The 144,179-nt window shown below is 34.3% G+C and overlaps 6 protein-coding genes and 1 long non-coding RNA gene across 12 annotated transcripts in view; 3 read left to right on the forward strand and 4 right to left on the reverse strand.

The window, feature by feature from the left end:
* Positions 1-214: 214 nt before the first annotated feature.
* Positions 215-19,171, reverse strand: LOC129803668 (fasciculation and elongation protein zeta-2). 2 transcript variants are annotated; one of them, XR_008751881.1, is made up of 5 exons: positions 18,514-19,171; positions 13,353-13,939; positions 13,189-13,278; positions 5,494-5,715; positions 215-1,416 (listed from the first exon to the last, which is right to left on the reverse strand). XR_008751881.1 is itself a non-coding variant. In XM_055850390.1 (4 exons), the coding sequence occupies exons 1-4, from the start codon at positions 18,930-18,932 to the stop codon at positions 5,633-5,635; spliced, it is 1,179 nt and encodes a 392-aa protein (XP_055706365.1). In that variant the 5' UTR covers positions 18,933-19,170; the 3' UTR covers positions 215-5,632. The 2 variants fall into 2 exon arrangements, 1 of the variants encoding a protein (XP_055706365.1); XM_055850390.1 differs by having other exon boundaries at positions 215-5,715; positions 18,514-19,170.
* Positions 19,172-19,205: 34 nt separating this feature from the next.
* LOC129803662 (histone-lysine N-methyltransferase EHMT2) lies at positions 19,206-69,786 on the forward strand. Of its 2 annotated transcripts, XM_055850381.1 has the most exons (7): positions 19,206-20,722; positions 26,214-27,428; positions 27,496-27,634; positions 32,538-32,750; positions 37,687-37,850; positions 37,918-38,042; positions 68,782-69,786. In XM_055850381.1, the coding sequence occupies exons 1-6, from the start codon at positions 19,401-19,403 to the stop codon at positions 38,030-38,032; spliced, it is 3,168 nt and encodes a 1,055-aa protein (XP_055706356.1). In that variant the 5' UTR covers positions 19,206-19,400; the 3' UTR covers positions 38,033-38,042; positions 68,782-69,786. The 2 variants fall into 2 exon arrangements, with proteins under 2 accessions (XP_055706356.1, XP_055706357.1); XM_055850382.1 differs by lacking the exon at positions 32,538-32,750.
* On the reverse strand, positions 38,124-81,524 carry LOC129803665 (uncharacterized). The gene is made up of 7 exons (XM_055850386.1): positions 80,842-81,524; positions 56,050-56,248; positions 48,384-49,126; positions 43,309-43,443; positions 42,791-43,240; positions 42,488-42,714; positions 38,124-39,313 (listed from the first exon to the last, which is right to left on the reverse strand). Exons 2-7 carry the CDS (start codon positions 56,238-56,240, stop codon positions 38,969-38,971), a joined length of 2,091 nt encoding a protein of 696 aa, XP_055706361.1. The 5' UTR covers positions 56,241-56,248; positions 80,842-81,524; the 3' UTR covers positions 38,124-38,968.
* LOC129803669 (uncharacterized) lies at positions 45,560-47,370 on the reverse strand. The gene has a single exon (XM_055850391.1). The coding sequence runs from the start codon at positions 46,879-46,881 to the stop codon at positions 46,072-46,074; it is 810 nt and encodes a 269-aa protein (XP_055706366.1). The 5' UTR covers positions 46,882-47,370; the 3' UTR covers positions 45,560-46,071.
* A 13,926-nt stretch (positions 81,525-95,450) lies between the features above and the next one.
* On the reverse strand, positions 95,451-98,815 carry LOC129803670 (uncharacterized). 2 transcript variants are annotated; one of them, XR_008751883.1, is made up of 3 exons: positions 98,663-98,815; positions 97,923-98,503; positions 95,451-95,739 (listed from the first exon to the last, which is right to left on the reverse strand). It is a non-coding gene; the product is annotated as an uncharacterized LOC129803670 (long non-coding RNA). The 2 variants fall into 2 exon arrangements; XR_008751882.1 differs by lacking the exon at positions 95,451-95,739 and adding an exon at positions 96,461-97,842.
* Positions 98,171-144,179, forward strand: part of LOC129803663 (nose resistant to fluoxetine protein 6) — a 61,367-nt gene continuing 15,358 nt past the window's right edge. Inside the window, exons 1-6 of one of the 3 annotated variants that reach the window (XM_055850385.1) lie at positions 98,171-98,229; positions 115,852-116,469; positions 134,790-134,959; positions 135,062-135,512; positions 135,602-135,780; positions 143,873-144,144. In XM_055850385.1, coding sequence (XP_055706360.1) covers positions 115,917-116,469; positions 134,790-134,959; positions 135,062-135,512; positions 135,602-135,780; positions 143,873-144,144 — 1,625 coding nt within the window. In that variant the 5' untranslated portion in view covers positions 98,171-98,229; positions 115,852-115,916. Of the gene's footprint in view, positions 98,230-112,202; positions 112,739-115,609; positions 115,776-115,851; positions 116,470-134,789; positions 134,960-135,061; positions 135,513-135,601; positions 135,781-143,872; positions 144,145-144,179 lie in introns of those variants that run through there. The other 2 variants (XM_055850383.1, XM_055850384.1) reach the window with 2 other exon arrangements.
* On the forward strand, positions 106,022-107,013 carry LOC129805051 (chymotrypsinogen A-like). Its single transcript, XM_055852865.1, has 2 exons — positions 106,022-106,138; positions 106,204-107,013. Exons 1-2 carry the CDS (start codon positions 106,022-106,024, stop codon positions 107,011-107,013), a joined length of 927 nt encoding a protein of 308 aa, XP_055708840.1.

The following is a 144,179-nucleotide window of genomic DNA, read 5'->3' on the forward strand; positions in this document are numbered from 1 at the left end:
AATTCAAATTTATCAACATAAACATATTTTTCTGACCAATTATGACTTAATTTATTCAACTTTTTTTTGTACATAAAAAAATTATGTGATTATAATTTTTTATGTCATCACTCCAACCATTGAACTTACCAGAATTGTCGGCTCTGCAAAGGCGGATGTAGTAAAAAGAATTTGAATGAAACGCATTGTTTAGCTTTCCTTTTTACTATGGCAATACTTTCAAAGCTTTTTATTCGTTATTCACTTGCAACATTACAAAGAATTTTACAGAAAATCCTCCATTCATTTCTCTCCAGCGAGATTCTCCCTTCTACTTTTTTTTTAAAATATCTTAATTTAATCATGTTTTTTCCTTTTAGTTACTAGTTGATTAAAACACGAAATTACACATTTATTTCGAGTTAGCGCTCGACGCAAAATAAAAATAAAACTTTGACTAATTTGTTTTTTAAGGCTCGGGCACACCTTTTAGATCAAGAAAATTTCATGAAGTCGAATTTCGGATCCCTTTCTTTCTCACATGTTTTGCATATGTTTTTCTCATTCTCTCGTACTCTTCTTCTTCTCTTAAAAATCACTCCAAATTCAATTTAGCTCAATCGAATTTAGTATGCGAAAAAATGAGACAGTCATTATACAAAACATGTGAGAAAGAAAGGGTTTCGAATTTCGACTTCATGAAATTTTCCTGTTCTAAAAGGTGTGCTGGAGCCATTAGAAGAAATATTCTTTCAATAAAATTTTTAATTAAATATCATAGTTGTGAGTAAATAAAACAAGGAGTCAAATAAAAAAAAAATCAAAAAAAAAATTGCAACAAAGAATATAAAAATATATAATAAAACTCTCTCGTATATATAATATATATAGAGTTGATATAGAATGAAATAAGAAGCTCTTATTAAGAGTTAAAAAGTTCTTTTTTTTTTACTGCATTAGAATCACGTTTAAATGTCTCACATTTTTTTTCTTGTCCGCCTCTCTTCATCAATTTTTTTTTTCTCTTCATCATGTAAAAGTGCTCCGAAGCTTGTACAAGTACATAGTTTGTTTTTCATATGTTACAATTACATAATATACATGTAAGAATTATTTATGGGTGTGAGTTTTCTTTGCTACACATCTAGAGGGAAAATTTTCACTTTTTTTTTTGCAACCTCCTTCAGTGACTAATAAATATCGAGAGGAATACAACATGAAAGAGGGATGAATTTTTTTTCATTAGAAATTCTTCTAAGTAGAACAGCATTTTACATTTTTTTTTTCCATTTAAATTAGCTCCCTATTTTAGCATCTTTTTTTTTTGTTCTCAAAAATCTCTTTTTGTTTCCTCTACAAAAAACACGGGATGATTTCAAGCCAATTTTCTTTTAAGCATCTCTTCCCACTTTTCGCAATTGCTTTTTCACTTTCATTCTAGAGTGCAAAAAAAAAAAAAAAGAAATTGTAGTAAAAATTGCAGCAAGAGTTAATAAGGTGACTATTGATTTTCCCATTCTCGAGACTTAATTTTCATGCCCCGATTAGAGAGACAATTTCAATAAAAGAGAGATCTAAATGCTATTTGATAAAATAAAACTATATAGCAATATAAACAATCAAGCACTTTTATTGCAGACTCGAGTGACTTTTATTGGGAACACCAAGTGCTCTTGAAGATCATGATATTTGTGCTGGAATTTTGTAGTTTCGATGGAAGATTATATTGAGGTTATGTTATTTCTAACCTCAAATTCTGGAATTTTTCTATTGAATGTCCATTCCATTGAGGTTATGTTGCAATGTTTTTAGAGAGAGCTCTCCGATTTTCGGCCCAGAAACAAAAAAGTTCGGGGTTCTAGAGGCCTGACGGTGGCGACCTCTTAAATTATTCAAAACGTGGTGGTTACCATGAGAATCTCTTTTTAGTGGGCATCAATTTCGTGGCGCTGCAGTATTATTCACCACATTTTCTCGACTCTTTCTCAACATTTTAACCATTAGGGTGGAATAACCGGCTATCGCCATGTTTAGGAAAAAATTAAATTCATTTAATCATAACTTTTGAATCCTTGTTACAAGATAAGTCAAATTTGACACAAAGTTACTTAGATGTATTGGCTCTATACGTGAAAACAATAATCCTAGAACATAACGCTGGACTACTTAAAAAACTGATTTTTATAAATAATGCAAAAATAACTATTTCGTCGCCACTTTTTACCACTTTTCGCCAGTTTTGTAAAATTTGTAACCACTTCTCGCCACCCACTTGAAAAGAACCACACTCGGTTATTTTAGGCAATGCTATGAAAAGAATACATTCACCATTTCTTTTTCCTTGTGATCACTTTATTATTACTCTCTTTAAATTATTTTTCTTCACTTTTATTTGAGAAATCAAATTATGGGGCTTTTGCAGAAAGTAAACAATGCAGATTTGACAACTGAGAATGTACGAAGTGAAGTTAGCGTCGCCTATTGAAAAGATATGGCGACAGGTGGTAAAATCAATTCCAGAATATTACCACTTCTCGCCATGCCTCATTTTTATACAAAAATAATATAAAATGAAATATTAATTGACTAAATACAAATTTTATGTATTCCACAAGTGCAATTAAATATTCAATACACAAATTATTTACCCAAATAGGTATTTTTGGCCTGATGAAAATTTGACGACACTTAGTACATTTGGTAATAGATGTTGGATTCGATGCACTTGCTTAAAATATTGCTCTAAAAAGTGATCAAAATCGTGAATCCAAAACGAATAATTATTATTTTTGGAATTTTCTTACAAGGTTGGTCTCAAAAAGCAAATGGCGGCCATTGGCGGGATAACCTCACATTTGACCTCTAGATTTTTGCGGACGAGAATTCCCATCAAGTTTGAACAAGTTTTTTGAAAATTTAAGAAAGAATTGTTTTTCAAATTTATGCAATCTGTAATTGTTAGTTATCATACTTATTGGCCCCGAGAGGTTTTTCCTTATTCGGGTCTAGAAATATCAAAAAAGTCACAATATCTTCAAGGAAGCAGAAAATCGAAAATTCAAGATTTTTGACCAAAAATATGTTAGCTCAGGAGTTGATTGGCATCCTGCAAAAAATATCCTAGATTTGGACATCCTTATAGTTTGTACTTATCCAGAAGAATCGGATTTTTATCGATTCTAAATAGTCCAAAAAAATTATTTTTTCCATGGGTACCCAGAGTCCCAAAGGAGACGAAAGAGTTAATTGATCCACTGTGAAAAAACTGATTTTAATTTTTTTTTAAATTAACTCGAAGCGAATTCTAACCTTAAAATACAAAGCAAACATTTTATTAAAACAGCTTGCTTATTGCCAAATGCTTCCTATATTTTCTGTTTAATTTTCTCAGCAATAATGTGTGAGAGATTTTCCTCAAAAACACCTTTATAAGCTGAATCTTCACCAAAAATTCACACAAAGTGCTCATTGGGCTTGAAAAGTTTCATTTATAACTTTATTTTTAAGGTTAGAATATTCTTTTTGAGGTTAAGTCTTATATAACCTGAAATTTTAGGAGAAATTCTTTGCCAAATTAGAGAATCCAGTTCATTTGTTTTAAATGCATCGTCGTTTGCTACGATTTCTTTCACATACAAAGGAAATTCACTTAGAACGCTTTCATTTTGAAGAAACGAACTATAAATTGGGATTTTTAGGTTATGTCAAAACATAACCTTAAAGGAAATATCTTTTACAATTGCACCTACAAAGAAAATTCAGTTGGAACACGTTCATTTTGAAGAAACAAACTAGAATTTGGGATTTTTAGGTTATGTTACAACATAACCTTAAAAGTAATATCTTTTACAAACTCATCTATCGAACACGGTCATGACGCGTCGTTTGTTACGATTGCACATACAGTAGAATCTCTCAAATTCGGGCATTTGGGACCGAAATGTCAACCAAATTAGAGAGAATTTCAGGCATCATATTGTTTGAAATGCAACGATCTTTTGTTTATCTGTATACTCATATTAAGTTTACATACTCATATTAATTGTAAATTTTATGAAAGCCCGTCAATAATGCAAAATCGCATTACAACTGAGACAAAACATGGCAAATTTGATCAAATTTTCTTCATTCGATATTCATAATCGAATTTGAAAAATGTCAACAAACCTTTTTTCGAATTTAACTGTCGTCCGAATTAAAAAGTAGCCCGATGTTAAAGGAGCCGAATTAGCGAGAGTCTACTGTACAAAGAAAATGCAGTTGGAACACTTTCATTTTGAAGAAACGAACTATAAATTGGAATTTTTAGGTTTTGTCAAAACATAATCTTAAAAGAAGTATCTTTTACAATTGCACATACAAAGAAAATTTAGGTGGAACACCTTCATTTTGAAGAAACGAAGTACAGTAGAGTTCCTCAAATTTGAACATCTGGGGGGTGCAGATGACATTTCTCACTCCCCAAATTTGAACGATATTTTCAAAAACGTAACGGAATTCATGTGAAATGCACTTTCCCTAAATTTAGAAAGATAACTTTAGGGAATATATCAATGCAATTTATTGTTAAAGAAATGGAATTTATTGAGGAAGTTAATATAATACGATAATATTGAGGAAACAAAAGAGAAAAATGGTTCTAATTCAGACTTTACGCAAAACTTTCTTTACATAACCTCAAATTTTACATTTTGAACTCAACTGTCGTTCAAATTTGAGGAGTTCAAATTTGAGGAACTCTACTGTAGAATTTGAGATTTTTAGGTTATGTCACAATATAACTTTAAAAGCAATATATTTAGAAACTCATCCATCAAACACCGTTTATAACACGGCGTTCGCTACGATTGCAGACACAAAGAAAATTCTGTTTCACTTTCATTTTGAAGAAACGAGCTATAAATTTGGATTTTTAGGTTATGAGAAAACATAACCTTAAAAGTGATATCTTTTACAAACTCATCCATCGAACACCAAGAAGCAAAATGGTACTTTCTAGCTTATTGTTCCTAAAGTGTAGAGCATTGCGTTCGCTTGGAAAAAGATTACTAAATTACTATTATTAAATGTGAGGTTAGGTTAGATTTAACCAATATTTGCAGCATATAGAAAAATTTAAATGAATGTAGAATTCCTACATTCATTTAGTTGTTAAAAATTGTTAATTGTTCCTTACCAAAATCCACAGAAATAAACCAACCATCTTTAGGTTATGTTAAATTGAGGTTATGTCAAACAAAACCCCATAACCATAACTTTGTCCATTTTTAGCAGTTCCTACATTAAAAATTTCCATAAAAGAAGCAATCTTGAAGACTGTAATTGGAAAGTGCAAATGATCTTTGCACTTTCTAAAATAAAGCATTGATTGTTCCAATAAAAATTACCAGAATCTGTGAAATAATTCAATCAATTGTTAGTCAATTGGGACAAAAATTGATTGATTTCCCCTTAAATTCTATTAGCAATAAATTTGTGACTAGGAAAAGATAGTTTAGATGGGAATATAGTCACCGAGATTCTTCGAAATTTGCCGCATTTTTGCACTCTAAGTCACTTCTAAAATAAAATTATAGCACAATTGTGATTCATTCATCAGCACATCCACCCCCACTTTCCGGCTCTTCGTCCATGCCACACGCTGAGCCACTGTCTATGTCGGACACAGCACTTTGAGTATGTAGTCTGTTAGGAGAGTGGGAACCGTTGGACTGTCTTCATTTATTGCCTTGAGAACTGCAAAAGACACAATAAAAAGCAATTTGCAAAAGAAAACTCTATAAAATCCACCAAAAAAAAAGCTGCAAAAGAGCGAAACAATGGCCAGCAGACTGATGCACCAAATAGTCCATTTTGTGAAATCAATTTTCACTGAAATTCTCTATGTTCTTTCCCATTGAAAAGTCTCTCAAATTGAGGTGTGGTGGTTAACTGTAGAGTAACACGCGAGACAGTTCTTTTTTTTTGTACCTGGCTCGCAATTCACATTATAAATAATCATAAAAATCCCACAAGATATTATACATTTTGTGGTGTATTTCACGCTACTTCACACAAAGAATTCTTTGTTGTGCCCTTTTCACGGCAATTCCGCCGCAATTTTCCCGAAGAAAATTTCTTTTTTTTTGTCAAGGCCATTGATTGTTTACGAAAATGCCAAGAATATGCAAAAAAAAAAACAGTGCTCGATTTGCTTTAAAGACTACAATTAATTGTCTATTGGAAAAAAAAACAGATGAAATTTTTAGGTAACCAAAAGGGAATTCGAACCCAGTAGGGCGATTCTGTAACGATATGACAATGTCATACGACAATATCATATATCAAATGAACATTGCAAGAAGTTCTATAAAGCTCTTTTGACTGATATTAATCAAATTTCTGATTAGATCTTCTGAATTTAACACATAAAAAAATGAATTTGTCATATGACTTTGTCATACTGTTACAGAATTCGCCAACAGGACACTTGGATTATATACCGGATATTCTATACCATGATCCAAAAAAAAACAGACTGTAATATGATTTACGGTCAATAGATTGGATAACTGAAGAAATGAACACGGATTTGACCTTTGACCTTTGAGGTTTTATGAGAAAATGAAGGAGAAGGAGTCAAAGGTCAAATCCGTGTTCATTTCTTCAGTTATCAAAAAAACAGACCTTCCAGAAAAATCCCTTACCAAATAAAAGAAAACAGTGTAAAACTCGACATTGATCCTCGTTATTAAAAAAAAAAAACATTGATTGATTCTCCAAAAGTGTCTCGGCTAAAAGTTAAAAGTACTTTGTGAGCCTAATCACAAGTAGATTTTGATTCTCCAATAGTGTCTTGGATGAAAGGTAAATGGAACTCTATTTGCACAAAAAGTCGTTGATGTTCGAAGAATTCAAATTCAATTTCGAATTTTCATACTAAATTTTCGAACAAGATGGGGAAAATTTATCAAATATCACACTAAAAAGCTGGCAAAAGGGTTACTCAGTGATTATGGAGTGATTAAATAATGGGACAAGAACAGCAAGCGTCGTTGTTCTACTTTTTTCCTCACAACAATGTGAAGACCGTCACATTTTGACACTTGAGCACTTCGAAATTCGAACAGGACATACCTCATCCACCTTGCGAAAGTATTAAGAAGTAAGAAAGTCTCTTTTTTGGCTCTTCAAATAGATTTTCGAATTTTTCAAGATCTACTTCTGTACGGAAAGTGTATTTGCAAAAAATGTCGTTCATGTTCGAAAAATTCAATTACAATTTCGAATTTATATAACAATTTTTCGAGTAAGATAAAGAGCTATCGAAAGAGTTGCTCAATAACTATAAAAGAATTTATTAATGGTAACATGAGCATTATGAACCATGTTGACACTTTAGTCTACCTTCCGAAATCGATCTTCGAATGCCTTTTTAACTCTTTCGCGTCCATAGGGTAATGTCATGACTCGGGGAAAAAAGTTTTTTTTGGGTATTTACATTAATTGAAATCTATCTGTTCGTGCACGACATCATAATAGAAGGATGTAAGATTCTTGGCTCATTTTCTCAAGACTCCAGTTAGATTTCAATTAATGTAAATAGCCAAAAAGAAACTTTTTTCCCCGGGTCATATATGACCCTATGGACGCGAAAGAGTTAATGGGGAAATTTCGACTGTGAGTGCTATGAATAGTTCATTTCAAGTCCTTCATTTTTACTGCTCGAACTCAAAGATAAAACAGTCATATGATCGTCGTTTTTTTTTCAACTTGTCACCGTTCTGGAGCTTAAACAGTAAAAGATATCAGCCACTGGTCTTCGATGAACCCCAATAAAAAAAAAACAATATCTCCAGATATTTTTTTCACCCCTCTTCAGCCTCTCCAAAACCATGTTTTGCCGGTTTTTTCAAAATTGGCGCAAGTTTTTTCAATGATTTTCCGATATGTTTTAGAGAGGTTAATCCAGGCGAACACTTCGTCCAAATATACCTATAACCGCAAAATTCGCCATTTTGAAATATTGAAGATTAAAGGTCACTCTGGAGGGCTCATTTTACAATCGATTTGGTTAAATTTGGATTTTTTGGAAAGGTATTGAAATTCTGAACCCGGTTGTAGGGTGAAGTCTACACTTGTGGACGTTATACACTTATGGACAGCATGCAAAAATCTTAAGTTCTTACGTAAAACAGATTTCGAAAAGTCATAAAATTATTAGTTTATGATGTAATTAACAATATTTTGATTTTTCGATATAATAACTTAAGATTTTTGCAACTTGTCTATAAGTGTATAGCATCCATAAGTGTAGACTCCACCCTAGAGGTCTTCATCGGTAATGAATCGGTTAAGTACCATTTTTTTTTTTAAATTTTCGAATGCTTTTGTGATTTATGAATTAATTTGATCTCTATTAGACCAGTAGGGAAATTCTGTAATTTTCGTGGCATTATGTCTTCTTCTTCTTCTATTTTATCTAAGACTGTCGTACTCTTCTTCTTCTATTTTATGTAAGGCTGTCGGACTCACTCGGGTCAACCTGACAATGCCATTCGAGCTTTTTTTGTCATATCATATGTGTTCGAAAATGCAATTCATTGAATTTTTAATGAAATCCTTTTACTTGATGATTTTATGAAAACACAGTACGTCTTGGTTGATTTGTTTAACAAAATTCATAGTCATTTGAATTGCCAGAAATCTCAAATATGTGACTTCTGAACAATTCCACGTGAGCTGAAATGGCAATGTCACTTCTAAAGAATCGCATTTTCGTAAAAGCTTTCCTAAGATTCGAACCCAATTTGTCATATCGCATTGCCAGAACATTACAGAATTCCCCTCCAGTAAGCACTAAAAGACCATGCGAAAAACTAATTGACAGGGAGCTCTATCTTGTGAGTTCGAGCATTCAGCAAAGCTGGGACGCTTTGCCATCTCGTTTTTTTTTTCTCTATCAAGACTAAAATCGATTCACATTATTGACCACGAAAAATGCAAAATACCGTTTAATCTAAATTACAGGCGCGAAACAAATTGCAATCAAAATAATAACCAGTTGTAACAATTAATCTGTTTTAGTCAATATATTTTTAAAAATACACAATACATAAAAAATATCTGTAAGCTAAAGAAATATTTAAAAAAAAAATTTAAATTAGCCGAGACACATACCCTAAAATTTAAACGTTTCTTTAAAAATTCATTCTCTGGTTGTCAGTTTCCAGAATTATTGATTTCAAGAACTGTCAAGATTAGTATATTTAACTGTCAAGATTAGTGTGAAATATCACTGAAACCTTTGAGTTGATTTGAAACTTTAACTTTTTTCTCTGAAGAATAAATCGATTCAGCATGGTTAGAGCTATGATCACTTTAATAAAAAAAAAAGACTCTGTTTCACTTTTTTATGGATGCAAAAGAAGTTTACAATCAAAATCATAACCCGTTGTAACGATCAATGTGTTATATTCAATAAAGCGTCAAAATATGAGAAAAGAAGAAAATTGTAAGTCAAAAAATATTAATTAAAATTTTAATAGTTAGCCAAGACACGTACCCTAAAACTTAAACGTTTCTTAAACCCTGTATTACTTTGTATTCTTTCCTTATTTATTCCTTTTCATTTGATAGAGAGAAAATATATAGTTGTTGTCCATGATGTAAGAAAAACCTTGAATTTCGAGACAAACGCATTTGAGCTATATCTGGCATGTGTCTCGACTAACTTACTTTTCTTGTATTTAATTTACCCTAAGTCATAGAGGGAAGTGGAGCAGCTTTAAAAATGAGATTTTTTCTCCTGTTTTAAAAATGGAACTGACCTCACCGTGATACAATTTGTCTCCACAAACCATTTAAATTACGATCTTTAAAATTATTTCACTTTCCAATTCGTCCATCGCCACCTTAGCGCCCTTTCCGACCTCCAGGACAAAATTATGTAAATGCCTCTTTACTGAATATTCTACTATCTTGCAATTTCGTCATCACTTTGGCATAAAATTCATGTTGTTATTAATTTGGAACGAGTTCTAGAACATCGAAAAACAAGCATGGAAAATCTTAGATAATTGGCGCAATATTTTGTATTTCAATTATCTTCATAATCATTATTATCGGCATTTACCGAAAATATGAAATTTGTTTCATAATTTACAACACGGTCTTTGTGTCCGAGAAGAGAAATTTAGTGCTAAGTGAATATTAATCTGTGATTTTCTTCTGTTTGTTCAATGGTAATATTTACCAAGTTAAATATTTGTCCTTTGGGAAATTCACTATTCAATTAATATGCATCTTATGTAAATGTTTCTTAAGCAAATGTAGATTGTGTAATGACCCTCTGAGTCTGGTTAAAAGTGATTTTTATTTGAATGATGTTTAACTCCATGATTTTATTGATTTACAAGCGCACAAAGAGGGAGACGAGATAATTTAGTTCAATAAAAATATTTAGCTGCCACAGCAGGAATTTTCATTTTACCATCTAAATTGCCCTCGTTTGCATTTATCAATTAACACTGGACGGATGATTTAGAGAAAGTGTTATGACGCTAAAAGTGCAAAATGAAACAATAACTAATGTTTTACTTTTTGTGCAAAAGAATTTGCAATTTCGTGATGATTTTTTTTTCTTGCAGCATGAAACAAGTGTTTCTTCTGCTCATGTGGAACATTTATGATAAGCATTTTGAAATTGAATTTGCTGTTGGAACAAGAAGATCTCGTGCAGGAAGTGGGCACTTTGTTGAATTTGCCACAATTTCACCCTCTTTTCTCTGTTTTCTTAAAGTTTTTTTTTTCTTTGGCAAAATCAATGAGAAGATAACACCGCAGCTTGAATGCATTTTATGGATTGACAGAATGAATTAAAGCAAAATTTCAGTAAAGTCTGAACTTAGGTTTTAAGCCGAGACACCAACCAATTATTTTCCCTGGACATCAACTGATTTACTGAGACATTTAACATTTTGTCTGAATGTATTAACAGAATACGGAGCACACTTCTATTGAAATATTTAGCGTCAATTTTGGCATCAGCTTATCATTAAGATAATACAAAAAAGCAAATTAGTCGAGACACATACCAGATATCTGGAAGAAATGAAATATTCTTTCCGTACAGACGTAGATCTTGAAAAATTCGAAAATCTATCTGAAGATCCAAAAAAGAGACTTTCTTACTTCTTAATACTTTCGCAAGGTGACGGAAGTTACATCCTGTTCGAATTTCGAAGTGCTCAAGTGTTAAAATGTGACGGTCTTCACATTGTTGTGAGGAAAAAAACTGAACAACGACGCTTGCTGTTCTTGTCCCATTACTTAATCACTCCATAATCACTGAGTAACTCTTTTGCCAGCTTTTTAGTGTGATATTTGATAAATTTTCTCCACCTTGCTCAAAAATTTAGTATGAAAATTCGAAATTGAATTTGAATTCTTCGAACATCAACGACTTTTTGTGCAAATAGTTCCATTTACCTTTTATCCAAGACACTATTGGAGAATCAAAATCTACTTCTGTTTGGGATCATTCAGAATAATGCATTTGTAGCTTAATTCTTACATTATTTACAATACCTTTACTATTTCTTAAGAATAAAATGAGTTATAGAGATTACCCAGGCTGCATTCCTAATAACGGGTTTTCAAGGTCAAAAGTTAAAAAGGGCTCTAGAGACAGCATTTATCAATCAAATGGTATCATATTTTGGCATGTTGTAAAGGTCTTGGCATTTACGATAAAACTAAACCGGTTTCAATCGGTTCTGAACCGATAATGAACCGGTAACTAATTTTTATTCGAAATTCAATTACATTCCTCCTGAGGTGTATTTTAGGCAATGTTTCGAGTGATTTATAAATCGATTCCAATCTGTTGTAAACCGGTTCTGAACCGGTCTACAATTAATCGGTCGGAAAATTAATCTTATTACCTTTGAAATTATTTTTGGGGATTTTTTCGTTATTTATAAACCGGTTCCAAACGATTCTGAACCGGTAATGACCAATATCTAATTTTTATTTGAAATTCAAATATATTCCTTTATAGGTGTATTTTGGGCAGTATTTTGAGTAATTTATAAATCTGTTCCAATCGGTTGTGAACCGGTAATGAACCAATTATGAAACGACAAGTATTTTTCGTCCGAAAATTAATCTTATTAGCTTTGAAACTATTTTTGGGGATTTTGTTTTAGTGATTTATAAATATTTTCCAAACGGTTCTGAATCGGTTATGAACCGGTTCCTGACCAATATCTAATTTTTATTTGAAATTCAAATATATTCCTTTATAGGTGTATTTTGGGCAGTATTTTGAGTAATTTATAAATCTGTTCCAATCGGTTGTTAAGCGGTTCTGAAACGGTAATGAACCGATAAGTAATTTTGGTCCGAAAATTAATGTTATTACCCTTGAAATTATTTTTAGGGATTTTTTTAGTGATTTATAAATCGGTTCCAATCGGTTGTGAACCGGCGATGAACGGATGAGTTAATTTTCGTCAGAAAATCAATTCTATTACTCCATAAGCTATTTTAGGAGACCTTTTGAGTGATTTATGAATCGGTTTAAATCGGTTGCGAACCGGTAACGGTAAATGATGCGAAAGTACTTTTGAGATATAGCATCTCAAAGGTATAGTTCGAGTACTTCGCAAAGCCTGGGACGTTTTGCAACTCTTTTTATAAGAAAGCATCTTTGATCATCAAAATCTTATGCTGTTTTTGTCAATTAATTCTAATATTTTAAGAAAATGTTTATTATTTTGCCTTTTGTATGGGACAGCGCCTGTAAAGTAGGCAAATTCGTTTTTTTTGTTTTTTGACATTTAAGTGGCCATAGCTCGAATACTACTGAACCGATTTAATTCTTCCTTAAGAAAAAGTTAAAGGTCTTTGAATGACCGACAATTATCTAGAACAAGAAAAGTTTGTATTATCACCGCTAGAGGCGCTGTAGTCAAAAAATAAAAAAAAAGATTGAAAAATCTCGAGAATCTAAAGATTTTTTACGATGGCTTTTTTATTCAAAATAAAATAATCATCGTTAAAATTCCTAAAAAAATATTCATTTAAGGATAAATCTGTAAAGTGTTTCCATAATTTTTGACACTGTCTCCACTTGCGTGTGAATTAGAACCCACTCAGACTCTTGCCATTGTTCTTTGGTGACACAAATCACAAAACAAAAAAAATGCAGAAAAAAGAGTGACTTACTCTTGATGAGAATCTGGAGAATGTGATGAGGTGGCGGTCCATCTTCCATGTGATATGGAATAACCGTTGTGAGGTACTTGGGTTCAGCGTCTGAAAAGTTTAAAAAAAAGAACAAATTCCCAGTGTAAAAATCTTCTTCAATTCATTCATTCGTGGCATTTTACCTTGTCGATTCTTGTCGCGCTTTCTCTCAGTGTGATACTGTCGACGTCGATTCTGGACAGCCAAGAGGAGCGAGATGAATGAGTTCTTGAGCTCCTTCTCAAATTCCAATTCATCCCTGGCCGCCAGTTCGGCAATCAGGGTCTCTGAGTATTCCCGGAACAGCACCTCCATTTCCATGTAGAGATCATTGAGCTGTGAGATTGTGAGCGTCTTCAGTTTGTCCTCATAGAAGATCTCACCGAATATTTCTTTGGTCTTCTCCAGTCTGGTGCTTTCTGTTGGTGCCTCTTCCTCCTCAATTGACGACACCTCATCCATTATATCCACAATCTCCTTAATCACCTCTTCAGCCGTCTTAATCGGCTCCACTGTCTCACTGGCCAGGTCATTGAGGATGAGTGTATGCATATCCAAGTCATTGGCCACAGCCTCATCCTCTGAACACAAATCATTCACCTCGCTTTCGCTCTTCTCTGCTGACCTTTCATTTAGATTCAGCGTCGGTAACTGCATCTGGCGCGAGAAGGACTTACTCCAGTCGATCGGGAGGATGTTCCCAAAGTTTCCCGTGATTGTCCACCACATCCTCGATTTTCGCAAAATTCACAAAAAAAAACAGCAAAACTAAAGGGGCCATTCATTGAGGGCATAGGGTACGGATTTTCTTAAAAATATTTTTCTCTCACAATTTGTAAATTATTTTAAATAAATGATTGAGAGACCTTGCTATGAGGGGTAACTCATTATCAAAATACTAAACCTTTAGCCAATAAGCGTTCAGAAAATCGAAATTACCTCTTAGAATTAATAAAAGACTTCTAATAACGCAGATTTTCATTCAAATACAGAAATATTTCTAAAAATTCGAAATCGTTTTTATGAAACACAGAAATCTTTCTATGAACGCGAAAATGTATTAAAAAAAAACATGGAAACGCTTACTAGGGTAGAGTAAGTACTTTTCGCCACCTTAAGGTTTGACACCCTTATAATTCTTACACTTTTTGTCGAAATAAAATGAAATTTTGTGTACAAGTGCTTTGAAACATTGTCTCTCTATTGAACCAGAAGACTTTCCGGGAACTGTTGAGTATCTGATTGAAAAAGTACATTTCCTTCAACAATGCATGTTTCAGTACTTTTCGCCACCTTGTAAATACTTTTTCGCCACTTTGTAAGCACTTTTTCGCCACTTGTTTTCAAGTGATTTTTAAGAAACAGCAGCTTTCGAAAACTCCCAATAGTACACGGTACAGTACTTTTCTTATTTAACCCTCTAACGGTGTTTTCTTTAATATGCGAAAAAAAGTTCTAAAACAATGTTTTCTAGGATAATTATGATCCAATAAAGTCGAAAAAACCATCCATTCTTCATTATCTTTTTTAGTTTAGGCGCTAGGTGAGAATATATAAAATGTTTTGAAACTTTTTTTGCTTCTAAAATTCTCATTTTTAGTTTTTTCAAATTTTTTAAATAAAATATACAAAGTAGAATGACATATCTTTCAGTAAAAAATAAATTTATTTTAGTCAGATAACTTTACATCGGTATTTTTATGGAAATTGGAAATGAGTTTTTTTTGCACAAATATTTTTTGTTGCTTTTTCTCTGACCTGTCACACAAAACTGGGAATAGCAACAAAACGAAGAGTCAAAATAAGTTCAAACTTTCAAGAGATGTTTATAAGACTATTACCGAGGACACTATAGCACTTTTAAATAAATAAAACCTTTATAGTCGCTGTAAATGTGATTTTTGTGAAGACCGCCTGGAGGCGGTCTTACCCGTTAGAGGGTTAACAACACCGATATTAGACAATTATGAGAGTATTTCGAATGATTTTTTGCACATTTTTTATTTGCGACAAAAATCAATTGAAAATTACGCCTGTTTCAACTAAATTCCGCGAGGAGCGCCACTTGTAAAATGCTTGGAAAAATGAGTGACGAAAAGTATTTACACAGCTGAAAAAAGTAAGCCCTATTTCACCACATCCGTATTTCTTTATTTTTTTGAAAAACATTATTAAAAATAATATTACAAAAAAGCTTAGTTAATAACAGATTGACTTTCAGGGAAAAAATATCGAATACTGTACTGAAAAACATAAAATAATGCAAGACAATTTGTCTGAGCGTTGACAAGTTTATTAAGAACTCCATATTTTTTTTGGTGACTGTTCATCTTGTCGACAATTTCTTTAATTAACTTGCAAATAATCTAGTCGGTGGAGCATCTGATATGGTTTTCTGATTCATTTGGCTAGAGGTCACGAAATAACACTCATTTCCTAGTTCCACGAACTCATAATTTTCTTAAAATGTGATTTTAATTTAGGTGGTGAAAAAGGGCTTACTGGCGAAAAAGTACTGACTCTACCCTATGAACGCGAAATCCCGGAAATCCCTCAAAATTCTCGAAATACGGAAATGTATCACGAAACACAAAAAATGTTTCTAATATCGTGAAAGCGCGGTCAAGAAACACAATAAAAAAATTTTTCTAGAAATGCAGAATTGCATAGAAAAAGCACAGATTCTATTCTAGAAACATGGAAACGCATTCAAAAAATATAGAAACGCTTCCAAAATTTCGAAAATGCATTTAAGCAACACGGAATTCTACAAATACGTAAATGTTTTTAGAACTGGGAATCACATCCAAGAATGTAGAAAAATTGCTCTAAAATTGCGGAATATCATTCAAGAAGTTCAGAAACGATTCTAGGAACGTGGGAATGTATCTATAAAACATAAGAATGTTTCCAAAACATACAGAAATGTATTCAAGGAACACGGAAACCAAAAAACCAGAAATGTTTTTAAAATTGGGAGTAGCATTCAAGAAACACAGAAATTATTATACTAACACGGAAACGCATTTAAAGAACACAGAAACGTTTCTAATACCTCGGGAATCCATACAAAAAACACGGAAATATTTCTAGAAACGCGAAACGGATCCATAAAACACCGAAACGTCCCCAAACACATGGAAATATATTCAAAAAACCCAGAAATATTTCTAAAAACAAGTAAATATTTTTAGAGTTGTAAAGCGGATCCATGAATTTGCATTCGAGAAACAAAGAAACTATTCTGAAAACTCAAAAACGCATCCAACAACAACAGGAGTGTTTCCAAAACTTACAGAAGTATTCAAGGAACACGGAACTGTTTCTAGAAAATCGGAAATGTTTTTAGAACTAGGAATCGCATTCAAGAAACACAGAAATTATTATAGAACAACGGAAACGCATTTAAAGAACACAGAAACGTTTCTAAAACCTCGGGAATGCATACAAAGAATACGGAAAAATTTATATAAACCTGAAACAGAAACGTTTCTGAAATCAAGACAATTTCAGAATTAATTTCAGGATCCAAAAGAATGATAGAAGCTTTTCTAAAAATTATGAAATCTCATCTAAGAAATAGAGAAAAACCTCGAGAATCGCAGAAATACTGTCAAATATCACTAAATATGTTTCTTTTTTTTTTTTCAATAAATGGGTTTTCATGTTGATAGTAGGTTAAGATTAAGGTATTCTAACAACTCACTAATTACACAGTGCAACAAAATGAAACTTTTTTCTTGGGATGGAAAATAATGAGTAGTTTCTTGTTCCTTGGTATGTCCTGAACATTTCTCCCGAAGAAACTTGTGAGATATCTTAAGAAAAAGATCTTTAAGAAATTTTTCGAAATATTTGAAAAAGAGTTGTTTGTAATTAATAACGGTACATCCTAGGATGTTGGTATCAAAGGATAACTCAAGGATGTGTAGAGGATTCAAGGACATTTTTCCTGGAACTTCGCATATCCCTATCCCTTCATTTTTTAGATTTGCTTCATAAACTTCTAAATATCCTCCAAATCCATGAAAAGGATTCGTGGGACGACTTGAATCCTTTACAAAAATAATCTCCTGAATATCATAGGTTCGTAAAATATAACGTTATCCAGAAATTACGTATTTGAATGACTTATGAACCACAGAATTTTCTCTCAAAAATTCATTATTTTATTTCAAGTAATAACACTTTTCTTATTACTTGATTTGCGTCTCAAAAATGAATCACAAATGTTTCTCCTTTAAAAATTTACATTCCTGATTAATTTCGTCAGGCTTACCCTTAAGTACGATATGAACTCAAAACAATGAATCTCGGTATGGTTAATAATAATAAATTCCAATTGGATTTTAGTCATTTTAAATTAAAAAAAAAATCTGACAAATTATTGAAACATCAAAAGTTTGTTTGATCAACGCTAGAGGCGTTAAAACGGTGTTTTTTTTCTAGTTAAAACTATTATGGCGCGTCTAATGTTCCGGCGCCCAACAAGAGGTTCAAGAGGTTATATAATAGAGAGCGCCCTAAACTTATGTTCTTTAATTTCGATTTGGTCTTCAACCAATCTATTTCTGTGTTAGATAAAAGTCATTTTATCAAGGGAACAAAATGTGTCTTTTCTCAGGAGTGAGTTTTCCTCCAGCTAGAGGATTTTCCGCCCAATATACGTGCATAGCAGAACGGCAACGAAGCCTGGGATAAAGATTTATCTAAAATTTTCCTTACCTTCCTTAGGTAAGCCATAACATATTATTAATTTTCCTTAATTTAAATAAAATTACTATCGCAGTACAGTGCTGTCTCTCTATATGCACACTCTCTATATGCACAGCTTTTGTGTCGGTTGCATTCAAAATCAATTTGTTTACATTTTGACAAAGTAATAAAGACAATAATTTTCTTGTTAACTAATTTTTCTTGTTTTTAATTTTCTTAATTTCATTTTTTCTGTCTCATATTATATTTAAAATAACACGGGAAATTCTAGAACAATAAAAAAATGATAATTTATTAAAAGAAAGAAAAAAACCGTTGGAAATTTCAAAAAAAGTTGTGCATATTCAGAGAGAGAACTGTCAAAAAAAGTACCCAAACTGTGCATATAGCGAGACAGCACTGTAGTTTTTAGAAACATATGTATTCTTAATGTTTTTAAAATAAAAAAAAATTGTAAAATAATTCGGCCAAAAGGGTCTTTGGAACGGAATGACATGCCCCTTAGACTTGGAAGAATTTTAATTAAATCCTCCCTTTTTCGATTGCTTTTGCACAGAATGGGATTAAGAGGATAGAATGGTTACTCACTGGCACTCATTCATGATGTCCTCCTGACTTCTGATCTGGACTGGAGCAAGATTAGCGACGGATTCCTCATAATTGCCGAAGCATTTAGTGATTTTCTCGTCAAATGTGTTGACTAGATCTTCGAGGCTACCCGAAAAAGCCTCATTGAAGTTATCGTTCTCCTTGAGGATGAGATTGACGGCAGTGGAGGTGGTTTCCGGAAGGGTGGGAGCCTCCTCTGCGCAGATTGTCTCAGATGGCACATTCCCGTTCTCCTTGAGATTCATCTCGAGGTCGCGATTGGTGAGATGTGGGCGAATATTGGTCAGATTGGTGGATTGATACTCCAGGGGACCCCATTCGTCAGTGTCCTCAAACTCAAATTGAGCCAGAGGAGCCTCAAATTTCAGTTCAGCCATCTTGGAAGCCAAGTCCCGCATCGCAATCGCAAACCCCAGAAAATCAATAAAATCCAATCTACACTGCTATTTTGCCCACTAAACCCTCACGCACACCTGCCACACTATTCCACTTCACGCCACTGCAATCTTCACACCTTCACGCGTGAATTTTGGGCACGAAAACCTTGTCTTTCTGGACCACGACACGGATTTTATTTGCTGAAAGTGAGCACTGCAAAACAGACGACACTACGCTGAAGATTCTACTGCGCCTTTACTAAAAGGAGAAACTGGTTAACGGTCGGGAATCCTGTCAAAGTTGCCTGGAAAGTGACTGGAAGGACTGGAAGTTTAACCCCTTGAGTTTGCAAAATTACAGGAAAAAGGGGATTTATTCAATTTTAGGAGCATGAAATCCGTGGTTAAGTGAATAGTTAGTGTTCTGTGACCTCTAGGTGTGCTAAGTGTGTGAATATTGGGAGGATCAGTGGATAATTGGGGGTGAAAATGGGTGATTTCATCGACAGTTTACTCAATGAAATGTCATCGACATTCAACTATCATCAGGAGGAAGTTAAAATAGATTTAAATGGGGACAGGACGCTCAAATGGAGGAGTCTGCATCACAATCAGTATGCCTCGAATAAGAAGAAGGTGGTAAAGAGGGGAAAGGATGACGATGGGGCTTCATATCAGCCTGTCAAATTGTACCGGAATCCCATGTCCGGGAACCCTACAGGGCTGAAGAAGCTCCGTAGGGCACGTATGAAACTCACCAGGAGAGCCCTGAGGAAGACTCAGAGTCAAAACAAACCGCAGGAACCTGAGGAAAAAACAAATATTCATGTGAACTACATCGCGGGCGATTGTTCTGTGAATCTCATTGATATCAAGCCGGAAAGTGTCCAGATCTTCCAGGGGACTCAGGTAAAGGTGGAACGTCGGACATCCCGGCGGTCTACGGAGAAGGCAGATTCGCCATTGCCGAAGAAAAAGCCCCTGAGGAGGAATGCCAAAGAGGAATCCAAGCCTCCTCCGGTGGTAGTATCCCGGCCAGAAGGCACTCTACTCAGCCAGAGGCCACCCCGAAGGGTGAAGCCAACTGAGAAAATCCTTGCCAATAAACGCCTGAGGCGAGGTATTCAGATTCACAATACCCGAGTGAAAGTCAACGAAGCTCTCTGGCGAGAACGCGAAAATCTCGCCACAGCTCCAACTTCCACGCGTGACAGGAAGTCGTCGTCTCGGGAAAAGGTGTCAGAAGAGGCTCAAGAAGCCGAATTGTCTCGCAAGGCTCAGCATTTTGAGCAATTGGGCCTCAAAACGACCAATCCTCAGGCTGAATGTGAGACAAATCAGGAAATTCCCGATGACAAACCCAATCCCGCGGCAAATCCCACAAATTCAATGCTGTGCCTCTGCCAGGAGGACACTAGATTCTATCCACATCCCCAGGGAGACATTCTCTTCTGCAATGCAGTGGATCAGTTTGAATCGGAATTTGTGGGATGCTGCAATCAAGTGGATGAGAATATCTGCATCCGGAGACCCAGTACCCGAGCCTGCTTCATGGTACTCTGCGACAGTCACAGGAAACGCCTCCTAAATCACAATTGCTGCTCAGGATGTGGCATTTTCTGCAGCCAGGGCAGTGTTCTGCTCTGTCCCAGGAAGCACTTCTTCCACAGGGATTGTGTCCTGGAGGAGGGCAGGAAGGGGAGCCAAGTGATGTGTCTGCATTGTGGGGAACTCACAAGGGCACAGGAAGTGAGGATTGAATTGAAGTGCGACAACCGGATTGTCTTCTATCCCAGCCAAAAAACCTTCATGTAAGTAGAGTTGTGAATTTTATAGATTAAAGATTTTTCCAGGTTTATTTTTTTTTTAATTTGCTTCTTGCAAAGTTATGCGCAATTTAAAATTAAATTTTTAAAAAAAAATAAGGCAAGGGAAACTTCGCTGAATGCTCAAACCCAGTAATTTTTTCAAAATTTTCAGTGTTTTGGATAAATAACCGATTTTCTTCCGATTGAAAAGCCTCATTCGTGTTGAAAATTCCAAGACCTTTCAAATAAATCCAATCTTGACGAGATCGGTTCAGAAATAAACCTTCTAGTAAGAAATCTGCACAAAAAATTGAAAAAAAATCGAATGCAGGAAATATTTTATCGTGATATTTATAATTATTTAACCCTTTAATGACGAGACACTTTTTACGGACTGAAAATCAACAATAAAAATTAAACTGAGAAACATAATCAATTATAAGTTTTACGTCTAACCTCGAAAAGTCCAACAGAGTCTGATTCAGTGTATTTTGTGCTTCTATGAACGATAGGGACAAAAATAGCCCAAAAATTTAAATAATTTTTCTGACAATACCAATGAATGATATTTTTCGCTTTAGTGAAAAATATTACGTATGAGTATTGTAGTTTTTTTTTCAAAACGGTGTTGCCTAAAAATAACTGAAAGTATAAAAAAAAAATTAAAATCAATTATGAATTTGAGAATTTCAAAATTCGCCATTTTTTAGCTTAAATATTTATTACATAGCGAATAGCTAGACTTGCAAAAAATATTCTAGATTCCTTCAACCTTCTACTTTACAATTATGTACAGACATAAGAAAAAAATAAATTTAGGTAGTCAGGAAAAATTATTTTCTTTATGGGACACCGGTGTTCCAATCGTCCTTAAAGGGTTAACATAAATACTCAAATATTTTCGAATTAAAATATTTGTCAAAAAATATTATTGTTTCTTTTCTAGATTTTTTTCCCAAAATCAATTTTAATTTTTTTTTATTAAAAATTCTCATTTCAAAATTAACGAAGCCCAATTTTTCTTGACTCCATTGATTTGATTTACGTTCTACTTAAAACTACGAAAAATAGCTTCTCAAAATGAAAATCGAAAACACAAAAAAAGATTTGCTTATTTTCGAAAACTATTTCGGTCGAATTAGGATTTATAAAAATAAAAAAAGGCATATTTTTACAAAAAGCCAAATTTGGTCAGTAAAAAAATCGAAATGATTAGTCAAAAATAAAAAAAAAGATCAGTAAAAGTAAAAAGGGCAGTAAAACGTTAAAAAATGGCAGTAAACAAATAAAAACACAGAGAGAAATCCGTAAAAGTTAAAATAACATTCCGGTGTAAATATTACCCTGTTTTTGGTGTATTAGGGGTTGAAGGTACCCTTTTTCATGTTAATTTTACCCTAAAAAAGGTGTAAAATTAACATTAAAAAATGTTGATATATTTTTACACCTAAAAAGTGTTAAAGTTCTGAAAAAAAATGTTAATCGCACCCTCTTTTTTTCTCAGCGAAAGAACAGTATTTTATTAAAAGCGGTCTGTAAAAAGTGAAACATGATCAGCAAAAATAAAAAGTGATCAGCAAAAAATAAAACCTGTTCAGTAAAAAGTAAAAGACGATCAGTAAAAAAATGAAGTGGTCAGTAAAAATAAAAATTGGTCAGCTAAAAATTCAAAATGAGCAGTAAAAAAAATATCGTCTGTAAAAAAATAAAAAGTGATCAGTGAAAAATAAAAAGTCAGTAAAAAATTAAAAATGGTCAGAAAAAATCAAAATTGGTCAAATAAAAATTGGCTGCGGATTTTCACGGACTGCGGAATTTTCCGCCGATTTTCGCGGTCTGCATTTTCTTGCATTTCTCACCTAATTTTCTTCATTTTTAAGTGAAATTTCGTACATAGTCAAACCTAAAGGAGACTTTAATGTGATATCCAGTTTGAGGCATCTATCTCTCATAGTTGCCGGAATTATCGACTTTTAAATTTTCATATAGGGTCGAGTGAACACCTCTTCGACAGGGAACCCCTACTGACACTTTTGTCAAAATATTGAAATTTATTTGATGTATCTAATAAAATGTAAGTATTCTTTCCGTACAGAAATAGATCTTGAAAAATTCGAAAATCTATTTGAAGATCCAAAAAAGAGACTTTCATACTTCTTAATACTTTCGCAAGGTGGCGGAAGTTACATCCTGTTCGAATTTCGAAGTGCTCAAGTGTCAAAATGTGACGGTCTTCACATTGTTGTTAGGAAAAAAACTGAACAACGACGTTTACTGTTCTCGCCCCAGTATTTAATCACTCCATAATCACTGAGTATCTCTTTTGCCAGCTTTTTAGTGTGATATTTGATATTTTTTCCCCATCTTGTTCGAAAATTTAGTATGAAAATTCGAAATTGAATTTGAATTCTTCGAACTTTAACGACTTTTTGTTCAAATAGAGTTCCATTTACCTTTCATCCAAGACACTATTGGAGAATCAAAATCTACTTGTGATCAGGCTCATTATGGTGTTTTCTAATTAATCTACGTTTTTCGATAAAGATAAGTGTTCAAATTTCGTATTCCAAATGGTAGAGAGTAAGGAGTCAATAGGCCCTGACACGAGTTCTTAAAGTATGAATAGGTGTTCCTTCCACCCTATATTTTTGTGCAAATTGTACCAAATTAGCATTAGTTCCAAAAGAAAAAAACCCTTCAAGTTTGCCTACAAACTGAATTTGCAATGTAAGAATTACACCTTTATAAGCTGATCTAGGTTTATTACTGGCTTTTTACTGTGCCGAATTGAGCTGAAATCCACCCGGAAAATGGTTTGTGTCTTGGTTAATTCAATAGCCATGATTAACCAAAAATGGTGGGTGTCTTGGCTAATACAATAGTACTATCATCCGAAAAATAGTTACTGCCATGGCTATCTGTCATTAATCAAAGCGGAGTGGCTTGAAAAAATTTATTTCATTGTAGGGGAGACCGGGGAGGTTTGGGACAGGGGTAGTGTGGGACAAGGCGATTTTTTCAATTAATTTTTAAAATAAATGGGATTTAACCATTACTGTATCGTAGGCAATATTAAGATGTATCTTGACTAAAAGAATGGATATCCTCAGTTTTATTGTTTTAATTCTATGAATATTTTTTTTTTAAATTGATAAAAATCGTATATTTTGACGTCTCAGTTTTGCTCTTTGTATTTTATATCAGCGATATATAATCAAAACTTTTTTATCTCATGAGGTAGCAGTGTAATCTGGGAACATATTTTTATAAAAGATTCAGAGATTATACGCTCTTGTTTTTTACATAAAGGTTTTAAATACCAAAACTACACGTGGGGATGTTTGGGACACCTAAATGGGGATGAATGGGACGTTGATTTTCGACAAGATTGTAGGTGATATGCAATTGTTTATTGTCAAAATGAAGAGTAATGCCCAGTTTCTACTGGAAATCTCCCTCTTGTGCAAAGTTTATCAGTGCAGCAGATTTCTCTAACTACAGGGACAATTAAACCATCAAAGTCTTGAGAATCAATACTTCCTTCTCAGAGGATATTCGATCTTTGCCCAATCTAGTTAGAAACTAATTTTTTCGAAAATTTCTCGAACAAGTTCTCTAGAAAAGGCAAGGCGAGAGATAATTCAGAGAAATAATGAGAAAACAGGTACAATACAGTTGTTGTAAAATCAAACAGGAATTCATCAATGAGTTCAAAACTAAGAGTTGCAAGAAAATCTACTCGCCTGAGGAATTTTATAATCATGATTGCAATATTTAGAATAAAAAAAGAAAAGAAAGGTAGATGGAAAATAAGAAGAAATTACTTTAAATAATTCATTGACAATAAATGACTCTACTATACAAATAAAATTGATATTAATTTCTAAGTAAAGATGAAACATTTTTATTTCTATCAGAAATATTTTTAATCTGGTATTTAAAATTAATTAACGTGTTCCAGTAATACAAATTATGCGAGAGAAAACGCGTCCCAAACATCCCTTTTTGCGTCCCATATTGCCCCACATCGGGGAGGTTTGGGACGAAGCGTCAAGTAAAATGTTTTATCTTCTCCAAGAAAACTCTGTTGTTTTCCAAGTTCTATTGAGTACTTTTTATAAAGTCAATACCCATAAGTATTCTATAGACCGCATAAAATTGTAATACACTATCGTGGTTTTTTGGAATAGTGTCTCAAAATCAAAACATGAAAAAGTGTCCCAAACCTCTCCGGTCTCCCCTAACGATTATTCTATTGGTTGTGCGCGAACCAAGCGTCTGGCAAGTTGGCCTTTTTATATGGAGATATTTGAAGCCAATTCCTAAATTGATCTCGGAGTCAGCTCACAGTGCTCCAAGGAAAAAATTTATTTAAACAAAAATTTAGTATATTATTTATCCCTCCATACGGAAAGGTATCTTATAATACGGAAAAATTTCTCACTTTTTAAATATTTAGCATAACGATCATGAGTGCAGAAAAATTCCTATACGCATTTGTATGTGAAAATAAGAAATTGGCTTCAACTTTGAAGGCCACTCGCCGGGCACTAGTCGCGAACAGTAGTTTTTCGAAAAAAATCATTTTTTTTATTTTCAATTTGCTTTTTTATTTTATTTTTTTTTGTATCGCTCAATACGATATGCCCGAAACATTTATAGAAACATAAATGGGCATTTTATGCAACTTTGACATTTGTAAACTATCTCGACTGAAGTATAAGTCTTAAGTGCAAATTTAATACAAAACCGAATATTTTCATGGCCAGGGTTTCAGATGGAATTGAATTTTAAAATTCAATGAGTTTATTGAAATTTTTATGGGAAAAAAAAACTCGTGGAAAACCATTGGAATTTGGAAGGGAATTCCCTATAAATTCCACGGAATTTAACAGGAATTGTCTTACACTTATAATAAATTCCATCTTTCAGCGGGGAAGATAGTATTCTTTTTAGGCAACCTTGAGGTTCGAAATGAGCATGTCAGGAAATTTATTGTAGAAGAAACTGGGGCAGCACCGAACGTGGTGTAGCACTCAACATTTATTTCTTTTATTTCTAAAGTTTTTGGAATTTGACGATCATTTTTACACAAAGAAGATTCGAACCCGGTGCAATTGCATGATAGAGCGTGCGCTCCGTGCGCGCTGTATTGCATGTCTAAGTAATTTAATTCACGATTCTGGACTCTGCACCATCTTCCAGATACTGAGAAAGAAAAAGAAGGTGCGATTAACTTTTTTTCCTCATAATTTTAACACTTTTTAGATGTAAAAATATATCAACATTTTTTAATGTTAATTTTACACCTTTTTAAGGGTAAAATTAACATGAAAAAGGGTAATTTTAACCCCTAATGCACCTAAATAGTGTAATATTTACACAGATTTCGGATCAATACTGCAGGGTAAAATAAACATTTCCGGAATGTTATTTTAACTTTTTCGGATTTCTCTCAGTGGAGATTCTCTGCCATGATACCATCCTTTTTCAGGAGATGCACAAAAGTTCCATTGACAATTGCCGTGAGTGACATTCAGAACTCTTTGGAAGAGTCTGTTAGTGAGAGTGGAAGATCAATTCCTGATCATATCATGAATATTCTCATAAAAGCATCTCAGCAGGCCAACAATACTGCCATTCCGGAAGCTCTGAGTGCAAAGAATCTTCATGCAGCTATCAAGAATGATGATATAGATCGCGTGGCTGAGTTCATTGTGCAGGGTTTCGATTTTACAGCTCCTAGCCAGGAATTTGGTTTCGGAACATGTCTGCATTTTGTCTGTCACTGTGGCAGTTTGGACATGGCTCAGTTGATCCTCTGTCGATTCTCTGCGCCTGAATTTATCGATATGCTGGACAAGGAGTTCCAGACGGCCGTTATGTGTGCAGTGAGTGGCAATAAGACTGACATTCTGGGATTGTTGCTGCAGTATGGGGCTAAGATTACCCAAAAGGGATCCGATGGGATGACAGCTTTGCATCTGGCGGCAAAGACTGGCAATATCCGGGCCACGAAGATTCTTCTGGAGTGGTACAAGAAGAAGGTGGACGGGAAGAGATTTATGGATTTTCTCAATGATGTGGACAATGGGAATTGGACAGCTCTGGTTTGGGCAGCAGAATTGGGCCATGTGAACATTGAGAGTTATCTGGTGGGCTTGGGAGCTGATGCTACCATCTGTGACTTTGAGAATAATACAGCTCTGCATTGGGCAGCTCTGTCGAATAAAATAGCCGCTCTGCTGCCACTTCTGCAGACAAATGCCAATCTCAATCATCAGAATGTCAATGGGGACACTCCACTTCACATTGCCTGCCGACATCTCAATACCCAGATGTGCCTGATGCTTCTGGCCAATGGATCGGATGTCCATGTGAAGAATTTCACCGAGGAAACGGCAATTGGATGCATTCCGGACACCAAAAGTCAATGTGCTCGCATTATGCAGTTCAATGTTCTAATGCAGGCCCGGAATTCGTCTCCTGTGAGTCAGATTGTCTGTCCGGATGTCACAAATGGCCGGGAAAGTATTCCCATTCCCATGGTTAAGATTGTCCGACGGAATGTCCTACGACGATCCGAAGAGATTCTCTGGGACGTTTCCAAGCCCAATTTCAAGTACATCACGAAGCCAGTTGTAGTGGAGGAACTTGTGCAAATGGACAATCGCCTGGCCAGGATGGAAGTTTGCGATTGCGGGGATAAGTGAGTTGGATGAGGGAAGAACGGCAAGAATCACTTTTCAATTCCCTTTTTTCCCATTTCGTTGCAGTTGCACGACAAATCTTTGCAGGTGCATCAGGAAATCTAGTCAGAACTGCTACACTCTCGAAGGAAGGCTCAGCAGCGATTTCAACTTTGCCGAACCATCCATTATTTTTGAATGCAACGACGTTTGCGGATGCAACAAAGTAAGTACAAGAAACTTGAACTTGTCGGAGACTTACTGTGTTATCACACTTGCACATTAAAATTTTAATATGATTCACATTAATTGTCGCTGGTGAGAGTCCAAATGTGTAATTTCTGTGTTTGAATCATTTTATATTCAAAATTTGATCTATTTGTTGATAAAAAGGTAGACTTGGCCCGCAAAATTTGATATAAATTGATTTATAGCATTAATGCGAAAAATTAATGCGATTTTCTCTTTAATTTTTTAATGTGAAAAAATATTTATGCTTTAGGTAAATTTAAACTTATTTTTGCAAGCCAAGTCCACTTCTTTATCAATAAATAGAAAAACCCCAAATATTAAGTGACTCAAAGACACGAATAACATATTTGAACGCTCACAAGCGAGAATTAATGTGAATCACATTAAAATTTTAATGTGCAAGTGTGATAACGCCGTTACTGTTTATTTCTGTTGAAAAACCCAAGTGAAAGTGACAGCCAATTAATTTTATTGACAGCTTTGAAGGTAAAAATATAACCTCCCAAAAAAGTGTTTTCAAAGGAGATAAAATTGAAATATTTGACGATTCTTAGCTAAAAAATTTCAGAAAAAAATTCTCACTTATGCAAGCCCCGAGATTTGATATTGAACTTTTTGAATGCCATTTGACACTTTACAATTATGCTAGAATTCCATATTATTACTGTTTTTTTTTTAATTTAAACAAGATCCAATAAACCCAAAAAAAGGAAATACAAGACAGAGAAGATATTAATTTCAGTGTCTGCAGTGCACACGGTCAAGATAATAGCATTGAGAGAGTTACGAGTTCGATTCCGGCTTCATGCCGTTTTAATTTTATATATTTTTTTGATTTGTGTATTTTTTTTACTTTATGCTTATGGTCTCTTTATGTTTATGATCTGATTTCTCTTGGTTCCTCCAGGAAGTCACAGATCTTCTGGGATTTTCTTCTGTATTTTGTCAAGAACACCCAAAATACCCAAGTTGATCAGCAGATTTCTCCTGATTTCTCCAGCAAGTCACAGAAAATCCCACAAGATCTGTGATTTCCTGGAGAAACCAGGAGAAATCTTCCGACCATCTTGGGTATTTTGGAGAAGAAAATCCCACAAGATGTGTGATTTCCTGGAGGAACCAGGAGAAATCTTCCGACCATCTTGGGTATTTTGGGTGTTCTTGGCAAAATACAAAAGAAAATCCCACAAGATCTGTGATTTCCTGGAGGAACCAAGAGAAATCTTCTGACCAACTTGGGTATTTTGGGTGTTCTTGAAAAAGTACAGAAGAAAATTCCACAAGATCTGTGATTTTCTGGAGGAACCAGGAGAAATCTTCTGACCAATTTGGGTATTTTGGGTGTTCTTGACAAAATACTGAAGAAAATCTCAGAAGATCTGTGATTTCCTTGAGAACCAGGAGAAATCTTCTGACCAATTTGGGTATTTTGGGTGTTCTTGGCAAAATACAGAAGAAAATCATATGAGATCTGTGATTTCCAGAGGAACCTGTAGAAATCTTCTGGCCAACTTGGGTATTTTGGGTGTTCTTGGCAAAATACAGAAGGAAATTCCACAAGATCTGTGATTTTCTGGAGGAACCAGGAGAAATCTTCTGACCAACATGAGTATTCCGGGCGTATTTGACAAAAGATACAAAAGAATCCCAGAAGATCTATGATTTTCTGGGGAAATTAGAGGAGAAGTCCTGACAAAGATGGGTTTCTGGGAAGAATTGAGCAGGATATGCAGCAGAATTCTCTGGTGCTGTCTACGATGATACTCTGAAATGTCTTCCTGTTCATAAACATGCTAATTCCAAGAGTTTTTCGATGTTTGAAAGGAACTGAATCTCTGACTAGAATGGCATTTTAATAAGTTGTAATATTGAAGTCAATTTTTTCAGTGTGTAGGCAAATATTGAAATATTGGTTTCAATATTCTCTTCAATATTGAAGTTTTATTTCAATCTCACTTTGAAATGTTATTATTGCAATAATTTGCCTAGTGTGTAGACAGCTTTAGCAAAATTGTTCTACAGAGAAGGTCTTCCAGCCACCTCTAAACAGCGTCTGATCATATAGTAGTCGAAGAAAAACTTTCTTGTCTCATAGAGCACCCTAAGAATAGTGCCAAATTTTTTTTTACCTTGTTGAAACACCCTAGTACCTATATCGCCTAAGTCCAATAAAATTGGAATTATTGAGCAATTTTAACATTTTAATTTGCTGAATTGAAATTAATTTGAGCAACCACATTTATGCTATTTTAGCATATTTAAACATGTTTTGGTGGGCCAAGTTTTAGTTTATATCAATAAAAAGGCAAAAATCTATCAATTCAGATGATTTTTAATGCAAAATAAAGCATAAGAACAATTCATCTGAAAATTAAATTGAATTTACAAATTGAAAAAATCCTAGTGTGATAGCACAGTTAGGAATCTTTTGAGTTTAATTTAGATTCCCAGATTACGAATTAAAGAGAAAATTTGACAGAATATTTTGACAATTTGACAATTTGTAGGCAAGTTATGCTTCCGGATTGCAAATTGGGGGTACGTAAAAAAGATTTGACAGAATTTAGGACACTGAGTTAAATGATATTCTTGGACTACAAGTTGCTGTTAAGCTTATCAAATTGAAATGTCCTTATTACAGATTTAACACCAAAAGACAGAAAAATTTCAGAATGAGTTTGCATTCATTGCCACCAGGTAACTCTCAAAACTTAAAACTTTTCCTATTGGGCTGAAATTTTAGTATGTTGTAGCTGATATCAAGACCTTTTTAGAATGTATCTATGTTCTAGTCTACCTCAAGCCTCTACCTAGATACAGAGGCTCAAACTTTAAAATTTTGTAATTACTTATATTTTGGCGGTCTTTATTTTTTAATATTCAATATTTGAAACCTAAACGAAATGCCTTAGTAACCATTAAAATTGATTGAGACTTTTATATATTTATTTACTCTAACATAATTAAAAAATAAACGAAAAGTGCATTTATTTAATTTTTTATTTTTCATCTTTGTGAAATCAGTTTCTCAGATTCTCAAATAATACGCAGTTATAAACAAAAACATTACATTTCTTTTTGTTTGCTTGTTAGATCTCATCGCCTAACGATAGCGCTGTCTTTTTTGTGATGGTTTTGATAAAAGAAGCTCCCTGTAGTTCTGTATTCATGAAAATGTCAAAATTTTGAAGTTGGAGCCCTTATATCCAGACAATCGCTTGACCTAGGTCGGATTTTATAAATGTTGTGAAAAGGCCTTGACATCAGCTACAACATACTAAAATTTTAACCCAATCGGACCAGTTTTAGGCTTTGAGAGTTATTCAAAATTGCGCACAGAAACGTCAAATCAAGATGGCGACCATACCATCTTGTAGATCTCGGTCATTTTATCTTCAATTCCCAAAAAATGGGATAATTTTTAGTCAAATACTTCTACAATAAAGCTTTACAAAGATCATTATATGCAATTTTATAACATAAATCATGCGTTCTTAGGAATATAATAGTGAAAAAAAGTATTTTAATAAAAATAGTCAACAAAATCTAAGTGGATTATTCTAGCCAGATAAATTTAGATTGGATTTGGGCAAGTTACTACTCTGAAATCGATTTTGGAATTGCACCTTCAGATAACTTTTTCACACGGGGCGGTTTTTTGTCAAAATACCTATATTAGCATTTCATTGTTACTGAAACTACAAGAATCCAGGAGACCGAATCGGAGAAGGCCATCAATAAGTGCTAGAATTTATGAAAGTATTACGGACAGCAGAACATTTTGCCAGAGATCTTATTTAACCCATTCAGTCAATGTACCAGAAATACTTGAGATAGAATGTTCATATTTTGGGATTAATTTCCTACAGATTAATAGATGAATTTTTTGAAAAGAAATGTTTTTATCCATTATGGGGGCGCGGGGAGCCTCTGTCAAACACACGTCTTAACGGTCACTGAATTTAAATTCTGTGCATTAATTCATTACAAACTATATTGCTTTAGATAGAGTGACTATCCAAGTACACCAATTGGCAAAGAATTCAAATTAGGAAAGAGGAAAGAGGCCAATTTTAACAAATTCGACGAAATGTCGTATTTTCCGTCCGCCATTTTGAGCAAAAATTTTGCATGACCTTTCGCGATGCAAGAAAATAATAACAAAATGTATTTTCATCTCTGTCGGACTATTTTTCTCAAGTAATTGAATAACTAACGTTACTCCATTCCCGACAGCAATTCGGATAAAAATTGCCCAGAAATAAATCATCAAAAATCACTCAATTTGCGTATGATGTATAATACAATGGTGAGGAATGGGTTAAGAGCGTGAATAATGCCTTTAATTATAGAATTCAGTAAGAATGAGCCTTTTTTTATATTTGACAACTCGACACAAAAATGTGAATGACAATTAGAAGGTTCATCTTTAGAAACCTTTGCAATGAACATTTTTACAGCATTAAACAGATAATAAACCTTTAGGGTTTCTTTAGGAAGTTATGTTGATTGTTACTTGACTTTTATTATTACTTATTTTTATTTGAAGTAATATTATTTTATAATAGTGTTATTTTCAATGTTTTTCTAGTCACTAAATTAAAAAGACACTGACCCTGGCCCAGGGCGGTAAATAATCCCGGTTTGCCCACTCGATTCTGCATTCTGCAAAGTCTTTAATTCAGAAAATTCTTTGCAATTTCCCTCCTCGCCTTGTCGTTCAAAGCGGTTCTTGCGAAATTATGCTCTCAATTGCTTCTCACCGACAAATTAAGAAGGAATTCTTTAGCATGTCACAACACTTTGAAGTCATTACAAGAAGTGAAAGAAAATGTATCAAGAAACCCCATCAAACCTCTCTCTATTTTTCTTGCCAGATTCTCTGCAAGAATCGCGTGGTTCAGAATGGTATTCGAGTACCAATGGAGGTGTTCAATGTTGTGGGAGATAAAAAGGAATGGGGCGTCAGGAGTCTCAAGGAGATTCCTAAAGGGACTTTTATTGCTGAATACATTGGAGAGGTGTTGAGCAATGTTGAGGCCGATCGAAGACCTGTGGATAGTTACTTTTTTGGCTTTGACATGTCTGAGGTGAGTGTCTTGTTAAAATTTAATTTTACTTTGTTATTTACTTTGTTAATTGGGAGATTTCGCCATATATTTTTTGTTGTGATCAGAAAAAGTATCAAAATATTTTTAACGTTGAAATTTTATAGGCAATTTTTACATGACAATGACAACAATCTTATAACTTTTTTGTAACTAACTTTGTGATCGGAAAAAGTACTTTATTATTTTTTAGTAAGGTATAAAATGTCAAGAAATCCGATGGAAATCAGTCAGTTCTCCTGAGATTTTCAGAGATAATTCATTTAAATAAGAGTGACTACAGATTATTTTATCAGTGAAAATGAAGATCATCATTGTGACTGTCATTGCTTCTGCAATGTTTGCCATGGTAAGTAGGGAAGAATTGTGTTCAAATCCCATTTAGACAGGTTCTAACTCCTTGAATTCTGCAGAGCAATGCACAAGTCCTCACTCTTGGTCACGTTGTATCCTGTGCCAAGGAAGACGGAGTCACTGATGAGCAGCTGGTTGAAATTGAAGGTGGTAATTTTTCTAGCGTTACTGATTTCTTCGGGTGCTTCGCCGACTGCATGTCCAGAAAAGTTGGCTACCTAACTGATGATGGTTTCCAATGGGATGCCCTGAAGGGTGGCCTGAGTGCAAGCTTTGGAGAAGACAAAGTCGAGAAACTAATTGAGACCTGTGGAGGAGAGCTAGGAAGTGAGAACTGCAGAGTTTCTGGACCATTCTACCGGTGCATGATTGGGAAGATCTTTAAGCATATTTTCCCGTAATTTTCTTAGCGACATTCCTCCAAAAAATTGAAATAATGTTAGAAATTGGCAGATTTTGGATTAAAAAGGAAAATATAATAAAATAGATTTTCATTAAAAATGTGTTTTTCTGCAAATTTTAAAAATTAATGAAAGTCAGAAAGCAAAAACTTCAATAAAAAAATCAAGTTTTCCTAATTCATGTCAAAAAAAGGGATGTCAAATTGTCCTGGACTTTGCGAAGTGCTCCAAATCATGACTTAGATGCTCTACTTCAAAAGGACCTTCGCATAATTTACCGTTTACCGGTTCTCAACCGATCTGAACCGATTCATAAATCAGTCAAAATATTCCCTAAAATAGTTTTAGAAGTATTAGAATTGATTTTCGCCATTTTCGGACAATGATTACCCGTCAAATCATTATTCTACCTGCCGATTTTACTCTGAGGTTTTTTGAATTTTAACGGTATATTCCAGTGTATTCAGAGAAAATCTGTAGATTTTCTGCTGAATTTCTGCTAGAAAATCTGTAGATTTTCGGCAGAATTTCTGCTAGAAAATCTGTAGATTTTCGGCAGAATTTCTGCTAGAAAATCTGTAGATTTTCGGCAGAATTTCTGCTAGAAAATCTGTAGATTTTCGGCAGAATTTCTGCTAGAAAATCTGTAGATTTTCGGCAGAATTTCTGCTAGAAAATCTGTAGATTTTCGGCAGAATTTCTGCTAGAAAATCTGTAGATTTTCGGCAGAATTTCTGCTAGAAAATCTGTAGATTTTCTGCTGAATTTCTGCTAGAAAATCTGTAGATTTTCGGCAGAATTTCTGCTAGAAAATCTGTAGATTTTCGGCAGAATTTCTGCTAGAAAATCTGTAGATTTTCGGCAGAATTTCTGCTAGAAAATCTGTAGATTTTCGGCAGAATTTCTGCAGAAAATCTACAGATTTTCGGTAGAATTTCTGCCGAGAAAATCGGCATAGTGTCCATTACTTCACAAAAATATTGTTGATTTATGTAGAAACTGTAGGAGTTATAAAGAAAATGGTATGCTCTGCTTAACAAGCATTACCGATTAAACATTTTAAATAAGTAAAAAGATGCGAGCAAAAATACTAATTTTTTAAAAATCGCCCATGGAATGATACAAAAACACGAAATTTAGGTCGATACTCTGCTTAAAGTTTTCACTTCACTTTTCTCTACTTGTAACACGGCGTCGCAGAATTCTTTATTTTATATAAACACCGTGATATCACAAAAAATAACTCTATTGAATTTTGCAAACTTCAGTGAAAAATTTTTCCATCTCTTCTGACACATCTTGTCTGGAAAGTCTGGAATGTAGAAAAAATCTACAGAAAATCGGCAGAATATCTACAGAAATTCGTCAGAGATTCGTCAGAAAATCTGCCGAAATATTCTGACGAATTTTGTCCCAAGCCCAAATAAAATTCGTAAGAATATCTACAGATATTATCTACAGATATTCTGTAGAGGTGTAGATTTTCTCTACAGAAATCTTAAAGATATCTGCAGATATTTTTTGACGGGTACTTATCGGTTAATAACCGGTTCACACCCGATTGGAACCGATTTAAAAATCACTCAAAACTTTACGCAAAGTACGCTTCAGAACGAATGTAATTGAATTTCAAGTAAAAATTAATTAGCGGTTAGAAAGTCGCTTTATTACCGGTTCATAACCGATTGAAACCGGTTCAGTTTGGAAGGTGAAAAAATCAAGAGATGTACTACTTTCTCTGTGGAGTTCGACCAGAAACTCCTCAGATCCTTGACACCTTTTATACCCCTTTGGTTGACTTCATCAAAATCGTTAAAATCCATGCAAAAATGGATTAAAAACTAAAAACTCGAATTTTCTCGAATGATTCCTAATAGTCCTAAAGTTTCCTAATTAAAAAAAAGTGATTAATCCTATTGTTCTTTGCGTTCGAAAGAACGGCTTAATTTGGGTATAAGTTTCCAATTTGTCCCCTTCTTATTAAATTCCTGGCCAGATCTTTGCTTGAGAACCAAGTAAAGGATTAAGAACTGTTTCGTATAATTGCAATAAGACTTTTGACACACTACCTGTCCCTTCGCTATTGTACTTACTTACCTGCGTTTCAAAGGAGGAGGAAAAAAAGTAAAAATGTTTCTACATAATTCCATTAACAAAACATGTGCGCTGAACATGTCCATACCATCGAAGTTGTGATCTCTGAACCCGAAGAAGCAGCTCCTTGACTCTTAGTTCCTTACGAATGGCTACGTTCCTCGAATACTGTATCTGACGTAGTTGTATATATTCTCTTCAGTTTCTTCCGGTGTTCGTCAGAGGATTGTCTTCTTTTCAAACCAAAAAGACTAAATTTTTGCCCAAAGCTTTCAACCCTCGGTCAGTGGATCAATTACAATCTTTTGAATTATTTGGAATCGTCTTTCGTCCTCTTAACACTACACATAGCCACAAAAACTTACTTTTCTTTCTTGGAAATGGGAATTTTTAGATATTATTACTAATTTTAATTTAGTTTAATTTTTTGTCTATCTGCTGCTTTCTCTTCAGTGGTTTATAAAACACTTGAAAGCTTTGGATGAAGCTTTGTTGAAAGCTTTGGAGAAAAATTTAGTCTTTTTGGTTTGAGAAGAAGACAATCCTCTGACGAACACCGGAAGAAACTGAAGAGGCTACGTTCCTCATTCGATATCGACGAGTGATTCCCTTAAGCGCCCGAAGGTACCTCATCTCGGCAGCTTTCAATATGCGTGTCTGATAAGGATTGACCCGGTTATTGCAACCCTATACTGAGAAAAAAAGGGGCTGCGATTAACTTTTTGTCCTCATAACTTTAACACTTTTTAGGTGTAAAAATATATCAACATTTTTTAATGTTAATTTTACATCTTTTTAAGGGTAAAATTAACATGGAAAAGGGTAACTTTAACCCCTAATACACCTAAAAGCGTAATATTTACATCGATTTCGGATCAATAATGCAGGGTAAAATAAACATTTCCGGAATGTTATTTTAACTTTTTCGAATTTCTCTCAGTGTAGGAGCTTCTCCATTCTGCTGCAGCAATGAGGTAGCTCAGCAGAAGCGTTCTGAGTAAGGCCGAGCTTAGTTGTTCGGTTAAATTATCGGTTTTCAAAGCTGTGTTCATTCCTATTCTCTCCTATAGTCATGAGATTTGGGTAATGACCGAAAGTATAAGATCGCGAGTACAAACTGCCGAAATGAGGTACCTTCGGGCGGTTAAGGAAATCACTCGTCGAGATTGAGTGAGGAATGTAGCAGTTCGTGAGGAACTAAGACTCGAGGAGATGCTTCTTCGGGTTGAGAAGTCACAACTTTGATGGTATGGTCATGTTGAACGTATGAATGAAGAAGGAACTCGGGGCAGCCCTAGGACAAGTTAGCTCAATCAAATTGAGGATCTGGTATGCCTTGGGATCGAACGTAAACATCTCCCTGAAGTGGCGGAGGATCTACCGGCGTGGGTTGATTTTTAAGCTCTTCCATAACTATTGACTCCATAGTCATTCAAACGCATATGCATTGTCCTCCCGAATTATAGGGCTCAAGTGTAAAAATGACATTTATCTATTATAGTGCAATTTTCTCTTCAAAACGTGTGGCTGGGGTTATAAGAGAACCAAGAGTGCCTTATGGACTTATGGGCGGTGTTAGGGTTTATATGAGAAAGTGAGCAATAAAAGCATGAGCTCCAATCTGACTGTTCTTGTGGAAGATGATTCCTATGATTTACCTATTATCGAAAGAATGAAAGTATACTACCGTGAAATATATACTGAGTTATAGATGCGGCGAAAAAGAACAATTTTTTATGCTTTTCTCCTTTCTATATTTCACATTTCACTCATTAACAATATATTTACAAGATGAACTCAGATATGGTGCGTTCTGTCGAACGATTTTCGAAAAGTCGAAAATTCCCGTTGGTGTCGCTGCATTCAAGCAAAAGGCTGTGGCGCCAACAGGCGGGAATCTGTCGTTAATATTTCACTATCCCTAAGGATCCCTAGCCATCTAAGAAGCCTAGAACTTATCCGTTGTAAATCTGTTGTACGCGGTTAAGAAAAGGAGAGATACATTTAAATTTTACTAAGCTGAACTTCCTGAATCTAACGTAAATCTATATTAAAAATATAATTTCTAGTACTGCATCGATGCGAATTTCTATGGGAATGTTAGCAGATTCTTCAATCACTCCTGCAATCCCAACATGATTCCAATTCGTGTTTATTTTGACCATCACGATTTGAGATTCCCGAAAATTGCCTTCTTCTCCACGAGGAATATTGCTCCAAAAGAGGAATTAACGTAAGATAAGGAAGAACCTTGAGAAATACCAATTTGATATTAATTTTTTGAGGGGTTATCTTTGCAGATTTGACTATGGGAAAAATTTCTGGAAAGTTAAGCAGCGATACTTTAACTGTTTCTGCAGCATGCCCGAATGTCGATACAGGATGAAGCTGTCCTCGCCAATAAATTCCGACTGAAGCCTCAAAGGTAAGTTCGAAAAGGGAAAAAATACAAAGATTTCATTTTTTTTTTAAATGTATTATTTGTCTTCTAAACTTACAATTATTGTTTTTTGTTTTTCATATCTAGAATTTTTATTCTTATTTGTCGTTTTGTTTTTCTATAAAATTCTTTCATTGGGAACTCTAAGAAAATGTGTTAGCTAAATATTTATATTATAATTTTTAAAATTGTTTTTGTTTTTCACTCACGATAAATTCATGAAAGGTCACTTTTAGATGTATAAAAATGATTTTTAGTTTTTCTTTTATTGATTTAATTTTTTTGTTTAATTAGAAAAAAAAAGCCCGCAGTCTCTATGAGAGTTTGTTGGTGTCGGTGTTTATTTTTGAAGGAATTTCTTAAATATCACATTAATAGATACGGGTCTTCTGTGGACATGATCTCCACGCAAGAAAAGGGCATCGTATCCACCAAAGAGAAACACCGTCGAACAAACTCTATAGAAAATGCTCAAACCCCCAGTTTGATTATTACAAAAAAAAAAGAAAGAAGTAAATGAAGGAAATCGTAAATAATTAAATTCTACCTGCTAAAACATTACTACAAATTAAAAAAAAAATTATAATATAAAAAAGGTGATGATGCGAATGATTTTTTTTGTGATTTTTCGCTATAAATTAAAAAAAAAATCCATGTTTTTTTTTGTAGCCTTTGTGAAGAGAGAATAGGAGGAAAATTCCTATAAAATAACTAGCATTTGTTCTTAAACATCTTCACCTCTTTCTCGTTCTCCTTGATTTTTTTTCTCATTTGTCTTTTTTTTTAACCCTTATTCTTTTACGTACCAACTAGGTGAGTGTTGTGTGTCTTGTGTTTTTTTTTTATCATCCCAATTTCTTCGTCTCGTGCTCATGAAATTCCTCCAGCGCGGAGGTTTGCGTGATGATGAATTAGATGACGGTTTTTTGAGGTTGCAGCCACTTCTTTACGTAGAAGTGGAAGAAGGCCAAAAGGTAAATCAACACCATGAGGATGCAGGTTATTGTGAGGGCCATCACGGAGGTCTTTGTTGGGCAAGGTTCAATTATTGTCACCGTTTTATCGCCAAAGTCCGCACTAGCCTCGCTCTTCATGTAGTCGCTGTTTTTCTCATCACCAAAGTCCAATACAAGAATTTCTTGTGAGATGTTCATATCCTCTTCGTCTGTCTCGTCCACTGCGGTGTCATTTGAGGCAATTGAACGTCTCTTTCGGCCCCAGGATTCAATTGAATCTCGTCCCCATTCGCAGACAGCCTGAAAACAAGGAATAAATTGTGCTTAGTTGTTTGATCGTATCTTCTTTAAAATGAAAATTTGTGTTAAATTTTTGAATGTAGCCAGACCATCACGGACACTACACTGAGAAAAAAGAAGGTGCGATTAACTTTTTTTCCTCATAACTTTAGCACTTTAGGTGTAAAAATATATCAACATTTTTACATGTTAATTTTACACCTTTTTAAGGGTAAAATTAGCATGAAAAAGGTTAACTTTAACCCCCAATACACCTAAAAAGGGTAATATTTACACCGATTATGGATCAGTACTTCAGGGTAAAATTAACATTTCCGGAATGTTATTTTAACTTTTTCGGATTTCTCTCAGTGTACAAATTATCTCGTACAACAAACCATGTTTTCTTTATCCAAGACACTTTCTCCTTTTCTAAACAAAGAAGGGAAATTGAGTTCATAACGTTGAGAATCTACAGTGGGTCCCGGAATTATGCATATTTTCGGGACTGAAAAAAAATCGCACGAAATGGCTATACGCATACGGAAAATTTGCATATCCTCAGGAGATTTCTTTCGAATAAGTTACAAAAACGCCGTTAAATATGCAAAATATATTGCCAATTTCTTATTATTTATTTATTTATTTTCCCAAAAATGTGCCTATGTTGCGTCTGCCGCCGACTTACCAATGCCGGTCTCCCCAGGTAAACGGTAGAAACCCTGGTTCAGTAGACCGTAGCAGTGTAGTAGTAGCAGTATTATTTACTGCTTATTTTTAATTTTTTTCTGACCACTTTTTATTTTTATTGCTCATTTTTAAGTTTTTGCTGATCTATTCAAATGTTTCTTCTGCTCATTTTTAACTTTTTGCTGATCACTTTTTAATTTTTCACTGGCCAATTCGAATATTTCTAGTGATCAGTTTTAATTTTTTACTGACCACTTTTTATTTTTTACTACTAATTTTTAATTTTTTGCTGCTAATTTTTAATTTTTTACTGCTCATTTTTAATTTTTTGCTGATCAACTCGAATATTTCTACTGATTGATTCGAAATTTTACTGACCAAAGGACATTGGGCAAAACTGTCTAACTTTTCGCCACCATGGAATAGGTATTGGCAAAGGTAATAATTTTTGTTCCGGGACCAACCCCAAAAATATGTAGGAAAAGCTCTAGAGCACAAAACATATGCATAAGAATTGTAATGTTTTTTTTTTGCAAAACTCCTTTTATACAATAACTTTTATACAATATTGGTCGTTTCTAAAAGAATAATTTGTAAAGAAGAACTCAAAGAAAATTTTTTGTGGAACAAATCATATCTTTATCTCTTCATTTTCCCTGCAATTTTCCAGATCTTCCTTATAAATCAAGTTATAAATCTTTTACAATCCTTCAAACTCATAAAAAATGTCTCTTATGCAGTAATATTCTTCTTGAAAAAATAATTAAAACCTCTAAAGATCGCAGGGTCCCAAATGATACCGTTATTTAAATACTTTGAGTAATAAATTCAGAGAAAAAATGTTTTAATTAATTATACTGAGAAGCTTTTGTTAAAATTCTTTAGTAACGGTACCCTTACGACCTTATGAACTTCAGCAATCCTAGCTCCTTTTTTAAGGAGAATATTTCTCTAAAGACGGCAAAAGGATGCAATCGAGGAAATACGTTTAACGGAATTAAAGAATATTCGAGGATATTTGAGGAAAATCCGGATACAAGAGAGATAGGAATACGGTTTCTTTTGGGAAAATGTTCCTTGAGTTCAGTTTTCTTTAAGAACACATATTAAAAAAAAAGCTAGTTTCATAAAAATATAGTTCTACCAATTTCTTAAGAACCCTTACTTTAAGATATCTGAAAAAGTTGACGTGATGGACCATAAGTTTCTTCGGGTCATGTGTTCAAGGTACACCAAGGACTCCGAAAATACCTGTTATTTGCCATTAAACGAAAAACGTTTTCGTTTTGTTGCCCTGTAATGTGCGATGGCTTTAGAACATGGCTAATTTGTATAGGAGCTGCCAGATGGAGCAGTCATAGGGAAAATCTAAAAATATTTATTTAAAGCTTAACGGCGTTATCACACTTGCACATTAAAATTTTAATGTGATTCACATTAATTCTCGCTTGTGAGCGTTTAAATATGTTATTTGTGTCTTTGAGTCACTTAATATTTGGGGTTTTTCTATTTATTGATAAAGAAGTGGACTTGACCTGCAAAAATAAGTTTAAATTTACCCAAAGCATAAATATTTTTCACATTAAAAAATTAATGAGAAATTCGCATTAATTTTTCGCATTAATGCTATAAATCAATTAGATCAATCAAATAGATCAAATTTCGAATATACAATGATTGAAACACACAAATTACACATTTGGACTCTCACCAGCGACAATTAATGTGAATCATATTAAAATTTTAATGTGCAAGTGTGATAACACAGTAAGTCATACATCGACTTTGTCCCGAATTGCATTAAGATCGGTTAAGCCGTTTTCGAGTAAAAAAATTGTTAAAGTTATGAATTTTCCGAAGGACATCGTTAATTTCCCAAGGACTGACAGTCCTTTTTGACTTTGGTCTCGGTAAATTTTAAGTCATACACCAACACCTATAAAATGAGCCTAGTTCCATCTCTGGCGAAGGATTGCACCAGCTCCCATACATTTCTGCCCATTGTCCTTTAAATTTTACTGACCAAATTAAATTTTTGCAGACAAAATTTTACTTTTTACTGACAATTGAATATTTTTACTGATCATTAGGAATTATTTGCTGATAAAATTTAATTTTTTGCTGACCACTTTTAATTCTTTCCTGCTCATTTACTTTTTCTCTTTTATAAACACTATCCGTCGCGTTTTTTGATTCTTCTGACCCACCTAAAATTCAAACGGCAAGAGATATCGACTTACGGTTTTGGACAATCTTCCTAAAACGATATTATCACGAAATTAATCTCTTTCTTTTCTTCCCTTCCCACTTTATTCGTTTTCTATCTTCCTAAAATACGTCAAAAATGATGTTGTTCTAAGTTTTCTCAAAATTGGCCCAAGCAATTTTAGTGATTTTCGGATATGTTTTATAGATTGATTCAAAACCAATTTTTAATGGAGCCGTTTTTAATATCCAAGGCGCTATATTTATGTTAATTTGGAAAGGATAGAGCTAGGAACTTACAGGTTCACATGGTCCTAAGCAGTATTTGACATTGCACTGGAAGATCACTCCATAGCTTTCCGTAAATCGGAAGGCCTCGTAGATAGATTGCAGGGCGTGTCCGTCTGGTGTGAAGCCAGGGAAAATTGTAGGATCGACAGGACAACCCTCATCGTCGATGATTTGGAAAGTGCTCTTGGAATCCTTTGCCATGGCAACACAAGATCTTGCATAAATTCCGTAGGGTGCTAAAATAGCATTGAAAGAAAAATAGGTTCATTTTAGAAAAAAAGTCCCAAATTGGCATAATTTTAATGAGCTTACTGTCTTCTGGAATTTCAATTCTGAACGTGAGTCGATCGCCAATTCGAACAGTCTCAACTTCACGATTTCGCGCATCGAGAATCCGGATACGCGGTGGCGGTGCTTCGGGTGATGAATTGATGTGGATCATTTCAGGATCACGAATGGGCATCATGCCGAAAGTGATGTTCTTGGAACTCATATCGTAGGTGCATTTGACTTTGTAAATCTTGTCTGCTTTCGTCATCACGATCGAATGGTGCTGGAGGACAATTGTGTTGGTGTACACACCCGTTACGCTCTGGGTGTTGCAATCTTGGCCGGCCATCGTGAGATCCAGTCTGAAGGCATCCGAATTGATCACATCGATGTTGCATGTCTCAGAACGTCCCAATGCATAAATGCGCCCGTTAAATGGCTTGCTGGTTCTTACTTGTACAGCTATCCGGGTGTCTTTGCAATGGACCTCAACTGTTTCGGGTGGGAAGGTATTTAATCAGTTGGAAGTCATTTAATTGAATTTTTAATTCAATAATTACCATCGTAGCATGTGCCTGTCTTGTCACAATTGGCGTCAGTTCTTGTGAAGTTGTTGATGGATGAATCTTCAACCGTGTCAAAGACAACTGGAAGTGTTGAATCCGGTTGACCGGTCGGTGATGATATGCTTGATTCTGCAAAAAAGGTCAAGAGGTTAGAGAAACGCCTCTAATAGGGGTTGGTGCAGAGGTTCTCTCGCATTTGTTAAGTCTGCGATTGCAAGTGAAATCTCTCCGATTGAAATTGAAGAAATTAATTAATCGTGGAATTCTTGAATATAATGGGAAGATCGATTTATAGGAGAAGAGAAACCTCTAAGGTCCCAAATCGCTTTCTCCAATTGTTTGGGTAGTTTGGGCTCTAATAACTCTGGTAGGTGCTAAATGACAAAACGGATTGTGAATTTCCTTTTTTTAACCATCCACTTTCCTTTTTTCCTTGGATTTCTCGGTTCCCTAGCGTTACCTAAGGCTACAGGACCACAAGCTTCTGCTATTTTATCAACATTGATCACCAAGTCTGCTCCTATTTCAAAAGACTTCCTCCTTATTTTGAGATGATTTCCTGAATGGAATTCAAAGTCCTTAGGCTCATCCTAACCTCTCGTTTTACAACATAGCAAAAAGAAGTGTTTCTTGGAGATTCCTTAGGTTCTCTGCTTCTCAAACGGTTCCCGTTGGTCCCTGGATTCCTTTTGTAGTCCCCCGGATTTAGGGATTCATCACGTATTCCCCAATTTTCTAGTGCTCTCTTTTTAGAGCATTTCCTAAATCTTAGTGTTCCCCAGTTCTATAAACCTTCCCCTAGGTTCCCCTAGGTTCTGTAAAAGTAAAGGGGTTCTCTCTTAGTTTCCCGACTTCTTAACATTCCCCGTGGACTCTCGGTTCGTTCCTTAGTATTTCTCGGTTTTGTAATGTTTCTCGTGAGTCCCCTGGGTTCTTCCTAGGATCCTAGGGGTCCCCGCTTTTTTCTCTTCTCTTCAAAAAAAAAAAAAAGAAATAGTTTGCGACTCCTTAGTATTCCTCTAGATTCTCTACTCGTTTTTTAATGTTTCCCGGTTTTCTAATGTTTCCCGTGTCTTTCCTGGGATCTTTATGGGATTCTAGGGTTTCCCGCTTTCTTAGTACTACCCATCGGATCTCGGAGTCATCGTTTATTTCCAACTTTCTGTAAAAGTAAAGTGGTTCTCTCTTAGTTTCCCGAGTCCTTAACAATCCCCGCGGACTCTCCGTTTGTTTCTTCGTATTTATCGGTTTTGTAATGTTTCCCGTGGGTTCCCCGGCTTCTTCATGTGATCCTAGGCGTACCCGCTTTTTTCTCTTTTTTTCAAAAAAAAAAAGTAGTTTCCAACTCCTTAGTATTCCCCTGGATTCTCTACTTATTTCTCAATATTTCCAGATTGTTTTCTAATGTTTCTCGTGGAGCTCCTGGGATCTTGAGATCCTAGGGTTCTCGGTTTTTTTTTAGTGCTTTCCATGGGTTCCCGGGTATAGTGTATTACCGAAATTTCTCTAAAATCAAAGGTGTTGGTTTTTAGTTTTGACAGGACCCTATCTTTCCCCTGGGTTCCTTCGGTCTTTTGTTGGATCCTACGGTTTCCCGTTTTCTTAGTACTACCCATCGGTTCTCGGATTCATCACGTATTCCCAATTTTCTCTAAAAGTAAAGGGGTTCTCTCTTAGTATCCCGAGTCCTTAACATTCGCCGTGAGTTCTCTACTTGTTTCTTAGTGATCTCCGGTTTTCCAATGTTTCCCGTAGATTCCTTTAGACCAGAGGTGTGCAAGAACCGTTGAAACCGAATAAACGTCAAAATAAGTTTGTTCTGGTTGAAGAAAGGATAATTAAAAGAGATCAAATCGCGATGAGCCACCACGCAAATTCCGATACTCGCGGGAGAATTATCGTTACCCATTGGAGAGTTGAACCCCTGCGCAAACCCACTGCACTCACCAAAAGGCAACGATAGACTGACTGATAGAAAAGGACGTGCGCACAGCTCCCCTCAAGACGTCAACACCTTAAGTGACGGCTTCTATCCCAGCGAGCACAGATACGATGATGGCTCAAGTATTAATTATGCTACTCTAATGGGAACTTTAATAAATTTCATCGAATCTGTTATGCATTGTTCTACATTCGGCCATTCCTGACGTGTTGCCGTCCCCTGGCAACGGTATTGGCACATTACGTTAAATTAAATTTAGGTTATTCGACTTTGAGTGCAACAAAATTAACAGTCGAAAAACTCACAATTCAAGCAAAGAACAATGCAGACCAGTCGCAAAACTCACGACTGAAGTGAACAATGATGCCAGTTATTGCCTCTGTATCCAGCAAAACTGATTTTCCGCATCATTTTCCAGCTTTACCAGTGATGCCGGTTATTGCAACCGATTTTCCGCATCACTTGTCCAGCACACAAAATCCGTGTACTGTCCAGGCCTGTTGGAGCTCTTTCCCTTGTGTTGTCCGGCGCCAAATTCTGAAAAGATATAACCTCAAATTGTTGCATGGGTTAGATATCTTCTTTGACCAGCCCGTGTGTTGCCAGGCTGACCAGATCAAATTCGATCTGCCAGAGTCCCAAAATAGGACATATTTTGACTCTGAATCAACTCTTTATTTCCATCAATGTCACCCTAACATCCTCAATAATTCAAATTCGAATATTTAAGTGGCATTAAAGACAATGATAAAGTTACAACTCCAGGAAATAATTTCCTCATGGAACTCCGCCGTGAATCCAATCTTCATGAAGTTTTATTTCTGGCAATTCCTCCTCAAGTGACCTACCGCATTACAACGGTAACAGCGACGATTCTCTGAACCCCTGACTTCATTTTGTTTTCCATCTTTAGACGTCTTTGGATTCGACTCCGCTGTTTGTTTGCCTTGAGAAGTTGAAGGGTTTCCCGAACTGATGCTAGATCTGTTCCTATCGGCAAAACGTCTAGACACCTTGGATTCACCAGAGCAATCTCCATCTTCCTCAACCTTCAACATGTGTTGCAAAAATTGTGGAAGGCTGCATGATGGCAAAGTCCACAGAACCTTGCGATCCGCAGCACTAGGAAGTCCCTTGATAAGGTACTCCTTGATGGTCTCGTCCCCCAGGTGAATTCTTCTAGCCATCTTCACTTTCTCATGGTAGTATTCCTCCAGTGTCTCGCTAGGGCGACGCTTCCGGGCGTTCAACTTCTCATGAACTTCCGATTCACGTAGGTGTTTCGGAAAGTTAGCTTCCAAATCTCTCTTGAATACTTCCCAAGAATCAACGGTGCCTTCTGCAGCTTCCAACCAATTCTGCGCTGGTCCTTTCACTCTCAAAGAGGCATACAAGAGCATTTGCGAGGATGTCCACTTGTAAACTTGACCCAGAGTTTCGATTTTGTTGATCCATTCACGAGCAAACAGGAATTTTCCATCGTATTCAATGCCATGGAATTCTGGAATCATGAGCTCGATCTCCTTTACCCCAACATTCGGTGCTTGAGCTGAGATAACAGTGTCAGGCGAGGTACGCCTTCCCAGGGTTTCATCCAACACTCCAGAACGAGTCAATCTGGGCATTGCGATAGCCTCTGTTGTCACAGGATTGAAATGAGAATCACTAAAAGGACAATAAAATTAATCACTGCCAACAAATACAACAGAAAAGTGTTTCTTTTACCTCACTGTATTAATTTTAGGAATTTATCCACCGACAGTCTCGAAAATCACTATAAAATTGCAACAACCCTCTATAATTTTTCAGAAAAATTCCACAGAAAATATTGCGCAATGACTTCCAAGAAAAACGAACACGATTAAACGCGATCGACACAGAACAAAAGTGCTTCCCCTTTAAGCACAAATTGTCCGCTCTCCCTCACAGACACCAACATTCATTTGGGTGCACCCTTTCACACCAACACATTCACACTATGCTCTTTCACACTCCCCTTCTCGATACCCTTCTTTGTCTTTATTCCCTAGAAATTTTCCATCTATCAGACAGGAACAGGTGATCAAGTTTGAATCTGATGGCTTTAATTTTCTTTCAAATAAATCAAATTTCTCCCGCACTTTTTGGCGGTTTGCGTGGCTTACCAATTTTTTTCCCTTTTTCGCTCTACGCCCCAGCCTTTGGTGGCCGGAATGCGCACGAGCTTGTGTGTGTACAAACCGTTTTCTCCTTCACGTTGATCTCTCGCTCGCTCAGCTGCTTCCCCTCCGAAAGCTGCTCTCTGGTTGCTCGCCACCCCTAGCACACCAAACACACACACACGCGTACGATCACGTCGAAGCGCTGTGGCTCATTTTCCCTCCCTCTCGATCACATGCGGCTTAGGAAAATCCCCACAATGCAAGACATGACGAAATACCACTGAAAGATTTTTTCACAATTCGCGGCCCACTTTTATGGGTCTTTTTGAATTAATCCCACTTCTGAATGAAGAAAGGATAATTAAAAGAGATCAAATCGCGATGAGCCACCACGCAAATTCCGATACTCGCGGGAGAATTATCGTTACCCATTGGAGAGTTGAACCCCTGCGCAAACCCACTGCACTCACCAAAAGGCAACGATAGACTGACTGATAGAAAAGGACGTGCGCACAGCTCCCCTCAAGACGTCAACACCTTAAGTGACGGCTTCTATCCCAGCGAGCACAGATACGATGATGGCTCAAGTATTAATTATGCTACTCTAATGGGAACTTTAATAAATTTCATCGAATCTGTTATGCATTGTTCTACATGGTAGCATTTTGACCACTGACCTACATGTTTCATTTGACGTTTATTCGGTTTCAACGGTTCTTGCACGCCTCTGCTTTAGACCTTCTTGGGAGCCTCTTTTTGAGTACTTTCCAAAGTCTTTCTCTCTTTCCAAACTAAACTAAAAGTGTTTCCGGTTCCCCGAATTTTCCAATTGGTCCCTAAACCCTCCACAATTCTCCAGCATTCTTTAATCTTCTAACGTTCTTCTTAGGTGCCCCAGGTTCCTCATTTTCTCAAACTTTTCTTAGCCTAGATTAGTTTAAATTCCTTACAATTCTAATTTAAGTAAGATCATAAAACGTACTTACTTTCACATAAATTCTCAAAGTACTGTCCAGTAGGTTCTCCTCGGTCAATCAAGGGTCTTTCGCCATTTAGGTACGTTGAAGGTCCATCTGGTAGGGTTTTGTGGTCCAAATGGTACAGGCGACAGTTGTAGGTGGTCCCCTGAGGCCTTCCCAGGTACAGGAAGGATCGACAGAGGAATTCTGTCTCAATTTCACAAGCTAGCCTACAAGCATCCTCCGAAGATACTTGCAACTCCTTGTCTGTGTAGTAATGGATCCCCACGTATTGAGCCACCTTTTCGTCAGACACCCCTATCCTAGGCACTTGGAATAGCCTCGAATTCTTGCAAGCTTGCGCAGGTTTTAGGCACAAATTCTCAAAATAATCCGTTCCTTGAGCATCTACCAGTTGGACAAATTGTCCTGTTGATCTCCGATCGGAATCCGAAAGGACACATTTCATGTTGTTGTAGTCGTATTCAGCTGATCGACAGACAAAGCGCTTCTCATTGAGACAGGCTGACAGACAGGCTTCCTTGGTGCTGGTATAGATGAGGGCATTGTCCAAGCCTCTGATGATCTTGTTGGGGATCCTCTCAAATGCCCAGGGCCGCATGCAAATGTTGTCCGATCGGAGTTGAACTTTGACCATGTAATACATGGATGATGATCTTTGGGGAATGGCGGTGGGATTGTGCGCATTGGAGTCATTCTGCAGTTGACACAGTGTCTCCTGATCCGGTGTTAGTGGATTCACCACAAAGCTTCATGTAAAAGAAACAACCACAAGATCACGAGACTTATTAGAACGGATGTTATTCAGAGGCCGTAAACAAATTATTTGCACAATTCTCTTTTTCTTTCTTGGCAAATGATCCCCTTATAAGGTGACCATAAAACCTCTTAAGAATACTCAATGGGGACTTTCTAAAAAAAAATCTGTGGGATCTTTAATAGGTCAGAACCTACTTTTTCCACGATTGGCCATGATGACACATAATGTGTGAAATATTTGATGTACTCCAAAGCAACATGATCATTTGTAAACACACCTCTTCGAGAATATATTCAGTATTATTGTCTCTTCTTTCTTTTTTTTACATCATCATCGTCTGTGGTTTTGGCAGAAAAGAAGACATTGTCGACCAGAAGAATGTTATGTAAATTGTGGAAAAGCGGGACTTTAGTCACAAATTGCTATTTTCTTATTTAAAAGCCCAAGCATTCTTGCAAAAACCATAAAATTATGATTAATGCGTCAGCAATAAATAATATTTATAGGTGAATGCATTAATTTTGTTGACTTCCAAGAATATCATTAAAATTAAAAGACTTCATTTCTAACAGTATAGTCAAAAATATCCAAATTTATCTATTACATTCTTATAAATTTATATAGGGATTTCTGTAGTCTTGTTTTTTCCCATTTAACAGTTGCAACTTAAAGATTTTTTTTCTGTAGAATTGTTACAAATTTCGACCAGCTTGCAATTTCGGACACTTGTCTGTTCCTCATATTTCCATGAATTTTTAGTTTTTGCATACTCTAGAGATTATACAATGCAAAAAAAAGTTAAAATATGTTGCTTTGACAAACGAGATGATGTGAAGAAAACTTTGGAAGTATTCCGAAAGGGCAAGGAATTAGGAGAATCAAGGTGTCCGAAATACCACCCAAATCTATTTCTATATTTTTATTTATTTTAAAGTGTATTAAGAATGATTTACAGAAAAAAAAGTCGATAAACTGTCTACAAGGTTCCAAGGAACACTTCCCAAAAAGAAGTAATAAAAGAAAATCAATTTGAATTAAAAACATTGCATTTCAAACTTAAGATTTTGGCGCTTGCATGCAACTATGCCGAAATTCGGCACACTTATCCTAAATATGAATTTTACCATATGTATCACAGTTTAGAAACAAATTTACGTTTTAATTTATTTTTCAAATTTGATAAACTAATTCAGGTAAGAAATTTCTATTTTATAATAATAATAATGCTAGAACAACATTCCATTAAGGAACAAGGTCTTCCCGCAAGGGGATTTCTAGACATGCATTATTATTTTTTCTTGTACGGGATGAGGTTGTCAGTCCCATGCCCGTGGAATCAAGTGCAGTGAAGCTCACTGGATGCAATCCGAATACATTTAATGCCAGAAAAATTCCTGGTGACCTAAAGGGGATTCGAACCCGAGACACTTGCATCATAGAGCGAGTGCTCTACCACTTGACCCATTGAGTGCCCTTTCTATTTTATACATCAGAAAAATTTCATGGAATCAAAATTAAAATGATTTTTTTAAACATTTTGAATATATCTATTTCACTTTTCGTACTCAAAATTGGATACAACTAAATTAAATTTGTAATGACGTTGAAAAGAAGAAGATGAAGAATGTGACAAGGTAGGATACAAGGGAGAGATATTAGTCGAAAAATCGTGCATTTCCTGATTCTGTATGGAAAATATCAAAGACTTCCAAACTTTATGGAAGTGCCATAGGTAATTTCCAGCACTTCCTGCACTACCAAGAACTTCCCGCGTTTGAATTTAAAAGAAACGACTACTCAAATTTAATGTAAATTGTCTTCAACAGCCTGATTATTATTTTGCGCTACATGCTCACCAGAACTTTACTTAGGTACTGTAATTAATTAAAAACGCAAAAGTTATCTCATATTTGAGACTTCCACTTCCGCAGTACTTCCACCTCAGTGTGCACCACTTCTGAACTAATATCTCCCCCTTTTGGTAGGATAGACATATTCCTTTCGTTGAGTAATAACCTTCCCGATTTGAGAGCTCTCTGCGGTTTAGGTTTTTCCTTTACCGATTCGAAGGTATATCAGAGAGAACTTACCTAAAAGTCCGTTGGAATTTCGAATATTTAAACCGACCAGTTACATAAAAGTGAACAAGTTAATGAAAGGACATTTATTTTAATGAAATAGAACTTCAAACGTTCTGCCATCCGGAAATTCCGCAAAACTACACGAAAAATCACTTTTTGCAGCAAGCGTTTGCACATTATTGACAATTGAAGTGTCAAGAATACCGAAATTCGAAATAGCAGAACAATCAGCGCTTAAGCGGCGAGTACGTGAACTTGCACTTTAGGATTTTGGTAGATTTTCGAATAGATTTGGCTTTGGAGTGACTTTGTCTCTTCAAAAGGTTATTACTGAACGGAGCCATTCAAAACATTTGAAGCAGAAAGGGACATGTGAATTTTTATTTCATGATATTTTTCTTATCTAAAAGGTGTGCCGGAGTCATATGAATTGTAAATAAATTTTTATGGCTCCAGTACACCTTTTAGATCAGGAAAATTTAATAAAGCCGAAAATTGTATTCCTTTCTTTCTGACATGTTTTGTATATGTCTATCTCATTCTCTCACACTCTTCTTTTCTTAAACATCGCTCCAAATTCAATTTAGCTCAATCGATTTTGGAATGCGAAAGAATGAGATAGTCATATACAAAACAAGTGAGAAAAACGGGTTTCGAATTTCGACTTCATGAAATTTTCGTGATTTAGAAGGTATGCCGGAGCCATTATGGCTCTGATACAAATTTTATTAAATCAAAATTCGCAGTCTTTCTATCTCAATCGTTTTGCATGTGTCTGTCCCACTCTTTCTCACTCTTCTTCTTCTTTTGAGCGTCATAACAAATTCAATTTAGATTTAAATGCAAAGAAATGGAATATACATTTAAAAAATTTTGAGGAAGAAAGGGCAGTGAATTTTGATTTCATGATATTTCCCCATGTGACAGGGGGGAATCAGTTAAAAAACTGGTTCCATATTTAAAAAAAAACTTTACTTCATTCTAAATAATATTAATATAAATGCAAATGCAACTATAAAATGATTTATAGATTCTTATACATTATCCCAGACAAAAAAAAATAGAATTCTTTGTGTAATTTTCCTGCAAATTATTTAAAGAGTCAATGTCCCAGAAATATGCAAAATTATACTTTCTTCACCATAAGTTTTATTTCCATAGAGAATCTTAGAACGGAAAAATAATTTATGATCTTAGTGATTCTAATCTAAATCGAGAAATTTACTGCTTGGGATATTTTAGTTGCACTTAATTTGAGTATCGTAAAATGTTCTCCAAGTGGAAACCGTTTGATGAACTTTACATATTTTTCATTCTCAATGCTATTTCACAGGTTATATGGTAAAATATTCAAATGAGCGATCTAGTCAGTGAGGAATGATCATAAAAAATAATTCAATTAAAAGTTTTGAATGTGAAGACAGTGCCCTTTCGCCTTCGTGGCTGGAAGCATGTGCAAGAACATTTCTTTCTTTTAGTCTCAAACCACGTGGAAAGTGTTTATGGAAATGAATTAAAAAAAAAAACTATAATTTATACAATTCTTGGAAGTATTAGAAGAAATATCTCGTGAAATTTTGCTAGATCGGTTACAGAACTTTTACAAAAATTATTGTGCATGGAAGATGTTCTGCAATATTCTGTTCAATTGCTTGCAGCCCATCTTCCAAAGATTACTATCAATTAACCCTTTGACGAAGCCAAGGAATCTAACGGACCAAATATTAAAGAATAACAATCTTATGTTGTTATTCACAATTAAAAATGATTGCAGCTATAGAAGTTCTTCCTTTGTTTTAGAGAGTCTCGAAAGAACTAATTATTCTTTATTTAATTTTCACAGAATATAAAAATATATGTAGGTACTAAGAAAATTTCGAGGGTTTAACTGTGGGAAAATAAAGTGTTAAGGAGAAGTGGGGCAGCTTTAAAATTGGGTTTATTTCTCTTATTTTTAAATGAAATTGAGTCTTCATTATGTATTTTAGCTTGGCAATTGGTTTATGTATCTAAATTATGGCAGGGTCCAGTTCCATTTAAAAATAAGGGAATAATCTTTCAGTACAGAAGCAGATCTTGAAAAATTCGAAAATCTATTTGAAGTTCCAAAAAAGAGACTTTCTTACTTCTTGATAATTCCACAAGGTGGATGAGATACATCCTGTTCGAATTTCGAAGTTCTCAAGTGTCAAAAAGTGACGGTCTTCACATTCCCTGTTGTGAGCAAAAAAGCAGAACAACGACGCTTGCTGTTCTTGTCCTATTACTTAATTACTCCATAATCACTGCGTGACCCTTTTGCCAGCTTTTTAGTGTGATATTTGATAAATTTTCCCCATATTGTTCGAAAATTTAATATGAAAATTCGAAATTGAATTTGAATTCTTCGAACATCAACGACTTTTTGTGCAAATAGAGTTCCATTTACCTTTCATCCAAGACACTATTGGAGAATCAAAATCTACTTGTGATTAGGCTCAATCCCTATTTTAAAAACGCCCCAATTCAATTTAAAATCGCCCCACTTCCCCCTAACTTTTTAAAGCAATATTTCACATTTATTTTATTATATTTTCTTTATTATCATGACTGATTAATTAATCGTGGCTAACTCTGAAAAGCACAGATTTTCGAAAACATTTCGAAAGCCTTTCAGGGGAAGTTTCCTGCACTTAGGAAATATCCAACGAGAAATTTTCACCTCCATAATAATCACATTTAAATAAATTTAAACGAATTTTACTAAGGACTTTTCTTAAAATTCGAAACATCCTTTTCGAAATTAAAATCTTGTTGGATTCCTTACATCAGAGAAAAATTACCTGTTCGATAGCGAACCTAGCGTCGGTTCTACACAATTCAAATATTGAGCCCGATCACAAGTAGATTTTGATTCTCCAATAGTGTCTTGGATGAAAGGTAAATGGAACTCTATTTGCACAAAAAGTCGTTGATGTTCGAAGAATTCAAATTCAATTTCGAATTTTCATACTAAATTTTCGAACAAGGTGTGGAAAATTTATCAAATATCACACTAAAAAGCTGGCAAAGGGGTTACTCAGTGATTATGGAGTGATTAAATAATGGGACAAGAACAGCAAGCGTCGTTGTACTGCTTTTTTCCTCACAACAATGTGAAGACCGTCACATTTTGACACTTGAGCACTTCGAAATTTGAACAGGATGTACCTCATCCTCCTTGCGGAATTATCAAGAAGTAAGAAAGTCTCTTTTTTGGATCTTCAAATAGGTTTTCGAATTTTTCAAGATCTACTTCTGTACGGAAAGATTATAGATTTTAGAAGGTTGTAGCGCTTTGTGAGACCTTTCATTTACGCTCGTCAAAAACGGTCAAATAGAACAGGAAATATGGCGAGAAGTCTACGGTATATTAATGTGATGTTTCATAAATTTTTCCATATTTGTACGAAAATTTAAGTTTGTAAATTCGAAATTAAGTTTTGATTTTTCGAGCATCAACGACATTTTGTGGGAAGATACGTCAATTTATCTTTTATCCAAGAAGCTATTGGTGGATCAAACTCAAGCTGATAATGGGAAGACCAGGGGGTGACATTAGCTCTAAAAAATGCGACCAGTTTTAGTGTAAATTTTTTCCTGTTTTCGTACACATTTCACGGGATATCTCCAAAACTACGTAAGTTGCCAATTTCGGGTTTTCGGTTGCCCATTCTATATTATATTGGCTTTTATTTTGCATTTGTATTATTTGCTAATTCATTCTACTATGACAAAAAATAACTAATAAACTCAAAAGTTTTTAAGGTTTCTGCGTTTACCGTACCAATTCGAAGGTATATCAAAGACAAATTACATAAAAACCCATTGAAAGTTCGAAAATTTAAATCGACGAGTTGCACAAAAGTGAATAAATTCATGAAAAGGACATTTATTTTAATAAAACTGGAATTGAAATGTTCTGACATATTTAAATTCAACAAAATCGCACAGAAATCACTTTTAGCAACAAACGTTTGCCCACTTAAATATGTCAAGATTACCGAAAATTCGAAAGTAGAACAGACAGCGCAGAAGCGGCAAATATGTGAATTTACAATTATCGACTTCTAGTCGATTTTCGAATAGTTTTAGCTTGAGTAACTTCGAATCTTCGAAAGGTTATTGCTGAACAAAGCCATTTTCTCTTACATTGTCAATTCTTCTGGTACAATACCCCTTAACACTTTTTGTACATATGCATAACCCTTAATTCTGATCAAGTGCCGATATCATTAAAAACATAAATTAAAAAACCTCATCGCTTTATTTGCCTTTAAAGGGACTAGGTTTGCAATCAATTTCCAGATCAAAAAAAAATTAAAAAAGGCTCTAGAATAAGATGGGGTAATTCGAAATCATGTCTGTTTTGGAATTTTGAGATATTATCACTGTTTCAGATGGTCAACATTCGAGAATATTTCTTCGTTATTTTTTCCATTTGCTATCTAAAACAGGTAGGAAATTTTACTGTCCCAATTAGACATGATTCCAAATTACCCCATCTTACCCTATTACTCCAAATTTTAGGTTATGTTGCTTGAAATTTCTTTGATGCCATAACCTCACTTTAACCTCTTGCCTATGAAATGAAATTTTTGCCAGTAAAGAGTGAATTTAATGAGTTCGAGATGAAGGTTCTTTTTACTATGCGTTAGGAGGAGAAAAAAAAAACTTAGGAGAGTGATCGAAAGTAATTTGCCGTTGAGTCAACAGACAGAATTTTCTTGTTGGAATGAAGATTTACCTCTAGGGAATGTATCGTGTTGTGGACTTTCTCAAAAAATCATTAGCGGTATGTGTTTGTTCTTACCTGAAAGCCGCCGCTTGGCAATCTTGTTCCTCTCGACACCATCCCTGGCACTCGTATAGGGATAGATTCTTCACACTGTAGTAGGTTGTGCCGGGAAAATCAAAGTCCGTGAGCTTCTCGAATGCAATTCTCGCATGGGTGTACTTAAGAACTATCGATAGTATCACGATGCCTACATATTTCCATGTCATGATGTGATCTGCAATGAGGGTCACACAAATGCTAACATTAAATGGTTGCTATTGATGCTAAAGGGTCTCTCCTTTCATTCAATCATTTTGCCAACATAGGTGAATGCAAAAATTGTGCTCTTAATCCCAACTCATGTAACTCTGTATGTTCTTTTGCTTCTATTGAATGTGTGGCCTTTTGTTGCCATGTGAGAGCACTATAAAGAAATTAGAAGCAAAAGAATCTCAAAGAAGGTTTTATCTTTTTTGGGCCAACTAACGGATTCTCCACAGACATTGAATCTCTTTACACTGATTCGATAATCATTACTACAGTTCCATTATATGACTCTTACAGCCAAAGAGATCTCTATGGGATGGAAGCATAAGGTATAGAAGAAAAGTCTCTCAAGCCAAATGAATCACATGTATTATTATGTAATTTTTAACGGGTGGCAAATCTCGTGAATTAATTCTTTTTTTTTCGTATACTCTTCTCATCGTTCTGTGCTTTATTCTTTCTTCGTCACTTTTTTTTTTTTGAGGAGAGAAAGAGCAGCTGATGATGAAGATTGCCAGTGAAATGTTCTAACCCGTTTTATACCTTCTTTCTTCTTCCAAATAAAATTCTCGCACATGTTTTGAATGTGTGATTTTTTTTTCGATAAATGGCACAAAATGCAAGACGACTTAGTCTGAGCCTATTGTGAATTTGTCAGACTGTTAATCTCGATTTTTAAGTCATTTAGCGTAAGCCTATTATACTTCTACAAATTGAAAAATTGTAAATGTTTTGTGATTAATTTAAAATATGTTTCTCATTTATCAATACTAGTTTCTATTAAAAAAAAATACAAATTGAGGTTAAGTCGTCTGATAACCTCAAAGGCACATAACCTAAAAAATGTCATTTTATATGACAAAAGCTTTTTAAGTTCTATGTGGAAAATTAAGAAGAAATGGGGTTGGTGGGGCAGTTCCCCGCTAGCTTGATTTACGAAAAACCATTTTATAAACATTGATTAATTGACACAAATTGACATTTTTCAATCCTCAAATGGAAACAATATTTTCAAAAGCGTAACGGTGGATTACATTTCCCTTAAATCAAGAAAATAAGGTTAAAATGTATCATTGTAATTTATTGCTAAACAACTGGGATTTTTTAAGTAAGTTACGATAATATTGATTGCTTAATCAATCAGAGAAAAATGGTAGTAATTCAGATTCCGCGTAAAAATTTCTTCACATAACCTCAAATTTCACGTTATATTGGAACCGTCGCTTTTCAAATTTGAGGACCGAGAAAACATCAAATTCTAACCAATTTCAATTCAGCTGAAAACATTTGTATTTCCAGCTGAATTGTTCTAACCTTAAAACGCCACTCGTGAGGCAGGGCCTAATGTGCAAGTTGACGTACGCGCCGCTTTAGCGCTGATTGTTCTGCCATTTCGAATTTCGGAATTCTTCAGACTTCAATCGTCAACAATGTGCAAACGTTTGCTGCAAGGAGTGAATTTTTGTGTAGTTTTGCGGAATTTCAGTATGGCAGAACGTTTGAATTGCTATTTCATTAAATGTCTATTTAACTTGCTCACTTTTGTGTAACTCGTCGAATTAAATATTCGAGCTTCCAATGGGTTTTTAGGGAAGTTCTCTATGATATACCTTCGAACCGGTAAAGGAAAAATCTCAACCGGATAGAGCTCTCAAATCGGGATGGTTATTACTGAACGAGAGGATTATCCTCGATATAATTTTATGAATTTCATCAATTACAGGATTTTAAACATTCGGGATTTTGGCTGCCTTCGGTTTTAGAGGTAGTCCATGTAAATATTTCGTACATAGAGACATATTACCGAAAAAAAATTCGAAATCGAATTTTCGGTGATTAAAATTCGATCACTCTAGTGGACTTATTTTCGTGCGAAAAGGTAATCCACGGAGAGCTCTATCTCTTGAGTTCAAGCATTCCACTAAGCTCTGGAATGGTTTGCCATCTCTTTTTCATCTTAACAATAAATCTGTTCTCAAATCATTTCCGAAAAGCTAGTTTTTTTTGTAAGAAAAGTTTCTTCGCTTATTTCGAAACAGGCAGAAAAGGCGAACTGGAGACGAAGTAAACCGTGTATAAATGTCATTTGATCAAGAAAAATTTATTTCCAAAATTGTAAAAGACCACTTGACATATAAAAGGTTTGAGAAAATGAAGTGTTTTTATGCCATAACTTTAAAAAATAAATAATATTTAATAAATAGAATTCCTTTAGAAGCAAAGGGTACCTCATTCTAATTTTTTCTGACAAGGGTTTCTGGTTTCTCAGGCTTCGCGATGCATGTTTTGGGTTTGATCTGTTCTCAGATCATTTTCGGAAGGCTAGCTTTTTTTTAAGAAAAGTATCTTCGCTTATTTCGAAACAGGCAGAAAAGGCGAACTGGAGACGAATAAACCGTGTATAAATGCCATTTGATCAAGAAAAAATTGTTTTCAAAACTGTGAAAGACCCCTTGACATATAAAAGGTTTATCTTTGAGAAATTGAAGTGTTTCTATATCACAACTTTAAAAATCTTCAAACTGCTTTATTTCTCATAAATAATATTTAATAAATAAATCCTTTAGAAGCAAGGGGTAACTCATTCCCATTTTTTCTGACAAGGGCTTCTGGTTTCTCAGGCTTCGCGATGCAAAGATTTGGTTTCTCGGGTTTCGCAATGGAATTTTTGGGTTTCTCGGGTTTCGCGATGCAGAAATTGGGTTTCTCAGGTTTCGCGAAGCGTTTCTCGGGAAATTGATAATGGTTACTCAATATGTGTTACCCCTTGTTTAGAAGTATTTAAGGGTTAAAACCCAGTCAAAAGATAATAAGGATAATCTTAACAGTTTCATGTGAGATAATCAATGCAGGAAATCTAGCTATTTAGATAACTTCACTATAAAGAAGTTTAAAGAAATAACATTTTAATGATAGATTACTAAACTCAAATATTTTCCCTGTGGGGCTTTTGGCAATATCTCTTCATCGTTAAATTGATACTCAATGAATTCTGTAAATCACTGGACGGAGAAAGAGTAACACGGATAACGAAAAAGTCGATTAAGAAATGTACAATCGGTTGATCAGTAACGGAATATGATTTGAATAACAGAATTAAAAGTGTTGGCCATTAAAGGGCAAAAATAGACACAGAAGAAAATTTCTCGCATCATTAGACTTGATGTGCCAGTTGTGGGATAATTTTTCACCCAAAAAGCTACCAATGGGAGTTAAGGTGTAAGATCGTCCCAAGAGAACGACCTCCAGGAACAACCTTTCTCTCGGTTGAACTGAGATGAGAGTACAAGAGGGAAAAAAAATCCGCGAAAATGAGGCCACACACAAAGTAGTACTCCAAAGAAGTTGCTTCCAATGACCAAGAATTTTCCAAGCATATCATGTGGCCAGAGTGAGAGAGCCAGTCATTGACTTTTTCTTACAATATCCACCAACATTAGAAGAATGATGTTTGTTTGTGAAATTAACTACTTTGGCTCTCGAAGAAAACTTGTTCTTTTGCAAAAAAGTGCGACTGGTAGTGGCAATTGTGACTTTTAAAAGCTCTTTTAACATTATCCCCAACACCAAAAAAAGGGGTTTATCATTCCGGAAAGAGTCCTTCTTTTGATGGGTTCACTCTGTAGCGAAATGCTCTGATTGATTTATTTATCGTTTTCTCTTTTGCCCTTGTTCTCTAACTACTGAATTGTATCCAGATATTTCTATCTCGCATTTGCATTTTCTGTAAAATATGTATATTGAATTACTCGACTGAGGTGAAGAAAGTGATTTTTTGATGTCATAAAAGTAAAAACAATAAAGTTTCTATCATGGGGAAGGGACTATTGGAAATACCAAGAGTGTTAATCTTTTCTGCACACTTTTATGATAGATAGCAATTTGACTCTACAAATTGAAGTATCAAGAGGTACAATTTCCTGTAACTTTAATGTTTTCTGCTGTAAAAGTGATGGAATTGCATCCATTTCTAATAAGACAGGACATGGTACTACTTAAAAGCAAGAACGTTCTACGCGTAAGAAAAATTATAACTCTTTCGAAATGTGCTCCATGCACCGGTCACTCTTGCATAATCTTCCTTATGCCTTCTTCTATACGAGGGTATTTTGAAATGCATCGAATTGGTGTATCTCGGCAAATCTCCCCTCGTGGTTCGTTTCTATGATAAAATCTTTCCATAGTCTATTATAATAATCCCAAGTGTGTCTCGGCTAAAATAGAAAATTTGTCATGATTTCGCTCTTAAGAAATATTAAGGCTGACGTCAGAAATTTCAGAAACCATCCCAAATTATCTATGGGCTACGAACATTTCATTTATTTGCATTTTCCAGCTGAAAAAAAAATCAAAGCACAGCTAAACAAAAATGCTCATTCCGATCTTTCCAAGCTGGAGTTGAATTCTCAAATAGTGTCTTGGGTAAAAGGTAAATGGAACTCCATTTGTACGAAACTGACACTCGAGACACTTCGAAATTGCAAAAGGAAGTTATTTCAGGCAGCACTGGTTGGAACGTCTTTTCTTTGGCTTCCAAAACCAATCTTCGAATGTCTTAAATTCAGATACATCTTCAAAAAAAATTATCTAACTCTGTTCAGTAGTGACCTTTCGAAGAGACAAAAGTCACGCCAAACACCAGGCCTTACCTATTCGAAATTCAACCAAATGTCTAAAGTGCAAGTTCACATTTCAACCGCTTTAGCTCTGACTGTTCTTCTATTTCGAATTTTCGGTATTCTTGACACTTCAATCGTCAACAACAGTTTTTGTGGAATTTCCGAATGTTAGAACCTTTGAATCCCATTTTTTTTTTAAAGAAATGTCTTCTTTGTGCAATTCCTCGGTTTAAATTTTTGACCTTCCGATTTGAGAGCTCCCCCCGGTTGAGGTTTTAAAAATCCTAAAAACCCGTTGGAAGTTCGAACGCTTAACTTAGGATATTTATTTCAATAAAATTGCTATTCAAACGTTCTGTCATCCTGAAATTCCTGAAAACTACACAAAAATTCACTTTTTGCAGCATTCAATTACTCACTATTGTTTTTGTTAACGATTGAAGTGTCAAGCATACCGAAATTCGAAATGGCAGAACAATCAGCGCTAAAGCGGCGAGTACGTGAACTAGCACTTCTGGCTTCCGCTAGATTTTCTAATAGATTTGGCTTGGCTTTGGATTGGTTTTGTCTCTTCGAAAGGTTATTACTGAACGGATCCATTCATTCTTGTGCAATTCCTCTGTTTGAATTTTCGAACTTGCAACGGGATTTCAGGTAAATTTTTCTGTTTTTTAATCAGCAAGGACCATTTGAAACCGAATAAACGTCAAAAGAAGTTTGTCCAGTTAGCGTTTTGACCATTGATGTATAATTTCCACTTGACATTTGTTTGGTTTCAAACGGTTTTTGCTCATTTTAGACGTAATTGCTTTGAAGTAAAGCCCAAAGGGGGATTTTTATTTCGAAAGGGAGACTTCGAACGAAAATACACTTCTTTGAATGAGCCTTGAGGAATAATGGTGCTATTCCAATGAAAAATAAGCATGTTTTTAGCACATGACTATTCTCAATTGCTTCTGTATTATCGGCTTTTCTTGGTACAATAGGGGAAAGTACACTCCCTTCGAACGTTCATGCCTTCGAATAATGTGAATTTTCTTTTAGTTCTTCTAAGAGACTTACACACTTCTGTTAAAAATTAATTACCTTATTCTCAATTATTGATAATTAAGGGATAATCATGAGTCAATCTCTTGGGAAAAGTAAAAGAAATTCACATTATTCGAAAGCATGAACGTTCGAAGGGAGAATACTTTCCCTTAGACTCTCGCTCAATCGGCTCTTTTTCAATCGAAAATTTTAAAACGAAAAATTTTGTTGACGATTTTCACGTTTAATTGTGAAGCAAATTTGCTTGAATTCGCTGTAGGGTAACGTATGGTATTTCGGGACACTTTTTAGCACTTTCAAATTTCAAACAGCTTAATAACTTCTCAAATTATTTTTTTTTCTTTGTTTATACAAATATTTATGTTTCTTATTCTATCCAGAATAAGATTCTTACCGAAAGATGTTGAAAAATGCATAATTTTTTATTAAAAATACAGTAGAGTTCCTCAAATTTGAACATTTGGGGAGTATAGATGACATTTCTCACTCCTCAAATTTGAACGATATTTTCAAAAACGTAACGGAATTCGTGTGAAATCCACTTCCCGTAAATTAAGATAAACAACTTTAGAGAATATATCAATGTAATTTATTGTGAAATAAATGGAATTTGTTGCGGAAGTTAATATAAAACGATAATATTGAGGAAATACCAGAGAAAAATGGCACTCCACGCAAAACTTTCTTCACATAACCTCAAATTTTGAGGAGTTCAAATTTGAGGAACTCTACTGTACCAAAAAATGTAAAGAAGTAAGAATAGTGTATTTCGGGACAATTGGGTATTTCGGGACAGACAAAAATCGCTATTAAGCAAATAAATGTCACTGAGCCTGACTATTTACCTTTATGTAGAAGGTCTAAACTTCACTCTTTCACAAAAATTTTGTTTAAATTTCACTTAAAGCGGTTTAAATCTAAAAAAAACTCAGCACTTTGTGTTGACATCTGCAAAATTGACCACACTGAAGGTTTTGCAAAAAGTGGAATGTGATACAATTCATGCGTATTTCACACTTTAAATTAAATATAATTTCAGAAGTTTTATGTTTGTCTGATACATAAAGAGCTTAAAATTTCATATAAAACCTAAAAAATAATAAGAAAACAAATATTTAGAGCAGAGGTGTGCAAGAAACCGTTGAAACCGAATTAACGTCAACATAAGTTTGTTTAGTAGCGTTTTGACCATTGACGTACATGTTTCATTTGACGTTAATTCGGTTTCAACGGTTTCTTGCACACCTCTGATTTAGAGGATTTTTGCTGTGTCCAGAAATACCCATATTATGTCCTGAAAAGCACCTTGTCCAGAAATACCACACGTTACCCTAGTTCCTCTTATTTTATCATGATTCTTTATAATTGAGCGCTTTTTGTGGAACTTACAATGACTTTGACCCCCGAATCTCTCGATAGTTTGCATGACATTTTGCCTCATATTCCCGATTAAGAGAGAGTCTACTGTATTGGTTCCTCTAACGACTGTTTGACCAACACAAAAAGTCGATAATGCAGAAGCAGTTGAGTATAGCAAAGTACTAAAAGAAACATGTTCATTTCTCATTGGAATAGTACTTTTATCAAATTTATGTGTCCCCACTATTTTCCTCAGTTCTCTCGTCGTGTTCAAAAACCACCGAATAGTCGCGACAGGAACCATTGCAAGGAAATATCGACTATGCAGAAGCACTTGAGAACAGTCATGTTCTAAAGAAAAGTAATCTTCAGAAGAAAGATTTCCCCTTTTAATTTTTCATTGGAATAGCACCATTAAATTAAGAATATTGCTTTTTAAGTACAATAGAATTATACAAAGACGTATAATTTCACTCAAATGCATAAAATATGACTTATAACACTTATAACGATAATATTTTGTTTTCGAGGTTATTTACTCGCGTAATGAGGATATTTTGTAAGCTTCAAGAAAGAAATTAGAATTTAGAAATAAAATTTAGAAAGTCCAAAGACTTTCTAAACTAATTTAAAGTTATTGTTCTGAAATGCTAATAGATTATGGATGAAATTCTTCAATTTCTCTTCACGCATTAACTTGTGTATTTTTTTTTAGCAATTCCGTCATGAATCTTTTATGCTTACAGTTCTTTATGCTTAATTCTCAGCTTTGAGTTTGAAGATGTACATTAATTTTGCAGAATGAATTTCCTCTTTTTTTATGATCACATCTCTGTCAGTATCAAAAGCGCGCAGGAAATCTGTTGGATGTTTGTTGATGGTGGGGCAATAGAGAAAGATTAAAACCACAATTTTATGCATATAAGGAAGCCTGTAAATATTGTCGTTTATGACAGTTTATTGCCAAAAAAATGAGATGACTTTCTCTGTGCACACAATAAAAAAATGCCATGGAGGAAAAGTGTTGGTCGAAATGCGGGTAATGGTGTAAATAGATTCTACTTTTTTTTTCGGTCTTTTGCTTCATACCGGAAAATAATTGGGGTCTTGTGATAAATAGAGAGTATGTCACAAGAGTTTTTCACTTTGTGATTTATGGCATATAAATTCTTCTGTGGTTGGATTTGACCCGAGTGACGTCACTCGAGCACCCACGTGAAGCACGTTATGCAAATTTAAATGGGATCGATCGTGAGGCAGTGCCAAGTCGGAAGGGGATCAGTGATCGCTGGACTCGCGAGATTGCAAGAGAGGTGCAAGGTGTGCCATGGGGAAGATTTTGGGCGTGAGGTTTATGGGTCAGAGAGATGGAATCGAACATAAGACGAAAAATTTAGCACATTCCAGGTCATTTCAATACCGTTTTCTCACACTCTTTCACATGTGCACAGGGCAAATACAAGCGTACCAACGATACGAAAACGGTGAATCAGTTTAAGTGTTACCTGCATCTCTTGCAGCACCCAAGTTCAATGAACCCTTCAATGACTATGTTGTGTATCTTTTACATATGTTTTTCTACTATGTTGCCTCTCGCACAGGTGAGAGAGAGGAAAATGTTTGGTTGTCGATTGGTATGGAAGGGTTCATGCTAATCGTTAGAATTTTTCCATGGTCTCTCACACTTTTTGAGATTTATTTCCAAGAAAAGGCAAAGCAGAAGATGTTGAGGTTGAAAGAGGTTCAGGAAGGCCACAGGGTTAGTCATGTTATTTGAGTAAAAAAAAGTCTTAAACATTGCTTATTGATTCTAATAAACCCCCATTCCCGATGTATAAACTATTGGAAACATTTCAGACTTGTAAGGGATTAAAAGACCTTTCCAATGAATCCAAATTTATCAAAATCGGTAGAGATACACGGTCTTGGGAGCTGTTTAACTTTTGACCTTGAAAAAATGTTATAGGGAGAAATCAAGGTCATTTTCCGAAATGGAAGAAATCACGTTTGACCTTAGGCTATTTTGTCAAAAATTTCTTTTTTTCTATTTTGTCAAAATAGAATATCTTTCTATTTTGTCAAAAATTTCTTTTTTGACAAAATTTTGACATTTGCACATACAACACTGCAAGCGCTTTTTAACGAAATTACTCCCAATGTGTAAAGACCTTAAGAGTAAGGTAATAAGAGTAAGGGATTCCAAAACCTTTCCAATGAATATGAGTTTATCGAAATCGATAGATACACGGTCCTTGGAGGTGTTTAACTTTTAACCTTGAAAAATTGATATTGAGAGTAATTCAGGATCATTCTCCGAAATGGAGGAAATCACGTATGACCTTAAGTTATGAATAAAGGCCTTTGATACATTGAGAGCAATTTTCGTCAAAAATTTTGACGTTTGCACATACAGCACTGTAAGCAATTTCCTCAAAAAAAGCGATTTTCGACGAAAACTACTCCAAATGTGAAAAGGCCTTAAGGGTAAGGTAATAAAAGTAAGGGATTCCAAGACCTTTCCAAAGCATCCAATTTTATCAAAATCAATAGAAATACACGGTCTTTGCAGCTGTTTTATTTCTTGATCTTGGGAAAAATGTTATTGGGAGTAATTCAAGGTCATTCTTCGAAATGAAAGAAACCACGTATAACCTTAAGTCATTCAAGATATTTCCTCGCTATTTCCGAAGAGCGAAGAGAAAAAGTAGACTATGGAAGAGAATAAAAAAGAGGAGTGTGAAGAAAAAGAACACCTTATCTTCGTAATTTTTTTTCAAAGAGGTTGAGTCTTTACCTCAAGGCTTATTTTAGGTTTAACTAGTTAAAATAACCAAAACTCTCAAAATAACAATAAAGTACTGGATCGGATCCTTTATTTCTTGTAACCGGTTTAGTTTGATGAGTTTTCTAAAACCTTTCAAATGAATCGTAGTTTATTGATCAGTTAAATGAGAAAATATGTCTCTTTTATGAATTAGATCTTTGACCTTGAAAAATCCTTTGGACTAACTATTCAAGGTTATTGAGACTGTACCCTATTTATTCAAATTAGAGTCACATTATCCTTTTTACTGAAATATCAATCTTATTAAAGCATATTTTCCCATAAAGACAATTTGTTGGTAGATTGATCTCCGGTCTCCTCTACAATTGAATATTAGTCAATTGTATTTTTTAGTACAAGGTAATTAATATATAAAAGAAAGAGAACGTAATACCCAATGTATAATTAAAGTTTAGCTGAATAAATTTGCACTTGTAATTTCTGTTAATGAATGTTTATTTGTTTGATATTTTACTCAACCTGCTTCGGTGTGATTTAGTACAAACCTGTGCTAAATTGTTAATTCTAGGCAAATTATTTTTATTACTTTCAGAATTTGTATTTATAAAGAAGTATTTAAAAAAAAAATGTTAAATGTTTTATCTAATTGTTCAACATTTTCCTTATTTTGTCACGATTTATTTTAGTACATGACTGTGCTAAATTATTAGCTCTTCGCAAAAAAAACTTAGTTTTATTATTAATCAAAAAATTAAGAATATTAAAAAAAAATGTAGTATTTTATCTAGTTGACTGATATTTTCCTCAATCTGCCGCGATATATTTTTTTATCTACTCGTCTGACAGTTTCCTCAATTTGTCACTATTAATTTTAGCACATGCCTTGTGCTAAATTATTATTAACTCTTTACGAAATGATTTTTCTTATTATACGAAAAAATCTAACATTAAAAAATATATTCTATTTTACCAAACCTATACTGATATTTTCCTCAATTTGTCAATACTTATTTTAGTTTTAGTACATGTCTGTGCTGAAATATTAACTGCACGAAATATTGTATATTTTTGAAACTAATTAAAACAAAAAAAACTAGGATTTTCAAACGAAAATGTTCTTCTAATTTTTTTTTGCAAAGAAAGAGTTCAATTTTGCCTAAAATCAGGAATTTGTAGCAGCTTGTTGCACTTACTGCTGCTTCTAAAATACTTGTCTGTGCTAAATTATTTGCTCTACACAAAATAATTTTATTTATTTTTATCACACGAAAAATTGAAAGAAAAAGTTTATTTTACCTTATTTTCTGATGTGCTCCTAAATCTGTCAATACTTATTTTAGTTTTAGTACATGCGTGTGCCAAAATATTAACTACACGGTATATTGTTATTTTAGGATCTTGAAACGATTCTTAAGTTTATTTTTTGAAACTTGGATAGAACTTTAATTTTGTCTCAAATAAGGAGTTTGTAGCAGCTCGTTGTACTTACTACTTCTTCTAAAATACTTATCTGTGGTAAATTATTGACTACGCAAAATTTTTTTATTTTTGTTATAAAAAAAAAATAATAAAATATGAATCGTATTTTATAGATAGATTGATATGTTTATTTTGATGTCAAAAGAATTTACATTCTGTAACTGACTATATAATTTTGTTTTTCACTTAATTCTAAAGTGAGTGCGACAATCTGTCACGAATTATTTTAGAACATGCCTGTTCTTAATTATTAGCTCTACATGAAATAATTTTTTTTATTTTTATTATACGAAAAATTGTAACGTGTTCTCTCTTATTTTACTTTCTGATATTATGCTCAATCGGTCAATACTTATTTTAGTACATGCCTGTGCTAAAATATTAACTGAATGAAATGATGTATGTTTTTTTTTTTAATTTTCGGAAAATTCTTCAATTGTGTCTAAAATCAGGAATTTGTAGCAGCTTTTTGCACTTACTACTGCTTCTAAAATACTTGTCTGTGCTAAATTATTGACTCTACGCAACATAATTTAATTTATTTTTGTTATAAAAAAATGAAATAACAAAAAATGCATTGTATTTTATCTAATTGTCTGACATTTTCTTCAGTCTGTCATGAATTATTTTAGCACATGTCTGTGCTAAATTATAAGCTATACACGAAATGATTTTATTTACTTTTATTATACGAAAAATTGTAACGTGTTCTCTATTATCTTACTTTCTGATATTATCTTCAATCGGTAAAATTAGTTTAGTACATGCCTGTGCTAAAATATTAACGGTTAAAATATTTCGGGAAATACTTCAATTTTGTCTAAAATCAAGAATTTGTAGCAGCTTTTTGCACTTTCTGCTACTTCTAAAATACTCGTTACATATTTTATCATTAGCCCTTTCTCATCACGATGTATCAATAATTGAGTTCTGAGTGGATGAAGGAGTCTCATTTGTTCAACAATTGAGAAGGCAAAAACAGATGAAAAATTGCTCAATGATTAATAATAATAAAAAATATGATGTGCAGAAGAAGGAAACACGATGGATGAGAGAACATGAAGAGCATAATTGGTGAATTGTGAGCAAAAGTGTTTATTTTTCAAGCGTGTCATAAGAAATTATTTGTATAGAAGAAGGCGCACATGGAAATATTTTCAGTGCTACCTAATGGATCAATTTTTTTTTCTCTTTTGTCACCTTTTGCAGGTACAATAACTTGTGTGAGATGATGGCGACACCAAGGAGGATGCGAACAATGGGAGATGTACATTTTGAGGAAGAGGATGGAGAAGAAGAAAAAATGGCAGTATTCAATGGGGATTAGAGGAAGAAGAGTGTTGTGTTTGGAAAAATATGGGAAGAGAATGGGAGTGAAAGGCTGCCAACCCCTTTTAAGGCTTCACCCAGGAGACTGCTGAAGCGACTGAGAGTCGCCTCAGATCACTGACCATTTGCTGGGAAGTTCCTTCACTTTGCATTTTATCACAAAATCCTCCATCTGTGAGGTGTTTTCAATTCCGGGATTTTGCCACTCTCTCCCGATTCAAGAAAATTTTTGTCCAAATTGGGAAAAGAATTGATCTTTTCAAGAAAGAAAAAAAAGAAACTTCTCCCAATTGACGACGCGACGGTTGAATCAACAGCAATCGTAAGTGTAATAATTTTCACGATTTTATTGAGTTCATTTAAAAATGGTACCAGGAAGAAGTTGTTTGTTGGAGAGAGAGAGAGAGAGAGAGAAAGAAAACGAGCAAAGTATCATGCAAATTGACTTCTCGATAGATTTTTTTGATAGCATTGCTTTAGCATACAGCAATGATTGCTGTAGCAAAAGAAGAGAATATTTGCCAATAGAACACTTCGATGAGGTCAATTTATCTTCGAGATGTGCTTAGGAAAAGAGAACTTCAAATGAGAATATTGAGGATATATATTTATTTCACTGTGTTATTTGTTGTATCATTAGATCTTCCGAGAGAGTTTTGTGCAACATTTATTTCTTACCATTAATTCATGGAACACTCTCCATTGGGGTACCATACAAGACCTCAAGACAAGACTAATATATTTGTGTTCTTGCAATTTTCCCTGCAAAACATTTAACACTGCGAAAGGTCTTTCTTTTTCTTCACTTAATTCATTTTATCAGTTAGTTGGATCTTCTTTTAAAAAACGAAGCAATAAAATATCAAACTCGAAATAAGAAATTAAGTCGTTATATAAAATTTTATTCTCAGTACAAACGGCATTCAGAAATAAACAATTCTAAAGAGCATCAAAAGCTGTAAAGCAAATTTAAATCACAAATTATCTTCAAAAAAAAAATCTTCTGGGAATGATTAACAAAAGAAATATTAAAAAGAAATAATGCAGAATAATTTTTCGAAAATGAAATATTTAACAACTTCCTCCTGTCCTCCAGATGATCTTTTTCGGGAAATTGTAAAAATGGTAAATTTTGAGAAAATAACAGTTCTGTGATCACCAGGGACAGAGGCCAAGAAAAATAGGGATTTCGGCCTCTGACAATTCGAAAATCATGTTTAGGATATTTTAAAATATATTATCCAACAAACGTTTAAATGTCCCCATTCCGCAAAATAGTTCATGTGATTTTCTTTTCGAAATTCGAACTGTCAACAGTGTCACTTTGTTAAGAATCAGTGTAATTAAAATAAAAGATAATCAGAATCAGTGAATATTGACAATTCCTTATAATGTAATATTGCATAAATTTTTGACAGTTTGCCTTAAAATTTTAATGTGAAATTTCGAAATTCACCTTAAGTTTTTCGAACATCAACGACATTGCCTTTTACCTATAATATTTTTAGACAACAAAAATCTCTGGGTGTTGAAACCTGTAAGAGAATTCTGTACCAGTCTGGCCATGCCATATAACAAATTGTGTTAGAATCTCAGCAGAGCTTTTCCGAAAAACTGATTCTTACCATTCACAAGTAGTTTGAAAGATTCGAAGATTTATTTAAAAAGCCAAAGAGAGACATTCTTGAGGTTCAAAGAGATTTTCGAAATTAGAGAATTTAAAAAATGTACTTCGAAAGTCATAGATATTTTATTGAAATCTCCTTGGTGATATTTTGCAAACACAGTACGATTTATTTTATAAAATCCATTGTCATTACAATTTCCCGAAATATGTAATTTATTATATTATAACTGTTTCGAAAAAGCTCTCTTGAGATTTGAATGAAATTTGTCATTATTGCATTGTCAGATATTTCCTGACTGATTTCCCCTACTGGACACAATTTGACATTTACAGAGATGATTTTTCGAATTTTGAAACGAAGCTTGAGAGGTAAAATTTCAAGGCGTATCCGCCTAATCAAAAGTATCGTTAGTGCTCTTTTCTATTCTGAAAGTGTCTCCACTGGAAAGGGATTTCGGACAAAATGTAATTGATATTCGAAAATTCGAATTGAATTTTCGAACAAAGTCCTAAAAGGGCTAAATGATTTTGTATAGGGAAGTATTTAATGGGAACGTCATGTGCGGCATTGCTTTAATATTCTCCTCAAGTGACATTCATGACACTTCGAAATTCGAACGAAAAATAAGTACTTGGTTTACGGAGCATGCGGCGGAATCTAAGAGTGTTTTAGAGTTAGAATATTTGGCAAAAGCGAATAAAATTGCCTTGAATATCATAATATCATGAATATATTATGAATATGAATATCATGAATTTCGATCAATTAATTTATTGATTTTCATAATTGCTCTTTGTAATTTGATTAGAACCCATTGCACTACCCAACATTTACTTCAATTCTGAGACCAAGATCAAGATCAAAATTTAAGCTGTCAAATACTCGAAGATCAAAATTTCATATTCCAACGCAATGCCTTTGTGGAACTTAAGATTCCTTAGCTAAGAACGAAGTTTTTATGATTTTCCACACTTAACGAAGCGTCACTTCTGACAAATATCTTTATTTCCCTTCTGAACTTGTTGAAATTTCTTTTTAAAAATTATTAAAATTAATGTTATACTTATGAAATATGTATAAGAGATAATAATAATCATCCATACAGAAAGCGTAAATAAAAATTTTTGATCCGTGGTAAACCTTGAAATGATTGTTTTGCGGACGTGATTGTTTTGTAATTGCTCTCAGATTGTTGTACTTTGATACATACATCTCAGAATATGCACCATTTTGATTAAATTAGATAGCAATATATTGTATTTTTTGAATTATTGTCCTTTTTGAACTCTTTATCACGAAAATGTTTATAATTTAGAGGAAATTCTTTGTGGATCTCTTCAAAATGTTCGATGAATTTGACGTGTCACATACGGTTTGTGTCTTAGATTTCAAGATTCTAAGATTTTTGACAGATTTGACATCTTTATTTTTTGATTTTTCGATTTCAGAATACAAAATTTTGGACCGTTCTTGATCTTGGTCTCAGAATTGAGGGCTATTCAATATGCAATTTATCTAAAGTCACAAATCATCAACACCGAATTGCTTATGAAACTCTTTAATTTAAATTGTTAGAAGATTAAAAATTTTAATAACCTCTGAAAATTTCTTGAAATTATTTAACGAAAACGAAACAAATTATTTAACGAAAATCTTAAAATGTATTTTTTCTAGAATTGCAAATCTTGAATTCCACACGGTTTGTGTCTTGGATATTGAGATTTCATTTCAATACATTTGACAGATTTGCCATCTTGATTTTTTGTTTATTTAAGAAGAGGAGGGTTTTGAAATTTTCAAAATGAATAATTTTTTAAATAAATTTCCAAGGAGAGCGATATTTACAGCGAACAGACTGGATTGTTCTACATGGTCATTGCTTTTATATGCTTTGATGTGTTTTATGTTCTATGAAACAATATTCTTTAAAAGGAAAGTGATATATTAGTAAAATTTGCCAAAAGTAAACACTTCTAACTAAAGGTGTCTACACATTGGGAGTAATTTTCGTCAAAAATTGCGTTTTTGACAGAAATTTGACGTTTCCTCCTATAACGCTGCAGGGAATTTCCTTAAAAAAAGCAATTTTTGACAAAAATTGCTCCCAATGTGTAGAGGCCATAAGACTAAAAAACATAACAGGTCAATTGTTATTTTTTTGGCAGTTCCATATCACAGTGTTTGTCAATTTTCGAATATTAAATTCAATATTCGAAAAATGTTCAAAATTTTATCGATCATTATTTTGTTCAGCTAATGTGAGGAGAAACCAAAACAGAGGAGTACTTAGAAATAAACTCCTCGTGAAAACTTTTCCAATTTATTTAAAGAGAATAAACACATTAGGGTAAATGTTCTAATTCAAAACCATTTCCAGACGCTTTAACTTTGACATAAGATTCAAAACATTAAGTTCATATTTTTTCTGAAGAGAATTACATAAATTTGCTCCTTGACTCTTCTAAAATGTTACAGTTTAGTGAAAATTCTTTAGATATGATTTGAAAACTTCTTAAATACAAGAAAAATACGCGAGCGTAAAATGCTTTTATTGGAAACATATTAATCCAAATGGAGACAAGGGAAAGTTTCTAATTGGAGACAAACAGTGTAACTGAAATCGCGACGAAAGGCTTCCAAAACCTTTTTGAGTTGCTCTTGAGTGCATGATTTGTTCTTATTCCTGGGCTTTTCTCCTTTCCCATCTAAAACAATCAGAAAATCTCTCCAAAAAATATATTTCCGGGGTTTCCTATTGAAACATTTGCAGACACTTCAGAAAAACCCTTTTTGTTCACGAAATAGGTAATTATTTCATTTGAAAACTTCACGTACCGTTAACAATAAAGATTAGCACTTAATTTAACTAAAATTAGCCAGTAATATGACATAAATGTTAAACAAAACGAATAAACAATAATCACCTCAATGTGTTTTTCATTGGAAAACATGGTCGATCGATGAAAAATTCGATGGTAAAAAGGTACACTTTTAATTTTTCCGAGAAATTAACAAATTAAAATTTGTGAATATGAATGGATTTTCGCTTTATTTGAAGCAAAATTAACTAAATAATGAGACTGATTTATAGAAAATATATAAATATAATTAATTAAGTACTGTATTTATCATGAAAACAATGACCTTTCCATTTGGAGTAGCAAAAAATTTCCATTTGAAGCAGGTTTTGAATTAGCTTAATTTACCCTAGTAAAATTAAAGTTTAATATAAAATACATGTGAATAATGTGAAGGACATTGCTTTTGAAGATCTGAAAATATTTCTCATCTTTGACACTTTTTTTCTACGCTAGAGGCGCTGAGTGCACTAAGTTCCAGATTCGAAAGCAATGAAGGCGTCATATTGACATTTCCGTTGCTTCTTCGAAAAGCAATGAAAAAAGCCAAAGGCCCAGTCTGTTTACTGTGATTATATCAGGTTAGAGGTTTAACCTTGTTCCCGAATGTTTCAAATTTCAGAATCTACTACTGAGTTGTTGAGCATTAGCCTTATACGGGCTTCAGACCTAAGACTTAGCTATATGGTTTGACTGATCTAATTCCTTATTAATGACGAGTTTTTGGAAAAATTTATCTTAGGATTGGATTATTAAATTAAATTTCTCGCAATTTAGGATTCTAAGACATTCGGGAAGTGGGCTAAATCTCTAGTTTAAAGACAGCTTTAGATCTAAAGTCCGTATTATAGATGTCAGGTCTGATGGCGTCATTTCACAGAAAAAAATATTTTGTAAAAATGTTCGTAAATTTTGTGAATTCCTTTGGGGGAATTACAAAATGCTCGTGAATCGTATAACCCACAAACATGTTCGTAATAGTTTGTACTTTTTCACAAACATTGTTCGTAAAATGATCATTTGACAAACATTTTTTGTACTTTTACAAACATTTGTTCGTAAATGTTCGTAAAATGTTTGACAGGAAAAGAAGCATTTACGAACAAATGACAAAATTTTACGAACATTTTTTTGTCGAACATTTACGAACAAATGTTTGTAAAAGTACAAAAAATGCTCGTCATTTAACCCATTCAGTCAATGTACCAGAAATACTTCAGATAGAATGTTCATATTTTGGGAGTAGTTTCCTACAGATTAGTAGATGAATTTTTTGAAAAGAAAAATTTTTTATCTCATATGGGGGCGCGGGGAGCCTCTGTCAAACACACGTCTTAACGGTCACTGAATTTAAATTCTGTGCATTAATTCATTACAAACTCTATTGCTTTAGATAGAGTAACTATCCAAGAACACCAATTGGCAACTAGAATTCAAATCAGGAAAGAGGAAAGAAGCCAATTTTAACAAATTCGACGAGATGTCGTATTTTCCGTCCGCCATTTTGAGCAAAAATTTTGCCTGACCTTCCGCGAAGCAAGAAAATAATAACAAAATGTATTTTCATCTCTGTCGGACTATTTTTGTCAAGTAACTGAATAACTAACGTTACTAAAAATCCATTCCCGACAGCAATTCGGATAAAAATTGCCCAGAAATAAATCATCAAAAATCACTCAATTTGCGTATGATGTATAATACAATGGTAAGGAATGGGTTAATCATATTACGAACAATATTTGTGAAAAAGTACAAACTTTTACGAACATGTTTGTGGGTTATACGATTCACGAGCATTTTGTAATTCCCCCATAGGAATTCACAAAATTTACGAACATTTTTACAAAGTATTTTTTTCTGTGTATAGAGACCAAACGGTTTCAGATATCAGATTTTAAGTTTCATTTCATTTTTTTTAATGTTTGAACATTAAAAAAAAGTCATTAATATCTATTTGTTTCTGCCCAATGATCTTCATTGAAGGGTATCATTCCCAGAAGAATAATTACGCATGATATACATAGATTTTCTAATGTTCTCTAAACAAACTTCTCGTATTCTTTAACAAGTGTGTCAAATCTGGAGCCATGATTTGTATAATTTTAAATTGTGCCGGGAAACTTTTCCAAGCATATAGTATCTCCCAGAATCATTTGGCGTATCTTGCGCGAATGATTGTCTTTCTGGGCATATAAGAGGAGAAGTCAGAGAAGATGAGATTGGGTGAGATGGAATGTCTCACGATGTTATGAACCGTAAAAACAGCTAAACACAGTGCACTGAATCTCGTCTCATTTCCACTGGAGGAGAGTCTCTTATGTTGGTGAGACACGATATGGAGGATGATTTTTCTTGGAGATGGCAACCAGTCTCATCTTCAATGCATATTGAGATGAGGAGAATATGATAGTACGACAGTTATTTTATGTTAACTCTATATGTGTTAGTGTTGAAGATGAGAGAGAGAGAGAGAAGTGAAAAAAAAATGAGAAGAAGTTGATAATATCAAAAATATACAGTGAAATAATAGCGTGACTGGATAATTTTCAGAAGGTACAAGGGGAGTGGATGAGAATAGGTTTAAGAATTTTCTCTCCTCTCTTTTTATGTATTCTTGAAAGTCTCCACCGTGGAATCCGTGTGAGATACGTGGAAATTGAAGATAGGGAAAGAATATAACATAACTGATCACAAGGCGTCATCTCCCTATATATGCATTTATCATGCAACTATGGCAGGGTAGATCTGCATCAAAATTGATGAAGAACAATAAGAAGAAAAAAATCTGACGTCAATCTTAATTTTTTCATAGCTGTAATTTCTTAACAAGTTGGTGTGATTCTGTGCAGAAAAAATTGAAAGAAGTTCTTCCCTTGAACGAGTCACTCGGTGTCAATCTTCAATATGAACCACAGACAAGTCTAATTATATGTGAGATTCATTGTCACAACAATTGTTCTTCCATGACAAAGTCAATGTCACTGGACGTTCTTGGGAGTTGGGAAATATTTTTATAAGGGAATTTGAGAATATACCAAAAATTTTAGCAGTTTGGGAAAAGTGTCTCGGATTAGGGAGAAATGGTGTGTTGTACGAGATAATTGATTATTGCATAAGGGTAGATTTCTGATCATAACCAGGCAATTATCAGAGGCGTGCAAGAACCGTTGAAACCGAATAAACGTCAAATGAAACATGTACGTCAATGGTCAAAACGCTACTATAACAAACTTATTTTGACGTTAATTCGGTTTCAACGGTTTTTGCACACCTCTGAATTATTGAATTAAATATGGAGTAAAACATTCTCCATTTGATCGTGTATAACAAAAAAAAATCAAATAAAGCGACACAAAATTTGTCCGATATGGATTTCTATATAAACATAACCTTAATTCAGTCATTACGTATTTTTGGGACATACAGTGGGTGCAAACACAAGTAGAGTTTGATTTTCCAATAGTGTCTTGGATCAAAGTTAAATGAAACTCAATTTGCACAAAAAGTCGTTGATTTTCAAAGAATTCAAATTCAATTTCGAATTTTCATGCTAAATTTTCGCACAAGATAGGGATAATTAAAGAAACATCACACTAAAAAAAACTTCGTAATGACTATTTTTTCCTATGTTTCTCGATAAATGTGACTCCGCATGATGACTCACATTTATTGAGAAACATAGGAAAATTTAGTGCTTACGAAGCATGGGAACCTTCCCCTACCATAAAAAAATCAGTAGCTAATTCGAAGTATTTTTCGAATGAATATTCGAAACTTCAAAGCGCGTTTTCTCCACGTATCATTTTTAAAATTCCTTCTAATTGTCGGAAAAGATTGCTAAAAGAGTTATTGAACGAATAAAACGAGTAATTGCTTATTCTCTTTAGAATTAAAACTTAAAATAAATGAATTTTTGCATGAATCATTTTTCTATCTTTTACAGCATGTTAAAGTCAAAATTTTGTCTCAAAAATGTATTTTTTTAAAACCTTGAAAAAAAGTTACAATTTCACGATTTTTTTAGTTTCAATACTCCTTTCAGAATTGATTTTTTTTTTAAATTGCTTTTTCGCCAACAAGAATTACGAGTTGCAGATTTCTCGCCAATTAGAGAGTACTGTAACGAGGTGCTCCAATGAACTATTCATTAGTCCGCCATTTAGTAATATATTTTTTTCGAACGAAATTATTTAAACACTTTAAATATGCATAAACATAGGGGCGACCGGGGAGGTTTGAGACAGGAGTAGTATGGGACAAGGTGATTTTTTCATTGATTTATTTATTTAAAGAGAATAAACACATTAGGGTAAATGTTCTAATTCAAAACCATTTCCAGACGCTTTAACTTTGACATAAGATTCAAAACATTAAGTTCATATTTTTTCTGAAGAGAATTACATAAATTTGCTCCTTGACTCTTCTAGAATGTTACTGTTTAGTGAAAATTCTTTAGATATAATTTGAAAACTTCTTAAATACAAAAAAATACACGAGTGTAAAACGCTTCTATTGGAAACAAATTAATCCAAATGGAGACAAGGGAAAGTTTCTAATTGGAGACAAACAGTGAAACCGCAACGAAAAGCTTTCAAAACCTTGTTAAGTTGCTCTTAAGTGCAGGATTTGTTCTTTTTCCTGGTCTTTTCTCCTTTCCCATCTAAAACAATAAGAAAATCTCTCCAAAAAAATCATATTTCTGGGGTTTCCTATTGAAGCATTTGCAGACACTTTAGAAAACCCCTTTTTGTTCACGAAATAGGTAATTATTTCATTTGAAAATTTCACGTACCGTTAACAATAAGGATTAGCACTGAATTTAACTAAAATTAGCCAGAAATATGACATAAGTGTTAAACAAAACGAATAAACAACAGTCGATCTATGAAAAATTCGATGGTGAAAAGGTACACTTTTAATTTTTTTTTGAGAAATCAACAAATTAAAATTTGTGAATATGAATGGATTTTCGCTTTATTTGGAGCAAAATTAACTAAATAATGAAACTGTGGTATAGAAAATATAAAAATATAATAATTTAGTACTGTATTTATGATGAAAACAATGACGTTTCCATTTAGGGTAGCGAAAAATTTCCATTTGGAGCAGGTTTTGAATTAGCTTAATTTACCCTAGATCAGAGTTAAAATTCAGTTTTCATTAGAAATATCCGAAAAAAATCATGCATCAATGTAGCCCCACAGCTCAAAATTGCCTCACCTCCCCCTATAAAGAGTACATTTACAGTAGACTCTCACTCAATCGGCTCTTTCTCAATCGGACGACAAATTTTGTTGACAATTTTCACGTTTAATTATGAAGTTAATTTGCTCAAATTCACTGTAGTTCTTCCTATTTTATCGTGATTCTTTGAAATTGAGCACTTTTTGTGGAATTTACAAAGGCTTTGACGCTCAATTCTATCGCTAAACCGGATGACATTTTGCCCCATATTCCCGATTGAGAGAGAGTCTACTGTACTTCAAATTTTTTCTTCAAAAAAGAATATTACGACATTTGTTGATTGAAGCGACAGATTTTTCTTTTCATTCAAATAAAATTTGGTAGAAGGTTGAGAAAATTCAAATTAAATGAAATGAGATAAAGAATGCAAAATAAGCAAGACGTTCATCCGGCCTTAATTTAACTCTTTCCGGACCGCAGCATATCGCCAGTTAAATCACCATTTGTCGTAACTTCATTTTTGCGATTTTGGGATATATACATATTTAAAATCGGCGTAATTTTGTTTATTAAACTCACTTGAGAAAAAGAAACATAGGTCCATTAAAAATTATTTTAAACAAAAATTATCGTAAGTGCCCTTAATTAATAAAAATTTATCAGAATTTGTCGTAACTTCCATTTTTGGGGAAGTTACGACAAATTTTCATACAAAGTTTGCTCTAATCAGCATTTGCCGTAACTTTTTTAGCAAACTCTTCCATATATCCAAAGACAGTGCGAATAATGCAACATTAAATCATTTTAATTCGATATTTGTGAGAAAAAAGTGAGGAAAAATCCCTGTCCATCTCTCATTATTTCAAAACAAAACAAGCGATGCGGCGCACAATCTTTATTAAATAAAATTTATGAAATAAAAGCTTTTAGTGACAAGGACCACAGTGTTTAATTGACTAATTTAGTGAAATAAAGGCACTCATTATCACTAGAGTAATTCAAATTGATATAATGTGTTTTTGAAAATTGTCGTAACTTCCAAGATCTTCATACATTAGAAGTTAGGGCTTTATAAACGATGCAAGTTACGATAAAATATTACTGTGTTTCTTCTAACATATATCTCAATATCTCAGCTTTTAAATCATTTTATAAAGATTTCCTCAAGTTAACTTACAGTTTATTAGTGACATTTTTATTATTTTGACTCAAAAGTATCGCATTCGGGGCTCATTTTTAAGAAAAATAATGCTGAACTGAAAATTTCGTCTCCTGAAAAGTTGTCAAAAGGAAGTTACGACAAATGCTGATTTAACTGACGATATAGCAAATAGTTAGAGATTTGCAAAAAATATCCTGGATTCGTACAACCTTCTACTACACGATTACGTACAAACATTAGAAAGAAAGAACTTTGGGTAGTCAGGAAAAATAATTTTCTCTATGGGTCACGGGTGACCCAATTGTCCTTAAAGGGTTAAATAAAATTTGGTAGAAGGTTGAGAAATTTCAAATGAAATGAAATGAGATAGAGAATGCAAAATAAGCAAGACGTTCATCCGGCCTCAATTTAAAGCTGAACTTTGGCTAGAAGAGAATCCCATTTCCCATAAACTAAGTGGCACTTATCAATGTTTGTCTGTGGGGATGTTGAAGATGTTGTAAATGAGACACAATGGAAGTAGCATGATTGTCTTGTGAGACGTGTTTTTTTAACCACCTCCATGTCTCAACCATTGGTGCATAATAAATTTTTCAAGGGTGCACAAGTTCAAGAATATGATGCTTCTCTTTTTTTCCTGATGGATATCCGCGGAGCATCATCATCTCTGTGGCTTGTGTTATTATTTGTTGTTCAAGTGCCGACCATTGCAAATGGTCAGTAAAATGTACAATTACACTTTGCACAATCTCGCATTGGGGAAGATGCTAAAGTTAAGTCTTTGCGCAAGAAGGGGAAATGCGAGGAAGGAAAAAAAATATCTATATATATAATGTGAAACGGCAGAGATTCACAAGAAAGCCATAAGAGTTAAATGAACTGAATTCATAGGAGAATTTTTATTGTTATTTTTTTTCTTGTGTGAAGTGTTCTTGAATTTCGAGGAGCTGGGGAAGAGATGATGGGAGGTTAAATGCCTCGGATTCTACCTTTTCTCCCCCAAGTGGATTATGCTTCTCATGGATCAAGAGCTACCAGTGTTAAGTGTGAATAAAAGAAGTATGAAAAAATATATATGTATATATGTCGAGAAAAAAAAATGAATTACTTGTTTAATTTCTCCGATGAACTCCTTGACCTCGAAAATGGCTCACTTTTTGGTCACTTAATCCCAGGTAGGAAATATCTTTTCTTTGCACTTAAAAACACTGCCTTCCCCTTTTGCGGTATTCCCTTTTGTCCAAAAGATGCGCACCTGATATTGTCTCTTCCAGGACCAACAAGTGGCTATTGCACTCTCCACTTCTCACCACCACTCGAACGAGGACACTTGCACGGAAAACGAACCAAAAAAAAAATAATTCTGGCAAAATCCAAAAAAACAAAAACCAACAAAAATAGAGAAAGAAGAAAATATTCTAAAAAGCACAAAATTCAAAAATCACGGAAGATGTGCAAGAACATTGAGCAATTGGCGGTGTTTAGTCGAGGGAAGAACTCGAGAATGTAGCGCAAGAACACACGAGATGCGCACCCATCAAGAGTAACATGGACAATGACTCGATGCTGACGACATTACGTCTTTTTATTCCCGTGTGAGGAAGACATGGATGGTTAGCCGTATGATTGCAGTTAGAAGTCTCCATGGATGTGTTCCACAGAGAGCCAAGAAATACGGTAAAATTCTCTTTCTCTCTCAATACCACAAGAACCACCATTTCACCATGCGAGAGAAGAACTTTTCTCTGCCAAGGTGAATGTTATGCCACTTCCAGCATGGAAACTTTTCATCCAAAAACCCAAAAGTTTCCGGGAATATTTCATGCCCTGGCTATAGAATTTTTCGCAAAAAGAAAATGGCGTCTGTAACGAATGATTATTGAATTAAAAAAATGAATTTTCCTACAGAATCGTATTAACTGCTTTCTAATAAAAATCCTGTGGAATTCTCATGGAAAATTCTCATATTCCATAGGACATTTTCCACAGTGTTTCTATAGATGGCTTAAGAACTTCCGAAGGAAAGCACAAAGAAATGTCAGTAGAAGTTTTATCAAAATGTCGAACAGGGCTTTATCGAACTGTCTATTGACGCTTTTTCAAAACGACTATCGATGCTTTATCGAAATGTCGATCATCTCATTATCGAAATGTCGAACGACAGTTTATTATATATCGATCAACGTTTTAACCCATTCAGTCAATGTACTAGAAATGGTTGAGATAGAAAGTTCATATTTTGGCATTAGTTTCCTACAGATTAATAGATGATTTTTTTGAAAAGAAAAAAAATATCTATTATGGGGGCGCGGGAAGCCCCTGTCAAACACGCGTCTTAACGGTCACTGAATTTAAATTCTGTGTATTAATTTATTACAAACTCTATTGATTCAGATAGAGTAACTAACCAAGAATACCAATTGGGAACTAGAATTCAAATCAGGAAAGAGGAAAGAGGCCAATTTTAAAAAATTCGACGGGATGTCGTATTTTCCGTCCGCCATTTTGAGCAAAAATTTTGCATGACCTTCCGCGAAGCAAGAAAACAATAACAAAATGTATTTTAATCTCTGTCGGACTAATTTTCCCAAGTAATTGAAGATCTAAAGTTACTAAAAATCCATTCCCGACAGCAATTCGGATAGCAATTTCCCAGGAATAAATCATGTAAAATCACTCAATTTGCGTATGATGTATAATACCATGGTAAGGAATGGGTTAATAACATGTTGAACAAAACTGTACTTAAATGCTAATTGTTGCTTCTTAAAAATATCGATAAACGCTTTATAAATTGTCGAACGGCGCTTTGTTAAAAATGTCGGAGGGCACTTTATCAAAATGTTAAACGATGCGACGCTTTATCAAAATGCCAAGCAATGCTTTGCAAAAATATCGATAAGTGCTAAATGTCAAACGAATCTTTCTCAAAATATCAAGTTGCACATTATCAACATGTCAAACACATTTTTACAAAATTGATCGATACTTCATCAAAATGTCAATCTACGCTCGATCGATGTTTTCTCGAAATGCCTATCGAAGAAGTAATTTAACTAACGTGAAGATAATATGAAGTCAGGACACGGACAATTTTCAACTCAAAGAAAAAACCTTCTCAGTTTCCCATAGCTTTCGGCGTACTGCACGCCTTCCTCAGTGGCTAGAAAGCGCACTGACGCTTCCAGAAGGGACACTCGTGTCCTTCCTTCACATGCCTATCGAAGCTTCTTTAAAATTCCGTGCGAGACCTTACCAAACTGTCGATCAACACTTTATCAAAATATCGAACGACGTTTTAGTAAAATGTCGAACGATACTTTCTAAAAATGCTGAACGATATTATAATAAAATGTGAATCGACGCTTTATAAAAGTATCAATGCTTTGCTAAAATAGCGATAAAGTTTTTCGTAAAATATCGAACGATTTTTTATCAAAATGTTAAAGAACGCTAAACGATGCTTTACAAAAATATCGATAAGTGCTTTATCGAAATGTCGAAGAATTGGAGGACAACTCATTATTTTCAGTATGTTTTTAATTAATTTGATCCATTATAATATCATATTTGAAAAGCTGGTACTAATGCCTCAAATTTCCTGAAAATAGCTCTGAGTGAAATCTATTACGAAGCTTGAACAAATGTGTTGTCCGAAGGTAGAGTCGTCTGAAGGTAGCGCGTTTTCCCATAGTACTTTTTGTTCGTTTCGCCTTGAGTTCTTCAATAACTTTTTAAAATATTCAAAAGAATTTAACTTAATAAAAGGCGTAACTTATATGGTGTATTCAAAAATGATTTCACAAATTGGTTCCCAATGGTAGGTAAACATCCATAATTATTTTGTGTGCATTTGTATTGTTCTTTCTTTAAATTTTATATATTTCTTTTTTTTGTGGCTCACTATTTGATGTCACTTATTATTTGTATAATTCATGTTTTTTATTTCTTTTCTTGTTTTTTTATTATAACAATAATTTGTTGTGCACAGTGGCCAAACAGCTATTATGGCTGGGCACATTTCTTACCATTAAGGCACTCATGAACAGCCTCACCATTAAAAATATTGTAAAAGTGTAAACCTGACCATACAACCTATGAAGGGGTTTTCCATCGTTTTACCCTGGGGGTTCGTCACCAACGCTAAGACGGCGATGGCCGCAAGGTACGGTGGGGCTAACATGAGTTATTATAAGTTATTAATGGTAATGAAAAATCAATACAATACAAAAAAAAAAATTTCGTCAGGTGCATAATCCCGAAGAGCATGATTCCGGGATCTTTTCTATACTGAACAGAGCCAATGCGGCTTACATTTATTCATTTTTGAATTTTGAGACACAAATCTCATGAAAGTATAGTGTGGTAGCATAGGAAAAAGAAGAGAAGTAACAAACGTCCACCGCCGTCTTACCGTTGGTAATCAACCTCCAGAGCAAAACGGTGGAAAGACACCAAAAAGGCTCGAATAAGCCACTGCCTCTTCTGTCTGGGCAGCTCGTTCGAGAGAGTTATTCCCAAGACAAAGAGTGAGCTGTGAAAAATGCGACTTCCCGACCTGAGGACGATGTCGTATACATATGTGTTGCTCACATGAATTATACGAACAAGTGCAAAATTCCCTGTGTATCGACATAAATTTGTTGAAAATTTCAAGAAAGAAAACAGCCCCAAGAATATTATTTAGTTTTCCAAGAGAGTAGAAAAGAGAGATACTTTGGAAGTCATTATAGTGTGAATTCTTCTCTTTATACCCATCCTCCTATCATTTCTATTCTTCTAGCCATCAGCCTGCATGAGCCACAAATGCGAGAGAGAGAGTGGTGAGCCGCAAAATTAAAATAATGACTTTAAATTCTGCTTTAGCTCGAAAAAGTTCTTACATATTATTCCTTCATCACCCCACAAGGCTGAAAAATTCATAATGAATGAGCGAAATAGGTAACGGTTCTTTATTAATAATAAAATTGAACATCGATTGGGCTCTTTTGCTAAACTGCCACTGCTACAGAAAATTTCTCCAGAGAAGTTGCTTCTTTTTTTTTTTGCTGCTGTTGTCGTTCTTCTCCAAGAGACTGTCTTTTAGTTTTGTATGATGATGTTTCTTGAGATGGCACAAGAATAAACCTACTTTCTGCGTAGCTTCCTGGTTTTTCTTGTCTCTCCCGGGCTCTTGGTATCCAGGAGAAAGATATGGTACTATGGGTGAGCAATTGTTGCTGATGGCGCCCGATGGAATTTTTAGAACGCTTTTGTTGGGGAGATACAGTTAAAGACACTCACTTCTTGGCTCAAAGAGACGTGTTAAAATATTCTAAAGGTCATTCAATGCTCTTGAAGTTTTCATCTTCATTCTAGTGTATCGTGAGCCACACTCCTGAGGTGAGAATCGAGTGGATGCAGTTGGTGGAAGAAGTGGGAGCAAACATATTAAGGGAATAGGGGCTGCTCGCAGGAAACATAAGTTGGTTTCTGGATTGAAGATTGTGTGCAGGAGCATTAAATAGTTTGAATTTCATTGAATAGATTTGTCTGGAGAGGGATTATGATTTCCAGGTTCTAATCCGCAAGCAAGTAGCCCCTGAAGATCCCCAAGGAGCATTTATCGCTATAAATGAGTAGAGATGTCTGATATTTATACGAAAATAATGGCGAAGACTTTACAAATTTCTTCTATATAACCGTATAAAAGAGGTCCATATTCTGGTGAATGGGGAATTTTTACATCCAAAACAACTTTTTATTTTATATATAATCACGGCATTATGTACGGCAAAATGTATCAATTATGACTGAACAAAATATAATCACTCAGTAATGTCAGTATTATAACTATCGGCTGAAGAGCTGTCATTTCTGTGGAATTTTTCTTTAAAACTTACTCAAATATTTTCCTCGAATCAATTATTATTTGTCCTCAACAATTCAGTAACATTTTGTATGCCTCGTGAACTTTTATCGCGTATGAAACTTTAATGTAATGAGTGTTTTCCGTTAGAGGATATAATTTTAGTGAACAATATTACATTCCCGACTTGAAATTCGTAATAGAAAGCTGGGAAATTAAAGAAAATAAAATTGTGTGGTTTTATTGCTTTTTCCAGCATATCATTAAAAAAAAACTTATAGATCTCAGGTTTTTATTGAGTCTATTGATAGAATACATCACTTTAAACACAATTCTGGACAAATATCGGTGCTCGTCAATGTTTTTTGCATACTTTTTCCATTAAATTGAGTTTGCCATCACCTATTTTCTGTAATTTTCCACGACATAATCCTATTTTAGTACCGATAAAATAAAATTAAGATATTATAACCTGATAGAGCAAGAAATGCGGAAGAAAATACGTCTTTACACATTTTTGTTATTTTATCTACATTATGTCTTACAGTATATTTAAAATACAGATTCTTTACAACAATAATGTAACTACACAACATCAAGTGTCAAAACAGGCCAATTTTATGATTTTGGTGAATTTTTCCGACATTTCTGGGCACATTTTCTGCAACTCAGTTTTACAACAAATGATTGGAAAAGTGTGTTCTAACGCTTTCACTCCCGCTATACACTGCAATTAAAGAAAGAAATTTTTAGCAAAGAAACACAGTATTAATTGACTATTTATCCGTAGATTTTCCTTATCTTACTCTAGGATGATTAACTAACGGATGGAGCATTTTAATTCAGAAATGGTATATTTTTCTTAAATTCTTTATAATTTTTAAGCCTTAGATCCCACAAAAATAAATATAACACGAAATGATAGTCACATATACAGAGAATATATTTTTATTAAATTTAAAATTTTACTGGTGTTACAGATACAAAATTTTTCAGAAATATTCAAAAAATTGCGAATTTTACGTCTTTTACATAAAGGTTTTAGAAACTATTATACTCGTGCAATCATTATAAATTTTGTGCTAATAACATAACATTAGATACTCTTTCATTTGGTAAAAGTTTTAAAATGATTGCATTTGGTTTTATACCAAAACTAAAAAACCACTTAAGAAAAAATTTTATCACTTCTAACTCAGTACTCCACTCTACTGCTGACATTGATGCACTTTCATACTCTAATTTTGTGAAACACATCACTTTTTCACAAATTTAAACTCAGAGATGTATCTCTGATTAGTAAATAAAGCAGATTTTGACAAACTGGCAGTGTTATATAAAAAGAACACAAGTTGGACATAACTTGTCTCCTTTACGGAACAAATGTAACTAAAATATATCAAAACATGATGTTCATACAATTTAACGACATTATGTGAACATAACAGCAAGAATATGTAAAGTAATTATACTTTCGATATTTTCGACATAGATTTACACATTTTCACTCAAAAATGGATTATATTTTGACTTATTTATGGATTATAAAAACATGTAGTCATAATTTTAAGGGGAAATACCAATATATTAACTCGAATTTATCAAATAAAACGTATTGTTCATATTAATAGAAAGTAACTGATATTTTCTATACATTTTTTAGTTAAGTTATTTTTCTGGCATAAAACGCACATAATTTTCAGATAATATACCTTCATAATGTTCATGCATTATATTTTTTAGTAATAGCTTGATTACGTTGAAAATATGTTGGTTACATTTGAGACATACATTATTTAGATATCAAATGCCACTTGGGGGTGAACTTGAGGAAAATGAGAAGAGACATCAGGGAACAGGCACAAGATAAGGGAATTCTGTTCAAGTAATAAAGTAGCCTCAGAGTGCAATTGTTGTTCTTGAAACCGTGAAATTCTCAAGAAATCGCCATGACAATCAAAAGTCCATAATCTAATCTTTCTCTCTCTCTCTCTCTCTCTCTGGGATGGTCGGAGAAGAAAATTTGCCCGCGGGATCTCTACATTGTTCCATGGTATTAGAACTCACTGGAGAACAACAATGCTGTCGACACGGAAGTCACTTCCATTTGATTGACCAAAATGAACAGCGAAAGAAGAGAATCCCAAGCACTTGGAGATTTATGCCACCCGGTTCACATGATCTCCTCTTTTCTCATATAGTTTTTTTTTCGTTGTTATGTTTCTTGTCCGGGGAACAAGGGAGTCATACTTTCCGGTCTCCATCTTTTAGTCATTTTGCTGCCAGAGCAGAAAATTCGCAAGTATGAAGAATTCGTTATGGGCTGGACGCTATGAATATCCCATTGAGCGCCAAAAATGGTCAGACAATAGCCACCAAAACAAAAAAAAATTCTCAGTGAGTGCAAAGAATGAAAGTTTCAATACATCAAATCCAAAAATTCTTCCCAGCAAATACACCACAGGAATTCATCGTGGTTGGAGATTGAAAAGATCAACAGAGAGAAGAAGCAAAAAAAAAATGTGTTAAGTGGAGCTCATGGAAATGTGGATGTTGTACGCCTCCTCCGGGAAAACTATCATTTATTTACGCAGCGACTGAGAAGATAATAAAACAGCCCTCGAGATAAAGTCCTCATATATTGCTTGCACAAGACATCATTGGACCCAGGTATAATCATCTTGGAAAAGATAGAAAGAGCCTCATAAATTTTATGAGTTACAGAAATTGTCCAATCGCAATTAATATACTTCCTCATGCTAAAATTAAGTCTACCAATGACCCCTCAAAAACTTATTTTGCAATATCAATAAATGTCTTTTTAATCCCTACACCACAATTTAACGGACAAAATTATGTTTATACCGTTTATACGCTTTTAATAACCCTTACGAACATTTAAACTTACAAAAAAATATGTCTTAGTGCCTTATATAACCAAAAGCTTTTCAGGAATTGCATAAAACGCGTGTTAATTTCGAATCAGAGATAAAATCATTTGTTTCATTCTTATTTATAAATTGCCAAGACATCATTAATTGTTACAGCATACATTTTTGAGAAATATACTCTGCAAAATGCAATCGTGATACAAAAAAAAAATTGAAAGTATTTTTTCTAAGTAGAGAAGCTTAGGAAAAATTTCAATTTGCATTAACTTTCGCCGTGGTAAAAGCTTGAGAATTAAAAATTGAGAACAGTTGCCAGCGCCACTCGCGGGAAAAAGAGTGCCCTCATGCGGAAGAAATAAGTGTCAATGTCAGAAAAATTGTAAAGTAATGGCAAAGCGTCACAGCTTTGCGGAATGTTCAAACTTACGAAAAAGACCTCTCTGTGAATTACATTTTCGCAGAAGTTTTGGGTACATACCGATTTAGGGGAAAGTACACTCCCTTCGACCATTCATGCCTTCGAATAATGTGAATTTTCTTTTAGTTTTCCTAAGAGACTTACACATTTCTATTAAATTATTAGTCAACTTGTTATCAATTATTGATAATTATGTCTTAATTAGATATAGGGGAAGTGCTCATAATTTTGGACAGTCTGCTTATAAGCATCGAAGTTCCAAGTTTGAAGTGCGATATTTTCTATACTAATTGACATTTCTTGTTACTCTCTTTTCAGAAGGGTTGTTTAGAAACTTAGCAAGCTATTTATCGTCTTATTTTTATTAAAATTAGTTTTAATACGTTTAAAAATGAATTGATAAGTAGAGGTGACCTTGGCTCTTATTTTGGACAACTTGGTTATTAATTTTTACAACTTGTCTGTAAATTTGGACAGCTAATCCGCCTCAATCCTCAATAGGATGCCCATTGTTCTTCATTTGATGAACAAATCTTACCAAGTCCTCTTCCTGTTCATGTAAGGGAAACGTAGAATGTCACAGAAGCCCGGAAACTTTCCATATCATTCATTAAAGTGAGTTGACTTCGATACTCCAAGTACGTGCGGATTCGCTCATTCCCTGACCTTTCCGGGAGCCTTTCAAGGCATTTCTCGCTACATCTCTTTCATAGAGATGATGCTCCTTTGTTTCTCCAGGCATTTGTCCAACCTAGTCATCACAAAAGCTAAAACTTCACGAAATTTCGTGAGAAAAACACCTGTCCAAAATAAGAATCATCACCTCACTGGTGAATGTCTTAAAAAAAAACCATTTTTCACACGAAAAATATAATTCACAAGGCAAATCTCACTTCAGGTCAAATGTACAAATCATCAGTAACATGAATCAACACAATATTCAATGAATATTCAATAATATCACTCAAAAACAGCGAACAAACTTTGTTAGTACTTCACCAAAACTAAATAAGACTGAAGTAAGCCACGAAGTTCTGTCATATTTCTCGTAAGCAATTGCTCACACTGAATTTTCAACAAAGCAATTTCAACTCAAATCATATTCAAATTTTAACGTATTTAGTGTTAAAATCTTCCAAAAAGAACAAATATTTAGATAGAATTCATTATTCATCAAATATTGAAATAAAAATCCATCATTTTAATCAATTTATTTTTAGTGTCCAAAGTTATCCTCAAAGTGTCCAAAATAAGAAACTGGACAAAATTATGAGCATTTCCCCTACTATGTGTAGGTCTCTAAGGAAACTGATTAAATTGTTTTATGGCTTTGAATAAATAATTCACGGTACACACGACTCTTCGTTATCCGGCACTTCATTATCCGGGTGACAGCTGCCAAACACTGGCGGTTGATGTATTCAAAACTATTTTTTCTAAACATAAAGTTTCTCCAGTGTGAATTAAAGTATTATTATCATTCTATCGAAGTTTTTAATACATAATTGTGATAAAAAAATGAAACATAGGGTGGAATCACCAGTTCTCGCCAGTGCCCCACTTCTCGCCACTTACATTGAAATCGCTATTTTTCGCAATTTATGAAATAAATGAGTCGCAATTTTTTTGTATTGTTTCTGCTTCTACGCATAGAATCGAAAAATAATAATTATTCGTTTTGGATTCACGATTTTGATCACTTTTTAGAGCAATATTTTAAGCAAGTGCATCGAATCCAACATCTCTTGCCAAATGTACTAAGTGTCGTCAAATTTTCATCAGGCCAAAAATACCTATTTGTGTAAATAATTTGTCTATTGAATATTTAATTGCACTTGTGAAATACATAAAATTAGTATTTAGTCAATTAATATTTCATTTTATATTATTTTTGTATAAAAATGAGGCATGGCGAGAAGTGGTAATATTCTGGAATTGATTTTACCACCTGTCGCCATATCTTTTCAATAGGCGACGCTAACTTCACTTCGTAGATTCTCAGTTGTCAAATCTGCATTGTTTACTTTCTGCAAAAGCCCCATAATTTGATTTCTCAAATAAAAGTGAAGAAAAATCATTTAAAGAGAGTAATAATAAAGTGATCACAAGGAAAGAGAAATGGTGAATGTATTCTTTTCATAGCATTGCCTAAAATAACCGAGTGTGGTTCTTTTCAAGTGGGTGGCGAGAAGTGGTTACAAATTTTACAAAACTGGCGAAAAGTGGTAAAAAGTGGCGACGAAATGGTTATTTTTGCATTATTAATAAAAATCAGTTTTTTAAGTAGTCCAGCGTTATGTTCTAGGATTATTGTTTTCACGTATCTAGAGCCAATACATCTAAGTAACTTTGTGTCAAATTTGACTTATCTTGTTACAAGGATTCAAAAGTTATGATTAAATGAATTTAATTTTTTCCTAAACATGGCGATAGCCGGTTATTCCACCCTAAGCACACCATGAAGAAAATTCTCTTGTTCTCTGTCAGACAGAAAATAAATTCACACAGCACAAAATAGAAAAACCGTTGATCATTCAAAAAACCTAAATGTTATTTTGTCCCCCAGTAAGCAGGATAACGAAGAGCCGTGTATACTTTGTCGATTCATTGCCGATTGAAACTGATACAATCGGGTTTAAAACTTCAAGACATTTCTGAAAACATTCCAAATTTAAACAATTCCATTGAAAATTGGGCCCACATAGAGTGGTTGACTTATGATCTTCGAAAATTCAAAATAGCTTATTTTCCTGTCATAGACGTTCATGAACGCCATGGACCAAATCTTTACCTGTAGGGGAATTCTGTAATTTTTCTGACATTGTCACACATGAGTTCGAAACCTGACAATACCAATTAAACTTTTTTTTGTCATATCACGTGAATTCGAAGATACAATTCATTGATTTTTTACTGAAATCTCTTTAGTTAATCATATTATGCAAATAACAGTCCGGCTTGATTGATTTATTTAATAAAATTCATTGTTATTTTAATTGCCAGAAATCTCAAAATGTGAGTTCTGCCCAGAGTTCGATGACTCATAGTGCCTAAAGTTCAAGATGACTGCCTCTATCGGTCACTTTTTTGTAAAAGGCGTCATTCTGTTTAATTCTCTTCCAAGTGATTTCCGTATTTCTGCGGCTGCTATTCGTAATTTCAATCTTCAGGCTGGATCCTAGAAGCAATTAATTTGTTTCTCGAACTTTCTTAATTTTGAATTCTTGTCATTCCCTATTTTTATGTTCCTCTTTTTTCTGATTTTTTTTATAACAATTGTAAAAGGGATGACCCTATGCTTGTGAGCAAATAAAGTAATAATAATAATAATTATTATTATTATTATAATACTGGAGAAATAAATTAATTCTATTATCGGTACTTTATCGATTCATTATCGATTTTGACCGATTTAGTAGAATTCAATATTTCGAGACCTTAACAAAATTAAACTTTCTGTGAGTGATTAACCTTTGACCTTCGGGAATTCAACATAGCGAATTTTCTGAAAAAAAAACGTATCACCTTAAAATTGGTGGGTGTCTTGGTTAATAGGTCTATCACCTGAAAACATGGTTGGTGCCTTGTCTATCTGTCGCTAATCACAGCAACTGACCCGAAAAAATTATATTTAAATTGGAAAAAATATTTTAATGCATCAATCTATATACACAAAATTTCATTAGAAATAATTCTTTGTAGCAACCTAATTTATTTTTGTATTCTCTGTCGAATAAAATAAAATAACTTGAATTGAAACAATTAATCTAATCCGTTTTTCTACGCGGAATTACATTTGAATTACATTACCACCACTTCTCAGGTGATAGACATTTTGGACTAGCCAATACATAAACCATTTTTCGGATGATAGCTTTTATAGTGAGCCGAGGCACCAGCCTTTCTTCGGATGGATTTCGGCTCATTTCAGGGCAATGAGCTTGGTGATGGATTAAAATGCAATATCATTCTCATCATTCTCATTCCGAATGATTCCGTTCAGAAGTTCGAAGAGACAAAGCCAAGCCAAACCTATGCGATATTCGAATTTCGAATTTCGGTATTCTTGACAGTTCAATCGTCAACAATGTCAACAATAGTGTGTAAACGTTTGTTGCAAAAAGTGAATTTTTGTCTTTCAATGAACTTGCTCACTTTTGTGTAACTCGTCGATTTAAATGTTCGAACTTCCAACAGGTTTTTAGGTAAGTTCTCTCTGATTTTCCTTCGAGTCAGTACAGAAAAAACCTCAACAGGAGAGAGCTTTCAAATTGGGAAGATTATTACTGAACGAGAGGAATTCCTATTTCGAAATAAAAGTTCCTCATCGAGCTTTTGCCTCAAGTAATCTAGCCTAGCTTACGACGCAAGCTTTGTTCGGTTATGTTCGAATGGGGGATGGATATTCCATTAACTGCAAATTTTAAAAACCCGAAATACAGTTCGAAATTATTCGAAAAAATATCGAAAGTCTGTCAAACTATCAAATTTAGTCAAGACACACCTTGGGAATAACTATAGCGGAGGATAGGGAAAAATTTATCTCATGAACAAACCCCTAGGGTAGGTTCCCTTAAACTCTTCGGTCAACAGTGGAGTGAAGTGCATTTCGTAATAAACCCGTTTAGAAGCAGCCTTTGAGCAATTAATACTGCTGAAGGCAATACATTATTTGCGTAAATTCAAGACTGGCTATATCCTTTGGGTTAGTACTTCAGGCATTATCTCAGGAAATTTATGACACAAAAACTCCTCAGGGAAGTCTACGACGATATGCAAACAAATTACTATTGACTGGATTTATGCGGATCTTTTTATCTAACAAACACTTTTAGATAAGTGGACAAATAAAAGAGTGCAGCTGTGAATAGGTGGTAGTTTTTAAAATTTATCATTAGCACAACAACTCTAATAATTATTTTATGGAGAAAAATAAGCAGTTTGTTTAAACTAATTTTAATTACTTAGAAGAATTTCCCTAAAGGAAACACCAAAAATTACTCAAAAGCATCAACCACTGAAGACGATGTTATTGCTCTAATGTTAGTATTATTGCTGGCTTTTTTTTTTGCAGAAACATGTCTTTTTATTCAGCTCGTAAAATTAACTCCAAATAGAAAAATGTCTGCTAATTTGTAAAGAGAGAAAAAAACATAATTGTCGTGTTATACACGAGAATTTTAGGAGATCTATCTCATCTAATAAAGAAGGGATTTGTGCAGAGAAATTAGTCTTGATGGCTGTTGGGTTCACTTTTCTTTTATTGCTTCCTCAATTTGAGGGATAAATTTGGGGAGTTGGGTTCGTTAAAGACCAATCAGCTTTAGTGAGTTGAATTATCCCAAGAATTGTGTTCTAAAACGTGTATCACGTTCTTGAGTAGAATCTATTGATTATTTTCATGATTTTGATCCTCCTTTCTCATTATTTATCTTTAAGTTTGCTTCTTGTATTTATTTTAGCTGAGACTCTTTACAATCTTAGCTTCTGTGGTCCGAGGTGAAATCTAATCTCGCCAGATCGGGCCTAAACTTTCCATATGCACGTTTTGACACCCATCTCGAATATAATACCCACTAGAATCGGACTTTTCCGGCCGTCGTAGTGAGTGATGTAGTGAGAGATATCGAAAAGAGATTTTCGGAAAAGGAGAAATATCGGTAAGGAGCTACAAGTAGGTGATGTCAGATCTCAGATACATCTTAGTAATCCATTCTGTCATTTTGGAACACCCCAAAATTTTGTTTTCCCAATAAGATGCTATACAGTAGACTCTCTCTCAATCGGGAATATGGGGCAAAATGTCATCCGGTTTAGCGATAGAATTTAGCGTCAATGCCTTTGTAAATTCCAGAAAAAGCGCTCAATTATAAAGAATCACGATAAAATAGGAAGAACTACAGCAAATTTGACCATATTAGCTTCATAATTAAACGTGAAAACACATTTTAAAATGTCTCTAAATCCGAATTGTCAGAATTTAATTCCTCATGGTCATTTGTAAAGGTCTTGGTAAATGCAACAACTCTTCCAAACATACCAATTACATACAACTATCGCTAAAGACGCTCAAATCGAAAAATCAATTTTCGAAAATTCAATATCGAATATCTGAGAATTCTTATTTTCAATATCGATGAAATTTTTGTATGTTATAGCTGAAGTCAAGACCTTTCCAATAATGGGTCGCACTTTACCCTCGCTTTATTGTGACTCGAGCTATAGGGGAAACTGGGGCACCACCAAACACGGGGTACCACCAAACACGGGGTACCACCAAACACTAACTTTTATTTCCAAACTACTTGGACTACCTCGACCATTCCTTCAGTAGACAAGCATCTCTATAGTGCCTATAAATTCCTATCGATCTTATCCTCTGATATCCAATATCCGATTAAAAAATCGCAGTGTTTGGTGGTACCCCGTGTTTGGTGGTGCCCCAGTTTCCCCTAATATTTTTACGAAAGGGGGATCTTCTCGTACCTCTAGTCGCGACCACCGACCAAATAAATACGACACGGATTTTAGTTAAAATCCCCAAAAAAAAGGGCCTTTATTTCACGATCTTTTTATAGTCAATGTGGGAAGGAGACAGCTAATCCAGCGGAACCTCCTTACCGGATTGTCCGGTTACTTGTAACCCGGTGACCTTTAAGATAGTTTCACAGCGAGGAAGAACAGCTGTCGTGCTGATTGCTGTGCCTTTTGTGAGACATCTCGTTTCTGTCAACCTTATTGCTATACTTTACAGCCCAAATATACTGGGTTTCCCCATTTTCCTTTGTCCTCCTGTGGCCCGGAACGGTCTACTGATCTTCCACTACGTTCCTGCATGACACTGTCTGTCTTTAAATAAAATTAGTATATATAGGGTAAAGTGGTACAAGTTGGACAGGGGTACAAGTTGGACAATGGTACAATTTGGACAGGGCCTTTTGTTTTGATAAATTTAGTACTTCATTTTTATTTGAATATTTTTAATTCTTTAGTTTTATAATTTGGTTCCTTGTGTTTAAAAACAAATTTTGTACTGTATTTATCAAGAAAAAAGGCCATGTCCAACTTGTACCGGCGAATTGTCCAACTTGTAACACTAATTCCAAATTATACCACTTTACCCTAAAACACTCATGATACACAGAGCAAACGTGGTAGTGTCCTTAGAGGCGGTATACGGAACTAGTTGTCCAGACCCAAGACTTTGATCGCCCAAATCGTAAGCTGCATTGTTTCCAACGGTATAGCTCCACGTGTGCCCACAATGATGGGCTGTACTTCGCCAGATGCCACACGAACTAACATATTCATCCATACAAAAAGGCGACGCATCGACACACATTATCGGATTTGAGGTTATCTTCTCTGATCTCAACCGAGCGGATTCAGCGACGGTTATTATAAAAGAGGCACAGATCGACTTCTGTCCGGGATCCGACCTGATTGTACAAATTCAGGAAGGTCTCCAAGTAGACGAAATTAGAGTCCGCCATGAGGTCGGGTATACGAATAGGTGCCAAATCTCCGTATTTGCCAATCTTATCCTGCCATCCGTTGGCGAATCCCGTCCCTTCTTCATGGCGGACTACAATGTTGAATGTTGACCCCCTGTTGTCCTTCCTGATTTTGTACAATCAGCTCGGGTATGAAACAGGCCCGGGATAGCAGTCGACTCGTGCCTCTTTTAAAACAACTCGTGCCTCTTTTAAAACAACCGCCACTCGCTCCACTCATCTGATATCCAAGATGACATAGTCTGGAATCGTATCATGCCCATTCCAATGATGTGACCAAGAGTCTCTAGCGTTAAATGACTTGACCGGAATATATTTTCGGTATTTATTAACCGATTTTGATGAAACTTTAGTACATTACATCTGAGATTGGGACCTTTCCAATTATAGGTCGCATTATTCTGTATTCTGTATTTATTCTTCATCTTGATTGTGACATTTCCAACCTCCCCTGCGGCCATCGCCGTCTTAGCGTTGGTGACCAACCTCAAGAGCCAAAACAATGGAAAAGCTCTATCACGGGTTGTATAAGCCAAAGTAACATTATTTGTTTACATATCATTCATTAAAACCATTAAATAAGAATGTCAGGAAATGTCCACTCAATCAAGAGACAAGGCCAGGCTGTGGCAGCCGTTTGGCATGGAGGGAAAAAAAGAAAAATAATAGTAATGATAATAATAGATTAATGGATATAATATAAATTAGGTATAGAGAGAAACTTTTAACCCCGAAATAGAACGAACCACGAAGGAATAAAAACTCAAAAAAAAAGAAACATAGCAGAGAGAGAATAAAAACAAAACTTACGAATAGGACACCAGATTCCACCAGATTATTCCCAGTGAACTCCACTATACCCTGACCCTTATACCCTAGACACACTTACGACTTAAGCCAAGAGACGGCTTAGTGGAAAATGATGGAAAAGTAGTTTAACCATTATTGCGAATATAATTGCGCTAAGCCATCTCTTGGCTAATCCTCAGGTCTGACGAGGCCCTTACTGTACCGAACTTGACCGGATTCTATCTCTTATAAACCGATTTCCACGAACGTTCTTTTTCTTTTCTTGGCGCTCTGTAATCAAACTATTTAGAATAGAAAATAGCCTGTGATAAACCTAGATAAGCTTATGGTAGCTGAGATTCTTAACAGCCCAGCCAGCACAGTTAGCTGAAAAATTCAGCGTTTTCAGCATATCGTCGGTTGCGTCTACCTCTGTCGTATCTGCATTTGTTTTGTATCTGCATTCGGTGCAAACTACAATACAGACGTCCTTTCTTGCCTGTTATTTTTACTGTTTGACGATATTTTTGCTGTTTCGATCACCAAAAATGCTGACTGGTCAGCAGTTCTCGAACAAAAAATGCTAACCAGGTAATGTCATTATCTCTTTCGTTTGGTGTTCGCTGGGAGGCGACGTCAGAAAACTGTTCTAAGCGGCAAAAACGGATAAAATCGGATAGATTCGACTCTTTACCACCTTGTAAAGTATCTGAGCTACTATAAGCTTACCTGGATTTATCACAGGTCATTTGATTTTGACGTACTTTGCGTATGCAGAATTGAGGAATTGACGGGAGGTTCCACGGGAAAATTGGTTTTGAAGGAATTTCTTGGCAATTGTTGCAGGTGCTGAAAATCAAGTCCAGAGGCTGCCTGAGGGATATTTTTGTGCAGTGTTTGAATCTCACGTGGGATCAGTGATGGAAAGTCCCTCGAAGGAATTGCGCGAAGAAACACACCCATTTGCAGCAAAGCGAGGAAAATGCTCTGTGAGCAAGACAATTAATGCAGCATAGCAGTCAAAAATGTGGAACAGGTAAATTTCATAACAGTGTTTTTTTTTTCTTTTAATAATCGTCTCACTTGAAAGAATATCTTCCTCATTTTCTCACCCACAATTTTCACTATCAATTGACGATGGAAAGTCCCTCAAGGTGGTCTTGTCTATCTATTTTTTCTTTTTATTTTGCTTTGGTCTAACAATAATCACCTCATTTGTGAGCGTCTTGTTTAATCCCCTGGCTGCCTGGCCAAGTAATCTCTATCTTTTGCCAGTCACGACTTTTCAGGTTCTTAACCATCAAGTGTTGCTAAATTAAAGGCAAAAATACACAAATGAGATGTTTTGGATGTATTGGGGAGGGAAAAATGCTTTGAGATAAATATGCAAAAAGAGGTGTTTAGAGATATTTTAATTTACTCCATCCCAGAGGTCAATAACTCACTCAATATATTGGATATATAAATACCTTATTTCCACCTGTGTGCTGTACAACTGCACTGTTGACTCGTTTTAGGAACATACATAATTTTGCACGTTCATGGGAAGTAAGTTGATTTTTTTTTTAATTTGTACAACTCATTTAAAACATTTAACATTTATGTGGCAAATGTTTTATGCATTTTTCATGAGAGCCGTGTGGAATTGGTCAGTCTGACGCAACTTAATTTTCAAGCTAAAACATCAAGTAGATGTAATGCAAGACTTTTTGCAAGAATATTTGCAAAAGTAGCTTCTGAAAAATGATTTATTTCTCTTTAGGAAACATTTTATTGTTAGAACTTTGCAAATCTTTAGCACATAACAAGTGTAAAGACATATAGAAAACATGCAATGCTATTGAATATTTATTCAAATTTTAAAATTATTACTGTGAGAAATACAAAACTTTATAAATTTTATGAAGAATATTTAACAAAAAAAAATAGCACAGAAAGGCTTGAGAACTTTTTAACCAAGTCGTTATGAGAGGAGAAAAACCAATAAGTGAGACTTTAATGATAATATTTTCTCTGAAATTATTATTGTAGAAAATATTTTTAAATGGTCTTTGTTTTTCTGTTATTCCAAAAACTTGGGCCAATTGTAAAGGAATCCTAAAAAAAACATGCGGAAAAGGAAAAGAAACATCGTCCGAGCTAATGTCCATTTATGGGGGGTGGGGGAGGGGTCACCGAAAACCGGATGTCGATAGCTAGCTCGAGAATAAACACAAAGTTATATAAAAAAAAAATGATCACCGTGCGTCCTATCCGAGCTATCCGAGGCTCCTTGCAAGTTTTCGTAATACAGTAGAGTCTCGCTATAGGCCATCGCTCTATAGTCCACAATTTATCGACCGTTGATGTCAAATCACTGAGGTTATGTCTTTTAGTACGCGACATGCACTGTTGTCATAATTATTTTAATATTTTTGGCAAACTTTATTGAGTAGTTGTGATAATTGTGATCCATAATTAAGAGAGCGAGGACAAGTACCACAATCGCAAAGAAAGTGGAAAGCCGTCGAGCAATTTCAATACTAAAAGTCGTTGATAATTTTAAAAAATTACATGGACTATAGTGCGACCCAAGTGTCAAATCTGGAACCAATTATGGACTATAGCGAGACTCTACTGTAATCTGGCTTTTACGAGGAGGTGTTGTCAGCCTTCGCCCAACCCTTTCTAGATGAACTACAGTAGACTCTCGCAAATTCGGCTCTTTTAAGATCGGGCTACTTTTAAATTCGGGCAGCGGTTACATTTGAAAAAAGTTTGTTGTCATTTTTCAAGTTTGATTATGATTGTCAAATGAATCAAATATGCTCAAATTTGGCATGGTTTGTCTTAATTTTGATGTGATTTTGCATTATTGAGGGATTTTCATGCAATTTACGTTATATATCAGTGTGTAAACTCAATATCTGTATGAACATGAATAAAAAATCGTTGCATTTCAAAAACTTTGTCGCCCGAATTTCTGTCTAATCCGGCTGACATTTCGGTCCTATATGCCCGAATTTGAGAGAGTCTACTGTAGATCCCTTGTTCGTTAGCCTCAAGTTCGTGACTTCCCACTGAGGTTGGTTACTCAATCTTCTATCACTCACCTGAGTGTACCGGGGCTTCCCAGGCATATATCCCACTTGGAAATAAGCCCAGAAATTTTAAGAAGTAGCTATGTATCGCATTACTCCCTTCCGTTTAGACCCCACCTCAATTAGGTTCAGAACAGTTAAAAATGCCAAGACGGCGGTGGACACTAAACCACAAATTTTCTACTTCTGTAAAACGGTTTTTAGTTCTTAATCCTCTAAAGACAAGACGCTTTTTACTGACCGATAAATCAACAATATAAATAAAAAGTGTTTCTGATTCGGTGTATTTTTTACCTCTACGGACAAATAAAACGTACAGTGGTGGCCAAAATAGTAGGACCACTTTGTAAAGCTTATTTTTGTTTTAATTTTTGTATTTTTTCCCAACTTGTTGCCAAAACTTTGATGTAGAAATCTTAAAATTATTAAGATCGTAGAATAAAAGTTGTTTTGTCCGCTAGAGGTCTCTATATTGTGCAGAATACATAAATACTGAAATTCAATTCGGACAATAAAATAGGAAAATTGTCATTTATAATTTCTAAATATAGTAGGTGAGATTGTTAAGAATCTCACCTAATAGCTTTAGTTCCACTTTTTCGATTTAGGTCACATTCATTTATTTAAATGAAAGTGGTCCTATTAGGATCGGAGGAACGTCTGTTCGACAGGGAACCCCTATTGACACTTTTGTCAGAATGTTGAAAATTATTTAATGTATCCAGTAAAATATAAGTAATATAAAGTTTTTTCTGTAATCAAATGGTACAGAGAAGGGTGTCAATAGGTGCTGGTGCTGACACGAGTTCTTAAAGTGTCAATAGACGTTCTTTTTACCCTATAACGTTTTTTCTGTAATATACCTTTACTATAGACAGAGATGTTCAAATTTCATATCCCAAATGGTACAGAGTAGGGTGTCAATAGGTGCTGACACGAGTTCTTAAAGTGTCAATAGACGTTCCTTTCACCCTACGTTGTTAAAATTGAATTTCACTATTGACATATTCTGTGAAAAAAAGAGACCTCTTGCAGCCAAAATAATATGTATTCGACGTAAGGTAATTATTTGAATATATCTAGGGTGGAATAACCGGCTATCGCCATGTTTAGGAAAAAAATAAATTCATTTAATCATGACTTTTGAATCCTTGTTACAAGATAAGTCAAATTTGACACAAAGTTACTTAGATGTATTGGCTCTAGATACGTGAAAACAATAATCCTAGAACATAACGCTGGACTACTTAAAAACTGATTTTTATTAATAATGCAAAAATAACCATTTCGTCGCCACTTTTTACCACTTTTCGCCAGTTTTGTAAAATTTGTAACCACTTCTCGCCACCCACTTGAAAAGAACCACACTCGGTTATTTTAGGCAATGCTATGAAAAGAATACATTCACCATTTTTCTTTCCTTGTGATCACTTTATTATTACTCTCTTTAAATGATTTTTCTTCACTTTTATTTGAGAAATCAAATTATGGGGCTTTTGCAGAAAGTAAACAATGCAGATTTGACAACTGAGAATGTACGAAGTGAAGTTAGCGTCGCCTATTGAAAAGATATGGCGACAGGTGGTAAAATCAATTCCAGAATATTACCACTTCTCGCCATGCCTCATTTTTATACAAAAATAATATAAAATGAAATATTAATTGACTAAATACAAATTTTATGTATTCCACAAGTGCAATTAAATATTCAATAGACAAATTATTTACCCAAATAGGTATTTTTGGCCTGATGAAAATTTGACGACACTTAGTACATTTGGTAAGAGATGTTGGATTCGATGCACTTGCTTAAAATATTGCTCTAAAAAGTGATCAAAATCGTGAATCCAAAACGAATAATTATTATTTTTCGATTCTATGCGTAGAAGCAGAAACAATACAAAAAAATTGCGACTCATTTATTTCATAAATTGCGAAAAATAGCGATTTCAATGTAAGTGGCGAGAAGTGGGGCACTGGCGAGAACTGGTGATTCCACCCTACATCAAAACTATTTGAACAAATTGGAATAAACAAAAAAATACAAAAGAAAAGTAATGGTTTTTTGCAGGGGTGGTCCTATTATTTCGGCCACCACTGTATATAGCCCACAATCTTTAAGAATATCTCCTTAAAATACCAGTGAATGATCATTTTCGTTTTTATATATTTTCTGAAAAAAATAGGTCAGATTCATTAAAGGAATATGGGAAATCTGGGAAATAATATAAAGTGTTCGAAGCCAGAGTGTGTGCAAGGTTTTGAAACCAAGAGGTAGATAAGTGGCACTCAGACTGAACCGTGAGCGTCGATCGACAAAATTGTGCCGATCTGTAATAGGTAAAAATCGCCAAATTGGCACTATTTTGCTAAGAAATCTGTAGATCAGCACACTTTGGCAAGAAATCAACAGATCGGTATGTTGAACATGTGTTATTCATTCGCAAAAATCGGCAAATCGCCACGATTTTAGCGATAAATTGGCGGATTTAACTGACAGTTCGCTTTTATGAAGTATAGCATTCGTTTAAGCTCATTTAACATTCTGAATTTCCTACAGACAATTCCAGTGGTAAATATTAATACAGGGCTGAGCAAGAACCGTTTAAAACCAAATAAACATCAAAATAAGTTGTTTTAGCGTTTTGACCATTGACGTAAAATTTTCATTTGACGTTTATTCGATTTCAAACGGTTCTTGTTCAACTGTGTTTTAATGTACTGTACTGGAAATACTAATTTTGTAAATGCACTTGCGGCAGATCGGCACTCGAGTAAACCGTGAGCGCCACAGTTATTCAATTTTGCTTTTTTGGACAAATTTTTTGTACGATTAACTTCTCTTACAGTTTTTTTGCTCACCGTTTATCGCATTTTCGTTTTATTTCTTCAATTTTCTTATATTATTTTCAACTAGTGCCTCCAAGTATGAGATAAGGTAATATGGTAATGGAAAATTTATGTAAGAATTGCAATGAAAATGCCTAAATTTACGAAATACGGTGAGGCTCCGGCGAGCATTTTATTGTCAATGTGATTCTGCCCTTACTCAAAAATGCGTCATGTGATTTCTTTCATTTTCGAATGATTACCCAGGTGGTTATTCGACTATTTACGGAAATATCGTATAATCATTCCTAACAATGGTTTTTCGAGGTCAATGGTTAAAAAGGCTCTAGAGAGCGCATTTGTCAAGCGAATGGGGTCACATTTGGGCTCTTTGGAAAGGTCTTGGAATTTCCAATAAAACTGAACTAGTTTCCATCAGTTATGAATCGGCAATGAACCAGTTTATTACCGATAACTAATTTTTATCTGAAATTCAATTGTATTACTCCTGATGTGTATTTTGGGAAGTGTTTTCAGTGATTTATGAATTGGTTTGAAAAGGTAGAAAACCCGGTAAACGGTAAATGATAGGATAATATTTTTGAGGGCCGTTTTGCCACCCCTTTTCCTTTGGCAGTGATATTTACTGACCATTTTATCATTTCATTGTTCTGTCTACTGGAGCCAATTAGAAATACCTTTGTGCAGTGGGCTCTAGGGTAAACTAAGCTAATTCAAAACCTGCTCCAAATGGCATTTCGCTACTCCAAATGGAAACGTCATTGTTTTCATGATAAATACAGTACTAAATGGCTATATTTATATATTTTCTATACCTCAGTTTCATTATTTAGTCAATTTTGCTCCAAATAAAGCGAAAATCCATTCATATTCACAAATTTTAATATTTTAATTTCTCAGAAAAATTAAAAGTGTACCTTTTCACCATCGAATTTTTCATACATCGACTATGTTTTTCAATGAAAAACACAATAAGGTGATTGTTGTTTATCCGTTTTGTTTAACATTTATGTCATATTTCTAGCTAATTTTAGTTAAATTAAGTGCTAATCTTTATTGTAAACGGTACGTGAAGTTTTCAAATGAAATAATTACCTGTTTCGTGAACAAAAAGGGTTTTTCTGAAGTGTCTGCAAATGCTTTAATAGGAAACCCCGGAAATATGATTTTTTGGATAGATTTTTTTATTGTTTTAGTCGTTTTAGTACATATCCTGCACTCAAGAGCAACTCAACATGGTTTTGGAAGCCTTTCGTCGCGGTTTCACTTACACTGCTTGTCTCCAATTAGAAACTTTCCCTTGTCTCCATTTAGATTAATATGTTTCCAATGGAAGCATTTTACACTCGCGTATTTTTCTTGTATTTAAGAAGTTTTCAAATTATATCTAAAGAATTTTCACTAAGTAGTAACATTCTAGAAGAGGTAAGGAGCAAATTTATGTAATTCTCTTCAGAAAAAAATATGAACTTAATGTGTTGAATCTTCTGTCGAAGTTAAAGCGTCTGGAAATGGTTTTGAATTAGGACATTTATACCCTAGGGGTAATTTAAACCGGGGTATTTCTAGTCGCATCTTTCTATACTATGCCCTAATATGATCCTGGGTTAAAACCTTTAATCTGTCTTGTTGGAATCCCCGCAAATGTGTTTCAGCTAAAAGGGAGGGAGATTTCGAATGAAAACGCCCTGTGATCATAGCCCCTTGACACAGAATTGTATTGCTTTGTATGTTCATTCCAACTACTATTTATTAAATATCCATAAATTCATGACTGACAGAGGATGTCTCTCTGATTTGTGTTCCCAAAAGTCAATTCTTCTCCATCACATTTCAATCACTATTTGTCTAAATATTGCACACGTCTTATTTGCAATTATAATATTTCATACATGGTTAATGCAAGAGTCGCATATTAAATTTTTATAGCGAGCTCTTTTTCCTCACTTTGGCGATAAATTGCCGATGGTGCAAGAGAATAATGTTGGAAACGTAAGGGAACACTCAAGTTCAATGCTAGAATGATCTCATAATTCATCTCCCTGTCTTGATAGTTTTAGTGAGACTTCACTAGAAGAATAATTTTCTGGTATCTCTTGAGGTCTCAGCCAGAGAGCTTCCTTCATTGTTGACGCTAAATTGCCGATGGTGAGGAAGAACAACAGCAAAAATACGAACTCAAAAAAAAATAGTAAACGAAGAACTTTGATGGAAGTCGCGATCTTTTGCCTTCGATTCACCTTAAATTGCCAACGACAAGTTTGTCTTTTTTAAAAGTTGAGATTACCCAGGTGAAATCCTCAAGAGACACTCGACTCTCCTTCTTTGAGCTTAATTGACATCGAGGGGCTTCAATCTTACCGTGTTTTCGGTCAAGACTCTCACCTGAAGATGAGAAATGGCTTTCAATTTGAATTAATTCTTTCTCACACTAATTTTTAAATACATTCCAACGAAGCGTATTCTAAATAAGCAACTTTCATTATCCCGGAAATGCAGCAATATCTTGATTTATTAATAATCATTTTGGTGGAACGCGTTAGATTCTTTTCTAGTCTGTTGATTCTTTGCTGTTTTGCATTTTATTCCAACAACTATTATTCTTAAGATTTATTCTACTGAGACATAGGGTAATTGTTGAGATTTATTTAAATTTTTGTGCATTTAAAAAAAAAATTGCATTTCATAAAAAAATATCGTTAAATCCAGTGCCAAATAAGCCAAACGACTATACAGTTAAAAACAATCACTTTAATTAATTTTCCGTTCCTTTTTATTTAAGTTTTTTGTTTTCTTTTTATTACTTTCGAGATGTTCTTAAATGCATTTTGGTATTCCTTATGCACAATTATCTCGATCTGACCCAATTTCTGAAGTCTATAAAAACGAAAAGTTAAGATGTTCAGTGTCTCAGTTGAAGAAGTTCTTTTGGGTGCAATCGGTGCAATGATAGGTTTGTTCTGGACTTTTCTGGGAGCAGCAATTCTGCTGAATTCTATTGAATTCTCAGAGGGAGTAAGTGAAATATTTTTATTTATTCCCCTAAAATCTTTTACATAAAATTCTCTTTCATTATCCAGAAATTGCAATCCGTTTTGGATATTCGCGAAGCATTTGCAAAAAAATTTCCGGGAAAAAGAGTAATTCGAGGAGTTGATGCCAAACTTGGTCAATTTCCTCATCAAATACGTTTGCTCATCTACGTGGATTTCTTAAAAGAAGATCATCAAGAGCGGCATTTATGTGGAGGAAGTATAATTGATGAAAGATGGGTCCTAACTGCAGCTCATTGTATTTTGGAGGGCAATGACAAAACAATAATAAGTTACAAAGTTGAAGCTGGTTATGTTAACACAGCATATGCCAACAATAAATATACTCAGAGTTTCTATGTGGCTTCGAAGGATGCCCATCGTCATCCAAAGTACAATAGTGCTACATTGATCAATGATATTGGTCTGATAAAAACAGGAAAATTCGATTTTACCCGGTCCAATGTTAAACCTATTCCCCTGACAACAGAATCCCCCAATTCTTTTGTTGGTCAATTGATGGTAACATCTGGCTATGGGTACATCTCAAATGTTGGACCGGTTTCCCAGAAATTGAATTGGACCAAACTCAAAATTATTCCATTCGATAAATGCCAGAAAGCCTATGATGAAACCATTCCGGAAACATGTTTCTGTGCCGAAGATCAGAATCCACGAAAGAGTTCCATTTGTTCTGGGGATTCTGGAGGACCTGTTATCATTAAAATTGACGGAGAACACAAACTAATCGGGGTGGTGTCTTTTGGACACGTAGATGGATGCGATACGACCCCACAAGGTTTCACGAACGTCTTTTCCAGCATCAAATGGATTCAATACGTAAAGACAAGGAAGTGATAACCGGAAGCAAAAACAGTTTGAAAATGAACAATCGTCAAATAAATAATTTATTCGGTTTCAAACGGTTCTTACTCACCCCTTCCTTAGACACACTTACGACTTAATCCGAGATAGGCCTAACGTAATCATAGTCAAAATAATGATTCGACTAAATTTCCATCAGTTTCCCACTAACTAAGCCGTTTCTTGACTTAAATCGAGAGACGGATTAAATAGTCTTCAGACTAAAGGTTTAGTCCAGTTCCCGAAGGTCTCAAAATCATAAATAACAAGCAATTTTATTGGTTCATCAGAATCTAATGGACGATTTACTCTGATTATCTAATCCTAATGCCCGTCCTAGACACACTTACGACTAAAGTCCAGAGACGACTAAGCTAGTTCATAGCCAAGTCAGTTCCTGACACACTACAAATGAGGCTTAGCACCACAAAACGTAACTTTCCTGGGTTTTTATGCAGATATTTCTACTGAAATGCACTAATACTCCTCTAAAAATGAAACTATTTGTAATATCATGTCTCAGTACACGTCCAATAATTATTGTTAATTACAATTATTTGTGAAGTGGAAGCTAACTCGCGACTTAAGCCAATTTTGGCTATTCTAGTGAATAATTCTTGTTGTTATACGTGAATTGTGAAGTAAATTTAAAAGTAGTTTTATTTTCAAAGGAGTACTAGTGCATTTAAATAGAAATATCAGCAGAAAACCCACGAAAGTTATGTTTTGTGAGTGCCAGTAAACATTAAGCCTCGTTTGTAGTGTGTAAGGGCCTTGACAGACTTGAGGATTAGCCGAGAGACGGCTTAGCGTTAGAAATAATGGTCAAACTACATTTCCATCATTTTCCACTAAGTCGTCTCTCGGCTTAAACCGTAAGTGTGTCTAGGGCATAAGGAACTGACTTGGCTATGAACGAGCTTAGTCGTCTCTGGACATTAGTCGTAAGTGTGTCTAGGGCATAATGGACCATTTACTCTGATTATCTAATTCTAAGTCAAAACTTTCCAAAAAATATTGATTTAAGGAAATTGGAGAAGTTAAACCATATGGCTAATACGGGCTTTAGACCTAAGGCTTAGCCATCTGGCTTAGCTCCTCTAATTCCTTATCAGGCACGATTTTTTTAGGAAATTGTTGTTTAGAATTGGATATTAAGGGCAAATAATCCAATATAGATTTTGAAAAATCAATAAAATTGCTCGTAATTTAGATTTTTGAGACCTGCGGGAACTGGGCTAAACCTCCAGGTCTGAAACCTGTATTAGGCAAAAACTGATGGAAATGTAATCTAATCATTCTTTTGATCATAATTACGTTAGAATACGTGGGAACCGGAGTTCGTCGGGCGATTTGGAATTACTCTAGGAAAACAGCAACTCTTTCCAGAGCTTTTGGCTCAGTCTTCAAGCCATCATCACTGGTCGAGTCTAAATGGGAATTTCCAGAGTTTTGTCAACATTTCACGTCTGATGGTCAATCACAGGGCAATACAGAGGATATGGGGACACTTTTAACAAAGAGATAACAATAAATTTTCTTCGAATAATTTTAGCAACACTCTTTTCCACAAAGAAGATGACCAGAGACACAACAGAAACCCAAAAGCCTGGAAGAAATTGTAAATCCTCTCTATTGCCCTGTGAATGACCATCAGACGTGAAATGTTGACGAAACTCTGGACATTCCCATTTAGAATCGATTGATGAAGGCTTGGAGACCGAGCCGAAAGCTCTGGAAAGAGTTGATGCTTTCCTAGAGTAACTCCAAAACCTCCGACAAACTTCGATTACCACATACACTATTTATCTACGTCGGATTTTTCACAATAATTAAGTTAAGCCTTCTCTCGGATTAAGCCGTAAGTGTGCCCAGGGCACTATGGTGCTATTCTAATGACATTTCTTTGCATTCGTTCCTGTCATTACTCTTTACCCCAGTCTTTGTGGTGTTCTAAAACCAGGGTGTGTATTCTCAGATAAGTGACTTTTTCACGGCTTTTAGATCGTTTTTTTTTTGTAAGTGTTTCGTGAAACTTTCATAAAAAGTAGTATGTGATAGACCTACAACACCTAAGAATTCATATGATAATTTTTACCAAAGCTTCACAAAACGCTTACTAAAGGTAATCTCAGAGCCATATATGAATAACTCACCATCTCAGAACTTTTCTTCTGTACTACATATTATGTAAATAATTTATGAATTATTTAAAAAAAAAATAAAGATTTTAAAACACTTTTATTTTTTCCGTTATTTTCGATAAAATCTAAGGTATATTTTGTGACGTTTATTTGTTTAAATTGTTTCAATTTTCCTACGAAGAATTGCGAAGTCTTGTCCAGAACTTTCGGTCCTAGATGTGGACCTCTTATGTCAAGCGTGTCCACGATAAAATTGTTCCAAATGACTTGCATTTTCGTTGTATGTAAACATTGTAAACACGTGTTTTTACCTTTCTTTTAGTGAAACTCTCATCAAATTCTGTTCATTCACGGACTCCTATAGTGTCAACTTGGACCCAAATTGACTCTGATCGAGTCAACTTTTCTTGTTTATTGAATTAATAATATTATATGATTTTAATATGATCTTTTCAAAATAAAAACGAGTCTTATTGTGTATCAATTTAACAATTTTAACATAAGAAAAAATATTTATGTAAGGAGATGGTAATTTTGTGATAAAATTCGTAGGTATATATATTAACCGTGTAGGGGAAAATGCCCATGCTTGATACGGTCCAAGCTTAATAATACCTATTTTTTCCGGTGTTAATCAATAGTTGTGACTCATAGCAATATATTTTAATAGCTGCTCCTAAGTCTCACGTTTCTTGAAAAAATTAGGATCCTAGCTCTTTTTTCCTAGTTTCAGGAAGCAAAAATCAAAAATAGGTCCAAAACTGTAATTTTGATGCACGATATTTCTTAAGTGTTTTATATTAATGTCGCTGTTCAGGAAAACTGCTATCATAGGCACATCGAGGGTTCATCAGTATTAATATTTATCTAAAAATATTTTTACTTGAGGACACTGTTTTTGTGGGTGGTGACAAATTCATTCTACCTGTGTCCATCCTATATTTTAACAAGGGTCCATGAATGATAATTTAAAAGTGGCAACTCTATCATTAGATGTGATTATTTCATAATTACACCTATTGTAATCCTCCAATTTTATCGACAATTGACATAATCTTCAACCCTGTTGCCTGAATTTTAAGGTTGGAGAGTGACATAAAAACACGACTTAGAAAAATTAAATAAAAGTGATTTTAAAACTAATAATCAGTCATACAAAAGATTTAAGCAGATAGATTAGAGCTCCGTATAAATATTGATGTGCAATTTTTTGTATCCCGTGAAATTTTTACAGTGAAAATGGACCTCCGAATTGTCGAATCAATTATTATACAGGAAGGCCCCGGACCCAACTTGTATAAAAATCGCCACTGAATTTCCTTTTTCTTCTTGAGGAAAATCTAAGGATTTTCAGGAACTATTTGTTGTGGGATTATGAACCTAATAAGTGAGACATTTTTTTGTCATAGTGGAAGAATCGCTTCGGTTTGTGTGTAATTAGAAAATAATCACAAATCTGGGAAATCATTTTACAGTAAGAAACATGGGCACTTTCCCCTATGTAGACTTCATTTTTAAACATTATTACGAGGGCCAATTTTCGAATCCTTGCGTCTTGCTTTCACCACAGCTTCAAACTGACAGATGATTATCAAACTTCAACAAAACTTTATTCAAAATCAATATAGAACAAAACCAAAACTATTACTAAATTATTATATTTTAAGAGAATTGACTGACGATGCGAAACGTGACTTGTGCTTTAGAAAATTTGACAGAAGAGAATTGACAAAAAAGTAGAATGAAGGTGGCCGCATGGTCCATTCCTTCAACAATACGATCAGCAATTTTCCTCACGGACTTCCACGGACTTGTCCCTCAATAAAAATGTTTTAGCACTTAATTGTTCTCTAACGTTTGTGTATTATCGCCTTTCTTTGTGGTAGTTCCTGTCAGGACTAGAAGCATTCGAGTACAGTAAAGTGATAAAAAATGTGCCGAGGAAGATTTCCCCTTTTCATTTTTTAGCATTCTACTGTTCTCAATTGCTTCTGTATTATCGACATTTCTTTGTGGTGGTTCCTGTCAGGACTAGAAGCATTCGAGAACAGTAAAGTGCTAAAAAATGTGCCATGGAGGAAGATTTCTCCTTTTCACTTTTTAGCATCCTACTGTTCTCAAATGCTTCTGTATTATTGACTTTTCTTTGTGGTGGTTCCTGTCAGGACTAGAAGCATTCGAGAACAGTAAAGTGCTAAAAAATGTGCCATGGAGCAAGATTTCCCCTTTTCATTTTTTAGCATCTTACTGTTTTCAAATGCTTCTGTATTATCGATTTTTCTTTGTGGTGGTTCCTGTCAGGACTAGAAGTATTAGAGAACAGCAAAGTGCTAAAAACTGTGCCATGGAGGAAGATTTCCCCTTTTCATTTTTTAGCATCCTACTGTTCTCAAATGCTTCTGTATTATCGACTTTTCTTTGTGGTGGTGCCTGTCAGGACTAGAAGCATTCGAGAACAGTAAAGTGCTAAAAAATGTGCCATGTTCTAAAACCACAAACAGTCGTGACACGAACCAATATAAGGAAAAGGTCGTTATGTAAAAGAGTTTGGAATAGCGTCATGAACCACAACTGGGGATATTTTCTACAGTCCTTGTTTAAACTGGTCCATTAAGCCGATATTGTATGACTCTTCAGAGGTTGTTTACTAACAGCCCATTCACTAAACGACTTTTCGATTTTATGAAACCTTTCTTGAGTTATTTCTAAACCCCCTGATTGAGGGCTTTTTGCCGCACAAAGTTCTTCGATGTCTTGTGGATTTTTATTCCCTGGATGAAGGTGCAATTAATCAAATTGTTAATTGTCTGAAGGTGCGGAAGTGGTGCTGGATGATGTTTCTGCACGAAGATTTGTGGGCATAAGAGAGTTGGTGGAATTGGGTAGCTGGAGGAGAAAGTACGTGAGTGCGGTGTGTGTGGCAAATGTCGAGGGTATTTGTGGGGCTGAAGTGACTAGAGTCTTAGCGAATAGACCAATAAGTGAGCTATATAGTTGCTATAGCACATAATCCCCACACAGGTGTCTCAAGACTCTCTCTCCACCGTCCAATATGCACCTGGTGCACTTTACTTGCACTTGCACTGAAACCTCTCTGCAGTTTCGTGAACACTTTCTAACCACGAATATTTACTCCCTGGGCTCTTGTCCAAATTAAAAAAAAAAAAATCTTTGCTTGGTCATCTCAAGTCATCCCTCCCGGAAGAGGTGCCCAAAGCACGTTCAACAAGAAATTTGCTAGAAGTGAAGAAAAAGTGATTTCGAGTCTGAAAGTATTTTTTTTCAAGTTGCTCAGATTAATTCCAGTGATTGATATAAATTTCTTCAATCAATCTGAGTTATTTTTTGCTGAGAAGTATTTTTGTGTGACAAGGAGGTGTCTCAATTAGTCATCTAAAGAAGCTCAAAGTTACCTCAAGTTGAGGTGCAAGAAAAAAAAAGAAGTGCAAGTTATTTGTGTGAAAAGTGAAATCTCTTATGAGAAACCGTCTTCCATCACAGAGATTTTTAGTTATTCTGTGTTAATTCAAATTAAATGTGTCTGCATTGACCAACTGGGATAATTATTGCACAAGGTGCGACACTTGGGGAGTTTCCACGTTAAGAAACACTATTTTCTGACCTCTAAAGGGGATGAATGTGACCTTATTAGTAACTGTTTAGTTTTTTTTCGAGGGGTGACTAAGTATCATATCCCTGGGATACTTTAGAAGACGAATTTATTCTGTTTATCCAACTACTTTGCTTTCTTTTGCCCTCTAAATTGTCCGAAAAATTAATTTTTATTTTTGGGACACCGGCGTCCCATTCGTCCTTAAAGGGTTAATTCCAGAAAGGGATCTGACGAGATGATTTGTTAAAGCAAATTTGATCTAATCTACGATGATTGTTTTTCATCGTGACTTTTTGGGAACGTATGAGTATTTGGAGTGAATATCGTATAGGCCAGATCAGGATTCATTCCACGAATTTACACTTTTTCGTTATCCGACGTGTGGACAAAATGACATTTACGTTTTTTGAATATGGTCAACGGTTTTCATATTTTGTGCTGGGTGAATTTGTTATCTGTCAAAAAACAAGAGAATTTTCTTCGTGGTACGTTTTTGTTTATTTTTTTTTATCACGATTATGGGTCAAAAAAATTTGATAAAATGAAAATAACACTTTAATTCACTCTGAATAAACTGCAAGTTTCGTAAAGAAAAAAAAAGTTTTGAATACATCAACCGCCAGAGTTTGACAGCTGTCACCCGCATAACGAAGTGCCGGATAATGAAGAGCCCCCGTCAAATAATATCTGCAGATATCTTTAAGATTTCTGTAGAGAAAATCTACACCTCTACAGAATATCTGCAGATAATTCTGTAGATATTCTTACGAATTTTATTTGGGCTTGGGACAAAATTCGTCAGAATATTTCGGTAGATTTTCTGACGAATCTCTGACGAATTTCTGTAGATATTCTGCCGATTTTCTGTAGATTTTTTCTACATTCCAGACTTTCCAGACAAGATGTGTCAGAAGAGATGGAAAAATTTTTCACTGAAGTTTACAAAATTCAATAGAGTTATTTTTGTGATATCACGGTGTTTATATAAAATAAAGAATTCTGCGACGCCGTGTTACAAGTAGAGAAAAGTGAAGTGAAAACTTTAAGCAGAGTATCGACCTAAATTTCGTGTTTTTGTATCATTCCATGGGCGATTTTTAAAAAATTAGTATTTTTGCTTGCATCTTTTTACTTATTTAAAATGTTTAATCGGTAATGCTTGTTAAGCAGAGCATACCATTTTCTTTATAACTCCTACAGTTTCTACATAAATCAACAATATTTTTGTGAAGTAATGGACACTATGCCGATTTTCTCGGCAGAAATTCTACCGAAAATCTGTAGATTTTCTGCAGAAATTCTGCCGAAAATCTACAGATTTTCTAGCAGAAATTCAGCAGAAAATCTACAGATTTTCTCTGAATACACTGGAATATACCGTTAAATTAAAAAAAACCTCAGAGTAAAATCGGCAGGTAGAATAATGATTTGACGGGCCGTGTGTACTAAGTAAACATCAAATCGTTGGATTTCAAAAGATTTGATGTTTATCAATCTCTCAATCTGTGGGACATTTCGGTCCCGCTCTCACGCATAAGCGAGAGTCTACTGTACTCCTTGAAAACGCGTACCTTATAATAAGTTGGCGGTGAAAACTGCTCGAGATATTGGCCCTAACAATATTTTGCATACATTACGACGTTCATGTAACTTATTCGAAATAAATCTCATGGGGGTACGCAAAATTTTTGTATCCGTAAAGCCGTTTTTCTTGATTTCGAAAATATACATAATCCCGGGACGTGCTGTATTCAATAGAAGTTAAAGAATTAATCGTTTGGAAAATTCTTAGCAATAGCAAAGTTTTCAAGGATATTAGGATTTTAGAAATGTTTTCTATTCCAAAATCTTTAAACTTTGAACATCGATTAATGATCGATCGATCGATAAAACTTCGACAGCTCTTCAATCCAAAAAAAGTTGATCGATTGTTCCTTACGACTTAAGCCGCGATACGGCTTAATCATAAACAGATGGAAATGTAATATAAATATTATTTTGATTATAATTACATTAAGCCGACTGTCGGCTTAAGTCGTAAGTGTGTTTAGCATATTAGAGTTGATCAACATTTCCTTTACCCAGCAACGAAAGTTCCCTGTTTGAACACTGTTTAAACGTTCAACGAACGTGTTCGGAATAGGATTAACTTTAATGTAAATCCTTATACAGGTTTCAAACCTAAGGCTTAGCCATATGGCTTAACTGCTCTAATTTCTTATCAATCATGATTTTTTGGGAAAATTTAACATAGGATTGGTTTATTAAAGATAAATGACTTATTAAGTTGTCAAAAACCGAAACAATTGTTCGCTATTTAGGATTTTAGAGATCTTCATAAACTGAACTAAACCTCTAGTCTAAAAACCGCTTTACGGCGTAGGAAAAAGCGAACGCGGTTGAAGCAATAGTTCTCCTTGGTGGCCACTACTTTTTGAACATTTGGGACTTTCAAGATGTCGATCAGTTGATCGACATTTCTTTCAATTCAAAGTGTCGATCGATATATTTCCAATATTGACCGATATTCCAACAGAAAGTCGGTCGATATGATCTGTATGATCCTTTTTAAACTTTGTGTTTCAATATCACTTCTCAAAACGGTTAGAATCTGGCAAAAAGTAAACGTATTACTATAATAGGGCTTTTTTGTTTAAAGACTTGTTCATTTTAACAACTTGTACACCCCATAATACTTTCGAACAAATATTGAATTTTATTATCCAATTATTCACCACGCAATAGATAATTTCCTATGCCTTTTTTCACCTCCCCCTCCTTTCATGTGGTTTTCTCCTAGGTGTTTATTTTTACAATTATATTCGATTCTCTGCGCAAAAATAGTGGAAGTGGCACAGAAAGGCAAAGATATGTTATGGTCTCTAATAACACAGCACAAACGTAATGAAATCTGTGCAACGCGTTTGTTTTCGACTCCAATAAAATTTTATATATACTTTTTTTTTGCTTCTTCTAACTCACTCTCACCCTTTTTAGAGGTGCAAAAAAATTAGTGTTTTAAGTGGATTTCCTTGGACTATCTCTACAATTTTTTTTCTTCATTTTGTGCATTAGATATTCCTTTTGGATTACGATGAGGAGAGATTGGAAATCGTTATGTGAAGTCTTATGAAAGTTATATGGCCTTTGAGACGAATATGGGCAAAAAAGTGATCATGCACAGTGTCTTCCTCATTCTCCTGGTTCTCTGGTCAGTTGGTGGTCAGAGGAATGAGGATGAGCAGCCCAATGTTATTGATGACACCGTGAGTGTAAATAATTCATTGGGGATTAGCCTCAAGGAAAGCAAATTGGATGAGGCTGTGAAGATTTTGCGTGAAAAGACATCAAATACTGGTCTCTTTGACCTCAATCCTGATGATCTCGAAGATGTTCATGCCAATCTTACCACAACCCAAGCTCCTTTTACCACAGAAATGACGGAACCAATGCTAGAGCCCACGGTATCGCAGAACATTATCAAAATAGCCAAGAAGAAAGTCCGGATGGATGTGATGGAGATGCGTGGTGACAAGGAGGACGAATCACACACCTTCGATCTCATAACGCAACTCTTCAATCACAATCAGTGGAAAGTGGAAAATATTTCCCGTGAAATCTCACCAAAGTGCCAGGGAGATGTTAGTGTGTATCTGAAAGAGCTGAAATTGGGCAGAGCATGGGCACTAAAAGGTAATTTCAATTGCCAAGATCAACTCCATCACGGTGCGCAACAAAATTATTTTGAAAAAAAAAATAAAATCCAACTCCATGATTGAGCCCCACTCCCCAAGCCATCAAATTGCATAATGTCGTGCAATTTCATAGTCAGTACCCATTATCAAAGGCGATCGCCGAGGCACAGTGATCTCTCTCCGGTAGTACGATAATTGATCTATTCGAGACGCTAGAGCGGAATTCCATCGCGAGATCTCTGTACTTCTTTTTTTTTTCCACATGCACCTCACTCCTCCAGTTCCTCATCATTCCATATTTGAGAGTGAACTATCAATTTCTGTGCATTTGCTGTACAGCTTGCCTCATTTTATATAGCCATATCCAACAATTTTACGCAATCCTCGTGGATTCATCCTCTGGGAACACTAATTACCTTTTTGTCTTTCTGCCATGGGTTACAGCCAAGACCTTTTCTAGATCAATCACTAAATCTTATCAAGGGGTTTCCCACAAACAGGAATTACACTGAAATTAACAAAAGTTTGGTTGAATCAAATTATTGACTTATAGGAATGTTGAAAGGCAAAATTTACGAAAAAAACGAGCAGAAATTATGGCTGTTTATTGTTAAAAATTTCCCAAGTGGAAAGTGTCTTGGATTAAGGCAAATGGTATGTTGTACGCGATAAATAGTAGTGTAATTGACTAACTGTCTAATTTCGAACAAATCGACTAGAAATTATGGCTGTTTACTGTTATAAATTTTAGAACTGAAAAGTGTCTCGGATTTAGCCAAATGGTGTGTTGTACAAGATAAATAATAGTGTAACTGGCTAACTGTCGAATTACAAACAAAACGAGAAGAAGTTATGGCTGTTTACTGTTATAAATTTCGGAACTGAAAAGTGTCTTGGATTAAGGCAAATGGTATGTTGTACAGGATGAATAGTAGTGTAACTGGCTAACTGTCCATTTACGAACAAATCGAGCAGAAGTTATGGCTGTTGACTGTTAAAAATTTCCCAAGTTGAAAGTGTCTCGGATTAAGTCAAATGGCATGTTGTACAGGACAAATGGTTGTGTAATTGGCTAACTGTCCAATTACGAACATAATGAGCAGAAATTATGGCTGTTTACTGTTATAAATTTCGGAACTGAAAAGTGTCTTGGATTAAGGCAAATGGTATGTTGTACAGGATGAATAGTAGTGTAACTGGCTAATTGTCTAATTTCGATCAAATCGATTAGGAATTATGGCTGTTTACTGTTATAAATTTTAGAACTGGAAAGTGTCTCGGATTAAGGCAAATGGTATGTTGCACAGGATAAATAGTACTGTGATTGGCTAACTGTCCAATTACAAAGAAAACGAGCAGAAGTTATGTCTGTTTACTGTTATAAATTTCGGAATAGGAAAGTGTCTCGGATTAAGCCAAATGGTGTGTTGTACAGGATGAATAGTAGTGTAACTGGCTAATTGTCTAATTTCGATCAAATCGATTAGGAATTATGGCTGTTTACTGTTATAAATTTTAGAACTGGAAAGTGTCTCGGATTAAGGCAAATGGTATGTTGCACAGGATAAATAGTACTGTGATTGGCTAACTGTCTGATTATTTAGACAATCTCCGAGTTGAATAGATAGTTTTCAATTCAGTTGAACCCTTAACCATTTAACGACGAGACACTTTTTACGGACCGAAAATCAACAATAAAAATTTAACCGATAAACAAAATCAATTAAACGTCTTACATCTGACTTTGGAAAATCCAAAAGATTCTGATTCGATGCATTTTTTACACCCACGAGCGATGGGGACAAAAATAGCTCAAAAATTTAAGTAATTTTTCTGACAATACCATTGTATAATAATTTTCAGTCTAATGAAATATATTACGTATAAATATTGTAGTTTCTTTTTCCAAAACGGTTTGGCTTGAAAAAAATTAGAAGTATAAAATATAATTGAAATCATTTTTCAATATGAGAATTTAAAAATTCTTCATTTTTAAAGTTAAATATTTACCATATAGCAAATAGGTGGAGACTTGCAAAAAATATCCTAGATTCCTTCAACCTTCTACTTTGCAATTACGTACAAACATAAGAAAAAAATAATTTCAGGTAGTCAGGAAAAATGATTTTCTTTATGGGACACCGGTGTTCCAATCGTCCTTAAAGGGTTCAACAGGTTCAAAGAAAGCCTTTGGGAGGGAGTCTGAAATATGATGATATACCAATGCAAAGTGAAAAGGAGTCTTAGCGCATGACTGTTGTCTATGTATTGGTTCCTGTCAGACTAGAGCTCTCCGATATTCGGGTGACAGCTGTCAAACACGTTTACTTACTTAGATGGCTGCAATGTTCCTTTAAGGGACCGGGCCTCTCGCACTAACCTCTTCCGGTCCTGGAAACTTTCCGTCAGCTCGCTCCGGAAACGTAGCATAGGTCACTGTCGAAAAGTCCGTCATATCGGAGACTCCTTGCGATTTTTCGTAACAATCTTGATTTTACGGGAAGGGGTTGTTAGCCCCTTCCATAAATGCTCTGAGCTCTCCGATATTCGGATGACAGCTGTCAAACACATACGAGAGTCAAAAAAACTCCCTTCTCGCAAGGGTTCTTTATTTTTAGCTGTTTCGCATGTTTGCCCGAGTGCTAGATTATTTATCAATTTAAGCAATTAAAAATTTTTTTTTTTTAATCTGGTAATTCAAACTTCCCCCCCCCCCCCCCCCCCCTTAACGTAAACTACCCTGCTGAGCCCTTAATGACATCATTTCGGGCGAAAGCTAGCCTAGCTTTCGCCCATAATCTTGAAAGGAGCGAGTTTATTTTTATCCTTGGATATAGGCTATAAAGGCGTCTACACATTGGGAGCAATTTTCGTCAAAAATTGCGTTTTCGACAGAAATTTGACGTTTCCCCTACAAAGCTGCAGGGAATTTCCTTCAAAAAAGCAATTTTTGACAAAAATTTCTCTCAATGTGTAGAGGCCATAAGGCGAGAACAAGAACCGTTTCAAACTGAATTAATGTCAAAATAAGTTTGCCCAAACGTAGATGGTCAAACATCGATCTACAATTTTCATTTCATGTTTGTTCGGTTTCAAACGGTTCTTGCTCATCTCTGTTATACATTGAGGTTAATAAGGGTATTGGAATATAGCTCTAGTTTTCCAGGAAAATAATAATTTTATCATCGGTATCGGGGGCAGATTCACAGTTTTTTGATTTTTGGATATGTTTTAGAGATTACCTAAGCGGACATTTCGTCCTTCACTGACTGAGAGAAATCCGAAAAAGTTAAAATAACATTCCGGAAATGTTAATTTTACCCTAGAGTATTGATCAGAAATCGGTGTAAATATTATGCTTTTTAGGTGTATTAGGGGTTAAAGTTACCCTTTTTCGTGTTAATTTTACCCTTGAAAGGTGTAAAATTGACATTAAAAAATGTTGATATATTTTTACACCTAAAAAGTGTTAAATTTATGAGGAGAAAAATTTAATCGCACCCCCTTTTTTTCTCAGTGTCAATACATTTGAATCATTCCTAAGAACGGTTTATCAAAGTCAAATAAGTTCAAAAAGGTTGAGCGTATTTCTCAACCGAATGGTATCATGTTTAAGCTCGTTGGAAAGATTTGGGAATTTCCCCTAAAACTGAATCGACTCTAATCGGTCATGAACCGGTAATGAACCGATTCATAATCGATAACTAATTTTTATTCAAAATTCAATTACATTGCTCATGAGGTGAATTTAGAGCAATGTTTTCAGTGATTTATAAGTCGGTCCAAAAACGGTTTTAAACCGGTAATGAACCGGTTATGAACCGATAAGTTATTTTTTGACCGAAAATTTCTTTTTATTACACTTAAAATTATTTTGTGGGGTCTTTTGAGTGATTTATGAATGGATTTACATCGGTTGACAACCGGTAAACAGTAAATTATGCGAAAGTACTTTTAAGGTATAGCATCTAAGTCACAAGTTCGAACACTTCGCAAAGATAGAGACGCTTTGCCACCCGTAATTTTATTAAAAGAAGATTGAAAACTGAAAAACGATTTTCCTAACAGTCTTCTTAGTGTTAAGAAGATCGCTATATTCAGTAACACGTCAAAATTATAAAATTTACATAATTTTTGAAGTCCTAACCATAAAATATCCAAGCATAAATAATGATGCATATAAATCTATGCTAATCTTTGTAAAGCTTAATCTTTCATGATGCAAAACCTTTTCAAATAAATTAGCATGGAAGATATTCGCTATTAATGTTTAGAATTAGAAAAGGTTTTAAATTTAATGTCGCTAAATTGCTGATCTTTGTCAGTGCTAATTACAAATATCCCTTTCACAAAATTTGCATTTAGTCTAACTGTAGGAGAGAGCGGGGTAGTTTCACTCACTTGAAGTTTTTTTTAAACTGATTTCCACAATGAGTAATGAGATTGAAAGAAAATAAACTCAGATAGTTTCTCTTGTTTATAGGCTGTTTTAAAACTGTGCAAAATTTTTCCGATCAAACATTTTTATATGCAAAAGTCTTGCATGCATGAAACTGCCCCATTCTCCCTACTAATTTAACCTTAAATATATTCAGCAATAACTCTGAAGAAGATGCACGCATTAAAAATGAGTTTTACGCGTATTTTCTCTTTTGTCAAAGACAATAAATTAATGTTGTGCAAACTCTTGTCTTAAGAACTTCTACCAGATGTTCAATTAGAATAATCGTAAAGTTTAGTATGTCCCTTTCCGCTACATAATTGTTGCACCTTCATCGTAAATGCTAATTTCAAATTCTGAAATAGAGATGGATTGCACCAGCAAACTTGCTTTCTTATACCACAACCTTTGTGATGAAGGTAGTACAATTATTATAAATTCAAATTATAACATTATATTTTACGACATTTCTACAAAATGCAATTTTTGCAAGAACGAGGTCAGGATTCCCGTCTGCAGAGATTTTTTAACGCGATTGAATACCACTGAATTAATTTTAAAAACATGCAAAAGTAATAAATGAATCAGGAAAAGAATAATGGTATTACTCTAAATGGGATATAATTAAGTGTTGCAAAGTCTATTGCTTTTATTTCTGCATTTATTCTTTTTTGCAATTGCCGCATTTGGAGGTGTTTTTCCAGGGCATCTTGGGAATTGGAGTGATTAATGGTGCTACTTCAATGAAAAACGAATATGTTTTTTTTTATCACTTTGCTGTTCTCAAGTGCTTCTGCATAATCGACTTTTCTATGTATAGGTTCCTGTCTCGACTATTCTCAAACACGATGAAGACTGAGGGGAACAGTTGAGATAGAAACCTACACGAAGAAAGTCGATAATGCTGAAGTCGATAATGCACGTTAAGTTTTAGCACTTTACTGTGTATAGGTTCCTGTGTCGACTAGAACACAGCGAAGACTACAGAGAACAGTTAAGACAGAAACCACCATAAAGAAAAGTCGATAAGGCTAAAGCTGTTGAGAACAATAAAGTGCTAAAAAATACGTTGATTCTTAGTACTTTACTGTTCTCAAGTGCTTCTGTATTATCGACATTTCTTTGTGTCGATTCCTGCCACAACTGTTCTAGAATACAGCGAAGATTGGAGAGATAGTCGAGACAGAAAGCAACACAAAGAAAAGTCAATAATGCTGAAACTGCTAAGAACACTAAAGTACTAAAAAAACACGTTAATTTTTTTAGCACTTCACTGTTCTTAGGTGCATCTTCATAATCGACTTTTCTGTGTATAGGTTCCTGTGTCGACTAGAACACAGCGAAGACTACAGAGAACAGTTAAGACAGAAACCACCATAAAGAAAAGTCGATAAGGCTAAAGCCGTTGATAACAATAAAGTGCTAAAAAATACGTTGATTCTTAGTACTTTACTGTTCTCAAGTGCTTCTGCATTATCGACAATTTTTTGTGTCGGTTCCTGCCACAACTGTTCTAGAATACAGCGAAGATTGGAGAGATAGTCGAGACAGAAAGCAACACAAAGAAAAGTCGATAATGCTGAAGCTGCTAAGAAAAGTAAAGTGCTAAAAAAACACGTTAATTTTTTTAGCACTTCACTGTTCTTAGGTGCATCTGCATAATCGACTTTTCTGAGTATAGGTTCCTGTGTCCACTAGAGCATAACGAAGACTACAGAGAAGAGGCGAGGCAGGAAGCAACACAAAGAAAAATCGATAAGGCTGAATCTGTTGAGAACAGTAAAGGCGTCTACATATTGGGAGCTATTTTCATCAAAAATTGCGTTTTTTACAGAAATTTGACGTTTCCCCCTACAACGCTGCAGGGAATTTCCTTCAAAAAAGCAATTTTTGACAAAAATTGCTCCCAATGTGTAGAGGCCATAAAGTGTTAAAAAACACGTTCATTTTTAGCACTTTACTGTTCTCAAGTGCTTCTGCATTATCGACATTTCTTTGTGTTGGTTCCTGCCATAACTATTTTAGAATAAGGCGAAGATTGAAAAGAATAATCAAGGCAGAAATCAACACAAAGAATAGTCGATAAAGCTGAACCTGTCGAGAACCATATAGTGCTAAAAGAAACACATTCATGTTTGGCACTTTACTGTTCTCAACAGCTTCAGCCTTATCGACATTTCTTTGTCTTGTTTCCTGTAACGACTATTTGGTCGTTTTAGAACACAGCCGATGCCTGGGGAGAACAGTCGGGACAGAAACCAACAAAAAGACAAGTCGATAATGCAAAAGCACTTGAGAACAGTAAAATGCTAAAAAGCATATTTATTTTTCATTGCAATACCACCATAACTCTTGCTAAAACAGGGCTAGAGTGATGGGTTATTGATTGGACAAGAGGGTGTTGTGCAAGACAAAAAAAAATCTGATTCACGCGATAAAAAATTCTAAGAATCAGTGAATGAAACATTGAATAAGAGATATGGAGAAAGGTGCGAAGGAATGATTGAGAAATTTATCGAGTCACGATGAGGGATTTTCTCTAGTAGACACCTGTTAACCCCCTTGGAATTTCATCTATTCAGCTGATCTTCTTTTCTCGATACTATTTACATTGTTGAGATTAGAGTCTAGATGATGTGCCACGCTTTTTTTTTTGAGAGAGAGGAAATTCTCCTCTTGTACGTGCCTCAATTTGCCCGAGGGCAATGTGTTTTATGAATAATACACCACTTAACCGTGAAAAATTTTCTATTATATTGGATTTAATATTGTGTAATGTTTCGCTCGATGGAACCATAGGTTGGAGAAAAAAATATTATGCGATTCTTTCATGTCCTTTCCCACGACAAACTCAGCAAAAGATGACGAGAAACAAATTAAGTGTTAGTAATGCAAGAAGAATTCTAGAGAAAGATTACGATGATACCGCTACTGTGTCGTGCAGAAAAATTTCGCATGCAAATTTTTCATTTTTACCTGAGATTCTTTTAGTCATAAAAAAAGTCACAGACTTTGGTTATTACAGAAGCAATCATTTCAAATAGAACATCTCAGTATTATTAATTTTATGGCAAATACTGTGAATGTGTTATAAAGTGAGGTTAGAACCAAAACTAAATAGCCTATTAAATCTTCTGAAGTGAGAATGTTCTGAAGAATTCTCAAACTCGTTATTATAGTTAATTCAGCACGATATCACTACAGCATAATTGCTATGAATTGGTTTAGGTTTGTTAGGGATTCTAAATAATCGGGTTTATTAGAGTAGGCGGTTAACAGGTTTTGGGAAACTGTGAAATCGGTTAACCGGTTAAAGGCCAGTTTAAAAAAAAAGACCATTAAGAAAGATTACAGTAATAACCAGTGGCCTCTCGACATTTCCTTTTTCATACCTTTTTCCATAGAGGCACTGAAGACTATTGGCAAGTTTTTTCCTAAAGAGAATTGACTTGTCAGTCTGATATATTTCGAAATTGTGCATTAAAAGCTATCTAAAAATACATATTTCATAATGCCCGCCGAAATAATACAAGAACTACGAGCAAATTTGTTTAAGTCGCGGTGCAATATCTGCAAAATTTTTACAAGAAAAAGTGAAAAATAGCTTCACTTTTTATTACGCTTGATGGGCCCCTGGTAGTAACAATATATTCTTTTTTGAAGGTCTTTACTCCCTTTACTACTTAATTCCATTCCTGTGCCCTGTTCCTGTCTTCTGCCCATACCATAATGAAAAAACAAATATAACTTTTAGCACTTAACTGTTCTCAAGTGCTTCTGCACTACTGACTTTTCTTCGTGTTGGATTCTGTCACCACTGGTTGATGGCTTTAGAATACGGCGAGGATCGGGGAAATACAGTCAAGGCAAGAACCTAAACAGAGAAAAGTCGATAATGCAGACGCATTTGAGAACAGTAACGTACTAAAAAAAGCATTCAGTAAAACATTAAAATTTTTCTCCTATTTTTTAAATGAAGCTGGACCTTATCATGATATAATTTTGTTCTACAAACCAAATGTGAAACTGAATTGTATGATGACAAGACTCAGTTCCGCTTAAAAAGTAAAGAAAAAAGCTATATTTTAAAGCTACCTCAATCAAAAGTACCCCATTTCCCCCAATCAAATGAGATTAATCCTTTTTATTCTTCCTATATCTCATAAAACTTGCTATGTAATTTTTAAAGGCATTGAATAAATGAGCAGTAAAAAGTTAAAATTGATCAGTAACAAAAAATGTTGAAACAGTGATATTATCGTCCAAATTTTGGCAAAGGGAAAATAAAGGGCTTTTCACTCTATATGGAACTTTTTTAAATGTTAAATATATGAAATAGACCAATTTTTGTAAAGATTTAAGTTTTTTACTGACCATAATCAGATATTTTACTGCTCATTTTTTAATTTTTTACTGCCCATTTTGAATTTTTTACTGCTCGTTTGTTTTTTGCCATTTTTAAAATGATCTGCATAATGAAGCTCGTTTATATGAGCTGGCTTACACGGTCAATGCTATGGGTTTCTGACATTTACCTTGTGTGACCGGTTATAGTAAGTCAGCGATAAACGAGACACAAGCATGACATAGATGTTCGAAAATAAATAATATAATAATTTTACGGTACTGCGCATTATTTTTAGATTTAATTCGAAATTCAATAACAGTGAAGAGTACAGATAGGTAGGGTAAATTAAGCTAATTCAAAACCTGCTCCAAATGGAAATTTTCGCTACTCCAAATGGAAACGTCAGTGTTTTCGTGATAAATACAGTACTAAATTACTATATTTTTATATTTTCTACACCACAGTTTCATTATTTAGTTAATTTTGCTCTAAATAAAGCGAAAATCAATTCATATTCACAAATTTTAATTTGTTAATATCTCCGAAAAATTGAAAATGTACTTTTTCATCATTGAATTTTTCATAGATCAACCATGTTTTCTAATGAAAAACACAATAAGGTGACTGTTGTGAATCCTGCACTCAAGAGCAACTCAACAAGGTTTTGGAAGTTTTTCGTCACGGTTTCACTTACGCTGTTTGTTTCCAATTAGAAACTTTTCCTTGTCTCCATTTGGATTAATATGTTTCCAATAGAAGAATTTTACGCTCGCGTATTTTTCTTGTATTTAAGAAGTTTTCAAATTATATCTAAAGAATTTTCACTAAACAGTAACATTCTAGAAGAGTCAAGGAGCAAATTTATGTAATTCTCTTCAAAAAAAATATGAACATAATGTGTTTAATCTTTTGTCAAAGTTAAAGCGTCTGGAAATGGTTTTGAATTAGGACATTTACCCTACACGAAAACGAAAATCAAAACCGAATTTTTTGCAAGAATGCAAACTTAAAGATAACCAAGGGAAAACCCGAAATAATTTGACTGTATTTAGAGAAAAATAATAATAATAATAATTTAATCAAACTACATTTTCCTCATTACTATACATCCGCCGCCGTCGCAGCGTTGTTAAACAGCGTCTGAATCCAAATGGCAGAAATGCTTCTTCGTTGACTGTGTAATCTTTGAATAAAATTTTGATTTTAGAAAACGTATTTTTATGGCACTGACACAACTTTTCAATTGAGCAAAATTCAATCGATTAAAATTTTACCTCTTACTCTTTCAAACTGAAATCAGATACAGCTGTCTCTTTCTGTCAAATGAAATTTCAAATTAAAATTGAAAATGAAATTGAAATTTCAGTTTTCATTTGACAGAAAGAGACAAACATATCTTATTTCAGTTTGAAAGAGCAAGAGGTAACATTTCAATCGATTGAATTTCACTAAATTGAAAAGGTGTGCCAGCGCCATTAAGTTCTAAATTTATTTTTCTAAAATCACAATTCTGTTCAAATATTACACAGTCAATGAAGAAGCATTTCTACCATTTGGCTTTGGAGGCTAGTCAACACAGTTGAGACGGCGGCAGACGCATTTTAAGGGATGAAATTAATAAATTTACCAAATTAATGAAAAATTAAATAAATAAAACATTTTATTTTAAATAGTGTTGAATTAAGGGAAAATGTCCCAAAAAATTTTATTTTGTAAGAACATATTGCCAAAAACTTCTAAATTTGTGCTGAGGACGATTTTTACACTAAGGAGTCTGAAAATGAGGGTCTTTTATAAATTTTTGGAGAACTATGATAATATTTTTTGTATTATGTCCAGCGCACAATAACATTTGTTTTGCACACATGTTTTTGACATTTCAATGAGAGTTAGTGAGATCTAGATCTATTTGTCTCGCTCACACTTATTGAAAATTTTAAAAACTTGTTTACAATCAAAAGTGATTGTGCGTTGGGCATTAGAACCAAATCTAAAGATCTATATTGTATTATTAATATTATTGTTATTCAATTCGACTAAATTATATGTAAAATTCACACTGTGTGTTAAAAATTAAAAATTCATTGTTTATTTGGAAACTTACATACAGTTTTTTGTTTTATATCTAAAACGGCACCTTTAATAATTAAAAGAAATAGGGAATACAAGGGCCGGAGTTAGTCAATAAATAAAATTTTTCTTTGCATAAAACACAGATGTTAATTCCCCTGAGTGAATAGTGATTTGCTCAATATTAAAAAACTATAAGACTTCAATGTTTAATTCTACCCTGACTAATTCTGCCCCATTCTCCCCTAAATTTCAAATAGTCAGTGATTGTGCTCGGGGACTTTAGATATATTTCAATTCACCTCATGATTTAGTGAAGCCCTAAAAAATCCGCATTACACAAAGTGAATTAAAATAAGCAAGGATAACTTTATAAGAAACACCGGTAGAAAACGAAACGGGAAAGTAGGAGGGTTAATGATGGCGAGACGCCCATTTGTCCATTTTAATTGTATATTAAGGCGATAATAAAATTGGCCTCCGACTTCGATTAACCTTTTTGATTATACTTTTCACTTTATTCTGATATTCTTTGTCTTAATTATTTATTTAACAATCGGAGTTTATTATTTTCTCTTTTTTATTTGATGTTTTTGCTTCTTTATGTACTTGCAATTTTTTCGAGATATTTTGCTTCTGTTTTTGATGAAGACGCCATCCGTAAGGACATTAAAATAGCTGTCCACTAAATTAACAAAGATAAACCGAAAAGTATTTTTTTTTGATTAGTTTCATCAAATGTGCGATTGGAGATTATAGAAACTTTCAAGGCCTTTCTAATGATATCAAAATTTTCTCTAACATGTAATTATAAATAAATAAAAAGAAACAAATTGCAAATTTTAATAAACTGCAATAGTTAGTTATATAAATATTCTAATCTGTCGCGGAGAAAGAGAACAATTTATCGCAATAATATACGTATACTCGTACATATCCCACATCCTACCATTACTAAATATTTCTTAGTTTATCTGAAGTATTTTTACGTTTATCTGAAATATTAAATAGACTACAAAAACTATATTTTTGTGATCTTTAGATAATTTATTTTTATCTTTTTTACATTTTTTTAAAAATATTTTTTAACATTTAGAAATTTTCAATACTTAGGATCCGTAGGACCCATTTAAACGAGGGTATTTTGATTCGAAATCCCAATTTGAAATAAAAATCTTTTAATTGATATCCCGGTTTGATCTTGTCTAATAAATGTAGTTAATAGTTCTTAATTCAATGACTTAATTTTAAGGAGTTGTTTTAGAATTTCCAACTACTTAAAAATATATGAAAATGAGACAAACGTCAGCGCTTTGTAATAGCATAACTCAGCCTTAACACTAACTCCTTAATTAAGGCCTTTGTAAAAGGACTTAACTAAGTAGTTTTGTATTAAGGATATAAACAGTATTTTCACTAAGTACTCAATTAAGGACGTTCGACTAAGCACTTTTAAATCAATTACTTTGACAGTTATAAAAAAATTAATTAAAAATAATTGTACTTTAATACACTTGTTTCTTATTGAGCTCCTGAAATAAATCTGCAGAAGTTTTAGATGTGTCAGTAATACGGGCTTCAGACTGGAGGTTTAGCCCAGTTCCCGAAGGTCTCAAAAATCTAAATAACAAGCAAGTTTATTTATTTTCCAAAATCTAATGAATCATTTGCCCTACTAATCCAATCCTAAACAACGATTTTCTAAAACATCATGCCAGATAAGGCATAAGAGGAGTTAAGCCAGTTAGATCTGAAGCCCGTATAATAAGAAAATTTGTTTCCATTCGAATTTCACGAGTTTGCATAGCCAAGGGGAAGAACTATCGCAAATTGATACTATTTGAATCATCTCATATTCCTGGATTATACTCTGTTTATTATTAATCGTATTGTAATTAATACCCTTTAATAAAAAAAGGGTATGTTGATTCGAAATCGATCTTTCGAAATAGAAAAACCCCATATTCTTTCCGTACAGAAGTAGATCTTGAAAAATTCGAAAATCTATTTGAAGATCCAAAAAAGAGACTTTCTTACTTCTTAATACTTTCGCAAGGTGGCGGAAGTTATATCCTGTTCGAATTTCGAAGTGCTGAAGTGTCAAAATGTGACGGTCTTCACATTGTTGTGAGGAAAAAAACAGAATAACGACGTTTACTGTTCTTGCCCCAGTATTTAATCACTCCATAATCACCGAGTAACTCTTTTGCCAGCTTTTTAGTGCGATCAGTGCGATATTTGATAAATTTTTCCCACCTTGTTCGAAAATTTAGTATGAAAATTCGAAATTGAATTTGAATTCTTCGAACTTGAACGACTTTTTGTGCAAATAGAGTTCCATTTACCTTTCATCCAAGACACTATTGGAGAATCAAAATCTACTTGTGATCGGGCTCATTCTTACCATTTCCAAGTAGGATTTGAAAAATTTGAAGCCCTATTTCAAAAGCCAAAAAGAGACATTCTTATTTCGCGATAATTCCGCAAGGGTGTTGAGGTACATTCTATTCGAATTTCGAAGTGCTCAAGAGTCTTAAAATGTACGGTTTTCACATTTTTGTGAGGAAAAAAACAAAACAACGACGTTTACTGTTCTTGTCGCATTATTAGACAATTTTATAAACACTCAGACACTCTTTTTGACCGCTTTTTAGTGTGATATTTGATAAATTTTCCCCACTTTGTTCGAGAATTTACCCAGCGAGCACCAAATGCTAAGCTTTTTCAAATCAGCTGAAAACATATATTTTTTCAGCTGAGCTCTGCTGACCTCGAAGTTACACTAGCGATCGCAGTGGCAATTAGTCAAAGTTATTCTTTTTCCCCAATCGAGTGAGAGACTTTAATGCACTTGGTTTTTGTCTTTGCTGAGTTGAGTAGAAGCTAAGGTTAACCTTTTCCATTATTACAATTTTATGATTCTTACAATAACCACATTTGACATTAAAAAATAAAGCAAAAAATTTAAAATTCACAAAAATTTTAAAAAATCATATTTATAATATATTTTGAATAATATGTATTCTTAAACCTTTTCCGACCAATAAATTTAATTTTTTTATCTAATTTTATCAAAAAATATTGTGAATTCATTTATAAAAAAATATACTACACCTAAATTAAAATTGCATTGCCAAGAATTCTTGTCCGCTGTGATTTTAGAAAATTAATAACCCAAGAAATTCTTGGGAATTCTCAAGATATTTTGATATTTAATGAATTCTAAATTCGAGAAATATTGAAAAAACTTCGGAACCTCATGGAAATACCAAGAAGATCAAGAACATGTAGAATTTAGAGCCTCTATAATTTTTATTTAATGGTATACACAGTCTACTCAAAATTATTTGAAATGATTTCCAACAAATTAGCATATTTTCCTGACTTTAAAGGTATTTAAAAACTCTCTTCTAAAAAATATAAATGCATATCTTTTTAATTTAAAAAATGAATCATCAAATTGAATAAATTTTTCATTTAAAAAAGAATACGTACAGTATTAAAAAAACGATAATTATTGGTTTGTTATTTTACCACGATAATAAAAGTAGTTTTTTGCGTAAAAATACGCTTTAGAAAATTTATAATCGAAAATTTATAAATATAAAAGTGCAGCATATACATTATGCATATGCATCGTGCACGGATCATACATTTATTTCACTTGTAAAATATAAAACATTTTATAACATAAAAAATATATATTTTCCGCATTTGCCGCAACAAACAAAAACGCTTTTATGTAAATTTTTCAACTTAAATTGTGATAAAACAATTATATTTTATTTTGTAGTATCCATAGAAATTTTTTTTTAGTATTTTTAAAAGGCATTATTGAACTCATTAACTCTTTCCGGACCGCAGCATATACTGTAAGCCAATTTCACTTTTTTTTTAAATCAAAAATATCTTTGCTCAGAAATTACAGTAGACTCTTTCTCAATCGGGAATATGGGGCAAAATGTCATCCGGTTTAGCGATAGAATTGAGCGTCAAAGCCTTTGTAAATTCCACAAAGGGCGCTCAATTATAAAGAATCACGATAAAATAGGAAGAACTACAGCGAATTTGAGCGAATTAGGTTCATAATTAAACGTGAAAATTGTCAACAAAATTCGTCGCCCGATTGAAAAAGATCCGATTGAGTGAGAGTCTATTGTAATTGAGGTCCTACAAAAAAATATTTTACATTTAGACATCCTTATAGTTTGTAATCATTCACAAGAATAGGATTTTTATCAGTTCTGAATAATTAAAAAAAAAGCATTGTTTTCCACAAAGTATTCATATGCTGCTTTGTGTACTCAGAGTCCCAAAAGAGGCGAAAGAGTTAAGTGGGGGAGTCACAAATTTTAAATGGATTTTTTTAAATGCATCTGGAACTTTATTTACCATAAAAAGTTAAAAAAGTAGAAAAATCCTGTTTCAAGATCAATTACAATAGTTGTGACCGACTGTGAGCATAATACATCAATGGCTGTTCCAGGAAAGATGCCAATATTTAATTGCGAAAATTGAGGAAAATATGCTTTTTGCAAAAGAAAAAACATATTTTTCATAAATAATGAATAATTTTATAACCCCCGACTGAATATTTGCTCAGAAAAAAATATTTTTTTTTCTCGGGAAAATAATGACGCAATTCACTAAAAAATGCAACATTTTTGGTCGGGAGTATGTTTAATACTCTTATTTGACCATTCTCTATAGGCAGCATACCGCAGCATAATTCCTATAATAATATAAGTAATAAAAATCGTGATTATAATATCCCCCAAGTTGATAAATAATTTCAGGGGAAATTCCAAGTCCATTTTGACATTTTGAGAGAAAAAGAAAAAAAATGAAAGAGAAAATTTGCTGCTAAATGCTTCCTGGCGCCATCTACCGGCAGTATTTAGTTCTGCCATCATCCACTGCGAGCGCTAAACAGTGCCATTTTTATGTATTTGCTTAGCACTTTTTGTTCGAGAGCTGCTGATTGGCCAGCAGACCGATTCAGCAAAAAAATGCTGAAAATCCTATTTTATTCTGCTAACTGTGCTAGCTGGGTAGTATGAAAATTCGAAATTGAATTTGAATTCTGCGAACTTCAACGACTTTTTGTACAAATAGAGTTCCATTTACCTTTTATCCAAGACACTATTGGAGAATCAAACTCTACTTGTGTTTGCTCTCACTGATCCCTTTGCTCACTTTTGCCTACTTTCTGGCTTTATGTTCGAAATGTTTTCGAAAATCAGCAATTTTAGTATCAGCTTTTAATTAGTCATGATAAAGGTGAAAAGAAGAAAAGGAATAAGTTTTTTACATTTATTCCTTACAGTTAAGGGAAGAGCACCTCGGATCGGAATGTTAGGAGACATGCTCGATATTTAGTTTAAAATATAAGCCTCAAAATACAATTTGATATTTTTCTAAATACTGATCATTATATTAGTGATCCATTTAAATATATCTGTGTATTTGAATTTTAAATTTTTACAATAAATTAATAAAGAATTGATGTAATTGCAACTATGTACTCTGTACCTCGGATCATCACGAATTTAATCAGGTGTCTCACGGAAAATCGGTTTTATAAATTAACTGAACTAATGCACTGCGTTCTTGTGAGAGTTCATTTCATTTCATTTTATTAAGGGGTTTTCGTCATTGTTGGCAATTCCCCTAAAATTCTTGTGAGAGTTAGGGCAGAATCACATTGTCAGTAAAATGCTCACCGTATTTCGTTAATTTACGCATTTTCATTGCAATTCTTACGCAAATTTTTCATTACCGTATTACCTTATCTCATACTCGGTGGCACTAGGTGAAAATAATTAAAGAAAATTGGATAAATCAAACAAAAATTCGATAAACGGTAAGCAAAAAAAAACTGTAAGAGAAATTATTCGTACAGTTTTTCTTGCTCACCGTTTATCGAATTTTTGTTTGATTTATCCAATTTTCTTTAATTATTTTCACCTAGTGCCACCGAGTATGAGATAAGGTAATGCGGTAATGAAAAATTTTGCGTAAGAATTGCAATGAAAATGCGTAAATTAGCGAAATACGGTGAGGCTACGGCGAGCATTTAATTGTCAATGTGATTCTGCCATTAAATGGTAAAAAGTAGGTAATAATTTTTAAAAATTCACTTGAATTGGTGGAACAAAATGGTAATAACCTGACGATCCGAGAAACACTGCCGTTCGCTGATACTATTCCCTTATCTCATTCTCATTTTCTTTCATATTAACACTAAACCTATCGACCGTTTTTGATCGTTTTTCGGTCAAATGACAAACCGCGGTAGGGTAGGATACTCAACAAATTTGTCTTGGAAAAGACCAAAAAATTAAAATTTAAACACTGAAAAATATATTAGGGTAAAATGGTACAAGTTGGACAATGGTACAATTTGGACAGGGCTTTTTGTCTTGATAAATTTAAAACTTCATTTTTATTTGTATAATTTTAATGCTTTAGTTTTATAATTTGGTTCCTTGTTCTTAAAAACAAATTTTGTACTGTATTTATCAAGAAAAAGGCCATGTCCAACTTGTACCGGCAAATTGTCCAACTTGTAACACTAATTCCAAATTATATCACTTTACCCTACATGCATATTTTAAGAAATTAATAAAATTTAAATTTGTGTTAATTTTAAACCGGTAATTTTGACCGGGTCTTGGTAAGTTTAGTGTTAATTTTCTTTACGATTTTTTATTCTAATTGTTGTTCTTAAAACCTTTTTTTGCAACTCAACTTCATTTTGGGATTAAATAAAAGTCTATCCGACTTTCTATTTTATCCGAGACACACGTACGATTTTATCTCAGGAACGAACTAGTAAGGGAGATTCTCTAATGCGCCAAATGGTACATTTCGAAATACTCTTCTTTATAGAGGTCTTCATTGTCCCAAACTAGTCCCGGGCGAGTGGCCCTCAAAGTTGAAGCCAATTTCTTACTTTCACATACAAATGCCAAATGGTCCCAAAGTATTGTCCCTTTCAATAAATTCCATTCAATAATTGGCCCGAATTAGCATACGCATCCCTGAGAAAAAAAGAGGCTGCGATTAACTTTTTTTCGGTATAACTTTTATACTTTTTGGGTGTAAAAATATATCAACATTTTTTAATGTTAATTTTACACCTTTTAAGGGTAAAATTAACATGAAAGAAGGGTAACTTTAACCCATAATATACCTAAAAAGGGTAATATTTACACCGTCTTCGGATCAATAATTCAGGGTAAAATTAACATTTCCGGAATGTTATTTTAACTTTTCCGGATTTCTCCCAGTGTTTGTATAAAAAGTTTTAAGTAAACGGTAGCACAGTAGCAGTGCACAGTAGGACTTTTTCCATTAAAACATTTGCCTATAATTTTCATTGACTTTTAGAGGTGTTGTTGAAGTAATGATTACTACTGTATTCTTTCTGTATTTTTTTGGGTGTTCCATGAAACAGCGAGTGATTCCTCTGGAAGGTATCGTGGTCAGCTTCTATTTGGCAACTTATTCTGGATGGGCTCGAGGGAGTTCTGTGCTGAAATAAACAATGAATTGAGTCGCAACACCATCAAATTCCGATACACCGTGGCCAGAGTCATGATCAAAATGAAACCTTTTATATCAAAAGTAACACGACAAAAGACCCACGAAAAGAAGTGTATAATTGGATAATTAACCGCCTTTTTTCCTCTCTGCGTTTTTTTTTCTCTTTAAATTTTCTCGCCACAGACAAAATCTATTCAAGTAGGGCAATGCCTTCCGATATCGTGCTCCACGGATGATGTTAAATTGCTCCTATTGTCCGATCCAACATTGAGAACGTGCGCCCAGCAGTCTAAGAGACCTCTCACTACCGAAGATTTCACGCTGAAGGTGTCACAAGTAAGAACAGTTCCCGGTGACTATAGGTATCAAGATGATGAGAGACTGAAAGCTTTGGGGATTACGTCCGCCGCAACGCTGGTCATCATGCTCCTGGCCACATTCTATGACTGTCGCTTGCGCACAAAACGCTCCAGGCGCGAGATGAACAGTCAGACGGAGGATGGTCTTGAGTGCAGGAGTCATACCAATGGGCAGAGCAATAGCATAAGAATGTATGAGACTGGCGCCGAGGATAAAGTGGACATTGAATCGAGGCACAGGCGTAAGGGGAATATGTCTACGGAGGAGCGCACAGGTAATTGATTTGAGAGACCATCAATAAAAAAGCCTTGAGGCAAGCGTCATCGCCACTAATTGCTTCCCCCCTTTCACTTATGACAACAGGCACTCTAGCCCAATTGTTCCTCAGCTTCTCCATCTGCTCCAACACGCGCATCATCCTGTCCCTCAAGAGGCCAGCTCAAGATTCTCTGCCTTTTCTCCATGGCATCCGCTTTATGTCGCTCATGTGGACCATCATGGTGCATACGTATCTCCAGGTCTTTGCCATCGGCGAGAATCGGGTGAGTCTTCTTTTCCTCCAAAGAGAGAGAGAGAACATTTAGAGCAACTTAGAGCTGAATAAGAAGTTAATGTGGATGATGTACAAAGTGCTAATACGGATAAACATTCCACATTAATGGCTTATGAGCTTTTGAATTACCACACAAAACAGTGAGAAAAAGCCACAACGATGGGTAATTTAGGGATATGAAGCAAATTGAGAGGAATTTCCACGAGAAAATGTCATGTTTCATTAATTGTAAAGTTGGCTAAAGTCGATTAAAAAGATTTAATCTTCAGCAATATCATACATGCTCCAATAGAAGAGAAAATGTCTTGTGCAGAGATAAAATAAAAATCTTCACTATATTTTAAACAATAATTATGGTCTTTAAAATCCATACTTAAACTTCAAAACAGTGATAATAAAATATAATTTTTTATATAATACTTTATTACTCTGACGCCCTTTGTGATCTCTGCAGTTTTTCAATTCTCAGGGCATTAATTGCTTTTATTATTACAAAAATGCTCTTAGCTGAATTTTAAATTGAAAAATTTATATTTTTAAATAAATTCAAAGTTTTTAAGCGCGAAATGATAAAAAAAATGCAGATACGACAATCGATCGTTCATACAAAAATGACTGCTTGATGCATCATTAGTTACTGGGGCAATTTTTGACAGACAAATTTGCAAAATTGAAATTACACAATCACACAAGAATCTCTAATAGGGTAAAATGGGGTAATTTGGAACTACAGTGGGACCTCGATAGAGCCAACTAATTATTTCCAGGCTTGTTGACTCTATTGGATTCGTTGACTCTATTGGAATCCTAAAAAAAATAATTAAAATATGAAATTTTGATAGAACGGGATATTATTTTATGTTTGTACTATGCCATTGATAAACTCAAAACAATAGTCGAATATTATTTAATTAGCCCATAAATACTACACCCTCTATTCCAAAAAAAGTCGCACGTTTGGGCAAAAGTTGGAGATTAAGATATGACTTTACGGAATGTTTTTATTATTAGTAAATGTCTTGAGTATAAATTACTGTTTATGTGGTAATATTGAAGTCAACCCACGATGTTAAGATACGGAAATAGTGTCTTAACGATTTATTTTTCAATTTTTTTTTTGAGCTCTTGTACATATTTAATTCTTGAAAATTTTGATGCAATTAACGTTATTGACAAGAATTTTAGTTATTTATTCATACACTCGAGCCCAATTAAATTTCTTTTAAACTTTTAATGTATAAAAGAAGAGATTGATAGTTCTTTTAACTATGGCTCTAAACTTCACAAAAAAGCAATAATACCAATTGTTCTCATATTTTTCTTTTTTTTCTGTTATATGGGCGCTAAATGGTTAGAGATATCGACTTGAAGTCTTCTGATGACCCCCTAATAAGTCAACCTCAGGATTATTAATATGACCATCATTTCCTCCTTACACCTCCCCTTCACCACCAAAATCGTTTTTTTTTTGTGGTTACAGGAAAACACGTCGTACGGTTTTTTTTTCGGAAGATTGGGTACTTAAATCTTAAATGTACAAAAAAAGTAAGACCGTTTTTTACTGACCAATTTTAATTTTCCGTTGCTTATTTGTTTTTGATCCAAATTTTTTTTACGATGCTAATCTTTATTCGTTTATCATGTACATTTTTTTAACAAGTAAGTTCTTTAAAAAGTTTGAAAATATTTCTTCACTATATTATGCTCAAAAAACTAGCATCCTGTACGTTTTTCTTTTTGTAATTCGAGTTCATATTTTTTGTGTTTGTGCCATAATATTATTCACTTCCAAATTAATGATGGCTTAATCATTGCGATCATAGGCTTAATCAAAAAATCTTAAGACAAGAAAGAAAAGACAACAGAACTTTAAATCGGTCAAAACGCTTAAAATCACGAGAAGAAAATTATTTTGTTCAAAAATGATTACACGGTCAATATACGAGCTTTATCATAATTACCATATACTTACATAAATGTTTTCCTTGTGTTTAAAACGTTACATTGGTACACAAAAAGACTAGTTTTAATTTCGAGAAGATCATAATAAAATCATATAATATTGTTAGTTCAATAATGAAAGAAAAGTTGACTCTATCGGAATCAATTTGGGTCCAAGTTGACTCTATCGGAGTCCGTAGAGTAAAAAAATAGCTGTTGACTCTATCGGGGGTTGACTCTATCGAGGTCCCACTGTATTTCCAATTGGGAACACTTGAGATGTCCTTGCTGTTTCAGATGGCCAAAGAGAACAGGAAGACCGGAAAGACTGAATTGTAAAAAAAGTAAGAAGAAAAGGAACAGCTTTCCTTAGTGTTTTTCTTTTTTTTTTCACAATTAAAATTTAAAAAATAATTTTAAATTACCCAATTTTAGCATAAATTAATATTTTTTATTCAATTTATTTCAATTTTCAATTTTTACAAAAAAAAGCACTACAAATAAGGAACGAAAAAGTGTGGCGTGAAAGAAAAGCAAAAAGAAAAAAATACTAAAAAAAAAACGAGTAGGGGAAGTGCTCATAATTTTGGACAGTCTGCTTATAAGCATCGAAGTTCCAAGTTTGAAGTGCGATATTTTCTATACTAATTGACATTTCTTGTTACTCTCTTTTCAGAAGGGTTGTTTAGAAACTTAGCAAGCTATTTATCGTCTTATTTTTATTAAAAATCGTTTTAATACGTTTAAAAATGAATTGATAAGTAGAGGTGACCTTGGCTCTTATTTTGGACAACTTGTTTATTAATTTGTCCAACTTGACTGTAAATTTGGACAGCTAATCTGCCTCAATAGGATGCCCATTGTTCTTCATTTGATGAACCAATCTTACCAAGTCCTCTTCCTGTTCATGTAAGGGAAACGTAGAATGTCACAGAAGCCCGGAAACTTTCCATATCATTCATTAAAGTGAGTTGACTTCGATACTCCAAGTACGTGCGGATTCGCTCATTCCCTGACCTTTCCGGGAGCCTTTCAAGGCATTTCTCGCTACATCTCTTTCGTAGAGATGATGCTCCTTTGTTTCTCCAGGCATTTGTCCAACCTAGTCATCACAAAAGCTAAAACTTCACGAAATTTCGTGAGAAAAACATCTGTCCAAAATAAGAATCATCACCTCACTGGTAAATGTCTTAAAATATTTCCCATTTTTCACACGAAAAATCTAATTCACAAGGCAAATCTCACTTCAGATCAAATTTACAAATCACCATTAACATGAATCAACACAATATTCAATGAATATTCAATAATATCACTCAAAAACAGCGAACAAACTTTGTTAGTACTTCACCAAAACTAAATAAGACTGAAGTAAGCCACGAAGTTCTGTCATATTTCTCGCAAGCAATTGCTCACACTGAATTTTCAACAAAGCAATTTCAACTCAAATCATATTCAAATTTTAACGTATTTAGTGTTAAAATCTTCCAAAAAGAACAAATATTTAGATAGAATTCATTATTGATCAAATATTGGAATAAAAATCCATCATTTTAATCAATTTATTTTTAGTGTCCAATGTTATCCTCAAAGTGTCCAAAATAAGAAACTGGACAAAATTATGAGCATTTCCCCTATATAAAGAAAGAAGAAAAGAAAAGAGTTTAAGAAAAAAAAGCCTAATCTAATGATTAAGCTCAGACTCGAAATAGATTTGAATTCCCTGTTGAAATACATGCACCTCACGGGGTAGGAAATTGTACAAGAAAAAACAGTGATAAGCTCAGATAAGCTTATCTGAGTAGCTGATGTTCTGTACAGATGATCTCGAAATGCGTGAAAATTCGATTTTGAGTTAAATATTAGGAGCTAAGAATAACATCGAGTAAACTGTTCTTGTCGGCCGAATTGGATAAAACTGGCTTAGTTGAGTAATTGAAAAATTCAATTGTGCATCGGGCTCAAATTTTAGTATTGTTCCGGATTTGGCAAGAGAATTGATATGGCGGGAACTATTAAAGCACAGATTTTCTAGAGAGCACATTATTGTGTTCGCTCACGTCTTTCTCCACTAATCACGCTTTTCCCGAAGATACCTCTCGGTTCTTGGGGATGTCAGAGGTGACTCTTCTCAGTGGACTGTCTTGGGATTGAGGGAATTTCACACTTCCCGCAGCTGATCTCCCCTTTCGGTACGGAAATTCTGGTGTGGCAGTCGGCCCCTGTAAATGCACTGTAAATGGCGTCCCGAGATAATTTCCCTGGTAGGGGAAAGTACTCTCCCTTCGAACGTTTATGCCTTCGAGTATTGTGATCCTCTTTTGTTTTTCCTAAGACTCCATTGCGTATTTTGATCAAATTTTAGAGTGTTGTAGACTAGGCTATGAAGTTTCCAGAAAGTGGCGTGGGTTCGCTGTGGTTAGAAAAGAACTAGAGATATGAGGTGTCAAAGTTCACGAAATTCAAAACGTCATATCTCCAGTTCTATTTGACCGATTTTAACAAGTAAGGGCGCAAATGAAAGGTCTCGCTAAGCGCTACATCTTTATAGGACATTTTAACTTCGTAGAACTAGCGCTAGGGGCACCATAGTCGAAAAAATATCTGTCCAATTAGAGGACGTAATTAAAATAAAATATTTAATAGATCAGATTCCCCAGAAAAGCCAAGAATGGCTTGTGATTGAACCCGAATATCTTCCTGAAGTGGCGGAGGATAAACAAAGCGTGGGTTGCTAAACTGGATGTCATAGACCTGCGATGCTAATAGGGATAAGCGGGTGAAAATCATGATGATGATATTTAAGCAAGGGGGAGATATTAGGGTTGGAAATGGTGTACAACTGAAAATGAAGTGCTTGGAAGTATTTGGAAGTGGGAGTGCTCAAATATAAAGGTTTTTTTTTTGTCTAATTACGTATTTTTCAGACTACGTTACTTTTAGTTAAGATTTTTAATTCGGGCGGCAAACTGAAAAGGTTTATTGAAATTTTTAAGTTCGATTACGACAATAAATGGAGTTCCTTAATTTTTACAGGAATTTCAAGTTCATGTAATGGCTCGCAAATAATGACATAGCTATTGCAGTTGACAATGAATAAATTTGATATTTTTTTTCTAATTTATCGTAAATATGTATGTATAAGGTTGATTGCATAAATTCGTGGGACTTTTCGCGAATGTCGTTAAGGGGTGTCCCATAGGTCACCTCCACAACTTTTGTTCACCTTTTTGCATATATTGGAAGAGTTTTGGCTAATGCCAAAAGTATTCTTCAAAAAAGTCGATTTATGCTTTTAAGGACTTTTACCAAATGAAGGACGAAAAGATGCGTTTGTAACATTTTATATTAGACTAATTTTGGAAAGGTCTAATAACAATTGAAGAAATTAGTAAAATGTTGGGAAACAATAATTATATCGTATTACTCTATTTAGTAAAGCTTGAATGTGCTTAAAAGCTCGTTAAGGTAAAGTGCCCTCGAGTCGACCGGTTCCTCGACTCGACCGGTTCCTCGACTCGACCGGTGGTCAATATTTGAATGTTTTAATGGTGAATTTCTATAAAATTATCACTGATTCGTATTTATTTATGGAATAATTGACCTATTAATATTAGATCATACGCCAAATATTAGTGCAAATATAAATAAATTGAATAAATAACTCTACCTGTCGAATTGAGGAACCGGTAGACTTGAGGGCACTTTACCTTACATGGGTGCCATATTTTTTCACACTTCAAGGAATAAAGGGAACTTTATAAATGTGGCTATTTTTCTCCTGATAAGGTACAAGCGATCGTCAGTGTTCTATGATTTTTAACTAAATGCATTATGTTGGTTCATAATTAATCTACAAAACCAATTTTCTCATACAGTTTCTAAGAAAATTGTTATTAATTGCCTCATTTATTAAACCACTCAGAATCTTAGCCAAAAATACGACAATCATCACTTTCTTAAAATTTGACATGAGAATTTGTGAGAATATGAGAACTTATGTTTGATTAAAATGATTTACAAAACTGTGTTAATTAAAAAATTAATACTTAGTGATTCTAATTTCACTATCAGTGCACCTTTTTTTATTTATGTCGACAATAGAAATGGAAAATAAATTATTTTTTGCGAACAAGTACGTTCTGTTTCACTTGTTCCTCGAATCGACACACTTGTGTTCGTGGAAAATTGCACACAGAAAGAACTATTTACCAGTGAGAATTTCATTAAATTATACAATTTTAGAAGTTTTCTTGTGAATATACAGTACACAGTGTAAGGGTGACGAAAAAGCTTCACTCAAGCCGTGTAGTGATTTGGAAGCCAAGAAAGCAGAAGAATCCTCAACAAAAACGTCTGCCGATCCGTGGAACACCTGATTAAGTATCTTTCGATCCGCGGAACACATTGCATCCTTGCATTTAAATTTAAACCAATATATTAGTAGTTTCCGTAAATAATAAAAGTGTAAATACACGGAAATAGTTAAATGGATCACTAATGTATCAACTGACATGCTAAAAACTACCAAATAGTATTTTGAGGCTCATATTTTCAGCTAAATATGGAGCATGTCTCTGAACATTCCGATCCGTGGTACACTTCCCTAATGTTACGATGAAGAACCTTTTCTGGATCGATTGTCGACAGGTGATGAGAATACAACAATAACGAAAAAGATCCAGAAAAAAATAGCCAATCGAGCCAATCTTTTTTGCAAAAATTGATTAGGAAATCATCAAAAACTGTTTCTTTTAATTTTAAAGGATTTTGAAACCAAAGAGGGAATCAAGCTTTATAAAAAGTTAAGAAACATATGAAGTGCTAAATTAGTTGTTGCACTAGTACTTTTATACTTTTTGCAGAATTTACTATTTTCCAAAAGTAACTTCACTCGTCTCTTAGGAAAATTCAAAATATGTTGATACTCTTTCATCTGGCGCTAGAAAATCAAAATAATAAGAAAAATTTAAAAAATATTGTGTAAAAATTAATTTCTTGAGATTTTTTGAAAAGCTTTCCTAATTAGATTGCTCATGCAGATTAAATAAATTACTGATTTCTAAGTATGAGAAGTGTCTAAAGTGCAAGAAGTGCTGGAAGTATTGCCACATTTTCGAGAGTGCTGCGAAATTTTGGAAGTGCGAAAGACTCTTCCATACAAATTGTGGAAGTTCCTGGAAGTGGTGTAAACATTTTCACCCTAATATCTCCCCCTTGTATTTAAGAGATGAATCGTGTTCAGTGATTTTCTAGAACTTTGCGAGCTTTGGAAGCTTTCAAGGGTTTCAAGGTCTATCCAATCAGAAAATATGATGATCCTAAAATATTTCATTCGCATCGCGTTCTCTGATTGGCCATACTCTGTTCAATCAGAGAGCAGAATGCAACTGATATATTTTTTAGGATTAAATATTTAACCAGATATAAGTAATGATGATTAAAGTATACAAAATTGATATTCTTTTGTCGATTTTTGTTTGCATTAATCAAATAAAAAATTTAAAGCTGCTGCTACAAATTTTAATTGTAATTGCATAATGACTTTGTAGAGCATTTCACAGAGTAAAACCGTGTATTATAATAATTTCTCTGTAACATTAACAAATGAAATACTTTTAATTTCATTATAATGTTGCTATTTGTTAATGTGTTCAAGTACAAGTGAAATGTATGTAAAGTGATTGGTTAATTCCTGGTGCAATATTTCATGAGAAAATCTGCTTTCCATCTTTTTCACTGACACGAGAAATGGAAAGAAAAGAAAACCAGTGGAAATTTAGGAAGTGCATGTAATATTAAAAGGAAATACATTAGATGATTTTATTTAAATTGATATTTGTACTTTAATGGAGCTTGTATTTATTGTCTTTGAACAAGTGCAGTATACATGGTTATAATAACATATTGCTGATTATCTTTTTGCATTGAATTGAGGGAATCTTTATTAAATTAGTGCGTTTATTTTTGTATGCAAATGATCTTCCCATGAGACAATGAAGGCAAAATGACCATTTCTCGTGATGATTCTGGATGTGAAAGAAAAGCCTGACTGACCGTGAACAAAAGAACAATTTGGCGCCCATTTAACGCTACTTCTTGCCTTGTTTTTTTTTTTCTTCTTTTCTCTGTACTTTCAGTACAGCCGAGATTTAGCTGAAAAGTCATTTCTCTATCAAATAATTGGGAACGCGACATTCTCAGTGGATTCATTCTTCTTCATTAGTGGCTTGTTGGTGACTCTTCTGTTCTTCCGGAAGCACAAATCTGACCAGAGCTCCGAGGCAAAAGATAGCAACCAATTGCTGATTAAGAGCAATTTCTGGAAGAGCATCCTACTCATTGTCTATAGATACTTGCGTCTAACACCCGCTTACCTCTTCGTCATAATTGCAAATGAAGTCTCGCTCAGGTGAGTTGACTGATAAACATTAGAAACAGGCGACA

Source organism: Phlebotomus papatasi, chromosome 2 (assembly GCF_024763615.1).
Source record: "Phlebotomus papatasi isolate M1 chromosome 2, Ppap_2.1, whole genome shotgun sequence".
NCBI classification, from domain to species: domain Eukaryota; kingdom Metazoa; phylum Arthropoda; class Insecta; order Diptera; family Psychodidae; genus Phlebotomus; species Phlebotomus papatasi.

Excerpts from the sequence above, each read along its gene's own strand:
- LOC129803668 (XM_055850390.1), bottom strand. The coding sequence starts at position 18,932 with ATGCGGGACTTGGCTTCCAAGATGGCTGAACTGAAATTTGAGGCTCCT. Across the intron at positions 13,279-13,352 it reads GCGCGACAAGAATCGACAAG|ACGCTGAACCCAAGTACCTC; the intron begins GTAAAATGCCAC and ends TAAACTTTTCAG. Across the intron at positions 5,716-13,188 it reads TCTCCAGATTCTCATCAAGA|TTCTCAAGGCAATAAATGAA; the intron begins GTAAGTCACTCT and ends TGTCTTTTGCAG.
- LOC129803662 (XM_055850381.1), top strand. The coding sequence starts at position 19,401 with ATGGGTGATTTCATCGACAGTTTACTCAATGAAATGTCATCGACATTC. Across the intron at positions 20,723-26,213 it reads CCCAGCCAAAAAACCTTCAT|GAGATGCACAAAAGTTCCAT; the intron begins GTAAGTAGAGTT and ends ATCCTTTTTCAG. Across the intron at positions 27,429-27,495 it reads GTTTGCGATTGCGGGGATAA|TTGCACGACAAATCTTTGCA; the intron begins GTGAGTTGGATG and ends ATTTCGTTGCAG.
- LOC129803669 (XM_055850391.1), bottom strand. The coding sequence starts at position 46,881 with ATGCCCAGATTGACTCGTTCTGGAGTGTTGGATGAAACCCTGGGAAGG.
- LOC129803665 (XM_055850386.1), bottom strand. The coding sequence starts at position 56,240 with ATGACATGGAAATATGTAGGCATCGTGATACTATCGATAGTTCTTAAG. Across the intron at positions 43,444-48,383 it reads CTTTGAGAATTTATGTGAAA|AATCAAGCATATCATCACCG; the intron begins GTAAGTACGTTT and ends CCTTTTTTGCAG. Across the intron at positions 42,715-42,790 it reads AATTGAAATTCCAGAAGACA|CACCCTACGGAATTTATGCA; the intron begins GTAAGCTCATTA and ends ATGCTATTTTAG.
- LOC129805051 (XM_055852865.1), top strand. The coding sequence starts at position 106,022 with ATGTTCAGTGTCTCAGTTGAAGAAGTTCTTTTGGGTGCAATCGGTGCA. Across the intron at positions 106,139-106,203 it reads CTATTGAATTCTCAGAGGGA|AAATTGCAATCCGTTTTGGA; the intron begins GTAAGTGAAATA and ends TTCATTATCCAG.